General features: G+C 45.3%; 2 protein-coding genes across 10 annotated transcripts; one reads left to right on the top strand and one right to left on the bottom strand.

Annotated features, from left to right (window-relative positions):
* The first annotated feature begins 21707 nt into the window (after positions 1 to 21707).
* On the top strand, positions 21708 to 98766 carry TMEM255A (transmembrane protein 255A). 8 transcript variants are annotated; one of them, XM_036304308.1, is made up of 10 exons: positions 21708 to 21936; positions 28335 to 28477; positions 39856 to 39918; positions 42048 to 42137; positions 47154 to 47222; positions 48672 to 48743; positions 49126 to 49214; positions 58239 to 58401; positions 64968 to 65111; positions 98592 to 98766. In XM_036304308.1, exons 1-10 carry the CDS (start codon positions 21879 to 21881, stop codon positions 98595 to 98597), a joined length of 897 nt encoding a protein of 298 aa, XP_036160201.1. In that variant the 5' UTR covers positions 21708 to 21878; the 3' UTR covers positions 98598 to 98766. The 8 variants fall into 8 exon arrangements, with proteins under 8 accessions (XP_036160201.1, XP_036160195.1, XP_036160193.1 ...); XM_036304302.1 differs by lacking the exon at positions 98592 to 98766 and adding an exon at positions 76177 to 77475; XM_036304300.1 differs by lacking the exon at positions 98592 to 98766 and adding an exon at positions 75093 to 77475 and having other exon boundaries at positions 21710 to 21936.
* ZBTB33 (zinc finger and BTB domain containing 33) lies at positions 78007 to 86473 on the bottom strand. Of its 2 annotated transcripts, none has more exons than XM_036304298.1 (2): positions 86270 to 86473; positions 78007 to 82911 (listed from the first exon to the last, which is right to left on the bottom strand). In XM_036304298.1, the coding sequence occupies exon 2, from the start codon at positions 82907 to 82909 to the stop codon at positions 80891 to 80893; it is 2019 nt and encodes a 672-aa protein (XP_036160191.1). In that variant the 5' UTR covers positions 82910 to 82911; positions 86270 to 86473; the 3' UTR covers positions 78007 to 80890. The 2 variants fall into 2 exon arrangements, with proteins under 2 accessions (XP_036160191.1, XP_036160192.1); XM_036304299.1 differs by lacking the exon at positions 86270 to 86473 and adding an exon at positions 84458 to 84518.
* Positions 98767 to 128243: the final 29477 nt, after the last annotated feature.

The following is a 128243-nucleotide window of genomic DNA, read 5'->3' on the forward strand; positions in this document are numbered from 1 at the left end:
AGAGAATCTAATTTCTAGTTACCACATTATATTATAGAAAAATATCCAGTTTTCAAAAAAAAAAATTATGTGACATGCAAAGAAACAAGAACAACTGTCCCTGAGAAAGACCAAGCTTTGCAATTACTAGACAAAAACTTTAAATGAGATGTTTTACATATGCTCAAATAAAGGAACCCAAGTTAACAGATCTAAAACAAAGTATGAAAATGATATTTTACCAAGTAGTGATTAATAATAAAGAGATATAAATTATAAAATAAATGAAATCGAATTTATGGAGTTGAAAAGTAGAATAACTGAAATGAAAAATTCACTACAGAGATTTAACAAAAAATTGAGCAAGCAGAAGAAAGAATCAATGAACTTGAAAATAGGTCAGTTGAGGTTTTTTAACCTGAGAAGCAGAAAGAAAAATCCTCCCCTAGATCCTCAGAGACCTGTTGGGCACAACCAGGCATAGGCACAATGGGAGATTCAGAAGGAAAAGAGAGAAAGAATGGAACAAAGAGTATATCTGAAGAAATAATGTCAGGCCTAGCTGGCTTGGCTTAGTGGTTGAGCGTCAACCTATGAACCAGGAGGTCACAGTTTGATTCCCAGCCAGGGTATATGCCTGAATTATGGGCTTGATCCCCAATGTGGGGTGTGCAGGAGGCAGCCAATCAATGATTCTCTCTCCCCTTCCCTTCTTCTCTGAAATCAATAGTAATATATTTTTAAAAGAAATAATGTCAGAAAGCTTCCCAAATTTTACATATGTAAAAAAGAAAGCATGAACCTACACATCCAAGAAACTAAAAAAACAGCAAAGTACGATGTTAAAAGATCCACATCTAGACTGTCAAAAGACAAAGAAAAAGAGGTCATCTTGAAAGCAGCAAGACAGAAGTGACTCATTAAATATAAGGGTTGCTCAACAAGATTAACAGCTAATTTCTCACCAGAAATAATGGAGGCCAGAAGACAGTAAGATGACATATTAAAAGTGCTGAAACAAAAAAGACTTTCAGCTAAAAAAAACCTCATTCACAGATGAACAAAAAATAAAGAAAATGTATTGCTGGCAGACAAGCTGTACAAGAAATACTAAAGGAGATTTTTAAGCTTAAGTGAAAGAACACTATGTAGTAACTCAAATCCACATGAAAAACTGATTGAATAGGTAAATATAAAAGACAACATAATTTTTTTTTCTTTATAACTTCTTGTTTTTGACCATCTCCTTTTCACATCATTGGTGAAGAATGGATTGATTCCCCATCCTAGGGTTATAAGGATGGCCAAACATCCAACATCCAACACTGGACAGATGAGATGGACAGCAGTTTATCAGTCACATATACTCACAGCGCAGGAGAGGGCCATGTAGGGCCACCGGGGGTTGTATTTGGAAACATGGTGAACAAACAGGATCTGAAGGAGTCAAACATAGTATCAAGAGGGAGAGGTTACCCTTGTTTCCCACTGAAGTATGTGATTGTTTGAATAACTCCATGGACTGGCATGGAACTGAGTCTTGCTACACAGGGATAAGCAAGAACTGTGTCTGGTCCCCATGATAAGGAGAGTTTTTGGCTAAAGGAACATTGTCCATGGCACCCGAATGAGGAGGGGAACTTGCTATTTAAGGGCCTTCTGATTTTACAAACTATCAAGGCAGCATTTAATATTAATTTTAGGTCAGGTGACAACTGATCACTTGAACATTTTGACATCAATTTAAATCTTGGTTATGACTGAGATTTTAGGGAGTAGGAGAAGTGCCTCTCTAGGAAGAGAAGTAGGCATTTGACCAGAAGGAAAAGGGCTTCGTGGCAAGGTGATCATCACAAAACCTTAACTTTAGAGGTGTCTCCCTTTGGGGTCAATAAAGGCATTTGAAGGACCTGTGTGGCATTGGTATAGGGAGTTTAAGTCCCCAGGGGCAAGAAATTTAGATTAATCAATGCCTGTGGTAATTGTGACACCCAGTGGGTGATCTATCTGCCACTTTGAAATTTAAATAAGAGTTCTCTGAAGAACTCAGTGCGTCTTTCAATTAAGCCAACTTCCCAAGGCCTATCAGAGAGGTGGAAGTTCCACTGAATATTTTCTTAAAGAGCCAGCATTGTGGATTCTGAGAAGTGAAATGAGTACTGTATTGTGGCCTTGTTACATGTAGAAACATACGTGACCTTAATTTATATTTATGAGATAAGAGATTCCCAAGATTTTGCAAATATGTGCACATGGGACTATCTTTTTGCCAAGGCATCCAATGTTAAAATGACTACCTGAAGTGTAGCCAATTCAATTTGCTGACTCTTGTTTGGTATCTTTTTCAGAGACATTCTGCTTAAGGGATGAAAAACAGCAACTGTCTACTGAACTCTATCAAGTATGAGGTGCAATACTATCTATAAAGTGTATAAACTCCCAGTGTTAGTCCTAAAGGGGTCCCTAGGTAGTCAACGGTCTGGGAGAGGATTGACCTCCTCCAGCTTCATGGCATTGGGCAAGTGACTGCAGATAGAGGAGATTACCTCTCCTGTAGGTGAGATCTACTAAAGAGCCCAGGTTTGGCTCCTTCTTGTGGCAGGATGTCTCAATAGCTGTGATGTGCTTGTGCGGTACTGCCTCCATGACACAAGGCATAATGGACAGCTGGGTATGGAAAGTCACACGCTAAAGGACTGTAAGAGCCTCGATGTTCAGACTTCAGTATGTGGCCAGCAATTGCTTCCCTAATGGTATATGTATAGTGCAGGACTATGAAGGATAATTTTTTGCATCAGAAGGCCATAACCTATTGTCACTATAGGTGGCCTAGAGATTGCAGGAGGCATGAAAGGAGGTTACTAAAGTGACAATGAAGAAGTCTTGAGGACACTAACAGGAATAGTTGCTGATTTCAATTTGGACAGATTCTGGAGTTTATTATTGGAGGAAAACCTATTCAAGGTGGATTAACTTGCAAGTAACAGCACCAGTGAAATTAAGTAGAATTTTTAAATGACAAATATGGTACCTCCAGAACTAAAAACAAAAACAAAAATCCTGACAGATGTTGAACTTGTATTAATATTGTGAGTTTGGAAAGGTTCAATAGCTGTTTCTTGACAGCGTCAGAGATGGAACAGCCCTCAGTTTATCAAATAATTTTAAGAATGTAACAGAGGAGGTGAGACCTTGCATTATGTATGGAGCTATGTTCTATCCCCTTTCTGAGTTCCTGTGTAAATATTTATATGTCCTTAGTATGTGTAAAATAAAACTCCTTGGAGGAAGATGTCATCAATGTAATGTCATATCTATGTTCCTAGAGAAAGGTGGATGCAGTCATGGACTGTATGTAATGACAATATTGCTGAGGTACCCAGGGGTAGCCTGGTAAAGGTGCCCTTTTGGAGGTAAAGCCAAATTGTACTCAAGAAGCTTTTGAAATAGACACTAAACAGAATATATTATCCAAATAGATAATAAAAAAATGTTTGTGAATTGCTGAGTGGATGAAATTAGTAATCCTAGTAATATTGGGTATTGGATATGGAGGCCTTAATGGATGGGACCATAGCATTAAGCTTGCAGTTTTTCACTGTGAGGCACAGTTTATTCTTTCTAGGCTTAAGAACACACCAAATTGGAGTGTTCAATCAAGGAGCAGGGGGATAATCACCCCTTTAATGATTAGGTATTACAAGTTTTCATCCTTGAAGGCCCTGTTTTAAGTTATATTAGGCCATATTAAAACTTTAATATAGGAATCCATGGCATCTCATTTAGCCTAGTCAGTTTGTAAGTGCTAAATACTTTGTTTAACTTTAATTTATTACTCATTGGGTCAGAGTGTTCATGCCCACTACAAGATATTTTATAGTAATGGTTGCTGTAGCCATGGGAAATTTAGACAAAATAATAATTCTGAAGGTTAAGGTGAGGCATATCTATTTGTCTTCTATTTTATATTCAGTGAGTCCCTTAAGATTATAGAGGGTACCTTGTTTAAATTTAATGTGTCCCCAGGTATAACTGTAATTTGAGCCTCAATATTGATTAAGACCACGAAGATTTGCCAACTGGTGCATTTTAACAATGTTGAAATTCATTCAGAATCTATGTTGTAGTGATGCAAAAGTGCCCTTTTGTCCTTTTGCTGCAAAATTATTTTAGTAAATTTTGTATTTCAATTGTGTCAGTGTCGACTTTTGTTTCAATTTATGGCCATCTTTTTTCCTGCAACCTTGAGGATCAAGCTTTTTGTTGCCATGGAAGCATAAGAAGCATAGTGGCATAGCATAGCATTGGGTCCACAATTCTGCTATGGCCCCAGTCTTTTCCCAACAGGGGTTTCTTCCCCAACCCTTTCCTCTCTTTACAAATTCCCTCATAATAATTTAGATTTCTAGTCACAGAAAGCCATTGCTTTCAATTTTTGTCATTGCCCAGTTTCCTATGATGTGGACCTTCTGATGGTTATTGGAAAAGGTTCAGCAGTTCATAGGCGGCTGCCTCCTTTTCCAGGAAATGCCAGTCAATCTTCCCAAGCTTGAAGTTCACATCCAGTAAAATCATTTCATCTATGTAGGGTCCGGATAGGGATCTATCAAGCCCCATGGTCACAAGATTAGCCCTTTGGTGAGCTGGTAAGCAGCAGCTCCAGGCAAAGCCTAGATACATTGGCTAGGAGTTATGCATTAAGAGAGTAATTAAATATGAAATACTCCTTCCTATTTCTTTTAAATCATCAGTACCTGGGCCATGGGCCACTGTGGCTGTGCACAATATCTTTGGGGGTCAGGAGAGCATACATGACAGCAGCAAGGGAAGCCGCAGCACAGGAGAGAAGCAAGGATGCTACCCTTGCCTGAACAACAATGACTACTAGGCAACTTGGGTGCTATGCTTAATTCTCCCCAGGATGGTCATCTCCTTACTTTCCACAAACCTCACAAAGAGGTGTCCCCGGGGCTGTCCTGGAAATGTACAATCACAAACAAGGTTTGTACTGCTGCCTAAGCTAGGCACAATGACCAGAGAGCTACAGCCCCACCCTTGGTAACTGAGACTCAAGTGCCAACTGGCTAAGATGCTGTGTGTACTGCCTCCACAGGCCAGAGCCTAAGAGACCACCAGCTAAAAGCAGGCAAAACCCAATGGCATATCCTGATGTGATATAGTCAACTAGCAGCAATTTTTGGTTTGAGGATTAGAGCATTTAGAGTGGAAAGAGATGACAATACCTGGCAAAGACAACACAATGCCATGCAAGCCAAAGTGCAAGACCACCAGCAATTGGCAGTTCTGTCCCAGACAGCATTTGCCATATCATGGAACCAGTTAATTAGCCAGTAGCAATTAATTAATGCTGACCAGATGTCCTTGGTCATGGTTGGTTCATCCTGTTCATGATGCCAATTGTTCCTCCTCTTCACTCTATTGGTGAGGGAGAGATCTTGCCCTAGGGTTATGGGGACCACTGAACACCAAATACTGGATAAATGAGATTGACAGAACTTTTTAAAAAATATATATTTTATTGATTTTTTACAGAGAGGAAGGGAGAGGGATAGAGAGTTAGAAACATCGATGAGAGAGAAACATCAACCAGTTGCCTCCTGCACACCTCCTGCTGGGGATGTGCCTGCAACCAAAGTACATGTCCTTGACTGGAATCAAACGTGGGACCTTTCAGTCTGCAGGGCGATGCTCCATCCACTGAGCCAAACTTGTTAGGGCTTAACTAGGTTTTTATACATTAATATGTTCATTGCAATCCCCAGAGAAGCCACTAAAGAAAATGACTGATGTAGTCCCATTTGTTTATTTTCTCCTTAGTTTCCTTTGCCCTAGGAGATGTGTCCATAAACATTGCTACAAGAGATGTCTGAGATTTTGCTGCCTATGGCTTCTTCTAGGATTTTTATGGTTTCACTACTTACATTTAAGTCTTTTATCCATTTTGAGTTTATTCGTGTGTATAAGAGTGAAGTAGTGGTCTAGTTTCATTTTTTGTATGTATCTGTCCAATTTTCCCAACACCATTTATTGAAGAGACTGTCTTGACTCCACTGTATGCTCTTGCCTCCTTTGTCAAATATTAATTGAGCATAATGGCTTGAGTCGATTTCTGGGGTCTGTTTTGTTCCATTGGTCTATATGCCTGTTCTTGTGGCAGTACCAGGCTTTGTTGATTACGGTGGCTTTGTAGCACAACTTGAAATCTGGTATTGTGATATAAAAGGCTTCTGCACAGCCTGGCCGGCATGGCTAAATGGTTGAGCATTGACCTATGAACCAGGAAGTCAAGGCTCAATTCCATGTCAGGGCATATGCCTGGGTTTCGGGCTTGATCCCCAGTATGGGGCATGCAGGAGGCAGCTGATCAATGACCTTCTCTCTCCTCATTGATATTTCTATCTCTCTGTCCCTCTCCCTTCCTCCTTGAAATCAATAAAAATATACTTAAAAAATAAATAATAAAAATTAAAAAGCTTCTGCCCAGCAAAAGAAACCATCAACAAAATGAAAAGGGAGTCCATTCTATGGGAGAACATAATTGGCAATGATACAACAGATAAAGGGTTAATATCCAAAATATATACAAAAGGAAGGCAAACAATCCAATTAAAAAATGGGCAAAGGACCTAAATAGACACTTCTCCAAAGAGGAGATACAGAAAGCCAAGAGACACATGAAAAATGCTCAAAGTCACTGATCATCAGAGAGATGCAAATTAAAATGAAAATGAGGTATCACCTCACACCTGTCAGAATGGCTGCCATCAACAAATCAACAAATGACAAGTGCTGGCAAGGATGTGGAGAAAAGGGAACCCTAGTGCACTGCTGGTGGGAATGCAGACTGGTGCAACCACTGTGGAAAACAATATGGAGTTTCCTCAAAAAATTAAATATGGAACTGCCATTTGACCCAGTGATCCCATTTCTAGGAATATATTCTAAGAACCCCAAAACACCAATTAGAAAGAATGTATGCACCCGTATGTTCATAGCAGTACAATTTACAATAGCTAAGATCTGGAAACATTCCAAGTGCCCATCAGTAGATGAGTGGATAAAAAAGCTGTGGTATATTTATACCACAGAATAATATGCAGCAGTAAAAAAGAATTTCTTTTTTTTTTTTTTTAATTTTTCATTTCCAAATTTTTTTTTATTTTATTTTATTTTTTATTTTTTTTTATTATTAGTTAAGGTATTACAAATGTGTCCTCATCCCCCCCATTAACCCCCAACCTCCCCCCCACACACACTCATGCTCCCATCCCCCTGTTGTCCATGTCCATTGGTATGGCTTATATACATGTATACAAGTCCTTCGGTTGATCTCTTCCCCTTACCCCCGCCCTCCCCTACTTTCCTTCTGGGGATTGATAGCCTGATTGCTGTTTCTCAGTCTTTGAGTCTGTCCCTTTTCATCAGTCTATGTTGTTCTCTATAATCCACAAATGAGTGAGATCATGTGGTATTTATCTTTCTCTGACTGGCTTATTTCACTTAGCATAATGCTCTCCAGTTCCATCCATGCTGTTGCAAAAGGCAAGAGTTCCTAAAAAAGAATTTCTTACCCTTGGAGATGGCACGGAGGGACCTGGAGAGCATTATACTAAGTGAAATAAGTCGGTCAGATCTCACTCATATGTGGAATCTAAATAACAAAATAAATTGATGAATGGAGTGGATCCAGAGACATGGAAGCATGGAAGAGAGTGCGGAATCTCAGAGGGAAGGTGGGGGAGGGGGAGTGAGCGGGAGGAAATCAACCAAAGACCTTGTATGCATATATGCATAACCCATGGACACAGACAATAGGGCCTGGGGTGGGGGGCAGGGACAGGCTGGAGGTGGTCAATGGGGGAGAAAGGGGGACAAAGGTAATACTTTCAACCATAAAGATTTACTTAAAAATAAAAAATAACTGAAAATATAGTAAAAAAGAGAAAGAAGCAGACAACAAGGCAAATAAAATTATAAACTATAAAATAGCAGTAATGGAGGAATTGATGAACAAAAAATACGTGAAATATAAAAAATAAAAGCATTTTGTTATTGCTGTTGTTGTTAATCCTCACCTGAGGATATTTTTCCATTGATTTTCAGGGAGCATGGAAGAGAGAGGGAAAGACAGAGAGAAACATCAATGTAAGAGAAACACATCAATTGGTTGCCTCCTGCACCAGGGCCTGGGCCAGGGAGGACCCTGCAAACAAGGTACATTCCCTTGACCGGAACTGAACCCGGGACTTTTTGGTCCGAAAGCCGATGCTCTATCCACTGAGCCAAGCCAGCTAGGGCAAAAACAAAAGCATTTTGATAAATTATTACATGAGCAGAAAAACTGATCACACTGACTGGATCTGTCCACAATGAGGAAATAAACTGGATTTTCAGGAGGAAAAAAAAGCAAAATAGCAGACATAAATCCTATATTTTTGGTAATTACATTAAAGTCAAATAGCTTAAACACTACACTCCAAAGACAGAAATTGGAAGAGTGGATTAAAAGGCATGATCCAATTATAGGCTTACACAAGAGACATGCTTTGGACTCAAAGACAATTGAGTCGAAAGTTAAAGAATGTACAGTTGACCCTTGAACAATGTGGGGGTTAGGGATGCAAATCCCTCGTGCAGTTGAAAATCCACATTTAACTTTTTACTCCCCCAAAACTTAACTACTAAGAGCCCACTATTGACCAGAAGCCTTACCAATAACAAACAGTTGATTAACACATATTTTGTATGTTACGTATATTATATACTGTATTTTTACAATAAAGTATGCTAGAGAAAAGAAAATCCTATATAATAAAGAGCTAATATGCTACTTAGACCAAACAGCAGAACAACTGTCCAGACGACTTTCCAGATGAAGCCAGAGCTGTGAGGGCCGGCAGCCACAGCTGTGAGGGTTGAACCCCTTGCATGAATTTTGTGCATTGGGTCTCTAGTGTTATTAAGAAAATCGTAAGGAAAAGAGACTACATTTACAGTATTTATTTACAAAATCTGCATATAAGTGGACCCATGTAGTCCAAACCTGTGTTCAAGGGTCAACTGTATCATGAAAATAGTAACCAAAAGACAGAACGGATATACTAATATCAGACAAAATAAACTTTAAGACAAAAATTGTTACTAGAGATGAGGAAGGACATTTTATAATGATAACAGGGTCAATAAGTCAGGGGAGGTGTTATAACAATTATAAATATATACACAAAAGAAAACAGAAACCCCTCCCCCATGTATACAAAGAAAATCTGACAGAATTGCAGAGAGAAATAGACAATTCAACAATAATAGTGGGGGTCATTACTAGCAATCTTACAAAAGAAAAATATAAAGGAATACTCTGAACAATTGTATGTCAACAAATTAGATAATCTAGAGGAAATGGACAAATTTCTAGAAAGACACAAGTTATCAAACTGACTCAAGAAGATCTAGAAAGTCTGAACAGATCTATGCAAGTAAAGTGATTGAGTCAGTAATCAAATATTTGAAGAAGAAGGAGGAGGAGGGGGGAGGAGGAGGAGGAGGAGGAGGAGGAGGAGGAGGAGGAGGAGGAGGAGGAGGAGGAGGAAGAAGGGAAGTCCAGGACCAAAGAGCTTCACTGGTGAATTCTACGAAGCACTTAAAGAATTAACACCAATCCTTGTATTCAAGCCAGAAACCTAGAGAAATCTTTCTTGATTCTATCACCCTTTCCCCATGTATCCCAAGTGCTGAGCACAGTGCTTGTCACATAGTGGGCATGTATTCATTTAGTCAATAAATACTGAGCTCTTACCATATTCCATGCATTATTCTAAGGCATTAGACCTACAACAGTGAACAAAACAAGTTCCTGACTTCATAGAACTTATATCCTAGAGAATTAGTGAAGAATGAGTAAATCTTTTAATACTTAAATCAGGCACTACTTCCCTCTATTCCTCCTGCCTGGGTTAGTTAGGAACCCCTTCTTAGTCCTCTCTCAGTATTTAGTTTTCTGTGCTGAAATTATATTTTTTTTATAAATCTCTTTCCCAATTAACTGTGAAATCCTTGAGAACAGGATCTGAATCTTACTTATTTCTAGGACATGGCACATTGAAAGTGTTCAATAATAGTGTTTTTTTCTAAACTATTCAAGGTGTTTTCTAACTTTGAGTACCATCTCTACCCTCTATGGTTCAATTCCACCTCCAAACCCTCCTACACACATACACAACTTATAGTGGCCAAAAACACTAGTCAGTTTTTTGGTTCCTGGATTCCCAATTTATTTCATACAGAGGGCTGTGGGGTGGTGCCTCAGGCAAAACCTAGGAATCTTGCCCAGAGAGAAGAAACTGCTGAGTTGTTTTTTGTTTGTTTGTTTGTTTGTTTTGAGTTTAGAGAGAGTTGTTTCAACCATATCCATTTTAATCCCTTTGGTCCTCAAAGACTACCCGTTCACTGTAAACTGGGGCCTTAATTACAAGCACAGCTATCATCCTGGGGTAGATCCTTGTGGTGACTCTGGGGTATACTCTGGCAGGCTTATGTGAAAGTTTTTCATACTAAAGGGAGAGAAATATCTGCAAGAAAATGTGACTAGCTCATTCAACCTATCTCCACTACTGGGAAACATCTCAAACTACAGAAACTGGTGAGGAAGGCCCAGCATAGTCAGCTTAAATATAAAGGACACCATGTCATTTGAGTGATGGGACATGCAGTCACCTAGGTCTCTGCTGTATGTTCTACCTGTTAGGGAGTATAATACCAATTACAGAATTTCTGCAAGTCAGTATAATAATCCCTGTGTTTCTAATGGAAAAATAGGCCAAGAAGGGTTAATTAGACCAGGGGACTCCCGTCATTTTGTGAGAAGAGGCCATTTTTCATTTCACTTAAGCCTTGAGAACACCTGGGGGAGGAGGGGAGCTGTATGCTTGAGTGTATGTGTCAGTGCTTTGGAAGAAGCTGTGAGCGAAGGTCTTGAAGCTGGGGGTGTCTTAAGAGGGATGGATCAGAGGAGGCTCAGGGAATAGATAATAATGATAGGAGGGGGTCAAAGGAGCTGACAGGAAAGACTCTGATGTGGGGAGGGAGGTTGACAGTAAAGGTCCTTGAAGTGAGGAGAAACTGACAACCTGATAGTGATGATCCTACATGGGGCCATAGAAGGTCTGCTGGTGTTTGCTGCATTTCCTTACTAGTTGATCCAGCAGCCCAGTTGGGACCCCCTGGGCTGGACTAATAATGTACGTGCCCTACTACAATGCCAACACATCAAACAAGCCACCATTAGAACAGGATCGTTTTCCTTCAGGCAGCTGCTTGCTGCAATCATTCTGCTGATTAAATTTCATTCTGGAAAGTACTGCACAGACATTAATCAGGTGTCACAGTCACTCCATCCTATAGAGCCAAAGCCTCTCTGACCTTTAAAAATACACCAAACAGTTGCTAGAACACATCTCCTTAGGGAGGACAGGTCCTTGGGCCAGCCCACAGAGATCTACACTGTCCTCACCCCCTGAGCTGATCTTCCTATTCCCTAGAGAACTTTCTGACATTTTTGCTTGGGGGACTCTGACCAGTTTTCTGTCTTGGTGGTGCCAGAACCCCCCTATATCTGTGAATCTGAAGGTCTAGAAGGGTTTCCACGTTTTAGAATAGCTTCCCCACTGGCCTGCTCCACCACCTGCCATTTTTACTGTAATAAGTGCTCCTCCCAGTTTCAGTTGAAACATTGTAGTCTCCAGAAATCCCATGTTTTAAAAAAATCAAATAAAACATTTATCTGGAAGAGAGAATCCATAAATAATAATGGAACTTAACAATCACAGAGCATTTTTCCTTGCTTTTAATGTACTTTTCCATATTCTATCTCATTTCATTTTACATCAACAATGTGAAGAAGTTATTATTACTATCCCCATTTTACAGATGTCAAAATGGAGGCTCAGAGAGATTAATTGATTTGCTCAAAGGCCTCGGGCTAGAAATTGGTCTCTCGATGCCAAGCCTTAAGCACTCTCTGTCACACACAAATTAATACTGGCAACAGAATTCTAAAAAGAGACGTGTTTTGATGGGAGTGTAGGCAATGGCTGAGGTCACCTCTAAGTAGGGTGTCAGAGAAAAAGTCAGCAAACAGCCAGGAGGCTTTGTGGAGACAATGAACACCTGAGTAAAGTGTGTGTGGGGGGGGGGGGCGGAGGAAGATGGGGAGGTAAGAGGAGTAGAAAGCAGCTTGGTCTTCAATACAGATGTTAGTGTTCCTGCTCCCCTATTACTTTCCCTCAAGCTGGTAGGTGGCAAATAAAGTGCCTTATGTCTAGTTGAGTCTTCTTGCCAGAAGTAGTGGAGAGATGATGGATGTAAATGGAGGCAGAAAGATCACATATGTGTGTTCCCCTGGGTTGGGCTGCCCTTGATATGTACCAAAAGCCTCTGGCCGCCCACTCTCTTTAGGCAGTAACCATTCAAGTCCAGGTAATTAGAATAAAGAGCATAACAGAGTATCAGTAATGTAAGACAGTGTCCTGTCCTTAAAGCATAATGTCATTTAAAATGCAGTGTGTAGTAGACTGCAACTTAATTGGAAAGGATGCTTTTGACCATTTGGGACGTTACAGAACATTTGGCATAGCCATTAAGATCTGTTTTCCAGAGCCCAGGAAGCTAATTGCAAATGGTTAGGTAATGCACAGCTGATGGAAAGATTTCCCCTTAAATTGATTCCATGGTATATGTACAGGGATGCTTATTGCAGTATTGTTTGTAACTATGAAAAACGAACTAAATCAAATGTCCAACCATGGGGGCTTGGTTAAACAAATCTGAAACATCTGCAAGATGAAATGCTATGCAGCTGCTAAAAAAATGAGGTAAATCTCTATATATGACATGGAAATATGCCCATTAAATAATATTGGGGAAAATAGTATTAGGTTTTTAAAAAGGTAAGTTACAGAGTAATATTTATAGTTTTGTTCCATTTTTAAAAAAATGTCTATGTGTTTAACTCTGTGTGTATACACATATTTGTTGTATGTGCATATGAAAAGTGGAAATGTCTGGGGAAATATACACCAGACATTTTAAAATATATTTTATTGATTTTTTACAGAGAGGAAGGGAGAGGAATAGAGAGAAACATTGATGAGAGAGAAACATCGATCAGCTGCCTCCTGCACGCCCCCTACTGGGGATGTGCCCGCAACCAAGGTACATGCCCTTGACCAGAATCGAACCTGGGACCCTTCAGTCCGCAGGCCGATGCTCTATCCACTGAGCCAAACCGGTTAGGGCGACCAGACTTTTTTTTTTTAATATATTTTATTGATTTTTTACAGAGAGAAAGGGAGAGGGATAGAGAGTCAGAAACATCAATGAGAGAGAAACATCGACCAGCTGCCTCCTGCACACTCCCCACTGGGGATGTCCTGCAACCAAGGTACATGCCCTTGACCAGAATCGAACCCAGGACCCTTGAGTCCGCAGGCCGATGCTCTATCCACTGAGCCAAACCGGTCAGGGCTGGGCGACCAGACTTTTAATAGAGGTTACCTCTGAGGAGATTAGGGAGGGAAAGACTTTCACTTTTTAATTTATATATGTCTGTAATTCTTTGAAATTTAGATGCATATTTTATTTTTGTAATTATTGGCTGCTTGTTAAAGGACGGCTGCCTTTATTGAACAGCCCCCTCCTTGTTATAGCAGGATTCTGAGCTCCTGAGCAGAGCTGAGGGGCAGACATGAAGTTAGATGCCTGTCACCTTCATTAGAACTTCTTACAGGTCCAATTGAACTGCAATGCAAGCATTTCATTTAAACAGCAAAACACTAAAATACAACCTTACCAAAAAAATCCTCTCTAATAAAGTTGCTCATTTTGTCCTTTTCTCTATTCTATCTGTCCCTCAAATTCCCATCATCCCACCCCAGGCAGAGTTCCTTTATCTTCCCAGACAGGTTAGTTTCCCAGAAAGCTGTTCCCTTCCGGCAATCCACAGAGTAGACAGCCCCCTGTCGGTGTAATTCCAGGGGCATAGGAAGAGCTGGACCAGAAAAAGTACTTGCCCACCTGCCAGCGCCAATAAGGTTTAATGACAGGATGAAAGAGTAATACAAATTCCTTTGAGAGAGGCGACATATTGCCTGAAACTTGAGAGAGGTGGGAGGTGGGTCCTGAGCAGCCCTCAGGGAGAAGAGTGCAATTAATGAAACATTCACTTGTTTACTTATAAAATGGAATTTGGAGTTTTTTCCTAATTTTAATAATACATGCTCACTGAATATATTTGAAAGATACAGAAAAATATAAAGAAGAATGTAGTTACCTGTAATTTCACCTCCCACAGATAAAGTGAATATTTTCATGACTTTCCTCAATTCATTTTTCTCTGCATATATATGCAATTTTAAACAAAAATTGGGACCAAACTATACATGCAGTCGTTAGCCTGCTTTTTTACTCATTATTATGGATATTTCTATGTCCTTACCACTTGAAAACACGATTGTAATAGCTGTATATAATATATGTATCTTATGGCTGTGGTGTCATCCAGTTAATCATTTCCCTAATTTGGGGCACTTCATGGTATTTTTCCAATTTTCACCCTTTTTTTTTTAATATATTTTATTGATTTTCTACAGAGAGGAAGGGAGAGAGATAGAGAGTCAGAAACATGGATGAGAGAGAAACATCGATCAGCTGCCTCCTGCACACTCCCTACTGGGGATGTGCCTGCAACCCAGGTACACGCCCCTGACCGGAATCGAACCTGGGACCCTTCAGTCCGCAAGCCGACGCTCTATCCACTGAGCCAAACCGGTTTCGGCCCAATTTTCACCCTTATTATAAATAATGTTGCCATGGACATCCTTGCACACAAATTGTAGTCCAGATTTCTCTTTCCTCAGTACAGATTCCCAGAAGTGGAATTACTGGGTCACAGAGTGTAAACATTTTTACAGGCTTTGTGAAGCTGTTTGAACTGGGAACAAATCTACTGATTTCCCAGAAACCACGGAACACAGAAATCCTCTCTAGTCCAAACCTGAATGAAGCAGTTGGACATACACACACATACCTTGCCTGTAACAATGCCACATCCAATTAGGTGTGTAATGAATGTTTTTTATGGGGATAAAGGAAAAGGATGTATTGAGCTCTGTAATTAATTAGAGGAAGGAAACAAGGTAGTTACAGCTTAACTGAATCCTATCATCACCAGCCGCCATCTCTGGCAGGTAAACCTCTCTCTCTCTAAACTGTGAGACCCCCTTAGTGATCTCCAAACCCATTCCTGTGGACTTAAGGCCACTCATCCTCACCTCCTGCCCCTTTATCCTAATTAAAAAGTAATACATGTGGTGATTTTTTTCTGTTCAGATTTTTGCTTCAATACTTAGTTTACTGTATAAAATATGTTGTTTATTCATTGATTGACCTCACTCTATGCTTACCATTTGTAATTATTAACCTCTGTTGCATTCATTCTAAAATTCCCCAAATCATTATCTAGCCTTTTTAAATATTGTTCTCTGTTGTTGTTTTATGCCTTCAAATTAGGAAAATATGAAATTCTGTGGAAAAAATACTTTGATCTTAAAAAGAAACTACCTCCTTTGTGTAGTAAGAAACAGATTGTTCTTCTGAACTTGCCTATCAAGAATTTACTAGATGTATGCCTGTATCATTTTAATGTTTTTGTTAATGTTTCCAAACAATGTATTTTAAAATCAGAATAATTTATATTCACTTTCCTAAAGTTCTCCTGATGTTCTTCATCACGCTTTAATGATCAGAAACAAGATGCAATTTTCATCCCCTGCCCATAAAAGCAAGGTAGGTATCCTACCTAATAATAGACAAACATGGTAATTAACCGTTCCTCTGACACCTTCCCATTGGCTAATCAGGGTGATATGCAAATTAACTGCCAACCAAGATGGCAGTTAACCGCCATCAAAGATGGCGGCCAATTTACATACTACAGGCAGGGCGGGACAGTGCCATCCTGTCTGCCCCCCTGCCATCCGGGCCTGCTATCTGCGACCGGGGCGGCAAGCAGCCCGTATGGGACCCGACCCAGGGCTGGCCAGCGGGACCACAGGGATCCATTACCGGACACTCCCATAAACGGCCCTCTCACAGGGATGCATGGCTGGCAGGTCCTAATGCACCGATCAGCCACCGGCTTAGCCCACAAACGGCCCTCCCGTGGGGATCCCGGGTTGGCAGGTGCTAATGCACCGATCAGACACTGGCTTAGCCCACAAACGGCCTTCCCGTGGGGATCCGTGGCTGGCAGGTGCTAATGCACCTATCAGTCACTGGCCATGCCCACAAACGGCCTTCCCATGGGGATTCTAGGTTGGCAGGTGCTAATGCACTGATCCGCCAATGGCCACACCCACAAACGGCCCTCCTGCGGGGATCCCTGGGTTGGCGGGTGCCAATGCACCGATCTGCCAACACGCACACCCGGGCCGCCTTTGCCCTGCGCATACTATGCAGCTGGGAGAGGGGAGTCGGGCTGCTGAGAGCAGGATGGAAACTGCCCGGGGTTTGCGTCAGGCAGCCCAGAGTGGAGTGCGAACTATCCCGACAGGTAGCTGCTTGCTCATTCACTTACTTGCTCAATCATTCACTCATTCACTCGCTCATTCATTCATTCATTCACTCACTCATTATCCACTCACTCAGCAAACCCTCTCAGGTCCCTGGCACCAGGCCAGGCACTGAAGTTGAAGCAGGATAAGACAGAGCTATGTCCTCAAGATGTTAGTAATTCAGTAGGGCGAAGCAGGCACATGAACGAGGCAGCTGTATGCACAGATGCACTGTACTGAGTTCAGTGAGGACTGTAACTAACACTGACTTTGTTCTCTTGATAAAATGGGGCCTCAGGAGCCAGGCCACCCCAAGCCTGTAGGCCTGTGCCTAGGCCAAGAGTGGCCGGGGTCCAGGAACATGACAGAGGGTGCAGGTCAGGCTGAGGGGTCTGGCCCCACCCCTCACCCTCACCCCAGAGTGCACAAATTTTTGTGCACCGGGCTACTAGTCCTATATAAATTGAAGGGAATTTTATTATACAAGAATGAACTACTGTTCAGTTTGATTGATTTAAGATGGACTTTGATATGGTGTATTTGAAAGCTATTAAATGCAACTTACAATGCTTAACAAAAATATATTTTATGATTGAAAAAGTTTACTTTTTCAAAGAAGTATTTAACTTTCACAATAAATAAAAGTAGAAGTACATATGGAGAAAAAAATTTCGGGGAAAATGCATTCCAAACTGGAAAATTGTTGCTATCTCTGGGGAGAAGCATTGTGGGGGGAGGATAAACTTGCTACACTGTGCACCTCTGCAGTTTGGGGAATTTTTAGTGTCATGTTTTATTCTAGTAAGCAGAATAAAGCAAGATTAAAAGTGCCATATATTCACCAAGTATTTTAAGTGCCTACTATGTACCAAGCATAACTAAGTGATCATTAGAGAAATTTTGATAGCTACATAAAAAGAAGACTTTGGGTATGTGCAACAGAGACCAATAATGAATAGGACAATGAAAACAACTGAGATCTCTAAGTTGCAGGTCTCTAAGGGACTTATGAACTATGGCATAGTGTTGCCTGCCTGCTGGGACTGCACTCAGCCTCTGGCTCTTAGATCTGTGGTTTCCACTGGCTGCCTAGTGCCCAGCTGAACTCCAGTGTGGCTTCTTGACTGCCCCTGCCTGTTTCTAACTGTAGCTAGGTGTGTCTTAAGTGCTAACATATCTCCTTTGGCAGGTAAAGCCAAGAGGGTGTGAGGACCCAGGCACTTTCACTGATGGTGGGAATGTACTTTGCCACAAATATTTCAGAGGACAATTTGGCAATATGTATTTAAAGCATTAAAAATATTTGGATTTGATGATAAAAATCAGAAGAGCGTTTATCTCTAAGAGGGTTATTGCCTGGGAAGGGGGCTCAAAGAAGCCACCTGAGATGTTGGAAAGGTTAAACATCTTGATCTGGATGGTTAAAGGGTGTGTATATGTAAAAAAAAACATCACTATATACACTTAAGACACTTCACTATGTACATGTTGAAAAAATGTTTTCATTAGAAAAATATATTTTGATTTTTTGAACCAATAATTCCACCATAATATGGTATCCTACAGTAATAAAGATGCAAAGATTTAGCTCATTGAGTTATTTATAATGGTGAAAAATTTAAAACCTTTAAAATATTCAATAATAGGGAATGGTAAATAAATGATGCTCCATCCATTTAAAGTCATGTCATCAAAAATGTCTTACTGGTATTGGAAAACACTTACGATATAGTGTTTGGTAACTGAAGCAGGTTGCAGAATAGGAAGGAAACAATAACAAAGTAAAGACAAATACCAGTTTTGCTCCCTGATGCTATGGTGATTTTCCTGGTACCTACAGAAAATGACCAGCTGACAATGGGAACCAGTCAAGCTTCATGGCTGAAATCTCACCATCAACCATAGTTCTCTTCAGTTAAAATTCAGCTGCTTGTGGTGTGAGCACTGGGTACCAGGCATTAACCTGAAGTCGTCCAGTAGGCACAACTGCAACCTCAATTTGGCTGTTTAGAACTTTTGAGGTTCTCCATTATTCTGAAGCTTCCTTTATATCCTTGGTCAACTCAATTCTGGGAGTTGAGAGGTGGGTGGTGATAATCAGGATAATCAAGCTAGAGAGACAATGGCTAGGATGTGTGTGTGTGTGTGTGTGTGTGTGTGTGTGTGTGTGTGTGTGTGTTATAGTAGCCCTCACTGGCATGAAACATCTGTTTTCCTGTTCTTGCATCTAGGTGGCTTGTGTATTGATCAGTTTTGCTATGAGTGTATTAATGTATCAAATCCACATGTGTTTTGAATAAAATCAGAATGGAGCTCATGAAAAAAATGCCTTTGCTTTGTAATTGTCCAGCTCATTCTGAGTTAAAATAAACTTTCTTTTGGGGGTCTTTGTGCCAGGCTTGGTTTAAATGTGAGCCTCCCCCCACCCCAGTTCCCATTCTAGTCCTTCCTCTTATCTCAGCTCCTCCTCTGTCCAAACAAGCATACAATCCCTGGAGAAAAGACTGCTACTATTTTCTGAGCTGCCACAGCTGCTGCTATTGTCACTACCACTGGACTCAAAGTCATTTTTAACTTGACTTGCTGTGTTCCAAGTTCCATAAGGTACCTCAGGAGACAGTCTAAAGGAAATATACATAGTTCTTTTAAATCGCCAGCTCCTGTAGCAATTTCTAAAATAGCTTTTAATCTTCACACAGGATTCAGTAATACAGATGTTGCATAAAGCAAGGCTTACCCCCATTAAGGGCATCTCATTAGTATATGGCTTTGATTACAAAGGTCAAATTACATATGCCTTCTGTGTCAATTGATGAGTAATGTGCTTCTCTCTAAAATGAAAAGACCTCATTCTCTCCCTTGAAATCAGCATGGTAACAAGTTTCTATTTGGCTTCTTTAGGGATCTCTAGCTATATGGTTGCTATAGGGAAGCCAAACATCTCTAAAGAAGGTGTAAAACAGTCTTTTCCAGCCTGTATAAAACCCTCTTTTCTTCCAGCCTGTATAAAACCCTCTTTTCTTCCTGTCTCTTCACAGAGACAAAATCAGTTAATTATGAAGTACTCCTGAGAATTCAGTGCTGATTGTCAGAGTTTTTTTTACATTAAATATATGAGGTATTTAGAATGGGGGAGGAAGAGATAAGTAAACAGACCTGAAGACCAACATGGCAAGAGTGCAAATGCGGGATTTCTCTCTGCCTTTGTGCAGCTCATGGAGATGGCCACATAGGCCAAGCATGCTTAAGACACACATTTCTACAACATCTCATCTCTATCTAGGACATATATCACAGATTTCTAAACCACATCTATAGCATAGGGTTGCTAATAATACCTGACACAGCATTCAGCCTGGCCCCTGGGGTGTGCCCAAGATCTTTACAAAGTGTTTCCTTTTTAACCTTCAGGAAGCATCTTTTCTTCCTTTGGAAGATTGGAAAGGGCCAGGGCCCTTGGTTCCATTTCCTGCAAAAGAAACAAAGTCTCAGAGTAGATTAGCAAAACAGAGCTGGGAGAAAATAACTACTCTTCTTCATCAACTCTCAGCAGTTCTATGCTCAGTTCTGAGATGGATTTTTGTGTGTGAGGTGGTGGTGGCGGCAGCGGGGGGTAGGGTGGTGGGGTAGTGGGGGGGCGGGAGTCACCGAGAAAGGGCTGCAAGCAATCATCAGGGGAAGGTGGTTGGAAGGAAACCTGGTAAAAGGAACCTGGGAGCTCTCACTGGGAGAGATGGATGCCTTCAAACAGGTCAATTCCCTGGTATGCACAGAGTGGAGTTTCCTGAAGGAGCTGGCACCCACTGTTATCCCCTCCCTCGCCTTCCACTTCCTGTGGCCACCAGGCAGATGTCTCTGGGGGCTTCAACGAAGCCTCATCCTGTTCTGCGACTGTTTTGAGGGCATCAGAACCACCCTTCTGGGCTAACAACATAACGCTCCCAGCCCAATATTCTAATGGGGTCCAAAAGGACGCATTGGAGAAGGACTTGGCTGTCCTCCAAGATTAAGGACATTCCCACCTCATCCCCAGTTTTCCTTAACAATCCACAGTGGATCTCTCAGCCATGACCTGATCCTCTTTCCAAAGCTACTTATGTTTTCATCCTATTGCACCTCTTGGGGCTAATGAATTCCTTAGGTTTTTTTAATATGGCATATAGAGTAATAATAATGTTAAGCTGCCATGGTGGGAAGATCACTGACCTGGGAGTCCAACAGAACTGGGTTCTAATCCCACCTGCTAGCTGAGTGACTACAGGAAATTTTCATTCCTTTTCTGAGACTCAGGTTCTTCATCTGTAAAATGGGGTTCTTGACACCTCATCTTTCTGCCTTACATGGCTGTTAAGATGAGAAAATTAGGTGTTTGACTTAAAAGCTCCTTCAACAAAAGCACAAACGGGGGAGCTGATACAGAGTCAGATTTCTTTTAGCTGGATCTCCTTCTAGCTCTTGGATGCTGCTGGTTCTAGAATTCTCAGATGTGGCGAATAAGGAAGGCTGTGTTCCCTCTTTCTATCTCTGCATAATTTTATACACTCTGGTCACATCCCTTCCTAGCCTTCATCTTTCTAGACTGAAGAGTCTGCGTTTGTTTAATCTATCTTCATATGGCAGTGCCCTCCACCCTCCTCCATCCCCTTGATTATAGAGTGGCCCTTCTCTGGATTATGTCCAGCTCCATTATGTCATTCTGGAAGCACTAAGACCAAACCTGCACAAATGTGTGTGTGTGTGTGTATGTGTGTGTGTGTGTGTGTGTGTGTGTGTGTGTTCCTCAGCTCTGAACCTCAGACTCTACCCACTCCCCAATTATAAACCCTAGAACACGATGCTTGCCCAAGACCCTCTCTCCAAACTACAGAGAAGGCCATTTGGCCCCAGACTGTAGCCTCCTCCTCTTTCTCTGCGCAGCCTTGGCCCCAAGGGGCTAAAACGGCTCCCTGTCTGGCTTGGGAGGCTGGGAGGTGGATAACTAGGATGGGGGGGGGGGTCGAGGGGGAGGGAGGGGGGTCTTGCGCAAGCGCACACCAATGCTGGACCGCCAATGCTGCTGCCTCCGGTGCCAGAGGGAGGCAGAAGAGGAGGGAGGGAGAAGAGGAGAGGGGAGGAGGAGGCGGCACTTGGGCTGCAGCTCGCAAACCCAGGCAGTCTCTCTCTGAGAGAGACGGGGAGCGGCTGCCACTGAGTAGGATGCTCTTCGGGGCGCCCTGAGCCAGGGACGCCTGAAGCAGCGTCGTTGGCTAGGGCAGCAGAGCAGCTTTCACCATGCATCAGTCCCTGACTCAGCAGCGGGCCAGCGATATGTCCCTGCCCGATTCTATGGGTAAGTCCAGCCGCTCTTCCTAGGCAGCGGCAGCAAGGGGTGAGTGCACTGCCTTCTGGACAAGGAGTGCCCTGACTGCCTGGAGAGGCGGGGAGCTGGGTTCAAGAGGGGGTCTGCAAGCCCCAGCCTCTGGGTCTAGGACCAGAGCCCCAGGGGAGCGGCCCAGCGGGGGAGGGGGCGAAGCGCTGAGGTTGGAGCTCCCAGCTAGCCTGGGAATCTCCCTGCCCGGAGTGTGGGTGTGAGTGTGTTTGTGTGAGTGTGTCGACAGACTTGCAGCCGGTGGTAAATCCCAGCTGTCTGGGGATCAAAACAGTTCCCTGCAACCTGCGCCTTCGCTTTCCATTCGACGGTCTCTCTTTGCAAAGTCCGCGTCACTTCTAAGAGCTCTATAATAACAATAATTAGAAGAAGTGGGGTCCTCGCCCCCTCCCAACTCCACCGAAGCTGCCCTGAAATTCAGAGCTGTAGTGGGAGGGGGACTGACTTGCACCTCGCTGACGGGGAGGTTTGCGCAACCCTGGGGGATGGGCGGGTGGGAGAAGAAAAGAGGGGGGCTGGCCGGAGGGGAATTCCTGAAGATTCACTCAAGACAGCCCAGCCCTGCTGTGTGCAGTGGCAGGATCAACATTTCTTGAATTTGATTCCTGTTATGATCCAAATACAAGATATGCAATGTGCGTGAGTGTGTGTGTGGGGCGGGGGGGGGGGGGGGGGAGCCTGAGCGAGAGAAAAAAAGATCGAGCGCGAGCCCGCGCATCTTCTGAAATCGCACTTTCCCTCTCTGGGTGAAATAGAGGTGGGGCGGGGGGGGGGGGGACCCACTAGCCTGATTTGGTTCAACACCTTCCTCATCAAAACTGGGGGATGGCTACCTCCAGGCACTAAATTGGCTGCCCCTCAAAGCTGCTTTCTCCTGGTTACAAACAAAACACAAACCCAGTTCTTCTCAGCTGTTAGGCACCTTCCCAAGCCCTATGATTTCATTGGGCGGAGAAATTAATTTGGAGCCCAGGAGAGCGGGAGGGGATTGTTAAACCCTGATCCCACCTAATCTTAAAAATTGCCTCGGATACACTTTAACCAAATCGAATTCTCTCTTTCCAACATACTTTGCATTCTGCAAAATCCCTCCGTCTTGAATTCCTGCCATCTAGTCTACTCAGGTCTTCTCTGAAGAATTTGCGGGAACATCTGGAGGGGAAGGGCGGGGAGAGGATTGCACCCAGTCTGTGAGCTCCCTATTGCTGGCAAAAGACTAGGTCTCAGCAAAATTAGTTCACTGGAGGGACCTCATAAAGTATAGTCTAGATAGGGGAAAAATCCATATTTTTATTGGTTTTGCATATTCAGTATAATAATTTGCTTTTTTTAAAGGGCGTAGTTATTTGCAACGTGGTACAAATGAGGCCAAGGACTTGGGTCTGAACCAGAACCCAGCAGTACCAGACTCCCCCCAGCTCTCTCCCTAACGTGCACACACACGCACACACAATGCACTCCTCACCTTGGCCAGCTGTGGCGCCAAAGCTGTCCTGGCTCCCAGACGCCAGGCAGCTGCGCAGGAGGGCTGGAGGGGGGAGGGAGTGTGTGTGTGTGTGTGTGGGGGGGGGGGGGGTTCTGCAGTACACTGCCTGCAGCCACCACAACCACCTGCCAAGCAGCCCACCCCCTCCATCGCGCCTGGCCATCCAGTTGGGGAGGAATAGGCAGGTTAGTAGCCCAGGGCTTAAAATGTTGCTAGTTGGCACACTGCTCTGTGGGTTGGGGAACAAGAAGAGATTCTTGGGCTCCCAGGGGCTTCGGCCAATCTTGTTTCCTGAAAGGTCTGCGCAACAAGAAGTTAAATGGGCTTCGTCCAGATTCTGCAGGGAAAGAATCATGGATCCCTTATGGAGCGGGAGTATGCTCTATGCATCCCTCTTTGGAAAGTCCGCAGATCCAGGGCTCCAGCAAATTCCTGAGTGGAGTGGTAACCATGGATTTTCACACTTTGGACAACTGAGTCTCCCCGGAGTTCCCTGGCGCTGGCCCTGTGCAGCCCAGGCCTGAATCAGCTCTGGCAACACCATCTTCCTTTGCATGGAGTGGAAGGGTAGTGGGTGAGTCAGTCTCCAAGGGCAGAATTTCTGAGGGGATTCTCCCTACAGGCAAGACACAACCACAGCCAAACAATAAAATTTAAAATTTAAAACACACAGATACACTGAACCAAGGTGTCTGCACTATATGCTGAGTTACTTGCTTACTCGCTGCCTGGGGATGAATGGTTAGTCCATAGCTTGGAGCTGAGCAAAGTGCTTGGCAATAGAAAGATGGTAATCTGACTCCAGCGTCCCTTAATCCCTTCCCAGTACCCCCTTTTCGCAACATCACCCCAAGGGGCTAAGGCACCTCTACTACAGCAGGGCACTCCTTCAGATAACACTGCAATTCACCGATGGGTGTCTCTGGTCAAAGATTTGCCAATGAGGGTGGGGGGATTTCAGTGCTTTTAATGAAATGTTTGGGAGACTGGCAGAGCCTTGAGACTCTTATGTGGGCAGCCACCTGTTTCCATTGATGCTCAAGGCTGGGACTTCCTGGGACCCCCCTGTGTGGCAAAGCTAAGGTAAGCAAATCCTAATCAGTTCAAAAGATCAGCCTCGAAAATTAGTCATCATCAACAACAAATTAGTCAGTGCAAAAACAGGATTCTGGGCCCCCATCCTCCCTGCACTGGGATTACATAATTTATAATCAGGAGGGTAATCAAGAACATGTACAAGGTAAAACACAAGTGAGCAGAGACTATCACTCTACCTACTGGCAACCCACACCTTGGTGTTCTGTCAGATACATAATCCTTAAACTGGTGGACATCAGATGTGTTGTGAACCAGACCCACAATTACAATTATAATTGTAGCAGTTATAATTAATATACTTACTGAGTAAGGTACCTAGGAACACAGGGACATGAACTAATGAGTGATTCCAGTAGAGTGAGCTTGGCCAAGGTGACACTTGGAGGAGGTGACTTTTGAACAGGTTTCAGAGGAAGGGCAAGACCAAGATGTGGGGATGGAGTGGGGGGACTTTGACCAGGGGGGAAATACAGAGGAAGGAGAAGCTGGCTGTATTTGAAAGGGTGTAGACAGCAAATAATTGGGTGCTTCTAGAGCTGAGCATCCTGGTCCTCACGAATCTGGGGTGGAGGTGGGGCACTGCGGAGAAGGAGGGCTGCAGCAGTCCTGCAGGGAGGCTGCCAGACTGAGGGGGGCAGGCAATGCCAATGACGGGATTTCAGACTCTCATTGCTGTCGTCACAGGGGAGGTTGGTGTTATTCAAACTGGAATATGCTGGGCACCAAGTAGACAGGCTAGTGAGAGACATTGGGGTTGTGACACTAGTTGGCAAGAAAGCTTTTAGTTCTGGGGAGCCATCAGGTGTGCCCTATTTTAAAAAATCAATTCCATGAAAGTTACCTATATTTATTCATACACACCCCCCATAGCCTGTTTTATTAGAAAGGAAGCAATTCTGAGATGTTGCCTCTTGTTTATTCAACAAGTATTGACTGCTCACTAGGTATCAAACACTGATAAGCACTGTTTTCAAGTACCTGCTGCTTTATTTAAGTAACTGGTGGTATTTGAGGGTTTTTTTATATGTTCATTTACTAGACATATTCAGAATCAGATGATCCTCTGTTTACAAGAACATCTAAGACAGGTCCCAAATAGTACCATAATAAGAACAGGGCTCTACTTCTTTCCAAAATAAAACAACCACCAGGAAAGTGTCCTAAGCAGACACATGAGTTGCTTTTTAGGAGACTGGGCCACACCTTCAGAGAAAAGGTCTGTCTTGCTCTAAGTAGAGGTGACTTTTAAGTCAAATTAAAACTGAAGATAAATGGAGGGATGATTCTTCACTTTTCAATAGAATTCACCCCCAGCATTCCTGAAAATGGTCCATTCCCCAAGTGCAACTAGAAATGATTTCATTTACACAAGTATGGTCTTTATAGTGTAAAATAAGGGGTGACATGGGGGAGGAGGAGGGGACAGAGAATAGATATTCAACCTAGTGATGGGAGAGTTTTCTTAGGAATTTTACCCAAAGCAAATCCTAACTAGAGGCAAGGCCCCGGTGGAGCTCTAGGACCTTTGCCTGGGTTTCTCAGCTGACTGGATTTTCAATTCAGGTTCTAAAGCAGGGGAAAAAAATAGATTTTCAAATGACACCATGTGGTTTGCTGAGTCACTTTTCTGACCTGGTTCCTGTGCTTTTAAGAGTTAGAGTGATATTTGCAAAGGAGACCCAAAGGCTGTGAATAGGATCAAAAGCCATGTGGGGAAGAAGCAGGCGAGTGATACAAAAAAAAAAAAAAATCAGAAAGACCATGCACACATACACTCCCCCAACTAAGTCTCTAAGGTTACATGTGAGGTGTAGAGATACTTTCATGTGTCACAAAGATAACCTTGGTATATCTAGATGTTTCCCTTACTCTCTTTTGCCAATTTGGGGCAGAGATGGTATGAGTGACAAAGGAGAAAGGCAGACAGGAATGGGAGGTGATATTGGTAAGTTTAGCTCAAAGTCCCTCTGTGAAACCAACTGAAAGATTCACTGAGAAAGTATCTATTATTGAATAGACGCAGGGACCCTGGTTTAGAGAATCATTTCAATCCCCTCAAAATCCAGAGGAAGGATTAACTAACCTTCAAGGTAAACAGGTGAAATAAGTCCTGCTCCTCTATCCGCTCCACTTGTAGTCTGGTTTCTCCCAGGATTGCTCATCCTGTTTACCATCAGTCTGCTTGCCAATTGCATCCTAAATAGCCCTTTCACACAAAGGGCCCTGATGTCACAGATCTCTCTAGTGGTCCTTTCTGTTTTCCCAGTGGAGGCTGGACTTAGGCACCACTGGAGGGGAGCCTCATTTCCCAATTCTCCTTACCTCTCCTCCCCGGGTGCAATAGGGTGCAGCGTGGGTGCCTATAAATGCTCATGCCACTTCTACATTTCAATGTAAAGTAGTCTTAGACTAATATCCAATTAGAAATGACCCTGATGAGTCATGCCCTCACTTTCAAGGCTGACGTCAGGGGAGACCGCCAGCCCCTCCCACCTCCCTTGGAGCCTTGCAGGGACTGCACTGGGGAAGACAAGGGGAAGTCTGCTGGGGGCTGAAGGGTCAGCAACCACCCATCCCTCTCACCATCACCAGGCCTCTTAAATCCCAACAGTTCCCTCCTCCCTCCCTCTTTCCTCAACCCCTCTCTCCCCTCCTTCCTAGTGGTGCAGTCTAGGCGGCTTCATTTGGGCAGCAGCTTCCTGAGGCTACAGTGAGGCCTCCCCAATGACGGGATCCAGTGAACAGACCCAAGCGGCCCCTTTTAGGCCCATAAATGACAGTCAAGCCACTGGGTGGGCCACCCCATCAGAAGGCTCCCCACTGCTTCATCCTCACTAGAGAGCTAGATTCTCATAGGATAACTCGTGCCTGGTATTTCCTGTTGAGAGCCCCTCCCCAGGTCAGAGATATGAAGAGTATGGAGCAGCGCTGCTGTGCTCCAGTGCTCAATTCCTTTAAAAAAAATTAAATTGAAAAGCTAGTCTAGATATCATTTTTCTATCTGACTTAATAAGCCTGTTTTCGAAAAAAATATTGGTTTGTGTGATCATGTCTGATAAGCACTGAGTACGAGAATGGGTTTATCATTTATATTTATGTCACCCTCACATAAGCTTATACACGTATAAGTTATAATCCTCTCCATCTACCTCCCCTGATACATATCTTTGCAGACTAATGGCCTCCAAACACTTACTTTATTACACACATTTGTTATGTGACAAATCTTGCCAACACACTGTTTTAAAGTTTATGAGGTAGCAAATGTCAGAGATAAATGAAAAAAAAAATCCCAGTTCCTAGCTTGGTTCTGATATTTACACTGAAAATGAAATTTCATATCTCCAGCTTATGAAAAAAGCCCTTCTTAGTTACACATTGGCTTTAAAATATTTTCATTTAATACTTCCACACGCACACTTCCCATTTATCATATGCCTTATAATTTAGACTAAAACACACTCTACTAAGTGGGTATGACACATCTTTTATAGAGTGCTGAAAGCACAAAAGTTTGCTCTTGTTATGTAACTGGTAAGATTTCTTCTGTTTTTTTATTTTCAAACTGGAAATATATATATTTTTATTGTGAATGTGGCACCTGATGATTGCCAAAAAAACTAAAGCTCCATTTCTTCCCCACAATTCCACTCCCCAGAGATAACCCCAGTTACCAGTTGGAATAGGAAAGGAAAACCTTACTAGTAATTTTTTCTTTGTGTCCATCTCTTCTCCAGCCAAAATGAACAATTTCAGTTTCTCTGTGTACTTTCAGGAGCCTTCAATCGGAGGAAACGAAACTCCATCTATGTCACCGTGACTTTGCTGATTGTGTCCGTGTTAATTCTCACGGTGGGCCTTGCTGCAACCACCAGGACCCAGAATGTGACTGTTGGGGGTTATTACCCAGGAGTTATTGTAAGTATAAAATACATAGTTGGGCCTCAGTAGCTTGCTGGCTACAGACATTTGGGTTCTACTTCAATAGTTTTTCAATTCGGTTTGAGTTTCTAATGTTTGCTCAGTTTTCCTCCTTTATATATCTCTATATGAATATATACAAAGACAACTCTGAGCTCAATAAGAAGAACACTGGACTAAGCATCTCCATCCCTAAATAGCAGTGTGATTCTGAGCATTTCTCTCTGGGCACCTGCTTTTCAATATATAATAGAAGTCTCCTGATCTTACCTGAAATCTAAGGTCCCTGGCAGCTTGACACTCTGTGATCCAAAGTGATCCTACACTCCTATCAGGAAAAATGTGTAGAATATTTATTCCTAAAATATGTATATTTGTTTTTTATAAATTATGTACATGTTTATAAAATATACAAAGTGGACATTCAAAATTTAGATACAGTGAAATAAACAGTAATTTTAACATCTTTATATTAACACTAACTAAATTACAAAGAATGATATGCACATAACATGAAGTCTGTCATTTAAGATAGTGGCTATAAATCCTTATTCAAATAATCCACTAGATAATTTTGAATATTTTTGTCTGACTTCTTACCAGATGATTAGATTGCCATTGCATCATTGACCCGATGCATGGATTCGTGCACATTGAAAGGAAATTAATTAGAAGGTGGCTGGTGGGGGAGAACTGGGTGGGGTCAGACACGCCCTGGAGCCAAATTCCTGCGGTCCCTCCCCAGCGTCTGCGGAGTGAGTGGGATCCCTCCCGCAGGTGGGGTCCATTGGCCTGGCCTGCGGGGATTGGGCCAAAATCGGCTCTCCAACATCCCCCAAGCAGTCCCAGAGTACAAGAGGGCACTCTGCAAAGTTGCTGTCATACAGGGCATGGGACACAAATGCAAGTGTGCAGTAAACCAGATTCAGGGCCAACAGTGCCCCAGAAACAACATAACCCATGGCTGAAGATGGGATCACGCAGCCCCGCAAGGAATTGGGCTCCCTCTGCTCTGGTTTTGGGGTGCATCACCCAAGAACCTCTACTGCCAAGTCACTGGAGCTTGGCAGCTCCTGTGTTGAGTGTGTGGGCCCTGGTGGTCAGTGCGCATCATGGTGACCAATCAGACAATCAGACACTTAGCATATTAGCCTTTTATATACATACTAAAGGCCCAGTGCATGAAATTTGTGCACTCGGGGTGGGGGTCCCTCAGCCCAGATTGCAAGAGGGCACAGGCCAGGCCGAGGGACCCCACCAGTGCACGATCAGGGCCTGGGAGGGATGTGGGAGGTTGGCCAGCCGGGGAGGAACCGTGGGAGGGCTCCAGGGTGTGTCTGGTCCGTCTCACTCAGTCCTGATTGGCCAGACCCCAGCAGCATGCTAACCTACTGGTTGGACCATCTGCCCTCTGGTGGTCAGTGCATGTCATAGCGATTGGTCGACCAGTCGACTCTGCCCCGTGATGGTCAGTCACATCATAGTGAGCAGTTGAACAGCCTTAGCATATCATTGGCATATTACACTTTGATTGGTTGAATGGACAACCAGACAGTTAGCATATTAGGCTTTTATTATATAGGGTGTGTGTGTGTGTGTGTGTGTGTGTGTGTGTGTATTGATTTTAGAAAGAGAGGATGGGATGGGAGAGGGATAGAGAGATAGAATCATTGATCAACTGCCTCCTGCATGCCCCACACTGGAGATGGAGCCCGCAACCCAGGCATGTGCCCTGACTGGGAATATAACCAGTGACCGATTGGTTCATGGGCCGAAACTCAACCAATGAGTATCATTGTTTTTACTGTTGCTCTCACCATGTGGCTGACAAAAAGCTCATCCTAAGAGTTACAAGTGTCAACTCTATTGTTTTCTTATTGCTGGCTTGTGCTTATATTATTAGGATCATCTTCAATTTGTGGTTTCTCAGCAGGAGTCTTTCTGAACTACTTGTCCATTTTGTTGGGACTAATTTAGTTAAAACTAGATAAGACAATCTGGTCACACATAAAATGCTCCTCCATCAACCCTTTGCTGCTTGGAACTTGCCCTCCTCCCTCAGGTAGCTCACCTTGTTGTCTGATATTCACATTGAGGGAGGGTGCCAATGACAGTTTGTTTATTGAATATTTGTAACACTTAATTCCTTTCTTATCTATAATAATAAAAGCTTAATATGCTAATTAGACCGGATGTCCTTCCAGACGACCTTCTGGACAAAGCCAGGACTGCGAGGGAAGCCCAGGTCCTGGGTGCCAGAGGGAAGCCGGTGCCAGCAGCTGGGGGAAGGAAGGCCTACTCTTGCACAATTTTTGTGCATCGGCCTCTAGTTTTAAATAAACAAATAGGAAACTAAAGTTCTAATAGTTTATTTCCATACTTCAGTGGATTGTTTTACCCACTCCCAGGGTGCATGCAATCCACTTTGGAAACTTCTGCACTCTTTACATACAAAACCTTATTTATTTATGTATGTATATATTTATTTATTTATTTATTGTAATCCTCACCCAAGGATTTCTAGAGAAAGTGGGAGGGAGCAAGGAGAGAGAGAGAGAGAGAGAGAGAGAGAGAGAGAGAGAGAGAGAGAAGAGAGAGAAACATCTATGTGAGAGAGACACCACGGTTGGTTGCTTCCCCCACTGGCCCCTACCGGGCTAGGGAACTGGCAACCTTGGTACATGCCCTTGACAAACCCGCAACCTTTCAGTCCGAGGGCCGACACTCTAACCAGTGAGCAACTGGCCAGGGCACACAAAACCTCATTTTATATAAAACCATCACACAGTACACTTTAAATATATACAATTTTATTTATCAGTTATGCCTCAATAAAGCTGGGGGCAGGAGGAAGGAAAGAAAAACAAACAAAATCTCATTTGTATCCACACTCCACACACACTGCTGTTAAACCCCAAAACCTAACTCTAGAATTTGGCTCATATTTCAATATCAAATGAATTCCCAATTGTAATTGTGGGAAAACAGGAAGGTACTTTAGGATGGTTCATTCTTTTAATATATTTTTTAGGATAGCAAAGAGTTCAGATGTATTTGTTGTTTTCTTTCTTTTCTTTTTTTCTTTGAGAGGTGGGGATGGGAGAGAGAAGCAAAGAGAGGGAAAGGGGTAAAAGATGGATGCCTTTGACAAGCCAGCCGTGAACAAGCCTGACGCCTGCTGCTTAGGTCACTAGTTCAATAGTCAGCCTCCTCAAGAGCCCAGCAAAGCTAGGGCATGACGTGGGCTGGACTCCCAGGAGCTGAAGGTGGCCTGGGGATGTGGCTTACAGTTTTAGGACCAGCAGAGCTCCCCTAGCCAGCCAAGAGCAGGTGTCCCACAGACACAGTTTGGTGCCCTCTGTTAAACATATGATGTGAGAACTCAGTCCACTTCCTGTGGTGAGGCAAGAAAACCAGTTGTCAGCAGAATTGGATTTTACCTTTAAACACAAGCAAGGAGGGCGGGGGTGGGGGGGGGGAGGCGAGGGGGAGGGGCAGGGAGGAAAGGGAGGGAAGATTGCGTTTTGGTGGCTTAGAAAAGCAATCTATAGGGTCTGTGTGACTTCGTGTGTTTCAGGTAGCTGCATTTAGTGAAATATTTCTGACTAATGAGCTAATAATGCTTAAGCCAAGATTCAGAATCTCCATGGGTGAAGGAAAAGCATTTTCCATGTACTTTAAGAGTAGGAACTCCTATTCACGAAGGGTGGCTATGAACTTTCTCTGTAGAAGACCTGGCTGTGGGTGGCTAGGTGGGAATACATTAACAAAGGAAGGAGGGTGCATGATTGTTGTTATTTGAGTACCTGATGTTCAGCTAGAGCTGCCAGTTGAAGCCGTGGGGGCGTGTGTCTCTGTGTGTGCTCTTCACTAAAAGCTAATCTGGAAATGTTAATAGGAGAGCCATCTTTAACAGACAGTGTGCCCCATGGTTTAACCTTTAAAAATTTGTTCTTATAGTTCCTGTTGATTTTTAAAGGGTGTTAATTATAGAAATCGAAGGGGGAAGGTTACAGTTTGAAAAGCAGAAAAATCCATTTGAGTCTATAGGTCAGATCATGTTGTAACAAATACAATTAGGATTCATACCTGTGAAACAGTAAGTGCCTGAGAATCAAGATTTGTCCAGGAATGGGACACTTTCACTAATTGAATAGTTTGGCTATTAGAGAGGTACCATATAAACTCCAAGCCAGTAATTCCCCCACCTTGGCATGCATAGAAATGACCTGGTGAACATGTGGAAAATACAGAGCTCTGCTCCCTACCCCTGGAGATCCTGATTTAGTTTGTCTGGGTGGGATCCTAGGACCTGAGCTTTCTTTTCCTGCGCTAACCTTTGATTGAAAGAGTAAGACATGCTGAATATGCATTTTAATGAACACCTCAGGGAAGTCTAATTCAGGTGGACAAGCAACTAAAACAATAAATAATAGTATGCTTAGCAATAAAACCAGAATGAGCATAATGTGGCATTTTAAGATTTATACTGTCAAATTGGTCACTTTGAATATAAAATGCTATTGTATAGGACTGTGAAAAATTTTCAGGTTATTTGGAACCCTACTGTTTTGGACTCTGGTTAAATGTGTTAACAATATATGAGAAGTTAAATTTCAAAACAGATAAATTAGGGAGCAATTATTAGATTAAGAGAAGACTTACCATACAATTCATTTAAATATTGAGATCTTGGGCATTTTAAAATATAACGTTTGCATAACTCTAAGTCATGTGAAACTTTTCTAGGGCATACTTATTTTGCCAAAAGAGATGCCCTTGTAAAACAAGGTGCATTATAATAGTTAGCTACTCACCTGAGCTAGAATGTGGTATCATCGCCCTAAGACACACATGTACACATGCATCTTTAAAATTATACTCATCTATACAGGCTGAATTGTACAATTTAAAAAAATTTAAATCTCCAAAGAAAAACATCAATTTTGCATTTTTACTGTCTTCACATATTTAAGACATCCTATTCCAAAAGAATTTTGGTGAACTTTCTACTCTGAAGGCCTAAAAAAACAAGAGCCTGGTTGTATGAAACTGAAAAAGGCAGAGGAGAGAACCTGCTCCTTCCCTGTAATTCTGTAACTTTAGATCCAGAAGAGGGAGGCCTTTAAATGTGTTTCCCAAGCAACCCACAAGATGGAGTTGGCCACCGGATCAGTGCGGAAAGCCTTTCATTCTTGAACCCTCTCCCCAGCTGTTGTACCGATAGGGCCCACACCAGCCTGGGTTTTTCTTTCAGGGGAAAAAAAAAAAAAACAAAAAAAAAACAGGAGTTTTTACCCCATTTCCTTTGGAGGATGTGGGGTCAGTTAACTGAAAATTATATCAGGAGACAGGGACAACAGGGATCATTCAGAAACAATTAATAGCCCAGAAACCTTCATTAGGCCAGTGTGACTTGAGCTTCACAGGTAAAGACTCTTGATAAATCCAACCAAGTTTTGACTAACTTGAATGCTCAGGAAATACAAGGAGTTATGGATAGTGGGATTTGGTGGTTTATTATGAATTAGGCAGAATTTTTGTCCACCTCTTGTTGAAAATGTTTCTAAAATATAAGATCATTCTAAATTAAAGTTGCTACTATAGTAAGTACATTTAAAGATGACATGCAAAACTTGATTTGCGAGATAATAATGCCAGAAGGTTCTAACCTTCATTGGTTCCTTGTTGCTTCTTGAGTGTTCTCATTCAAAGCTCTCGCAAGATGCCTTTGGCCTGGTTTCCCATGACCTCTCTTCTGCCAAAATTGTTAATTCACAGTCCCCTGAACATGACTTGGGCTTTTCTGCCTTAATATTGTCACTTTCATGGTTACCCCTGTCCCGGAACATTCACCCTTCTTTCTCTTTCTGTATATCTAAAATTCGAAATGCTCTGTCTTATCCCAACTTAATGACACAGTAGGGACATTTCTCAGCTACTAGGGTCCACAGTGATGTCTACTGTATTTGAACTTACCATAGATTCCGACTAATGATTCCTAGAAAATTCTCACATCCTGCTGTGTGGGATATTGCACTATATTTTCATTTAGCTTTGTTTATACAGGTCCACAATCCCTTATCTGAACCCTTGATTCGGGCTAGATGTGTTTAGACTTTAGGCTTGTTTATTTTAGAAGGCAATATAGTGCACATATCATATGTTATCTAACATCCCAGTGGGGTCATGAGGAACACCCCATAGTTGAGCACCTTCATATTTCTACCATAAACTGAATTTTTACACTAGGCCAATAAAGATGATTTTTTAAAAAACCTCATATCAGTTTAAAGTCTGGTTTTGCTACCAAGTTAGTTATGAAAAACCCTTCTGGTTTTCAGGGCGTTGTGGATTTCAGGATAATGGAAAGGAATTGTGGACCAGTTCACCTAATATAGTTCCTGAAGCTGAATCTTATTGGTGATCTTGGTGTCATACCCCTCCCCGCCTCCTGGACTCCAAATCACAGTGCCTGCCACAGAATAGGTGTCCAATTGATATCTGTGTATTGAATGACTAATCCTTCTGAGCTTCAGCACTGGGTCTCTGGGGCAAGAGATGGAAATAGGCATAGGTTATAGGGCCCAGCCCCAAAAGAGCACTTGACACTCTGACTTTGATTTCTAATGATTTATCTTTTTTTCTTCTACAAGTGGAGGGTAGCCAAAATAAAGCAAAGTGGCTATTTGTTCATGTAATAGGGGATCAAGCTGGAGGTCCAAAGGTCTGAATGTTCCATGAATCCATGTAGCTCTCAAGGGGTGACCACAGAGATTACATTTCTTTTAAAAAATAGTTAATTTTTTGTGTTTTTTTATTGAATTTACAGGGGTTACAATGGTTAATAATATTATATAGGTTACAAGGGCACAATTCTATAATACACCATCTGTATATTGTTTTGTGTGTTCACCACCCAAAGTCAAGTCTCCTTCCATCACCATTTATCCCTCCTTTACCCTCTTCTACCACCCCCACCTCCCGTTCCCACTGGTAATCACCATACTGTTGTCTGTCTCTGAGGTGTTTTTTGTTTTTTTGTTTCTTAATTCCTTCACTGTTTTCACCCAGCCCTCCAAACCATTCTCCTCTTTGACAGTCTGTTCTCTGTATCTGTGAGTCTGTTTCTATTTTGTCTTAGTTTATTTTGTTCATTAGATTCCACATATAAATGAAATCATGTGGTATATGTCTTTCTGACTGGCTTATTTCACTTAGCAAAATAATCTCCAGGTCCACCCATGCTATTGCAAAGGGTAAATTTTCCTTTTTTTTTTTTTACAGCTGAGTAGTATTCCATTGTGTAAATGTACCACAGGTTTTTTTAATCCACTCATTTACGGATGGGCTTTTGGGCTGCTTCCAAATCTTGGCTATTGTAAATAATACTGCAATAAAATTAAGAGTGCATATGTTCTTTCAAGTTAGTGTTTTGGGTTTCTTCAGATATATTCCCAAAAGTGGAATCACTGGGTCATAAGGCAGTTCCATTTTTAATTTTTTGAGGCCCCTCCATACTGTTTTCCACAGTGGCTGCACCAGTCTGCATTCCCACCAACAGTGCACGAGAGTTCTCTTTAGAGATTGTTTTTCTGAGGCTTCGGGAGAGCAAACAGTTGATTAGAAGCAGCTGCCCTTGCCATAACTGGTTTGGCTCAGTAGATAGAGCGTTGGCCTGCGGGCTGAAAGGTCCCAGGTTCGATTCCGGGCAAGGGCATGTACCTTGGTTGCGGGCACATCCCCAGTGGGAGATGTGCAGGAGGCAGCTGATCGATGTTTCTCTCTCATTGATGTTTCTAACTATCTCTCTCTCCCTTCCTCTCTGTAAAAATCAGTAAAATATATTTTTTTTAAAAAAGAAGCAGCTGTCCATTTTCAGGAAATTCTGTTGATTTTTTTCTTCTTCTTTACTTTCAACCCCTCACCTCTTCCTCAAATAGGACTTCTCCATCCCCAGAGAGAACTTCTTCCCTGGGGGGGGGGCAGCTATAAAGGTGCCTATACTTACAAACACTGGCCACAAATGCATCAAAGCATGGTTGAAAGTACCCCGACTCTCATAAGACCTGTGGGCTAGTCTTGGCCCTTCCAGTAACTTGCTACAAGAAGGAACATGTCCATACAATGCTATAGACCTCCATTTTCCTGTCAAATGGGAATGATATGAGCACTACCAAACTCCATAACATTACTATGACCAAAATAGAGGACAAGTGCTTCTCAAAATTAAAATACTTTTCAAAGGTACGGTAGTTTTAGCGACACTGCTGAGGTCATCAACCTGTCATCCAGGTGAGTGAATTCTTCCAGCCAGGATTCATAAGATAATTACTTTCCTGCCTAGTGAATCTACCTATCATTTTAGCTCATGTTAAAATGCCTCCTCCTCTGTGAAATCTTAGACCTGCCATGTATTTAGCAGCCTCCTTTATGCAAGTCACACTACACACAGGCATATCTCATTTTATGGCACTTTGCTTTATTATGCTTCACAGATGTTGCATGTTTTACAAATTGAAGACAAGAACCTCCACCAACATATAGATTACAACTCGCTTTACTGCGATAGCGGCTTTATTGTAGTTGTCTGGAACCGAACCCACAATATCTCCGAAGTATACCTGTACCTTATCACATTTAATCCTCATAGTAGCCATGCATTATAGGTAACATTGTGAGTCCCATTTTTAAAATGTAATTTATTTTACTTTTTAAATATATTTTATTATTTCAGAGAGGAAGAGAGAGGGAAAGAAAGATAGAAACATCAATTATGAGAGAGAATCATTGATAAGCATGCCCCACCCTGGGGATTGAGCCTGCAATCTGGGCATGTGTCTTGACTGGGAATAGAACCATGACCTTCTGGTTCATAGGTCTATGCTCAACCACTGAGCCATGCTGGCCAGGCATGAGTCCCATTTTTTAGATGAGGAAAATGAAGCACAGAGTGGTTCAAAGACTCGCCCAAGGCCACACAATTTATAAGTAACAGAGCCAGGATATAATAAAAAATGAATTATTCTCTGCTCCTATAGCACTTTGTTTATACCTGTAGTCCTTAACCCACAGTCTGAATCTCCTTCACTAGATTATGAGTTCCTGGATGTCAGGGCCATATCTTCTTATTTATCTGACAAAATACTCAGCGAATGTTAGAAAATTGGATGAGTTGGAGTAGAACAGAATGGAATGGAAGGAGATGTGAGGGAATTGAATGAAGTAACTGACTTGCCTGGGATTTCCAGTCACAGTGTGCCTTGTCTTGCCAGTCAATCCCCTGAGACTTTAGCCCATCTCTTCTGGTCACTGCCATTAGATAGCCATATGAGAGTGCAGAAATAGCTAATGTCTTTGCTTCCCATCTTAAGGCAGGCTGCTGCTGGCGTTCAGGAGACATTCAGTGAATACCTGTGGAAACTGAACTACTCAGTAAAAGCATTTATTTTCCATGTAAGAAGATGCCTCCAACTTCCTCTCAATGTCCACAAGTGGCCCAGAGTTCCATAAGCACAGACTATTCATGGAGTTCTTCCTAAAAAAAAATAAAAGCTGTGAAACATATTGGAGGGGAGGATGAGATAGAACATAAGTCTACGATGGAACACAGCAAATCTATAATAATAAAAGTGTAATATGCTAATTAAATCAGACAGCTGAATGACCTTCCGGACAAAACCAGGGCTGCAGCGAGGGCCAAGCCCCTTGCACGAATTTCGTGCATTGGGCCTCTAGTAATGATATAATTTTCTAGCTCAAATCAGGTTAGAGCTGCTCAAAAGTTAATTGTTTTTTGAAACAGTAATAATAATCACTAGAAGAGTAATTAATATTTACTGAGTACTTACTATGTACCAGGCACTGTGCAAAGTTCTTTGACTGTATCATCTTGGTTAATCCTTATAAAAGTCCTTTAACAGGGCCACTACTACAGTCACTGTTTTCCAAATAAGGAAGCTGAGGTTTAGAGAGGTCAGTCAGTTTGTTTAGGATTGCACAAACATAAGTGGAACACAAGCTGGGGTTAGAAGCCAAGCTAGTCTGATAACCAGGTTTTTTATATTTTTTAAATAACCAGGTTTTAATCAGTATACTTTTAGACAACTCTTTTTAATTACCTTTGAAATAAGACCAGGTGGGAGATAGGTATAGTTTAGCTGTTGAGTGAGGATGTTCTTAGTAGAGTATTGGATGGCATGGGATCTGTACAACCTTATGCACTTCAGCGTCTGTTTCCCAAGAGGGTTTGCTGGCTGAGTGGCCCTGCGGAGTGAGTCTTTGTACATTTGTATTCATTCCTTTCATTCTTGGGTTTCTGAGACAACCACCCTGTCCCCCTACACTGCCCCACCAAACTCCTGCCCAGTCCATGGGTCCATTCGATTTCCAAGCCTACGTGTAAAGTTTAGGGCCTTGGACTGAAATAGATGCCCCTGTGAGCCAAGGTAAGGCTGTAGATGGAAATCCAGACCATTAGTGAGGCTAAAAAGATATGTAACTACATCGCTGAACTTGTGTTAAGGTTTATTGGTCCATTCTCACCACTTTTTACTTCTTTCATTTTCATCCCCATCAACAGCTATCAGTTAGTGATCATTTTTAGCTGAGACTGGCAGACTCAGTCCACTAATGGCAGAACTGAGACGAAAGTGGGTTCTGCTACACCAAACCATCAGCCCAGCCACTTACTAGTAGATAGGGAAATTGTTTTTCAGGGTTTTATGCTGCCATTTCTGTACATCCTTTAATGAATGCTTTCTGTTCATAAATGAAGCAGAGATGGAAGGAGAGGTGAGTAAGTACTAACATAAATTGCAGTGGGTCAACCACAAATACAGGCTTTCAAAAAAATTGTTCTTTTTTTTAAGTTTAGGTTAAGGTGCTTGCTGATTTCTAAAGTACTTCCTGGGTTTTATTAGTGTGCCAGATGCATCAAAAATTGTTATTTCAAACCTTTATTTTGTAATCCATACATCAAATTGGAAGGTCACTTTAAAGAGGATAAAGATCAGAATATAATTCGTGCTTTTCCCATTATATGTCTCTTACTGATTCACCACTTACATGCTAGGTAATGAATATTGAAATTGAAATTAGCAGGCTCTGAAAAGCTATGGTTGACTTTGACTTTTAGTTTTTGGGAGATACATTTCTTTTTAGGCGTGATTCCTATCTACAAGGAAAAATTGGCAACTGGTGGGAGAAATACTTTTACTGCATACACTTTATTTGTGTAAGTAACGACTGCATATGGTTTTAGCATCTATACCCTCGCCACTTTCCATTAACCTGAATCATATCTAGAAGCTGAATGATTGTGCGGTCAGGCTGACCATTTCCTAACATGCTATGTGTGCCTTGTTGCTTTGCAGCTCGGCTTCGGATCATTCCTTGGAATCATCGGATCCAACCTTGTTGAGAACAAACGACAGATGGTAAGTTTTCATTACTATAGAATCAAGTTCTTCATCTGAAAGTAACACATTTCTTAAGGTTGCCCAAATTGGGCCACAAAAAAACTGCTACTTTGCCTTTTCGCTTAAGCCTCCAGGGAACTTGTTTTTCAGTGACTCTGTGGTTGGGACTTGTTCTCATCTTGTCTGATGCTCCCTCAGGGGCCTAGCTAGTCTCCTCAAGTCACAGGGATACAATATTTTGGATCTTGCCCTTAGCTTTCCTCCTCACTCCCAGAGGACTGCCCCAGACTATCCAGTCAGGAGACTATCCTCACCTAAAATCCCTTTGCTTCTGTGATTTTCATTGCCACAGCCCTGGATTTTTGGTGACTGTCACATCTTCCTCTCTGATGCATAATCTTTTGAAGAAGTTTTTGCAGAGGGTTCCCACTTTTAGTAAGTTATAATCTAGAGTACTTTGATTAAGAGAACAAATATACTTGAGACACATAAAAGACAAAATAAAATATGGAGTCTTAAAGTATTTCCATTATCTGTAGTTCAAAACTAAGTATGTCGTAAATTTGAAAGGGAGGATGAGCATATATAACAGGAGTTAAAATTTAGAAAGTTCTGTGTCCTAATGAGGTCCCACAAGGGCAAGCTGTTGTATTTTTCTGGTTCCGTCTGAGAAAGCTTCCTAGAGGGCAGGAAAAGAAGGTATGGACTGAATTGCAATCATGTTGTAGTTTTATAGGGCTTGTAAATCAAGATCCCTAGTGAGTGGTCAGATGGTGGACTGATTAGGCTCCCCCAGTATAAGTCTCTGTGCATCTTGACTTTGATAATGGGGTCTATTTAACAGTAAGTTTAATCAGATAATGTAATAGCTCTAGGGACAGAGAACTCTAACCATATGCTCTCCCCTAGCAATGCGGGGAATCGCCCTCAGGGGAGTTCTAATAGTTCTTGTTTTCCATTTCATCTGGACTCCCACCTGCCAGTTGTGTTTGCACTTTGGACCTAAATTATTCAAAATAATGGGGGAGTTTTAGTTGTAGAGCTGATCATAGCATAGCTAATAATGCCAATTTCATGACATTGTTCATCCATTATTTACCAATTCTCTTTAGTGCTGTGAAGTGAGATTTATGGGGAGAGGTTTCTCAACAACTCCCAAAGGAGATAAGCATTTCCTCCTAGCCTGTTGAGGTGGGAGAAACTTAGGGTGGCCTTGGCTCTGATTCCTCCTTCTCCCTGGAGAACTGCTTAATGCCATGCTATTTTCCCCTTAGTCCCCCAAACACCTCAAGGAAGGAAAACGCTGAATCTATCTAGTTCTGAGGGTCAACACGAGTAGATGGTGGACGCTGGCTGCACCTATCCATGCCCCTGGAAGCACCTACTCCATACCACCTTTGTAATGGAAGATAAATTATTAAGAATGTTTCTTTTGTCTAACAAGGTCAGAGAATAGGGCAATCTAGTTCAAGCAAACGTTTTTCTTACTTGAAATTCTTCATATGCACCACACAGAGGCTTCAGTGTCAGAGGCTTCAACCTTTGTAAAATGTCTTTGACATTTAAGTTTTAAGTTGAATGTTCTCTTTATTTAATGATGCAGAAGACCATGTTGGGTTATGCAAGGCCTCAGAATCATCCCTGTATTCATCAATGCTCACTATGAGGGGTTGGGAAGAACATTGGACTAGGAGTTGGTGGGCACCAGACTCTTGCACGGATTAGATGGTGATCCTGGGTGCACACACACCACTTCCACTCTCTGAGCCTCTAATTTCACAATAAATTAAAAAGAGAGTTGGACTACATGATGTCAAAGATCCAACATTTTTCTGAATCTGAGAATGGAAGAGTCACACAGTCAAATTCTGCCATGGACAGCATGCTGAATACCAGCAAGCAGCCTCTTTGATGCTCACAGAGTGAATTTCTTTATTTGCCCTGAAAATGTAAAAGGTGCTTCATCAGCCCCTTCTCTGCCTCGCCCTTCCTCAGCTCCCACTAATCCTGCATGGCTGCAAAGAGCATCCTCATGGAGCGGCAAGCCAGAGTTCTGCTTTGTCTGGCAGTCTATTGGGGATCGTCTATTCTCCAGAAGCAGCAAGAGTGGAAAGCTAACAGACACTTTTGTTTTGTTCCCTTCACAGTTGGTGGCTTCTATCGTCTTTATCAGCTTTGGTGTGATTGCAGCCTTCTGTTGTGCCATAGTCGATGGGGTCTTTGCTGCCAGACACATTGTGAGTATTTTCAGTCCTGGTTTAAAGTAAGTGTGCACTACAGCAAGGCTTCACTGAATCTGTGCTGGATGTGTGCTGAGTGCCCTGAGAGGAACAGAAGAGAGAGAAGATAGGATCCCTGTACCAAAGAGCTGACAGTCAAGATGAGGACACCCATGGACACACAGGCATCTAGAGAACTGAGTCTGGGCTGAGGGTACAGACTCTAAGTATCAGAGTGTTTTATCTTGGACTTCAGAGGTCAGGGCAGGCTTCCCAGTAGTGGTGGGACTGGAGTTAAGCCTTTGGCATGTGGGTGAGATTTGGAAAGGCAAAGGCAGGGCAGTGGGACCAGGGGAATGGCTTAGAACTGATGTTGGTAAAGAGGAAGTAGGGAGAGAAGAGCAGGAAACCACATACTAGTAACTTCCTGAGAGACTTGAAGTTTTCAATAGATGACCTCTCTCTCCTTCAACAGCAACAAGAGCAGACCACCTTTTCTTGGATGCCTGAACTTTGCTGTCAACTACAGCAGTGATTGGAGAGTAGAGATGTGATTGGGGTCTAGGGAAAGTCCCAGAACGAGAAGCTTCCATTCAGAGCCCAGTTCTGGTGTTAAGATGCCAAATGCTTCCTACTCTGGAGAATCTGTGCCTTGAAAAAGGCCATTTTATTCCTGAAACCCAAATTTGTGCTTATTCTCTGGGGATAAGATAGACACATAGGATTCAGAGCATTCCTATGTGGCTCTCTATAGGAGAGGATGGCATCATGAGCTAAAATGGCTTTCTCCATTTCCCTTTTTCAGCACTTTCTATTTCATACTATTCTAGACATCTGGCCTAGGGCCAACTTCTCCATTAGGCACAATAGGCACAAGTGCCTGTGATTCACACTATTTTCAGGGGCCCATAAAAATATTATTTTTTTTTTCAAATCAGAAGAAAATGATGCATATTTAGGTCAAATGAAAGTTTTTGTATAATATGAATATATGGTGATTAAATAATAAATAATTAAAATAAATAAAATATAATTTTCAACGTTTTTTAAAGAAGGAGGGGGCCCACAAAGGCAAAAGTGTCTAAGTCCCAGGGAAGTCATAGTGTAGTTCTGATCTGGCCCACAAACAAAAATCAAGCCACAGCAAATAACTGAGCTCCCACAACAAACTCAAATAGTCATTTGATTCCAACTGAACCAACATCAAAAATGAAAACATGTCATGAACTAGTTTGACTTTGTTTTGTTTTGTTTTTCTAAAACAATTGAATTGGAGCAAAATTGTATTATTGAGATCTTCTGTGGATCAATGATATTTAAGTTCATTTCAGTCATGGGCTAATAGTGCGGGTCATCTGAGGGAGTGTCATATGTATGGTTGGATATGGAAAATTATCATTTGCAACATTATTCTTTTAATTTAAACTTGTTCTTGGACCCTCCTCTCAGACATAACAGTTAGTTCCTCCTTTGCCAAGATTAGAGAAATTCATATGGTCAGTGCTGCCACCCAAGCAGTATCTGAAATGGCATCTCTGGAAATGATTTCTGGGAAGGGGTAAAAGAAAAAGGTGGGAGAGAGAGGCCCTTTGCCCAATTTTCTTTCAGGGCCAGGATATAAATGTAGGCCCTTAGATCAGACCCATCCCCTCTGATTTGCGCTGAGAGCAGCCATCTTGTTCTTCATCGTTTTCTTCTTAAAAAGGCAAATGACACATCAGGAACTTATCCACAATCCTATCACCCTCATATACCAATTATTATCATTTTTGCATATTACCTTCAGAGCACATACCTATTTTTGTAGCATGGTTGCACTCAATCATAATATGCATGCTGTTCTGAATTCAATAGGAGCCATCTTGATAACAATAATGCCTTATTTTTGTGTATGCATGTAGCGTTTCATTGTGCCTTCACATCTATTATTTCATTTGAGACCCACAGCAATCCTGTGAGGTATGTAGGGCAGGCATTATTATCCCCACTTGACAAACATTATTCACTCTGCGGTGGTCTCCATGGCAACATAGGCCTTGTGGCTAAGAAGCCTGCAGTAGATTTTGATGGCATCATAAGCTAAAATGGCTTCCTCCATTTCCCTCCTCTCCTAATTTTTTAAAACATCTTTATTGAGATGTAGTTCACATCTCATATAATTCACCCATTTAAAGTATACAATTCAGTATACTTTTTTTATGTATAATACTTTTTTTTATATCTTCACAGTTAGTGCAAACTATCACCACATCAATTTTAAAAGATTTTCATCATCCCACCAAAGAAAACCCATATCTTTTAGCTGTCACCTCCCCATCCCCTACTTTCCAGTCCTATGCAACCACTAATGTAATCATACAATATGTGGTATTTTGTAACCTGACTTTTTTAACTTAGTATAATATTTTCAAGGTTCATCCATGCTATAACATGTATCAGTGTTTCATTTCCTTTTATGGCCTAATAATATTGCATTGTGTGGATATACCAAAGTTTGTTTGTGCAGCCGATGGACATTTAGGTTGTTTCTACCTTTTGGCTATTATGAATAATGCTGCTATAAGCATTTATGTACAAGTTTCTGTATGGACATATGTTTTCATTTCCCTTGGCTATATATCTATGAATGGAATTGTTGAGTCATGTGGTAACTATGTTTAACCTTTTGAGAAACTACCAGACAGTTTTCCAAAGTGGCTGTGCCATTTTACATTCCCCTTGGAAGTGTATGGGTGTTCCAGTTTCTCCACATCCTTGTCAACTCTTGTTATTATCTGACTTTTTAATTCTAGCCATCCTAGTGGATTAGTGGGTATGAAGTGATATCTGATTGTGGGTTTGATTTGCATTTGCTGGAAACTCTTAATGTTTTATTACTGGCTTCAGTCAAAGGCAATGGGTAAAAATCCAAATTATATTTACCAGAAGTTTCCTCTAATGACCCCTATCTGCTTTTGACTCCAGGCTCTGTGTACCTCCCACAGATAGTGGCCTGAAGTAGCACATTTGACTCAGTGGGTTGGGGTAAGGCTGGATGAATCTTTAAGAAATCCTTTGTGTTTCCACAGTACCTGTCCTAAGACATCTGCCAGTCCTAACTGACACCCAGAGACTTTTGAGGAATGAGGCTTTATTCATTTATAGTGATATCTGTTGGCCAGTTTAAATTAAAGGTTCATCTTGACCCTGGTTTTGCTTGGATGGGTTAAAGCCAGCTTTTCCTGTTTTTGAGGCCCTTTAATGTCATCTTGCCCTGTCTTTTGGCTTTGGGCATATGAACTTCTGAAGACCTACTTTCCTACACACCCCTGTAAATGTTTCTTGTTCCTTCTCTCTCTCGCCTCCTAATTCCTCCCTTTTTCCTCCCCCAAATATAGCCATTAACTAGATGGGAAAGTCATATTACCTTTCTGTGCCACAGTTTCTCCTTCTCCAAATGGATATAATAATAACCTACCTGTCAGGGTAAGTATGAGGACAATATGAAGTCATGGGTGTGTACATGCCCTAAGAGGGCTTGGCACAGAGCAGATACTCACCACAAAGCAATATCTGTTTCCATCCCTTCACTCCAGAGATGGTGATCCTTTAGATTAAAAAGGTTGCTGAGCCCTGGCTGAGTGACCTTTCCTTACCTCTCAATTGCATAGGCTTGTTCTTCCTCTGGGATCTCAATGTAGAATAGCAACCAGAAACACCAAATGGGCAGCCATCGCATACGTGTATTTTCATTTAGGGTATTTGATGGCTGAATGCTTTTTGCAGAACCAGGAGGTCAGGAGTGCTGTGACCAGCAAGCACATCAAGCCTCCCATTCCACAGGATAATAATAACTTCTGCTATCACCCGAACATGGAAAATAAACCCTGCTGGGTTTGAACATGAGAACTCTCATGCTTTTCCAGCCCAACTCCAGGCTAAGGCACTAGAATAATGTACTTTTAGAACACTGGGCAGCAAGGAGGTTCATGTAGAAGCAGCTGATGGAAAGTCCTAGGTCCTTGATGGTATGGAGGCTAGGAGGCAGGAAGCACTTGGATGCCAGGAACAGGAGATGCTAAATCACATATGTGGGGAAAAGCAGCCACCAGGATCATTGGAAATGCTGAGAGAACTGGGGGCAGGGTGGGAAGGAATTGGTAAACTCCCATTGCCTGGATGCTTTGGCCAAACCCTTAAGGTCAGTTTGCATAAACCGATTGTCCTGTCCCAACCTGTTTTTGGCCCAAGCCCCCTACCACTCAGGGGATGTTTACTGTTACCCTGAAAGTGAACAACATCCCCTGCCTGCAAGCTTCCCGGCAGCATTGTATCTATCTGTTCTATGCCAACCCCCACCCCCTGTACCTCGTGCCTGAGAGCTTCCTTACAAGGAAGCTAGCCAAGCCAGTGGGTAAATCAACTGTTCTTAAGGCCCATGTTAGTTTTCTGGGATTTTGCAGTATTTTTGGAGTTCTCTGTCTTTATCTAATTTGTGAAAATGGATCATAGTTTGGGTAAGTTAAAATCTCAGTAGCTGCCCATCCCCCTGGAGCTTGCTTCTTGAGCTCTTCCTTCTGGAAAAGCTATGGCCCTGACAGCAGGGAGTACATGTCAGCCAGCCCGGGTCCTGTCCTCAGGTGATAATGAGACCTCATTGTTAGAGCTATGCTGTCCAACCCCATTCCCTCCCCATCATTTAGGAGTGTGATGTTGCAATTACCTGGAGCTTTGAAGCTCAGTCCCTGGGAACTCTGTGCAAGAAGAAAAAGACTAGGAATAAAATGAGAGAGGAAATTTGAGGAAACCCAATTCTCAGTCAATTTCCTAATTTCCCATTAACCAAGTGGTCCAATTGAAAGCAGTTATTAGAAGATTTTTATCTGATCTTCACGTTCTCAGTCTTCTTAGTTGAATTAACTCAACCCACTGCTTACTCTCTCAGGGGTGTGTGTGTGTGTGTGTGTGTTTTCAAATCTTTTATTACCCATCAGACCATTTGCTGCTTTATTTTCCAAAGCCAAAACCCCTTTGGTTTGGTGTTTCCATTTATAGGATCTGAAACCACTCTACGCTAACCGGTGCCACTATGTCCCCAAGACATCCCAAAAGGAAGCTGAGGAGGTGAGCCAGAATGAGGCTATATGTCTTACCTTTGGGAAAGTCTTCTGTTCTGTATAAAACCTTTGTCTTTTACTCCTTTCCAGGGGCCTAAGGCTGGCTGCTAGGTATCTGTTTTTGATTTGCTCTGCAGATCAGAGCACAGTGCTAATAAGGCTATGGTCATAGATTGGAGCCTCATGAGGCCTAATAAGATTTACTTTGTTTTATGGACACAGGCTGTCCCTCTGCCCCTGCAGGCAGCCTCTCAGTTTGTGGCTTTGATCACTAGAGAAACAGATAAGAGTACAGAGGCCACAGTGCAGGGTCCTCCCCCATCTCTGTGGATAATGATTCAGTTGCCTGTGGTTCAGGTGCCCAAGCTGGAAGAAAAACAGAAGCTCCACCAAGGCACTAGGCCTAGGCTAGGGGGCACATCCTGAGTCCTCCACACACGAGGGGTCAGGAAGTCAAATGAGGGTGATTGGGAGGTCTAGTTCCCTTGGTGGCTCTGGGGAGGGCTGGATTGTTAGCCTGGCCCCTTTCATGAGACCGGTCTGATAATGTTTGAATGGGTACATGAGATTCTCTCTCCTCTGACCCACACAGCTCTCTTTGTGTTCCATGTCCTTTCATGCAGAACTAGAGGTGGTGGACAGTGAGGTAAAGCACGGCTCCATGTCATTTTTGGAGAGCTTCCATTTCAGTACACAATAGCCCTTCCCCAACCCAGAGGTCACTTTCATAGGAAATTGTACTGTGTGCTTCTAGGAACCTTGACACTTTGGTTCTCTGTTAATCTCTAAATTGAAAGTCAGCCCTCCCCCGCCACCACCACCCCCACCCCGCACCAAAAGTTAGAACAAATTTAAACTTGTGATTGGGAGAAAAGAGAGACGAGTGGATATAAAATGACCACTGCATTACACAACTTCAGGGGAAGCCATTCTATATAAAACATAATGTGAAGTTATATTTTATGGAGTTAGGCAGAGCAATAGCCCTGCTCCCAAGGCATCAGGGCAAATACTTTTTTTTATGGCCCTGCCACCCACTTGCCTTCTTTTTCTTTCCCCAATTACAAATTTACCATTTTTCTAACTATCCTCAGGTTAGAAGGGAGGAGTAGAAATATTGTATGCTTATCAAAAAGTCCGTGAGCATTTGGATGAAAATGAATGCTCATTTACTATGAATATTCTCTATAACACAACTGAACAAATTTACAAACACTTCATTGCATCTATATAGCCATATGGGGGAGAGAGTCTGGAAAATTTCTTACCAACAAGAGTAAATGGAAATTAATCTTTAAATTTTTTTGCTAATCATGATGGGTAAAATGTCATTGCTCTTGTCTCGATTTCGTTGTCATTGCTTTCTTGTGTTAATTTGGTGACTGTAAAAATGTTAATAACTTCCATAGGTTCTCTGATAATCCTTGTCCCCCTAACCCTATTTTTCCTATATAAGGTCATAAGTTCCTCAACCAAAAATTCTCCTTCCGCGAGGGTTATGAGGAACCTTACCCAGGCAGCTAGAGAGGTACCATTGTACTTCAGGGTGCATGTGACAGCCCCTCTGTCTTCCTTCCCATCTGGTCCCCTTTCCTATACCATGATTTGCCTTCCCTGTCATATCCTCATTTCCTACCGTCTATTTGTTCTTCTGTCTGTTCTTCCATCCATCCTTCCTCCTCTCCATCTCCACCTTTCAGGAATGGGACACTGAGGGCATGGCTGAGGCTGAATTTGAGCCCAGCTACACAGTGAGTTGCCTCATGCACAATTCAGCCAGTCCCCTGCCCAACCCTCCTGTGCATTGGTGTGTTCATCTCACAGCATGTCGCTAACTCACATTTCCAATCCCAGAGGGTCCTGCCTCCCATGCAATGCCAGCTCATCTCCTCACTGTTGTGTGCCCTCAGGTGAACTGCCCTCACCTCACCCGCGGATTCTGCACGCCTCGCATCCGGGGCAACACCTGCTTCTGCTGTGAACTCTACAACTGTGGCAAGTAAGAGTGGAGCCTCCAGGCATGGGAATATTGGTTTGATCACAATGGATGATAGAAGGGCTAGGATGGGGGAAGGGCATGCCATAGGGATCAGAGAAGTAGAAGACACTGGTCAGTCACCAGATTTCAGCCCAAATGCATTACCTGCCTTCTCTGTGCCAGGAAGCATGTCAAGTGCTTTTAAATATTTTATCTCATTTCATTCTTGTCTATGATGTCTGTAGAATTATTATCCCCATTTTACAGATGATGAGAGTGAGTCTCAGAGGAAACAGACAATTAGCCCAAGGTCACACAGAAGTTGAAAATTATAGAGATAGGGTCAAACACAGTTCTAAGTCCAAGTTGAACAATACTGAACAAGTTGCCCTAGCCAGTTTGGCTCAGTGGATAGAATGTCAGCCTACAGACCAAAGAGTCCTGGGTTTGATTCCGGTCAAGGGCACGTACCTTGGCTGCAGGTTCCTCCCTGGCCCGGGCCCTAGGTGAGGCTCATGCAGGAGGCAACCAATTGATGTGTTTCTCTCACATCGATGTTTCTCTCTGTCTTTCCCTTTCCCTTCCACTCTCTCTAAAAATCAATGGAAAAAATATCCTTGGGTGAGGATTAACAAGTCATTATTGAGTATTTTCTCTGTGCATGGCCCTATTCTAGACACTGGAGATTCAGCAGCAAACAAAACAAAAATCCTTGCCCTCTTGGGGCTTCTATTTTATTAGGGAAATCAGTCAATAAACGTGAATGTACAGGGTTAGGCAAAAGTAAGTTTACAGTTGTTCATCTATACCAGCAGTTCTCAACCTGTGGGTCGCGACCCCTTTGGGGGTCGAAAAACCCTTTCACAGGGGTCGCATAAGACCATCAGAAAACACATATATAATTACATATTGTTTTTGTTATTAATCACTATGCTTTAATTATGTTCAATTTGTAACAATGAAAATACATCCTGCATATCAGATATTTACATTACGATTCATAACAGTAGCAAAATTACAGTTATGAAGTAGCAATGAAAATAATTTTATGGTTGGGGGTCACCACAACATGAGGAACTGTATTAAAGGATCGTGGCATTAGGAAGGTCAAGAACCACTGATCTATACTAATAAAAGGATAATATGCTAATTAGACCGGATGTCTTCCAGACATCCTTCCTGACAAAGCCAGGGGCTTGGCCGACCTGTGCATACTGCCCCCGGACCCCTCGCCCAGGCAGCCCCGCCCCCCAGTGGAGACCCCCACCCCGATGGGGGTGTAGATAGACAGCAAACGGCCCTCAGCCCCTCACCCAGGCAGGCCACGCCCCCCCATTGGGGACCCCCACCATGATGGGGGCATGGCCAGCCTGCAAATGGCCCTCAGCCCCTCACCAGGGCAGCCACGCCCCCCAGCGGGGACCCCCACCCCGATAGGGGCGTGGCCGGCCTGCAAACTGCCCTCAGCCCCTCGCCCAGGCTGGCACCACCCCCAGCGGGGACCCCCACCCCGATGGGAGTGGGTTGGCCTGCAAACCCCCAGGCGCCCCTCGCCCAGGGCAGCCCTGCCCCCCAGTGAGAACCCCTACCCTGATCGGGGCAGCCAGCCTGCAAACCATCCCAGGCTCCTCTCCCAGGCTGGCTCTGCCCCCCAAGGGGACCCCCACCCCAATCCAGGACCCCCTTCAGGGCAGACCAGCTGGCCCCCACCTGTGCACTAGGCTTCTATATTAATAAAAGGATAATATGCTAATTAGACCAGATGTCCTTCCAGACAAAGCCATGGTGGTGGGGCTGAGGCAGAGGCAGTTAGGGGCGATCAGGACAGCAGGGGAGAGAAGTTAGGGGGATCAGGCCAGCAGGTGAGGGCAGTTAGGGGGATCAGGCCGGCAGGCAGGCAAGCGGTTAGGAGCCAGTGGTCCCGGATTGAGAGAGGGATCCCGGATTGGAGAGGGTGCAGGCTGGGCTGAGGGACCTCCACCCCCTCCCCCATGCACAAATTTCGTGCATCGGGCCTGTAGTATGGAAAATAATACAATAATTTAAAAATATTAGTAGAAGAATAAACTTCGTGTTTTGGGTACCCACAACTATAAACCTACTTTTGCACCACCCTGTATAACATGCCAAGTATTAATCAGAGCACTGAAAAAAAAAAGAAGTATAAAAGGCAGATAGATAGTAACAGGAGGGGAATGTGTGTGCTGTGTTAGATGGAATATCAGGAAAAGCCTCTTTGAGGAGGTGACATTTGTGCAGAGACCTGAGTAATGAGAGAGGGCAACCCAAGTAGATACCTGTGGGGGAAAAGTTTTTCAAGCAGAGAGAACAGCAAGTGCAAAGGCCCTGAGGCAGGAACAGGATTGGTGCTATTTCTGCTACAAACATTCTGGCTCTCTGCCCTTCAATTGTGAAAATATCATTTACTCTTTCTTTCAAAACATTTAGGAGCTAGGAATACAGAGACTACTGCTGTGGAGTTCACAAGTTTAGTAGGGAAGACAGATATATGAACAATTGATTGCAATAGAGTGTGGTGGGGAATCAGTGGGTGGACTGGGAACACTGGAAACACAGATGATTGAAAGTCAGAGCTGCTGGGGGGTGCAGTGCCAAGGGGGAGTTGGTGTGGGAGCTGAGACTTAAAGGATAAATAGGAAGTTAAGAAACAAACTAAAAGTGGGTGGAAGTTGGGAAGTATTCCCAAGCATTGTGGGGGTGGGGTTATACAAGGGGGTAGGAGGTGGTAAGAGCAGAGTTGTAGTCACAGGTCAAATTATGGAGGGCTTCTTGGCCAGAGAAATACCTTTGGACTTGACTCTGTAAGCAATTGGGGTCCATTGGAGGATATAGCATGGAAAATGGATTTGAGTGTTTAGAAAGGAGCTAGGGGGTCACTGTAAGAGTTTAAACCAAAGAGAATGGACCCTGGATTAAGTTGGTTTGGAGATACTAGACAGCAAGGAACACTTTCAAGAGCAATTTAGAAAGTAAAATTGACAGGAATGCATGAGCAAAAGATACAGAGTATAAGTGAATAGTCCTGCCTATGGGGTGTGTCAGCCAATTCCTGCCCAGGCACATATTTTCTCTAGACTCTCAGTGCAGGAGTGCTGAGGGCCAGGAGAGGGAGGAGGAAGAGGGGTGTTAGCAGAAGAAGCCTGAATGGAGCTAGATCCAGAGGGGTCTTCACTCACATTCTCTACTTTCTGTATGGGAGGGGTGTAGTTTCTCTAAGTTGAGGATTAAAACCAGACAGATGAACAGACTGGAGGCAGGGAAGAGAAGGGGTGAACTCACACCAGGCCTTTACCTTCTTTGCTAGCACCAGTCTCATTTCGTTAAAAGGTTTGGTGGAGGAAAGGAAACTTAAAGACTCAAATGAGGTTTGGGGATTATCTGGGGGGTTTAATTATTCATGTTATAATAATAACTAACACTTGTAAAGGACTTCCCTCCTAGCAGCAGTGATTGAGAGCTGGCTATAATTGTACTTCTTGAGTCCATCCTTTCAAAAATGATCAAAGGAATGTAAAATAGGTCCCAGGGGAATTGGGGTTCTGTTGCTATCTTTCCTTTTGCCTCTCTTTATCCCTCCTTCCCCTGCTCTGCCATTTCTTCTCTTTTTTCCTCCTCCTTCCTCTTAACAGCCTCCTCCCTACTCCTTGCTCCCCTCTCCTTTCCGGCTTCAAGGCCTCCTGGGGCAGGGGGCTGGGAGCTGTCCAGAATAGGGCCTGAGATCTGAGAATGAAACAGGAGGCCCACTGAGGAGGCTGAGAAGTGATTCCTTGCAGATACACCTTTCTCTTTGCAATTAGGTGTATTTCTGACAATGTTTTGAATAAACTAAATCCTATTTTAAATTCCATTTAGCTGAGCCCTTAGATTTTTTTTGAAAGTGGAGACTCAAGCCCAGTTTATCTCTCTGTCAAGTCTAATCTTCATAATAACCGACTTTCTAGTTTTTTTCTTTGTTAATTCTCACCCGAGGATATTTTTTCCATAGATTTTTATGCACTGGTCCGAATGTAGTGAGTTATCACAAATGCTTGTACACAGTCTGTTACAGATTGAAAGCCTCCATAGATTTTTAGAGAGAGTGGAAGGGAGGGAAAGAGGGAGGGGGAAAGAGGGAGAGGAAGGAGAGAGAGAGAGAGAGAGAGAGAGAGAGAGAGAGAGAGAGAAGAGAGAGAAACATCAATGTGACAAAGACGCATCGATTGGTTGCCTCCTGCATACACCCAGACCATGACCAGGGATAGAACCTACAGCCTAGGTATGTAAGTGCCCGTGACTGGGAATCGAACCCACAACCCTTTGGGGTGTGGGCTGACACTCTAACCACTGAGAAACACCATCCAGGGCTGACTTTTTTAAAGCAAGTTATGCTAGTATTATCTTCAATGGTCTAAAGGAATTTTATGAGGAGCTGTGCTAAACTCTGGGCTCACTAAAGGCAGTGAACATGATTTCATGTTATCTATATCCCAGTCCCCACCCAGCACCGGCCCAGTCATGAGTAAATACCTGATGAAAAGGGAGTGACATTTGTTGAAAAGGAACAAAAAGAGGAACATCCTTTTCACCAGGAAAATAAAATATGGGACTAGGCAACTAAGAGGGTCATGGGGACATTGCTCTTAAAGATCTTCAAACCTGGAAATGGTTTTCACCTACCTGGTGCCTGGTGACCAGCCTCGGGCAGCAGTCAAGGCCCTTTGCAAAGTCTGTCATGCTAAGATTCCAAGGGCAAGGCTACCAGAAAAGCACTTACTAAGCTCTTCATCAGGAAACTGTCACACTAGGTCATAAATCAAGATCATGAGACTTAAGAGGTGATGATCCTACAATAGAGGAAAAAGTTTACCTTGACCCAAGGCTTTTTCCAGCCAGTACCCAAAGAGTTCTAAACTCCAGGCCTAAATATAGCTAGCCGCAAGCATTCTGGGGCTCAGAGTCTTTAATTTTGCCGAATGCGTATTTGTTTTCCTCACATGAAGACTATTTTTAATCAATTGCCAGCTCCTTTAGTCCGTTTCCTGGAAAGGAGGCCAAGAGAAAAAAAAGTGGGAACAAACACATCAGGCAGTCATTTGTACAGTGCTACGGAAACACAGAGTTGCTACTGTCCCCTCAAAGCCACAGACCTTCTCTGACGTCAGGGGCAGTGAGGTTTTAATAGCAAACATAGATTATTTTATTTTGCCTTGTGCAGGAAGGTGGCTTTCTCTAGGACACAGATCCCCAGTAGCAGCCTTTCAGAGCACTTTACTCAGCTTTGGAGAGGCCAAGTCAATATCACTGGTTTTCACTGTATAACCTAAAGGAAGTAAAAGGAAGCGGGGGTGGTTTGTGAACTGCTTCGGCTGGTAATAAAATGAAAGATGATAGCTTATTTTCACTCATTTCTTCCTTTGACAAACTTTTATCGAGCTCCTACTATGTGCCAGGGACTATTCTAGAAGAATACCTATCAATAAAACATAATTTTACCCTTAAAGAACTCAATTTACCAGGGAGATTGTGGAAAGGGGTGGGAGATTAGACAGAATGCATGCAGTGAAAGAGAGATGCACAGAGGCTGCCCTTGTCATTGCCTGCCAGTCAAGAGTTGGCATATGGTTCCAGGCTCTTATCAAAGAGCAGAAGCATTCCCTTCTGCCTTATCCAGGATCTGATGCCTCCTACTTGGGTAAATTGGTCCAAAACACAGAGAGGTTATCTGTTTCTCCAGGTACACCCAGCAAGGGGATGAGAGCCCATATTGAGTTATCAATCTCACGATCAATGCAATGATCAGTCTTTGAACTGTTACTCATTCACTAAGTACCTATTGATGACCTATAACATTTCTACAACTGTGCAAGGCAGTGAGGGAGTCACAAATGTAGGTAAAAGACCACCCTTGACCTCAAGAGGTTACAATTTAGACAGAGACATCATGTCCACCTTGGCTTGGTTGTAGCTTCAGTACCCAGCACCATACTCAGTACTGAGTAGGCTCTAAATAGACATTGGATTAAATGAATAACTGAATTATTGACATATGTAAAGTGCAAACTAAGAAAAACAGACTCGCCCTAGCCAGTCTATCAGTGGCTAGAGCATCAGCATGCAGACCAAAGGTTTCTGGGTTCAATTCTGGTCAAGGGCACTTACCTCGGTTGCAGGCTCCTCCCCAGCCGGGGCCCTGGTTGGGACTCCTGCAGGAGGAGGCAACCAATCAATGTGTTTCTCTAACATCAATATTCCTCTCTGTCTTTCCCTCTCTCTTCCACTCTCTCTAAAAATCAATGGAAAAATATCCTCGGGTAAGGATCTTTTTTAAAAAGAAAAGAAAAACAGACTCCGAGGCTATGGGAGTCCAGGGAAAAGGCTAATGAATCAGCACTGGAGTCCTTGAAGAAGGCACTAGTGAGGTGACTATTGAAGTTTTGAGCAGTGGGAGAGATTAGGATAGGCAGAGAATAGAAGGCAGTACCTTGCACACAGGGAGAAATCTGAGCAAGTTTTGGAATAAGTGCCCAGCAAGGCCAGTTGGGGACTCCAGCCTGGCAGATTATGGCAGGCTGAGGAATTTGGACACATTTTCCTGAAGGTAATGGGGAGCCATGGAAGGATTTTGATTAAATGCATGACTTAGTTTTTAAAATGTTTTAGGAAGCTGAATCAGGCAGTGGTGGTGTCTGGCAAGGGATCCCTGCAGCCATGGAGGCTTGAGGGTAGGAGTGCTGAGAATGCAAAAGATGAAATTCCAGAGGAAGTTCTGCAATTCCAGAGACTAAACCAAATGGAACCATAAATCTCAAACAGAAACAAACCACACTAATTTGCTAAATCCTGAACCAGATCTAAGTATTAATGGTCTTTTGCTTCATAGCTCAGTAAAAAATATTTCAATAGCTACTGAACCCACTCAAACAGAAACCAAACATATATTCTCTACAATTATTTAATATTTTTAAATGAACTGCTGATCTATCATGTGGTGGCCTGTGCCTTTAAAGCGTTAATGCCTTTAACAACAAGATTCAAAGTTAAATCTTGTTGCCAGTGTCTGGCTCTTAGAAGGGAAAAATATATAGCTGTTTTGGTGGGGGCTCTTATTATGTGCTGGAGTGCTGCTTTTATACATTCTCTAATTAAGTCCCCCAGGCCCAGAAAGGTTAAGAAAGTTGCTCAGGGTCAGACCGCAAATAAGTGACAGAGCCAGGGTTCAAATGCAGTCCTACTCCAGAGTTTGCTATGCCATACTGCCTATCTATATGTACTGCCAGCCTGCCCTCAGTGTCTTAGGAGGTAGGCATAGAAAATTTGGGGGCAGTCAGAGCTAACTCTCAAGCCTCTCCTGGGTCCCTACAAGCCCACACTTTCCCTTACACCCAGGCCTATCCTTTCCAAGGGGATAGTCCTTGTCCAGCTGTGCCTTTTTGAGTTTAAGTAATCTGTGTGTCCTCCCTGCCCCATCCTCAGGACTGAGTACAGTGCCAACTAACAGAAGACACTCAATGTATGCTTATGGATGGTCTCTTCAATTACGTTCTGGAAAATACTTAAATCCAATTAAAATTCTGATGAATTGAAATACTTTTAAAATTCCACTACGGCAGCTGACTATGTAAAACAGTGGTTCTCTAACATCAGTGAGCATGTTAACACAGATTCCTGAGCCTCATCCCCCCGCCCCCCCAAATTCTGCCAAATTCAGTAGGACTGAGGCTGGGCCTAAGCATCTGAGTGTTAACTAGCTCTTTCTCAAAGACATATAATCATACACAAAGACACCCATAGGCACACACAAATAATGCACTGACACATACAGGCAGACACACATACACACAAACGCAGATGATTCTGACCCAGGCTGTCCTGTAACCACACTGATTTCAGTTTGTTAGAGAAACACCGATTTTAAGGAATCCTAAGATAAATTCATCTGTCAGGTTTAAAAGTCTTTTTCTCGTGTGACTAATCCCTCCCTGATTCATTCTGAAGGTTAACCTTTAACTTTTTCCCCCTTTTTCATTTTCAGCGTTCTTATAGCAGGGGAGTCACGTGTAATAACCATCTTGATGCCAGGACGTTTGGTTCTGACTTTCATTTTATGAATCACAGTGTTTTAGTATTATTTTTTAAAATATATTTTTATTGGTTTCAGAGAGGAAGGGAGAGGGAGAAAGATATAGAAACATCAATGATGAAAGAGAATCATTGATCAGCTGCCTCCTGCACACCCCCTACTGGGAGTTGAGCCCGCAACCCAGGCATGTGCCCTTGACCGGAATTGAACCTGGGACCCTTCAGTCCATAGGCTGACGCTCTATCCACTGAGCCAAACCAGCTAGGGCTGTTGGTGTTTTGTTTTGTCTGGAGAAAGGAAACACTGATATCTTTGAAGCCTGAATTCAGATCCCAGCCCTTCCTCTTGCGACTTAAGCAAGTTCCTAACCGCTCTGTGCTTCAGTTTCTTCATTGGTAAAAAGGGAATAGTGATAGTAACTATCTCACAGAGTATTTTAAGGATTTACCGTGCTGTCTAATAGAACTTGATGTGATGATGGAAATGTTTGTAATCTGCTCTGTCCGGCACAGTAACCAGCCACTAGTGTGGCTATTGAGCATGTAACACGTGGCTGATGAGACTGAAGAACTGAATTTTAAAAATTTTACTTTATGTTAATGAATTTAAATTTATATAGCCACATGTGACTAGTAACTGCCATATTAGCACAGTTTTAATGAATTCACATATGTAAAATCCTTAGCACTGTGTCTGGCATATTGCCAAGTGTCAATAATGTCATCTAGGACTAGTGTTAGTGATAACAAGTGTTTCTCTAGCAGGTAGTAGTTTTTTATTGTTGATTTTTAATAAACAGCAATCACACTTGGATTTATTATAGTATCTTGCTCCCCACGTGCATTCATACCTGTGATATCCCTTACAATAGTTCACCTGTTTTTCATTGAGCTGGGTGGTAGCCAAAGCCCTAGGGCCCAACCTGCTCCCCTAGGACTTTCTGAAGTGTGCTTCTCCCTGTCCAGCAGGGTGGAAATTACTGGTGGGTACTATGAATACATCGATGTCAGCAGTTGCCAGGACATCATCCATCTCTACCACCTTCTCTGGTCTGCCACCATCCTCAACATCGTCGGCCTATTCCTGGGCATCATCACTGCCGCTGTCCTTGGAGGCTTTAAGGACATGGTAAGGAAGGGTTTTCCCTTTCCACAGAGGCCCCTGTTGGGGGTGAGAGCCAGGCTTGGGGTAAGGAACAATGGGCATATTTTGAAGGGAGGAATCAGAAGCAATTGCTTCAAGCATGTAACTGCCTTCAAACATCTGCAAATATTTCTTGTTAACATGAGTTGCTTGTGTTCTTATGGTACATTCTGGGGTGGAAGGAGAGGAGGGTGTTATAAATTCTCTGGTTCATTCTGGTTATGTAAATACTACAGGCCCAATGCACGAAATTCGTGCAAAGGGCTTGGCTCTCGCAGCCCCTGCTTCGGTCGTCCAGAAGGACATCTGGAAGGTCGTTCAGCTGTCCAGTCTAATTGGCATATTATGCTTTTATATAGATAGATAGCTTTTTCAAACTCTCCCCCACCCTAAACACACTTTTAGCAGAAACCTTTTTGGGTAGTTTTTCCCCTAACAGACTTGGGGAGAGATGGAAGGCAAGAGTTGGTTTTTCAAAATCTTTATTGTTGAGAGTATTACAGATGCCCCCCCCCCCCGACTCTTTTTCTCCCCATTGCACCTCTACACCCAGGTCCTGTGGTTTTTTTTAGCTACAGGTAAGAGTAATGGTAGTTTCCTCTTCTCAGGAATTTCATCCTGGAGTTTCTCCAGAAAAAGCATCTGGACTCTTTTTTTAACACCCCCCCCCCCCCCGCCGCTGCCGCGCCCCCTGCATTTGAAGAGCCAGCCCTGGGCTAAGCTGCTTGCCAGGTCTTGTCCTCAACCTCAACCTCAACCTCAATCTCAGCCTCCCCACATACCCTAACCTCTCTTTCAACTCTTTTCCATCTTTGTGTGTGTCTGCAAAGGCACGCCAGGACTCAGCACCCAGTAGGTGCTTCATAACAGTGGGCTCCTTTCTTCTTTTGTTTTTAAAGCATTTCTAAGCTTTTATTTACTTATTTAATAAACCTTGATCTCAAATTATAGAGATAATAGCTTTAGAACTTATTATCCTCCTGGCTTCCTATGAGAATATAATCAATTGAGGTGCTTAAAAAAACCCCAGATTCCTGGGCCCCTTCCTCTAGAGATTCTTATTTAAATGGTCTAAATTGAAGCCCAGGCGATTCTGATCTACAGCCAGGGCTGTGTACTATTGCTTTAAAGGAATGTCCCTCATGTGTTTAGGGAATTATTTTGTACCTAAAAGCGGTTTTCCTTTGACCTCAAAAATGAGACAGATAACCTCTAGGCCCTTGGCTATTTCTGTCCCATTTTGGGGTCCCTGAGGAACAAGAACCTGAAAGGCAGTTTTAATTTGACTCTGGACTGTCAAAAGGCTGGGTAATAGAAAATGAAAGATGGGCTAAAAAAAAAACTGCAGTTTTGGGCAGCAAATCCCTGGCAGAATCATGCTGACTGGAAGCATTGAGTGTTCCTGCTGGTGACCCTAAGTCAAGAGAAATCCTTTCCTGTTCATGCCCAGCCTGTCTGTCTGTTTCTCTCTCTCTCTTTCGTATGTGTACTTCTCATTCCCATGCCCCTTTTTCCATTCAGGAAAGCCCAAGCACAGAGGAGTGGGGGAAGCATCAAGGTGGGGCCCTCAGAGGTAGAAGGAGGAGGAAGAAGGAGGAGGGAGAAGGATTTCCTGTTTGGACCTGAGGGAACTTTGGGTGTGAGAGCGGAAAAACTGTTTTTGAGTTGGGGCTTTTTTGGAGAAAAGAATATCCTTTGTTCTTGAAGAATTTCCCCAGGGTATAGGTGAAAGCCAAATCTGAAATAGGCTGGCTGGTGAAGAAGCTCCTAGGTTGGTGAGTTGAGGAGATGGGTCATGAGGACCAGTGTGAAGAGTACTCTGAATCATTCCTAGAGCATTCAGACATGGGCACAAATGGAGTGGATGGTGGCTACTTGGTAGTTTCAATGGGGTTCCTGGCAAGGACCCCTGTCAAGACTCAGTGGACCATTGATGTCTAGGTTTATTTCTGATTCATAACTTCACTGTGTCCTTGGCTCTCTAGGGGGAAAGGGAGGGTTGTTGATGGTCTGTCCTCATAGGTGGCAGCAATGGCCCTGTACTCTCTATGAAGTGCTTTTGCACAATTACTTTCTCCGCTCTGCTAGTAACTTGTGAGGTAAGTAAGTATTCCTGCCCCCATTTCACAGATGAAGGGCCAACAGAGGTCAAGTGACTTGCCCAGAGTTAAACAACAGAGCTGGGACTGGAGCCCAGGTTTCTCAGATGCCAGAGCCTTTGCTCTTTCTACTCCATCCCAGCTTCTCTTAACTAGTATTTGGATAGCCCTTTCTAATTCTACAAGGGTTTTAACAGAAATTACCTCCTTTGTTTCGATGCTTTAATTTCAAAAAATTAAAGCAAGTTGTTTACAACTATTGGGAGCTTCTTTAATAGTAGAGGAGGAGAGCAAGGGAAATTTTGTTCATTATCAAATGCCAACCAAGCCCAGGAACTCAGGCAAGGACCAGTGAGGAAAATGAAAGATGAAAGCAAAGAACAGGGGGGCAAGATATTTGATTCATAAGGTGAGAGAACACTAGTAGGAGTGTAAGATGGGGCCACCATGGAAGAATTACTTAGCTCGCTGTATTAAAATTATACATGGTGTAGAAAATCCTGGAACATCAACCAAATGAACCTAACTAAAATCCTCAGTCTAGGTCCAAATGTGGCTAGTGACTTTCGATGTACCTTCCCTCTGAGTAGAATGGCCTGAGGTCTGCACAGAGACTCAGGGGTGCTGGCTAATGAAAGCCATTCCCTAGGGAGTGAGGATAGGAGCCAAGGGCTGTGAGCTGGCAGTCCTCAACAGGATCAGCTAGGAGCCACCATTGCCAGCCTTGTGGGATCTTGAAAGGAAAAAGGACAACTTCATTCCCTGACCAGAGGTGCTTGGTAAAAAGGATCCTAAAGAAATGTTTGATAAAGTATTTGCTGACCAAAGCTATAAGGATTAGAAATATATCTTGCAAAAGTGATAATATCTTGTCATTTTCTCCTAATTGTTGTCTCTGGTTTGGAGTAAAGTGGGGAGGAATAAAAGTGGCATTCTTTCCAAAGTCCGCAATTATTGTCTCAGAACAGACTCCGTTTTATCCAGACTAGATTGCTTTCAATGTTTCCTGTGCTACCTAGCAGCCTTTATTTCACTGGAGTTTAGAATGCTACTTATCAGTAATGGGGGTCTTATGGCTTAAACTCCAGAAATTTTAATAGAAATACACACATTCCTGTATACACACACAAATAGAGACGGTGCCCAGCTCTTGATTATCCATACAAATGGAGAAGGTGTCGATGACATGGAAATGGAAAAAGTATTTAAATTTATTGTAAAAATATTTAAATGTATTGTAAAATCAGAATTATTGCTTTAAAACATAACCAGACCATTATTTGGGGCCATCTCTTTTGCTCCTTCCTTGCCCAACTCTTCACTCTACCTTCCTTCAATCCCTCATCTTATCTTATTGCCCTGTCCATTTTCTCTATCTGTCCTCTACTCTTGACTTTCTTCTCTCTGTGGCTTTTCAGTGTTCATTCAATCTTCTTTTCAAAGATTATCCTGGCCCCCTGGACTTGGTGAACACACGCAAAAAAATTTTTATAGATAGAGTTTACATTGCGTGGTGGTTTCTCTATAGTTAGGCTTAATTTATTTGCATAGAAGAACTTTGCAAGAGCTGGAGGGTATGTTTGTTTATTTGTTTGTTTGTTTGTTTCTTGGATATTACTGAGATTTCATTGGTGACCTTTCATTTTTAGGAAAAGAAATATATGAAAACAAAGTAATGGCAGTGATAAAGCACTGAATCTAGAAATACTCTAATTGGATGCCAAGTTATAGAAATACTATTTATCTTCTTACCTCTTTAACTCAATACAAATAATTAATTCATTATTTGTTGAATTACTACATCAAGAATTAAAATTGGCCATATGTTATCTATACAGTTGGAAAAGATATTTGGAAGTATTTGGTTGTTGTTCTGAGAAAATACACAATGAACCATTGATCTATTATGATGTATTTGATAAACCATGCTATTGTACCCAAAGCATTAGCAGCCAAGTATAAGCATGTATTCTGATAAAGATGGATAATGACTATCTAATCCACCTTGGTTAGTCAAATCTCTTGATTATAGATGTGGGTTTTTTTAATTGACAGAAGGCCTAGGGAATATGATTTATGGGACTTCCTCCAGGGATGAAATTTATTCTTAGAATGCTGGTGGAGAGGTAGGGGCATTTCTGAGCACTCTTTCTCTGTAAAGCAAATAAAGTCTTGGGATCCAAGATCTCAGCTCTCTCCCACAAATGAGAGAGGCTAACAAATATTTCTCTGGTTGCCTGTGAGCTGCATCGTAATGACTGAGGTTTGTAGCTCTTCAAGCCTCCTAGAAATGTAAACAGTAACCCACACCAAAGAAGAGAGCAACAGAACTGTGTTGAAACTTGCTATAAGGGAGTTTCCCCTGCCAACACCCCAATATGGTTGCCTGTGCCACTGCCAAAGCCTGCCCACACATTTTTATAACTTTGAAAGTAAGCTCCTGCTCTCTATTAATATAGAGTATACTAGAGGCCCAATGCACGAAAATTCCTGCACTTAGGAGGTCCCCTCAGCCCGGCCTGAGCCCTCTCACAGTCTAGGACATCTCGGGAGATGTCCATCTGCTGACTTAAGCCTGCTCCCTGGGGGGGATCGGGCCTAAGCTGGCAGTCAGACATCCCTCTGGCACCCCAAGAGCCCTTGGGGGATGTCCACCTGCTCGTGGGGGGAGCAGGCCTAAGCCGTAATTGGACATCCTTAATGCTGCCGAGGAGGCGGGAGAGGTCAGCCCAGCTTGTGGCTGAGTGGAGCTCCCCCTGTGGGAAGGCACTGACCACCAGGGGGCAGCTCCTGTGTTGAGCGTCTGTCCCCTGGTGGTCAGTGCGCATCATAGTGACCGGTCTTTCTGGGTTGTTCTGCCCTTAGGTTCAGTTTGCATATTACCCTTTTATTATATAGGATGTGTACCAGAAACAAGACACATTGATTTTGAAAACAGTTCTTGATTATCCATACAAATGGAGGTTTCAATGACATGAAAAATGGAAAAAATGTTTGCCCCACACCTTGACCCATGTGGCACTCAAAAGATACAAATCACAATCCTCTTTGGGAACTAATGAGCTGTGATGACTTCCTTTAGCAATGCTTTGGCCCTGTTGGGAGCAGGACTCCCATCTGGGACAAGATTAGCCTTAACCTTTAAAGGGCTATACACATCACCATATTAAAATAGTATTTAATTTTTTCTGCATTATTATGTTTGCAAAAAATAATCAGTATACTCTGCTTGGTCTTTCATGGTTTCTGTTCACTGCTAGGGTTTTGCCTCCAGCCTGCAGGGCTAATGAGAAATAAATACACTTCATGTCTACGTGGGAGCTCCTTCAAAGGACTGGAATCTACCAGAATCCTCACAACTCTTAAAATCCCTTTGTGACCCATTACATTTTTTCATAGCAAAAGCAGTAGCCTGTTCAGCCTTGTCTATTTGACATTGTGTATTTTGAATCTTTTTTTTCTTCTTTTTTTTTAAAAAAAAATATCACAAATAAATAATTTTAACTTTTCTATAGGTTTGAATTTTTCAAAATAAGCTGAGGGTAAATGACACAAGTATTCATATTAGTTGTAAAAACTCTGGCTATATAACAGAAAGTGAAGAGTCCTCATTTACCTCCTACTACTACTCCCCTTCCCAGAGATAACCACAGTTAACAGTTTGTTGTGAATCTTTCCAAATTAATTTCTTTTCATTTACAAATATACATATATAATTGTTTGGGTCTTTATTTTTTACATAAATTGGGATCATGCAATATTAATATAACATGATGGCTTCCTTTTTATTTATTTTTTTGATTTTGGAAAGAATTTATTCTGAGTCAGTCCATTGTGTATCTCCCAGATATTTTCATGTTTCCTGTAGTGATTTGTTAGATGTGGTGGCTTCCTTTTTAAAGACTTATTTTTTAGAGCAGTTTTAGGCTTTCAACAAAATTGAGAGGAAGATACAGAGATTTCCCATATACCCCATGCTCCCACACATACATAGCCTATTATCAACATTTCCCACTAGAGTGGTATATTTGTTACCAAGGATGAACCTATATTGACTCATTTTAATCACCCAAAAGGCCATAGTTGACCATATAGTTCACTCTTGGTATTGTACATTTCAGGGGTTGGATAAATGTATAATGACATATCCATCAGTGTAACATCATATAGAGTATTTTTACTCCCCTAAAAATCCTCTATGCTCCACCTACTAATCCCTCCCCACAGCCTCAACCCTTGGCAACCACTGATCATTGTCTCTATAGTTTTTCCAGTGGCTTATTATTTTTTTTATTTAACAACATATCCTGGACAACTTTTTCTGTCACTAAATTATTTATCAATAATGGTTATTTCTGCATGGTATTCTGTAGTACAGATGTACCACTGTTTATTTAATCATTTTCCTAGTGATGAACTTTAATGCTGTTTCTAATGTGTGGTTTTCTACAGAATCCAACTCTCCCGGCACTGAACTGTTCTGTTGAAAATGCCCATCCAACTGTTTCTTATTATGCTCGTCCTCAAGTGGCATCCTACAATACCTACTACCATAGCCCTCCTCACCTGCCACCATATTCTGCTTATGACTTTCAGGTATGTTTTGAGGAAGAAAAAAAAAAGAACTCTCCAATACCCTTGCTCTCATTCATGTTCTCTTGTTCTCTCCTTAGTCATGGAACCTCCTTAATATGTATGAGGTAGCCAGGCTCTTTGTCCCTGATGGCTTTTAGCAACCTTTGGATACCAGTGACTAGCATAAGGACTATGTAGGCATGCAAAAATAGGATAGATGGGAAGGGCAAGAAAGACATAACTGGAGAAGAAACAGAGAGATGGAAGAATAGAGGAAAGATCAAGTTATCTCAAATTGCCTTGACCTACACCAAGGAGAAGATGGTACTCATTAGTACCTCACCATGGACCCCTGTCCAATAGTGGCATTTTCTATTTCTCTGCCACAGGAAGAGACCTCATCCTGATCCTTAGCACAAAGACATTCTGAGCCACACACGGATTTGAATCAAATCTGTAAGAATCCCTTCTTTTTCTCCAGACTTCCTAACTAGGACTACACAGAGAAAATATTTTTATAACTCCCCCCTCTCCTTTGTTGTCCTATTATCAAATAGGTCAGGAATAATGTTACCAAATTTGCACTTTCCCTATTTTCCTTTGAGCTGAGACTAAGCACAGAAAAATGGAACCAAAAAAAAGGCTCTTAATTAAAAGGAATTCATTGTGTGCAGAGCACTTTGAGAAAACAAATGAAACGATCCTTTAGGCATTTTTAGTGGTGGTAAACTTGGCCACAGAAAACTAGAATTACACTAAAATCTGGTTAATTCAAAATTTGGGAACCAAAGGCAATATCTTTGAAGGACGGGAGGCTCATAATGAATTTACTTCTATTGATTAAGAGCCCATAAATGCTCCAAGGGGACATAAAAGCAAGAGTGTTTGGGTGCTTCCAGTTAAACAGCTAGTTTAGAAATGCAAAACCCTTGGGAAACCTAATTTTAGGTTCAGATTAACAAAATAATTGAAACTAGAAAACCCCATATAGTTGAATAAATCATATTTTTGTTTGGGTTAGATACAGTTTGGGGAGGTCTAGGACTCTACATTGCAATAGTAATACTGTTGACCCTTGAACAACACAGGTTTGAACTGCACAGGTCCACTTATACGTGGATTTTATCAATAAAGAAACAGTCAGCCCTTTGTATCTCAGGCTTTTGCATCTGTAGATTCAAGCAACCACAGATGGAGAACAGTATTTTCCATCTGCGATTGGGAATCTGTGGATATGGAGGGCCAACTGTCTGCATTGTCCTATGCCATTTTATATAAGGGTTTGAGCATCCGGGGATTTTGGTATTCGGGGGCTGGGGGGATGTCTTGGAACCATTCCCCATGGATATCAAGGGACAACTGTACATATAATATGAACATGGACTTGTTCACTGTTATAAAATACAATACTAGAACCAGGAGGTGTCCATTAAAACTTGGAAAACATAATGTTAGAAATTGTTTTAAAACCTACATATTCACAGGTAAACAATTCAGGGAACTTATTACCCAAATAGATGATATAAACCGGAAAACGCAGGTATGTTCAAAAAGTGCGTAGATAATTTTAGTTGTAATGGAGGCAAAAAAAAAAATCCTTTAAGAGAATGAAAGGATGTTAAAGCCAACACGAGGAGGGTCATCATTCTCTTCAGTCCCTGTAATAAAAAGTCATCCTGAGATAGAGGGGCAATACATGGATTCAATGAAGAGGCCACCTCCATTTTTTTATATCAAAGTAAACCATATTGATTACAGGAATATTCACTTTATAATGAGCCCCTTAAGTAGGAACAATGATCTCCCTGGTGATGATGGTTGCTGCAAACTCTAAGATAGGAAGCGCTGAGAGGAACCAAGATGGTGGCATAGGTAAACACCTGTACTTGCTGCCTCACACAACTACATCAAAACTACAACTAAAAGACAAAACGGATATCATCCAGAACCACGGGAAGACTGGCTGAGTGGAAAGAGAAAAGCGCATTGAGACTGGTAGGAGGTGCGGAAGTGCGGAGGTACGGAGGCGCGTGCGAAACGGGCTGGCAACTGGGTGCACTGTTGTCTTTTTCAATTGGGAGGTAGATACAAGCTCCCGAGTGCTCTGAACTCCAGTTCTGGGAGAGACTCTGGGGACCCAGACTCATACGGGGAGAAACTGGACTGTCTGGCATTGGGACAGGACACGAGGGCAGCTTTCTCACAGAGGTGCTTGCAGCGATCATTGTTCATGCACGGGGTTGCAGGACACAGAGACCCAGGGACCTCTCCGGGGCAGGGCTGACTGGCAGCCATTGCTGTTTGCTCTGTCCTGGTGATTCCCTGAGACCCCGCCCCACCCAATTTACAACCCCACCCAAGCTGTGTGTAGAGGCTTTTGAATATGAATGGCCTGTCCTTTTGCAATTTAAAACCTAATAAACTGCAGCTGGGTCAGAGAGCCCCAGAGCTTCCAAAATAAGGCCTAAGGCTCAACAGCAGCCTGCATTGCTTCACAGCTGGGCCTCATCTGGGCACCTCCAAACCCCAAACAAAGAGGAGGATTCTGTAGATCTCTCTGTAGCTCCTGCTGGGTGGCCTCAGGCAGTGGCTGACTTTGCACCTCCTTGAAGATCCAAGAGCCAGTGTACGCAGTGGTCAGTGTGAGACCATACCAGATTACAACTCTTCACATCCATAAGAGACACACACTCAAGAGGCAAACTCAGTGAGCACCAAAGCCCCACTGAAGCAAGTCCTGCCCCTTAAGGGTATCTCCAGCATAGCAGTTCTCCCATTGTAGACACAGCTGGTCCTCACAGCCAATTGGCCTGGAAGTCAATTCCTCCCAGTGATACCAACAGCAGTCAAGGCTTAACTACAACAAGACTGTGCACACAGCCAACAAAGGGGTGCACACAGCCTCCCTAATTACCACCTTAGGTAATTAGGGAGGCTGAGCCACTGGGCCCTATAGGACACCTAATATACAAAGCCATTCTATCAACACAGGGAAGCAGACAAAATGCGGAGACAAAGAAACATGTCACAAATGAAAGAAATGGAGGAAAGCAAACTACTGGATATAGAGTTCAAAACCACGGTTATAAGGTTACTCAAGAATCTTCTAGAAACCTCCGAGAAATTCAGTGAGACCCTCAGGGATATGAAAAGGGACCAATTAGAAATTAAGCATACAATGACTGAAATAAAGAATAATATACAGAGATCCAACAGCAGACTAGAGGATCCCAAGAATCAAGTCAAAGACTTGAAATATGAAGAAGCAAAAATCACTCAACCGGAAAAGCAACAAGAAAAAAGAATCCAAAAATATGAAGACAGTGTAAGGAGCCTCTGGGACAACTTCAAGCATACCAATATCCGAATTATGCGGGTGCCAGAAGAAGAAAGAAAGAAAGATATTGAAAACCTATTTGAAGAAATTATGACAGAAAACTTCCCCTACCTGGTGAAAGAAATAGACTTATAAGTCCAGGAAGTGCAGAAAACCCCAAACAAGAGAAATCCAAAGAGGGCCACACCAAGACACATCATAATTAAAATGCCAAGGGCAAAAGACAAAGAGAGAATATTAGAAGCATCAAGAGAAAAACAGTTAGTTACCTACAAGGGAGTACCCATATGACTGTCAGCTGATTTCTCAACAGAAACTATGCAGGCCAGAAGGGAGTGGCAAGAAATATTCAAAGTGATGAATAGCAAGAACCTACAATCCAAGATTACTCTACACAGCAAAGCTATCATTTAGAATTGAAGGTCAGATAAAGAGCTTCACAGATAAGGAAAAGCTAAAGGAGTTCATCACCGCCAAACCAGTATTATATGAAATGCTGAAGGGTATTATTTAAGAAGAGGAAGAAGAAGAAAAAGGTATAGATAAAAATTATGAACAACAAAGTGACAACAATTACATATCTATCAACAAGTGATTCTCAAAATCAAGTGAATAAAAAATCTGATGAACAGAATAAACTGGTGAATATAATAGAATCGGGCATAAAAAGGGAGTGGACTGACAATTCTCAGGGGGAAGGGGGTGTGGGAGGTGCAGGGGGTGCGGGAAGAGACTGGACAAAAATCGTACACCTATGGACGAGGACAGTGGGGGGGTAAGGGCATAGGGTGGGATGGGAACTGGGTGGAGGGGAGCTATGGAGGGAAAAAAGAGAAACAACTAATAATCTGAACAATAAAGATTTATTAAAAAAATAAGATAGGAAGCGCTATCTTAGAGTATGGAGACATCTCTTTCTCTATCATTCCTCATTCAAACACTACTCCAGGGATGAAGGCAAGATTGACAATGCCAGTGGTGACTCAAGCTATTGGTTTCAGTCCAGCTAATATTTACATTGTGTTCCCATGTTCTAGGCACTGTGTTAAGAGCTGTGGATAGAGAAACTGAGGCATAGGCCCTGCATTATGAATTAGACAGTTTCTAGATTTGAGGGAGTGATAGGGGACAGCAGTGAGGACAAAAAAGTAAATAGACTATTACCAAGAGTGCTATGGAAACCCAAAAACAGGGTACCTAACCCAGCAAAGGGACCCAAATTTATTAAATATGTTTTTATTGATTTTTAGATAGAGAGGGAGGAGAGAGAAATAGAAACATTGATGAGAGAGGAACATTGATAGGCTGCCTCCTGCATGCCCCCTACTGGGGATTGTGCCCACAACCTGGGCATGTGCCCTGACACGGAATTCAACCGGAGACCTCTTGGACCATGGGATGATGCTTAATTCACTGAGCAACACTGGCTGGGCAGGGATCCAAATCTAGCCATCTCACCCAGACCTACACTATGGGCTCATAGCCGGGCCTCCAGGGATTTGAGGAGGCCTCTACTTTTTAATAACAGCTGCTATACATTGAGCACTTACTATGTATCAAGCACTATGCTAAGAAGTGTTTTTATATATATCATCTTGCTTAGTCCTTTAATGAAAATACCCTTGTCATTGTCATTTTTAAGATGAGATGACTAAGTCATGGAGAAAGTAAGTGACTACCCCACAGAGATGTTAAGTGGAAAAGCAAGAGTTTGTATCCAGGTCTGACTTGAGAGATTGGCTTGAGGTTCTTTGGAAAAGCTGTACATTTGAACACAGTACAGATCTTTCCCCCAGTTAATTTTAAGATATTTGTATTTCTACTGGTTTAAATTATGGGCTTCCTAATCATGACTCAGAAAGGGTCTCTTATTACATTATTAAATTGCTCAACACTGCAGGGGCTACTGGGACACATACCTCTCCTAGTTCTTTCCCTAGGTTCAAACTGTCTTTTGTATTTTCCTTTTGGAGACTTTATAGTTGTTTGATGGGGATATGAGGGGTATGTTACGTGATTTGCTTCCCTTTAGAACTTAAATGGTATTTTGTTCTAATCTAGTGTTTGAGTTGAGCTTTTTTGTGTTCACTAAATTCCATTCCCCTATAGTTTCATAGGAGGAAATACCAGTCTTTACCCAAGAAAGCCAAAAGGACGGGGAACATCTGCTTATATTCTCAGATAAATAGAAATCAGTCAGGCCCTGACCAGGTAGTTCAGTTAGTTAGAGCATCGTCCCAATATGCCAAAGCTGTGGGTTCAATCCCAGGTCAGAGCACATACAAGAATCAACCAATGAATGCATAAATAAGTGGAACACAAGTCTCTTTCTCTCTCTCTCTTAATTAATAAATTTTAAAAATTTTTAAAAAGTCAACAAAATGTACACTAGCTCTTATAATAAAACCACCAGAAGCGCAGACCTCACCTCCCCGCCCCAAAAAAGCCAGAGCTCCCTATGCTCTTCTCGGATTGTAAAAGGGCCCAAATCATATCAGGAAAACTGACCTTTCTAGACTTTCTTCTGGATGACTTTTCCTTTCTGCTCATTTCCAAATAGGACTATTCTGGTGACTTCTGCTTCCCTTTTACCCTGAAGCTGATAGAAGGAAGAAGAAAGAGGTTTATAGGGTTTTGTTTGAACCCCTCAAAGCCATGCCCTTACTGGGTAGCTGTCCAATTAGGAAGCTTGGGAAACATTTCTTGTGGACAGACATGAGCAGGCACTTGGTTCTGGTCACCTGGCCCCGAGGATTCTGTGAGAGCTGAGCTTGGAGAAACAGGATTCTTTCAAACATGGGGCTCCAAGGTGTTCTTGCTTCTAATGCAGCGGTTCTCAACCTGTGGGTCGCGACCCCTTTGGCGGTCGAACGACCCTTTCACGGGGGTCACCTAAGACCATCCTGCATATCAGATATTTACATTACGATTCATAACAGTAGCAACATTACAGTTATGAAGTAGCAACAAAAATAATTTTATGGTGGGGTCACAACATGAGGAACTGTATTTAAAGGGCCAGAAGGTTGAGAACCACTGTTCTAATGAAATCCCCATCCCCCAAGGCAGGAAGGAGATAAACAGACTACCTTTGCCTCCCTGTTCTTCACCCCAATACTCACTTCTCTTGCCCCTTGCACTCATTTCCCCATTACCTGTCCTTCAGCTCCAGCCAAGTAGTCCAAAGTCTATCAGGTCAAAAGCATCAGTTTCTACCTCTCCTGGGAAAGTCAACCCAGCGTAACTTTATGTAAACCACTTAAGGATTCCAGCCATACTTCCCGGTCTAGCTGCTGGGCAAGTCCCCAGGCTTTATTCTAACCATGGACTGATCTGTTTCCTGTCCATTTGGTGAATTGCCAAGTTTAGCTTAAAACAAAAGTCTAAACCTATGAAAACTGTAAGCACCTCTGTTTATGCTCTTTATTTAACTACATGAGGGTACACACTAGATTTCATCTTAGCCGTGAAAAAATGACCCTTTATAAATTGGACCCATTTAATGAAAGGTCTGCTTTCCTGGGGGAGGTGGTGTATAGCACAGGTTGCTAAGAGCCTTAGAAGGTGTTGCTGCTGCTGCCACTCAACTTTTTCTCTTTATTTCCCTCCTCCTGCCAAGGTTTTCCTTTATTCTCCTCCTTTCTCAGGTTTCTGACCTCTCCCTTCTTTTTCTTCCTCTTCCTTTTAGCCACTCTCCTCTCAATCTTCCCTGGCTTTTCTTTCTGGGGAAGAAACAGAAGGGGAATGCAAAGACCAGACTCTGGCTTTTCCCCTGGGAACACGGCATCTCTTGCTGGTAACCTTTATCACCTGGTCAGTGCCAGGGCTATTTTCTGAGTTACTGCCTCCCAGTACTTCTGAAGAGAGAAGCCCACTGTAACAGAAATGCAGGTTGGTCTTATAGAGTATGGGTCAGCCATCCTGCAGAGAGGGGGCAGGCAAAGATGCAAGAGAGCGGTGTGTGTCCTGAAAGGGTGGTGGTCCTCTTTTAGTGCCATCAGCCTGTAGGCACTCCAGCCTCTAAGAAGCAGCTTGGGTAGTTTGAGCCGACTAGGCCTAGCAGTAGGCTCTTTAGATGGTTTTCATGCTTTGTGGTGTGCAAGGATTCAAAGCTCTGTTCTTCTGAGTTGCCTGTCCCATTAGTAAAGTCGACTCTTAGGCAGGAACCAAAATGCACCAGACCAGCTCCTCGGCTGCAACAAAGCCAGATCTTTCCCAAGGTGCCTGCCTGTTGCTAGGAAACTATGCACTGGTACTGTGGGCCTTTCCTCCCCACCCCCAACAACTCAAACCCCAAGGGTGTGTGGACTGCAGCCAATAAGCCCTGTAGCTCTGCCAAGAGCCCTTCAATTTTATCCTTAAGACTCCCAGCAGCCTCAAAGGAAGTGAGAATCATTCCACCTCTCCCCCTGCTAATACTTCCCAAACATGAAACTCAGAAGTGAAAACCAAAGGCCGTTGTACCACCCCCTTTTATTATCAAAGTGTACAACTGCCACCCACAGCAGCTGCTGCCCACAGAAGCCTTTAAATGCCTTTCAGGACAGAACTGCCTTTGGCTCCACTGTAGGAAATGTGCCCCTCCCTTTTGTGGCTGGGAACACATGAAAATGGCCTCCTGACTCTACCCATCCTAGAGCTGGATTCAAAGGACAGAGTTCCATACCCCCAGCAGAGATCTGGTTCCTGGTGGGGTTTTGCTCTCCTCTTTGGTTAAGACAGTGTTATCAGTTCAAGAAAGCAGCAGAAGAGGAAGGAGGGAAAGAAGGAGAAAGAGTTCTGGGGCACAGAGTAAAAAACTAGGAAATCACCATACTGATACATATTCCCTTGGAAGGAAGAAAAAAATGAGATTTTATAAAGGAATCTGGCTTGAATCCATTGCCTCAAGTTGTTTTGCCTTGAACAGCTTTGCAGGTTGTATGAACCTGTCAATCCTTCATTCAAGATGAAATAATGGGTGGGGTGGGAGAGGAAGGGGGAAGATCGCAGCTACAATTTCTTCTCAGCCCTAACATTAGGTGGTAAGGGACAGATATTTCAGTGTCTCAAGTAAAGCCTAGAAACCTGGGCAGTGGTCAGGACTGGGGATGAGGAGAATCAGCCAGCTGGTCTCAGGCTGACTCTAGATTGTTTCAGGCCTGGAAAAAATACATAATCTACTCAGACTCTGGCAAGCTGAACAAAGTAAGGGTTCGACCTCTCCAAACTACTTGAACTCTTGAGAAATTTTGGTGTAAGTGGGTTTTTAAAAAAAGTATACCAACTCCTCCTAGAGTTGAGACCATTCTCCAGCCCTGTTTGTTAGCTTATGTTTGCTCTTCTGGAGAGCCTAAAACTGACCTCTTGCCTCTTGCCATCCCTCCAGCCTCCTCCAGCCTTCAGGTCTCAGCCATGCTCCACCATTGGAGCAAGGCAATGATCCCCATGAGATGTGACCATATTCTTTGAAAATAGGTATCATTTAAAAAAATAAACATGCCAAGTTCATCTTACATACTCCTGAAGTTATAGTCACTCATTCAATATTTATTGAGTACCTACTACTTGCCAAGCTCTGTTCTGAACTCTGGAGGATACAGCAATGAACAAAACAGGCCAACTCTTTTAGAGCAGAAAAATCATTAGGGTCCAGGGAAAGAGAAGGGGTAAATGACTCCTAACATGCCAATTCATTTGGTATTTCTTAAATCCAAATCTGCTCCCTTTTCAAAGACCACCGGTTAGACAACACAAAGTAAAATGGAATCCTCAGTCTCTGCAACTTTACATATTGCTCCACCCTCTTTTTTAAAAATTCTTTATTAGTTAAGGTATTACAAATGTGTCCTTATCCCCCCCCCCATTAACCCCCGCTCCACCCTCTTATTCATGCCTTTGTTCTTTTCTCTCCCACCTACCCTGTATTGAGGGGGTGGGCCACAGTTAAGATGAAATTGAAGTTGGACTTAGATTAAGACTCCAGATCCAGCCCTGGCTGGGTGGTTCAGGTGGTTGAAGCATCATCCCATACACCAAACGGTTGCAGGTTCAATTCCCAGTCAGGGCACATACCTGAGTTGTGGGTTTGATCCCTGGTCAGGGTGCATACAGGAGGCAACTGATCAATATTGGTTTCTCTCATATCAATGTTTCTCTCTCTCCCTTTCTCTCTAAAAATCAATAAAACATATCCATGGTTGAGGATTAAAAAAAACACACACAAGACTACAGATCCAAGAAAGCCATTTAACCTCTCTGACCTTAGTTTTTGTTTTATGAGATGGGTTCTGTGTTATATTCTTGTAGCAAAGACTTCCCCATGTATTAGTGACTTAACATCAAATATTCTTAAGGCCCAAACTACCTTTTTGAAGACTAGTTGGGATGCTATTGCCATAGCTCAGAGAGAGGTATTGAAGGCTTGAGTTATAAACATGGAAAAGGGGTTCAACGAGAGAGGTAGAAGGAGTCCAAGGTATCTCTGCATGAGCTTCACAGCTTGAGTGACTAAGAGAAAGTGAGACCAGCCCAGTTTCATGCCCCTCATTAACTTTGTGGTTTTAGCTCTTTGTTGTTCCAAACAGAAACAAACTTGGTCTACATTTCATTTTTAAATAACAACTGACTTTGGGGAATTACAACCTCACTACCCAAACTGATGTTGTTTTATTTTCATTACACAGCATTCTGGTATCTTTCCACCCTCGCCTCCCTCTGGACTTTCTGATGAGCCCCAGTCTGCCTCTCCTTCACCCAGCTACATGTGGTCCTCCAGTGCACCACCCCGTTACTCTCCACCCTACTACCCGCCTTTTGAAAAGCCACCACCTTACAGCCCCTAAAGAGGAATGTCCGCTGGCTATTGGGATTATTGTGGCTTTTGTATTTCTGCTTTAGTGGAAGTGTATAGGGGACACAATTTCAAGTGTGATTCTTATGCATAGTTTCAAGTTTTACAACAGCTGCCAGGCTAGGGAAAGATAGGAATAAAGTTTATTTGTTATCAGTGCTGAGCAGGGGTGGCTAGGCTGAACCCAGGACTTCCATGAAGAACAGTACACATGCTCTAAGCAAGGCTGGGGAGCCAGCCCAGCAAGAAGCTTGTCATGTTTGGACCTGTATTACCCTATGGCTCTGCCTCTGTATTCAGCTAAAGTGTGGTTGTCATCTGTTTCATTTTGTGTAAATGGAGTGTTGTCCTCAAGCCCTTGGCAGATTGCCACCCTAGTACCTCGGCTGACGTACCTGGCTTATAGGCCCTATCTTTCCCTACTACTAAAGTCAGTTCCTAAGGAAAATTTCCCAGATGATGGGGCTACACAGTAGTTCCAATGCAGAGAGTTCTGACTAGGACTTAGTTTACTTGTGTCTGGATGTTGTAAAAAGCTGCCCATAACTTTTCCTTCTCTATGAGTATTATAAAAATGGCTGTCGTGATCATTCAGCTCAGCTTTTGTTGTTGGTACCTCTCAAAGGGAAAAGTGCAATATCCATTCAAGTAGCGGGAAACAGGGTTGATTGTTCTGGAAGCACTGAAATACAGAGAGCAACATGTGAGTTGTTTTAAGGAGATCTGTTATACATCTGATAACTTAGGAGACAGTGGTTCTACTACATGTTGCAGTATCACAAAAAACTTTTGCTACAGATATAAATCTTATGGTTAAATTCAGAATTAAAATGCTAGATTAGAATCTTGGTTCATGACATGAATTGTTACTAATCTTTGTGACTATTTAATCTTCAAATATTGTGCTTCAACCCTAGCAAACCGCACGTATCCTGCACTCTACCCCAAAAGATCATCTGTGTTTTAATGCCACCGCTCTTATTGGTCCTGTTTCTGTTGAGACCAATTATGACAGTGTTCAAGATTATGAAAGTGTTACAATGCTGCTTTAAATCTGCAAAACCTCAAATGTAGCCAACTTGACAAATTATTGTGTTATTGTTGATTAAAAATCCATCTGGCACATTGTGGTAGGTATTTATGCAGTTCTTTTAATTAGGCATAGCTTTAAACCATCAACCTGATGGATTTAACACTTTGGCACTCATGCCTTCACTTCAAAATGAACACTTCCCATTGCAATCTTATGTTAACCTGAGGATTGATTTTAAAAAAAAGATCGATAACCCTAGACTTGTATCATGTAAAAATACAGAGGCTATAGGAGGGTACCTAATTAGACAGTTCTGCAAACAGAACATACTGGAAAATTTTCCAGCCAATTTAGCTACCTCCTGACTTGATGGATTAGAGTTAGCAGGCAAATGCTGGTGCTCCCATCTACCTTGCAGACACCCAGCCATCAAGAATTATCAAGGCACAAGTGCACTCACTGTTCACAGTAAATGTTTGCAAGACATTCAGTTTAATTTTCAGCACCATGAACGATGTCTCATCCAGATTTCAAATCTGAAAAACTATAATCTTTTTGTGTTATATAAAATTACTATTATTTTCTATAGTTCTGAGCACATTAAAATTCTATTGGATTTCAAAAGGGACTAATAACCAATTGACTTACAAGTATCAACTTGTAATATTCAATTAAATATTTTGCTGTTTACACTTTACCTTTTGCTTTAGTGAATCTGTATCTAATTTTTTAAAGGCACCATTACACAGTATATCCTACATTTATCACATTTCTTAAAGTGTTAAAATTCTGGCTCATTTCTATGTATTTTTCTTACTTTACAAAATAACTTGAAACAGTACAGATTTTGTAACACTTAATTTGAGCAGCTTCTTTTTTATTACATCAAATTACATGAAGTGTATGTTACCTTAGAAAAATTAATATTTGCTGCTTTACTATTTTGCAAAACATTTGCTGTAATGAAGGAATTTGTATTTCCAATATGTACCTTGACTGCATTTTGTAATCTTTACTGCTTTATCCCTAATTCTGCTTTAAAGTATTGAACTGGGCATGAAATATTAAAATATTAATCCAGAACCTATAAACTGGATGTTGCTTAAAATCTTTATCACTGCCATGTTGGAAATCCAGACTGCTTTTGTGATGTTTCAAAATAATAAAATTTTCCTCCTCCTTATCCACTTACATACGTCTTCATGGAAACTACAAAGGTTGTCACAAATGTTCTAAAGCAGTGATTTTCAACCCGTGTGCCACAAGAATTTTTAAAACACGCAGTACCTATTTAGTCAGGGACACTGACCTCTTTTCCCTTAGATTGTCAAATAAAAAAAAAAACTGACAACAGCTAACACACTACCTGTCCAGTGTGAATGAACCAAAATTATGCCTATTTTTTTGTTATATTGGCAAAAAAATAGATGTTTTTTGGTGTGGCACAGAATTTTAGTAATTAGTTTATGTGTGGCATGAGATGAAAAAGGTTGAAAATTGTTGCTCTAAAGTGATAGACAGCAGCCGACTCACTTTTGACTATCAGGGTTCAAGATACATTGGGCATGCAAATAACCAGCGTATAAAACCTAATGAAGAATTCTATCTTGCTGTCATCAGATAAGTAGCTCCAATCTCCTGCTACAAAAAATTGAAAAAACAACAGAATATAAAGGTCTATATAACTTCTGACAGATAGTCTTGTAAAAAAAAATGCACTCAAAAATCACAAAACATTTTATTTTTGCCATATGAATCTCTACGAACTAATATCAGGTAACAGTTGAAATGTAGAACTTAAAAGTCATGATAGGGAAGATTGTACAAGTATGAATATTACAGCATTAGGTGAAAATGAACAAGGTTTCATATGATTGACAGAGGTGAGGAAGCCAGTGCTATTGAATAGCAATTAATTTTTTAGAATATGCATGCCTTGACCATACAAAATACCTTGGGTCATTTTTACCATTTGTTTTATCTTTTTTGGTACAATAGGAAACACTGCAGCATTAATTCCTCATAGTAGTTGCATGTGGGGAATAATTACCCCCGAAATGATAATGATCATTTAAACATCTTCACTTAGTTTGAGCAGTTCACTTTCTGTCATCTTAACAAACTGCTATTTCAAATAGTTCCTATCTAGAATATTTATGGGTAATTTATCACAGAACCAAATTTGATGCAAACTTGAAAGAAAAAGTGAAGTTCAATAGCCAGAAAACTAAGGATAAAATAAGAAAACCCACGATAAGTTTTATACAATGTCTTGCTGCAGATTTCCAACCTAATAAATACTGGGAGTAAAGGGTATTAACCCTTTACTAGAATATTCCACATGGAATTCCAAACTTCAAATAAACGTCTAGAAAAACTGAAGACCCTGATATACATGCAAGTAAGAGTCTTCTGGCAAAAATACCATTTAATTTTCTGGTTTTCCTCCTCCCCCCAAACTCCGGAAGATACCTTGGTAGGCACAGTTTAAATCTCAAGACTCAGAATTTACATAAAGCACAGCAGAAGCAAAAAATAATATCCATATTACTCAGAATGGATAGTGTTCCATTATAGAATTCCTGGTTTGACATAATAGCCCGTAGGAAATACCAAGTTTTATGATGACAAACTAATTTACCTAGCACTTAAGTCTAAAAAGTCTGGAAGCCCTGCTGGCATCAGTATCACACACTTGTAGAGTAATTACGTCTAACTGGTGAAATAGCACTAATGAAACTCAAATTTCTACTGAAAATATTTCAGAATGCACCTATAGCCAAAGAGTAATGGTATCAACATCTACACAGAAAGGAAACAGATATTGTGAATCCAGAGATTGCCGAGTCTTGAGTTATAAGGTAATTTAAAATTTTCCAAGGATTAGTTTACAAAATGGTTTTTGACAATATAGACTCACAGAACAGAAAATAGATGTACATCATTCTAAGCCTCAGTAAGCAACAGATTACTTTTTCTTTCTCCTTGTATTATTGCAAATACTGATGCCTGATACCCTCAGCTACCAACTTTAGAAACACTGAAACCATTATCTTCAAATCTAGTTTACCATCGGAAGAATGATGTATACATGAGAAATTACGATTAAAGCTTTAAGTTTGAAGTCAAGAAATAGACTATTTTTAAAAATACATTGTTAAGGAGAAAGAAAATATCTATGTTGAATTAAGAAATACTTAAGCAAAGTTACACATGACTAATAACTATGCACAACAATCTTTTTCAGTATCTATTAAAATTTTTTCTTTGCAAAGTCACTTACAGAAGAAGTTCAACAAGTTAATCTTGTTATAAATGCTAGGCTATATTTTCCAACCTGCTTCCTTTTAGTTCTAGCACTTCAATAAGTTTTGACTTTATTTTCTAAATGTTTAAATATGTGTCATTTAAAAAGGAAGAAAGATGGTATTTACTGGTCTCAAGATAAATGGGGATCAACAGGCCTATATTACATTCCATATATAGTGTCTGATTGCTATAACATTGCAACAATTTGCAGATGGAATGGAGCTTATTTTCGAAAGGGTAAAAACCTAAAAGGTCCTGCTGATAAGAAAGTACTAGATTACTGATTCAGCTAGTTCAAATGAAAACTTCCTATTAGAGATTCTAAGTAATATGAACATTGAAAAATATATGCCAGTAGCCTCCTACCCAAAATATGTAGGAGTCTCATTTCTGGAACGTATTGTATAAAGATTTATACAGAATTAAAGATTTATTTTGGTGGCTTACAGATTCAAAATTTGAAAATTTTCATGGGACTATTTTTAACCATAATGAACAAAAAGGCAATATCCAATCACTCCCACTCTTCTTCTAACATGTAAGAGCAAAAATTCAAAAAATAATGCAACAGAACTTTTCATCTCCTCCGGTCTGCATTACCGAGATTAGTATTTTTTACCACAGAGACCACATAGCAAAGATATATATACACTAGTCCCAGCCACCAAAGTCTTTTCCACACTATGGCAATAAAAGCAAGATTTAAATCTAATGAGCTAAACTAATTCTTCTGATGAGACTTGACTGCATGGCCATTTTCATGGAAGGAGGCAGGAGGTTGCTATCCATTTGGACTAGCAGAACACACAACCACGCGGAACCTTGTTTCAAAAATTTCCAGAACAACTTCAGAAGTTCTTGTTTACTTTTTATGCCATATACAAACACAACACACATTTATAGTCTCAATATTAAGAAAATTGAGAATTGAGCAGTAAAGTGCTAACATAGAAGGGTAAAGTTTAAGATATACTAGGGTATGCTAATAACTCCAGTTATTTTCAAAAAACATTCAGACTCTTCAAATTCTATTCTGGAAACTATCTCTCCAAGCTTTATTTGCCCCTTTTAAATGAGCTGACAGCTATCTATATAAACAGATACTTGGGGGTGGGACTTCTCAATCTCTACAAACTTTCAGAATAATTTGCTTCTAAAAATTATCAACAAATAATTCAACTAAACTACCTTCAGATGACGTGTCACATAAAATTTCTTAATTTGTTTTATAGGTCTTCTGAAAGCCCTACCCCTTAATCCAAACCAAAACTTTGATATTTCAAAGGAGTTCAGTAAGATTCTGGTATTATAAATTCAAACTCAGTACTGCCATCTGTTACATTCTGTTTAAAAATTGAATCATTTTCCTGCTGAATAAAAATATCTTCCCAGGTCATTGGCTTGTTCTGAGGAGTGGATGTGGTCCCTACTGGAGGTTCTTTCCCAGCATCAACCTTATACCCAATACCATCATCCTTCATTACAGGCACAGTGCCTGACCTATCAGAAAGGTATGCGTATTGTCTGATCTGTAAAGACCTGCATGGATGTAAACGATAAAGCTTTGAGTCTCCAGAAGGATCTTGACTATGAACTGACTTTATGTGTGAAGACATAAATTGATAGTTGATGAAAGATTTGCCACAAGCCAAACATTGATATCTTCGCTCTCCTGTGTGATGAATTTCATGCTTTGTGCGATATTCTGCAAGAGGAAATACCTTCTCACAGTAACGGCAAGGATACTTCTTTTCCCAAGAATGAATGTTAAAATGTCTCCGCAAGCTTGTCAGACAGACATATGACCTTTTGCATACAATACAGATATAATAGACCCTTCCATCTACTATTAACTCATAGTGATCATCATGTTTTACTTTCATTCGTTTGTTGGCCGGCTCACTGCTAATTGTTTTTGGTATCTCATTCTCAAGTCTGGCCTCTCCTTCATCAGGGTCATCTTTGACAGGGATCACTATGTCATAAGTATCTTCACCAATATTTGCATAAACCTTGCAACCAGTTGACAATCCTTCAATTTCAGTAGCTGTATCTAAAGTAATGATCTTCTGACCCTCCATTAGATGTTTTGATTCTAAACCTGGATCATTAGTGTTTCTAGTAATTATATCTGAAACTTTTAAAGAATTGGAAAGTGGCTCTTGCAGAAGTGTAGGGATCTGCATCTTCTGTACCAGTGATCCATCAAAAGTGGCATTTTTGGGAGTATCAGCCTGTGGGACCAAAGATGTATTACTGACAGCCGAATCTGGACTGGAGCTAATAGTGTCGTCATCATCATCTATAATTTCCTCCTCCTCGTCGTCATTGGCCTTGTTTCCTTTCAAAACAGTACTGTTTGGTGTCTGCTGATTCTGCACAAGTAAATTGATTGAAGGAGACATATGATTTGGAAGTGAAGGACTGACATTTGGTGGCGTAGTATGTGGTGCCTGATTTAACAAAATGATGTTAGGAGTCAGATGTGTCTGGGCAGAAGATACCAGCACTTTTTCACTTCCTTGTGTCTGGCTCAGAGTTGCCTGGTTCACAGGAGTAGGAAGTTTCTGAGGAGGTGTGTTATTTGTTAAAGGGGGGGAGTTATTGCTAGCACAAGGTGCAGCATCTGAAATAGCAACAGAGCCTGAGTTAGGCTGGGCCTGTGCCACTGCACTGGTACTTGGCAAAGTCTCCTTTGCAGGCAGAATCTCAGAGCAGAAAATAACGTCGTCGTCATCATCATCTGAATCAGTAACAATAATCTTTTTTGTCTCATAATCTTCAGCAGATAAGGAAAAAGACTCTGTTATAATAGGCATTATAGTTGCCCCATTATCTTGGGTTTCGTCTTTTGATTTTTGTACTTCAAGGTTCTTGTCACTAGAACCAGGAGGTAAGGTTTCTGAATTACCATCCTGAGCTGTACGTGAGATGCTTTTAACCTGTGACAATGGTACACCAAGCTCTGCTATAAACTTAACTCCTAACAACTGCCCTGATTTAATTAACTCATCCAGTAAATCTGATCTAACACGAACAATTTTAGAACTATAGATATAATTGAGAATTTCTGCAAAGATCTCTGCTCTTATAAAGCTTAGTTCAACAACTTGCCCAGCAACTGAGAAGAGCTGATGGAAGTAAGTACTAGAAGCAGAAAGAATATTCCTGTGGGCCCGGAATTTTCGATCTTCCACAATAACGGTAACATCACAGAAGAGTCCATGGCCACGTTGCTCATTCAAGGAGTTCAGCAGACTGCCAGAGTATTGAATGTCTGTAGCAGAAATCAGTTTTCTACTCTCCATGCCTATTAGAGAAAGGGAGAAGGTACAGGTGAAAGAATATTAGGAAAGAAAAGCAAAAGTATTTTACCATTCAGAATTTTAGCTACAGCATCATTAAATAATTTGTTCAAGTTTTAACTGAAGTTTGGCATAACTTTTTGGCTTTTATATAAATTGTTCATATGGGTTGGGTTTTGGACCATGTGTCAAATCTCATGACTTCCCCCTGAGAACAGACAAGCAAGTTTTAAACTGATCTACAGATGTGAACAGTAATCTCTTCCTTTGCATCTCAAATACATGCATCACCACTAAGCAATTTTTAAATATTAGAATTAATTTTCTTAGTTCCAATTTTGTTTTCTCCTCAAGAAGAGTTAAGAATTAAGTTTTAGCTGTCTTAAAACTTTTTAAAGAAAAATCTTCATCATGAACACAAAAGTTATTTCACCTGTAAATGAATGATTTAAATGTCAGAAAAGTTTGTGGCCCGCTGGCCACAAGTTTGCTATGCGTGATGTATACAAAAATGAGTATGAAATATATACTCTTCCTAAATTTTAACTTATCTTTAAGAACATATTAAAAAAATACTCCCTGCAGCCAATCACTAAATCAGCATTTACAAGCACTGACAATTATTTCCTCTAAATGTCCCATTATTCTTCTACTCTTAATTTAAATTGTGATGCCTCGTTAGGATAAACCAGTAAACACCTTTCTTATCCTTTCCTTTCTTCATTCCCTTCCTCCTTCCCCTCACCTCTCTTACAATCTCCAGAGGTGGAATATTAAAGAGTGCCAAATGAAGTCAACAGATGCTACCATAAAAAGTAAGATAAAGGAAAAGAAAAGTTTACCATTTCTTAATGCCTATTTGCCCGAAAACATTTTGTTAGTAAAGAACTATGTGCATTGGTATGAGAACATTCTCACATCAAATGAGTTAGTGAAAATGAAAATAAGCTTATTGGAACAGTGCAGATATTGCTCTAGAAAAAATGGGGGGGATGTCAGTAAATAACATTTTTGCACTTCTTAATAGATATTCCCAGTCACAATGATCCTGAGTTGTTAAAATACATAGGGTGTCCCCCCAAAATGTATATACACACTTTGAATAATTATAAAGGCAATATTTATTAAAATACATTTCATTTCCAAAATTGAGCTATCAGCTGTTAAATTATATATACATATTTCAGGGACACCCTATCCTATCCTATATAATAAAACTATATATATAAAAGCCAAATGACCAGATCGACTGGAATGACCAGTCGCTATGTTGTGCACTGTGGCTGGCCAACCAGCCCGATCGGGGGCAGGGCAGGCCAGCCAACCTCCCACGGCCCCTCCCCCCCAGCCAACCCTATCCTTGATTGCCCCCCCCCCATGAATGGGGGCAGGGCTGGCCGGCCAACCTCCCGTGGCCCCTCCCCATGACCAGCCCCGATCAGGGCGGGCCAGCTGGAACCCACCTAAGCCTCTAGTCCTCCTATATAATAAAAGGCTAATATGCAAATCGACCAAATAGTGGAACAACCGGTTGCTATGATGCGCACTGACCACCAGGGGGCAGATGCTCAATGCTCTTTCACAGGGGGAGCACTGCTCAGCCAGAAGCTGGCTCAAGGCTGGCAAGCAAAGCGGCGGTGGCAGGAGCCTCTTCTGCCTCCGTGCCAGTCGGACATCCCCCAAAGGCTCCTGGACTGCGAGAAGATGCAGGCAGGGCTGAGGCCCCCCCATCCAGTGCACGAATCTCGTGCATCAGGCCTCTAGTATCTATAATTACAAAAGCGTAATATGCTAATTAGATCCGACATCCCTCCTGACGACCTTTTGGGTGAAGCCGGGGCTACGAGGGAAGCCTGGGTCCTGGGTGCCAGAGGGCAGCCGGGGGATGGAAGGCCTATTCTTGCATGAATTTTGTGCATCGGGCCTCTAGTATAAATTAGCTGATAAGTACTTTTGGTAAAGAAATACTTTTATTGCTAATATTTCCCTTTAGAATTACCAAAATAGTACCATTGTTGCAGTGCTTAAGTTATATATAGGATGTCCCAAAAAATGTATACACACACTTTGAATAATTATAAAGGCAGTGTTTATTAAAATGCATTTCATTTTCAAAATTGAGCTAGCAGCTGTTAAAATGTGTATACATTTTTTGGGACACCCTGGACACATGGAAGGCAGAGGCATTTCAAATACCTTCTCAATATTTCAAAATTATAGCTTCTAAAAAGTGAAGAGTCTAGAGATCAATGACTTAAATCATCATCAGTAACAAGGCATTGCTTGTTAACAGTACCAAGGAATTCCAGGTTAGGCATTCATCAGAAAGGGTGACCTTTGGACAGCGAGCCTGCAACCAGGGCTTCAGAAATATGGGGATTTGGAAAGAAGTCACTTTTCAGCGGATAGATGGGTTTTCTGAATAGGATCTCACAATTTTTGTCATTTGCAAATGTTCTTTTTTTCCAATGGAGGAATGCGTGAAGTGGACATGTTCCGATGACACTGGGACTTGGTTTCATTTTGTTTAGGTTTCCCCTCCTCCCCGTTAGGGTGGGCCCAGGAACAGCACAAACTGGTCTGATTTGTGACCTGACTGTGGAAAAGCCATTCCGCACCACTGGGAGAGAAATCCTTGACTGGGGGGTGCGGGGGAGGGGCAAGCGATGGTGGAAAAGCGAAAAACGACATCCGCTGCAAGGGAGTGAAACAAACCGACACGCGGCTCCCAACAGCAGCTGAACCCCATCTTCCTTCCTCCACCCCCCTCCCTTCTCCATTTGCACCCGGCCGGCTGCAACCAAGGTTTTTAACCCCCTTTCACGCAAAAGGGCAGCGTCTCGCAAACACAGGCAGAGGTAGGAGCAGCACAGTGAAAGCGGGGGTAATAAGGCTAGCTGGGGAAAGTAGAAGGTGGCGAAGAGGAAGGTGGGGGTGCTGGGAGGGGATAAGGCCGAGCAGGCGGCATTGTTATGCCCCGGAGGAGGACAGAAGGGGAGGATGGGCCCGGCAGAAAGGCTCTAAAACAAAGTAGGAACAAGGAGCAGAAAAAGAGGCACAAAAAGGCAGGTTATAGTGCAAGGGAAACACCAAGTGGGCCTCCGTGGAAGGCTTCCCACGCTCCGGGCCTACCCAGGGCACCCGCAGCCCCCGGGCCCCTGACGGCGAAGGGGACCGCGCCGCGGCCTTCCCGGGTCGCCCCCCTCCTTCACTCCCGGGCCCACACAAAGAAAGGACCGGAGGAACGAAGCCTCCAACTCGGCCGCTTCCTGGTTCAAGTGAGGAGGAAGCAGACGCAGGCGCGGCCGGGGACGGAGGAAGCAGCGCGGCCCTCGCTGCTCCCGAGCCGGGCCGGCTCTTTACCTGCTTTTCCGCGTCGCCGCTTCTCCTCCTCAGGCCGCGCCGAATGGTGGGAGTCCTCCAACAACAAGAGGCCGGACTCCACGGCGATTCGGCTCCTTCTTTAAACGTCGCTCCAGTCTAGGGCGACGTCGACGCGGCTGCCGCCTCCTGCCGCCACCGCTGCAACCGCTGCCCCACGTCCGCCGACAGAGGGCACAGCGCGTGGGCGAAGCGCTCGAGTCGAAGGCGCCTTCCAACTCCGAGCGCACTCGGGTCTTTCCGGAACGGCCCCTGCTGCAGGCGGGCCGCTCTGGCTCCTCTCTCTCAGTCTTCGGCTCCTTCCGTAAGGGGGCAGAGGAAGCCTGGGAAGCCCTTGGAACGTTCAGCCCTTTCCGGAGGGCGAAAGGGTGGGAAAAAGGAAAGGGAAAGATAGGGTAATGTAGTCATGAGGAGCCTTAGGGATGCAAGGGAAGCTAGACGCTTTCATCTAAATTCAGTTTAAGCATCTAAGGCATAAAAACTTTGAGAGGCTATCCGGGTTTCATTTCAGCAAGTTTGGAACTGCTCTATTAGACTGTTTCTTAGATGATAAACCACCTTGAAATATAATCTGAATAAATAAAATCAAATAGATTTCATCAACTTATGATAATTCAAGTTGTAGGATAATAACTACATTACAGTAACATTCCAACTGTCGTTTACTGACCACCTTGTTTGATCTGTACCAAATCTTATGCTAGGTTCTGTAGAATACAAACATGAATAAGCCAAGTCTCTACCTTTTCAAAGAGCTCAGTAGATAGATACCTGAACATGGACCAAAGTGTTTGTACAAGGTATAGAATACAGAGAAGGGAATAGTATATTGAATGCTAACATTCGAGCTGTACCTTGAATGATGAATAATATTAACACTTGCATTATTTATTATTTTTATTTACATAGCATTTCCTACTCAGAGGGCTTTAGTGTCAGTTGCATAGTAGGTGTTCAGTAATTGTTTCATGAATGAATGAGTTGTGGTAATTTTTTTTAAATCCTCACCTGAGGATATTTTTCCATTGGTTTTTAAAGAGAGTGGGAGGGGGAGAGACAGAGAGAGAAGCATTGATGTGAGAGCGATACATCAATTGGTTGGTTGCCTCCTGCACACACCTCGACCAGGGCCCTGGGCCAGGGAGGAGCCTGCAACCAAGATACATGCCCTTGACTGGAGTCGAACCCAGGGGGGACCCTTCAGTCAGCAGGTGATGCTCTATCCACTGAGCCAAACTGGCTATGGATAGTTGTGGTAATTTTTTTAAATCCTCTCATAATACACTTCCAACTGAGTACCATGATGAATAAGCAACAGGACTGGTGTTTGGAGAGCAAAATATTTCCCTTTTGGTTGGTTAATGATCATATTCAACTAAGGAACCAAAATAGTAGGTTTTTTTCTTTGACAATGAAAGGACTCATGGGTATAATTTTCTTTAAAAAAATATGTATAGGATAGTATTGCATCTGTTTCCAAAAACTTGAATTTGCACCTATTTACCTTTCAGCCGGAATCTCTGTGCTTCTTTCCAACAAACATTACTGAAAATATTCATCAGGATAAAACAGATCTAACTATATCTAATTTTCTTCAACATTAAATCAGATAAGGATATCCCCATCTATCCATCCCCAATCTATTCTATATTCTCTTCAATAAAGTAAAGCCACATAGTAAAGCATTAAAATAGTGTGATACAGTTGTATTTTCACATGGAAATAAGAAAGTCACATGAAATTACTTGATTACTTCTCCAAGATGTTATATTGTGGGAAAACAAACTATGTGAGACTTATTACATCACTAGAGGCCTGGTGCACAGATTCATGCACCGGTAGGGTCTCTCAGCCTGGCCTGTGGTGATCGGGCTGAAACCAGCAGTCCGACATCCCCCGAGGGATCCTGGATTGTGAGAGGGCACAGGCCAGGCTGAGGGACGCCACTGGTGCACAAATCTGTGCACCGGGCCTCTAGTATGCATGTAAGATCTTTGGTTAATTTCTTCCTGCCCTCCCCTCTCCCCCCTTCCCTCTGAGATTCATCAGTCTGTTCCATGTTTCCATGCCTGTGCATTGAGTGTCTGCCCCTGGTGGTCAGTGTGCATTATAGCTAGCGGTCAAATGGTCAAACAGTCGGACAGTTAGCATATTAGCCTTTTATATATATAGACTGGTTTTGTTAAACTAGGATTTAAAATTATGAAAGTTTCATTGTTTAATATAAATACATTTCATGGGAAGTAGGAGTGCGTTGTTATAAAAGAAACTAAAAGAGATGGTAGTATTTGCCTGGCAACTGAGTACTTAACAAAATTAGTTAGCAGATTAATGACCATTTTTGAGTCATTCTCCCTCAAAATTTAGTAGCAAAAAATATTAGAAAATAGGACAAAGTACATCTTTTTTTAAAGTACATCTTTTTTAAGAACTTTAAATATTATTTTTTCAATTACAGTTTACACTCTATATTATTTTGTATTGGTTTCAGGTGTACAGCATAGTGATTAGACAATCATATACTTTACGAAGTGTTTCCCCCAATATTTTTAGGACCAACCTGGCATATATAGTTATGGCAATATTATTGACTATATTCCCTATGCTATAAGTTATATTTTCATGACTAATTTGTAACTGCCAATTTGTACTTCTTTTTAAAAATATATATTTTATTGATTTTTTTTTACAGAGAGGAAGGGAGAAGGAGAGGGATAGAGAGTTAGAAACATCAATGAGAGAGAAACATCGATTCAGCTGCTTTCTGCACACTCCCTACTGGGGATGTGCCCGCAACCAAGGTACATGCCCTTGACGGGAATCAAACCTGGGACCCTTCAGTCTATCCACTGAGCCAAACCGGTCAGGACCAATTTGTACTTCTTAATCCCTTCACCTCTTTCACCCAGTCCTCCAACCCGCCTCCACTCTGGCAACCATCAGTCTGTCCTTTGTCAATAAGTCTGTTTCTATTTTGTTTGTTCATTTATTTTGTTCTTTAGATACCACATATAAATCAAATCATATGGTATTAGAACAAAGTACATCTTGAAAGTTTAGGATCTGTTTACCTTTAAGTAGCTAAATTGACTAAAACTAAAAGGACTTAACTTTGAAATACAGATCACAATGGCAGTAACTGCCACACTTGATATCAAATGGGTTTTGGTTACCACTCAGATTTCAATTGGAAGACACACTCACTACAACTTCTTTTGCACCAGTATGATCAGCACTACAGCTGCCCCCAGGATTGCCTTGCCTTTTGGTTTCTTTCATGAAAAGACCTTAAAAGTGTGGAACCTTAAATGAAGTATGATGAAAATCTGTTAATTCAAAGCACAGGAAGCTTCTCTTCCCTTCTGTCCATGTCACTCACCCCTATCTCAGCAAAAACTAAACTAAAATTAAAAATTATTTGTAATTAAAGGGGATCCAATGGTTAGGAAATGAACTTTTGTAGGTAAGCAGAGCAGACCACTTAGGGAAGATAGGATTTACTAGGTGGCCACAAACTGCTGTTTATGTCTCAGTTTCCCTGTTCCGTTTGTCCTGGAATTTTCCTAGCTTCTTACTATTCTGTAACAGTTTCATATTTCAAATATAGAGAAAATGAGGGACTATAATACCCATGAGTTCGTTATAAAAATTATTTGACAAGATGAAATCAAATAAGAAATGAATCAAAAGAAAGAATTAAGAATGGACATTTTGCAGTGAGCCAATCTATTTAAATGGAGGACTAAGACCAAACAGCAAGGTTGATTATGAATATGTGACAGAATGAAATTACTATTAACACTGACTGACACAAAAATCCATTCATTTGTTCATTAAATACATATAATTTAGTACCTACTTTGTGCCCGGCAATGTTGTAGGCACTGTGGATACAGTCATCATCAAAATGAAGTCTCAGTCCATGAAACTCAGATTCTGAAGGGAGGCAGCAATCATTGATTCTGTCACATCATTGATGTTTCTGTGTGTGTCTCTCTCCTCTTCTTTCCTATCTGAAATCAATACAAATATATTTTTTAAAAAGGGGAGAGACATACACTAAACATATGTGTATATATTACCTAAATATATAACATCAGACAGGAATGAGTGTTTGAAGAAAATTAAACAGTGTAAAGGGACAGAGAATGATGAGGGTGCCATTGCAGATAGTGTGGTCAGGGACCGCCTCTCTGAAAAGATGATGTATGAGCAGAGAATGGAATAAACTAAGGGAAAGAGCCATGCAAATACCATTTGTATTATTATTTATGGGACATACTTGTACTAAAACATTATTTGTTGTGTATCTGAAATTCAAATGTAAGTGGACCTACTGCATTATTTCCTTTTGCTAAATCTGACAATAAAACACACTGTCAGCTGCTTAGGAAATAGTTTGAATACTTTGTGCATTTTCTTCTTATCCCATTTAGATTTTTCTTTTAATTCCAGATAGACTTAAAAATATGTACAGTTGACCCTTGAACAATGTGGGGGTGGTGGTTAGGGGCACCGACCTTCCAGGCAGTTGAAAATCTGCCTATAACTACCTAATTATATTTTAGCCATTCCTATGTATAGGGTGGGGCAAAAGTAGGTTTACAGCTGTGAGTACGTGAAAGTTTATTCTTATATTATCATTTATTAATTATTGTGTTATTTTCTATACAAACTGTAAACCTATTTTTGTCCCACCCGTATTCTTTCTATATGTATATATGCACACACATATTTTATTTACACTTATTATTTATACATCTATTATTTATACATACATATATACATACACATATATGAAACACAGTACACAATAGTATAGAATATGTAACGCACAGAAGCACTTGAAATACAAGCAGAATTGACTCTATTGTTGATAGGACCACTCTGAAATATATCATGTGGCCTGTCATTCTTCCCTTTAGTTACTTCCAGTACAAGGCTGAGAAAGACATGGTCTCTGGTCCAATCTGGACCTGTCAGGGGACCCATGGGGAACCACAAGGATGCCCGGAACCAATTGTAACGGAGGCTTGTTCACACGATTACCCACACTCCTTTCACGTCCGCCGCAGGCCACGTAAGCCTGGGGAAGGGTTTTGCGGATGTACCCGGAAGGTTTCCACGGTCTCCCAGCTTTGGGAGGTTGCGCAGTGGCGCGGTCTGGGAGTTAGGCGGGTTCCTAGGCTCTGTAAAGTGGTACCTATTTTGCAACAAGGATGGCGCTGGTGCTTGGCGCTCGAGCCTGTGCGGGGCGGAAGGCAGGCCTCGGGCTCCAAGGGGAAGCCTTGCAGTTCCTAGAGCCTGGGGCGCAGCGAGGCGGCTCGTTCGGGGAGTGGGGGTGGGGGGACCCAGCTCTCGGTCAGGGGACCCGAGTAGTCTTGGGCATCAGCTGGGTGGCCTCCGCCAAGGTCCCGGAAACCCGCCCCACTGCTCCAGCTCAAGGTACGGTTCTCCAGAGCTGAGCTAGGCGCCGGATCGCTTTTGCCTCCTTGGCTGCCTGTCGCGGGCAACAAGCCCTGGCTTAGGCTGCTGGACACGGGCAGGGAGGAGTGGGTGGGAACTGCGCGCTTTTGATCTGAGGAGCTCACCCCTGCTTTCTGAGTCTCCATCTTTCACCCTGCTTTTGACCATTTGCATTTTGCTTCCTTCTACCTTCCTTGCGCCTATTTTCATTTTTTCTTCAGTCTACCCATGGTAGCCCCCTTTTTGGCCTTTTTCTCCCTTAATTCTCACTCATCCTCGGGCCCCTTCAGACAGTGCCCTGAGCTCTCTTCACACGCCCACCCCCTTCCACCTCTGGTCTTGTAGCTAATATGGCCAAGGCTCCCAGACCTATGTATAGCATTTATGTGCTTTGTGTTATTTGAACAAATTTCTGTTTTCCACCATACTGAGTGGGAAGGAGGAGTTATGTGAGTTATTCATCACAGAATTCGCTGTTCTTATCTATAATAATAAAAGCATAATATGCTAATTAGACTGGACGTTCTTCCAGACAGCCTTACAGACAAAGCCAGGGCTGCGAGGGAAGCCCAGGTCCTGGGTCCCTGCCTCCCTGCCAGCGGCCGGAGGGAAGCCGGTGTTGGCAGCCAGGGGAAGGAAGGCCTACTCCTGCAGGAATTTCATGCATTGGGACTCTAGTCACTTAATAAGAGCTCAACCATTGCTTGTCCAATATATATTGATCTGTTGGAGATGATAACAGGATGTGTAAGTGGAAAATCTTTGTAGGGTGTTGGGAAGGATTGAAGTTAAGGGTTGAAATTGGAAAGTAGAAAAACCTTCCTCCAAGCCATGGTTAGCTCAATGTGGGGAAAGTGATGTGCTAAATTGCAGAGGAATCTCCCTTGAAAAGGGTCTTGTTAAGTGGTCTCTATCTTGACCTCGAGGAATGAGGGGAGGGTGAGATCAGTTTTCCTCTATTGAAACTGAGTATTGGAGTGGAAAATTAGTTTAAGAAGGAGAAGGAAAGAGTTACAATATTTCTGTGTAAGTATTCATTTCTAATGTTTACTGAACGTGTCAGGTAGCATACTAAGTGCCTTGAATGTGTTTTTAAAAAATGAGAAATTTAAAAACATTCCAGGCATTGAGGGGTAGGTTGAAATTACAACAGCTGGGACATGTCTTGATGGTGTGTGTTTTCTTCCAGCAGTGAGATGTAATAAAGCACAGTGAGAAGGAGTATAGTCGAAGGATTATGACTGCTTGAGTTTGAAGCCCTGCTTTGCCACTTAATACCAGTGCGGGGAGAGTTTAGCTAATCCAGTGGTTCTCAACCTTGGCTGCACATTAGAATCACCTGGGAATCTTTTTAAAATCCTGATTTCTGGGCCTCATCCTCCGGAAATTCTGTTTCTTTGTTATGGGGTGGGGCCACAACATTAGTAGCAAAGAAACAGAATTTCCGGAGGATGAGGCCCAGAAATCAGGATTTTAAAAAGATTCCCAGGTGATTCTAATGTGCAGCCAAGGTTGAGAACCACTGAGCTAAGTTATTCCATGATATTACTGCCTCAGCATCCATTTTGTTCAGCCAAGTGGCTTGCAGGGACCTTACATCGGCACTATCCCCCTCATGCAAGCACATACCCTACATAGCAGCACACACAGTCACAAGCAAATGTACGTTCCTGATATGACTTCCCCAGCAGCCCTTGTGATCAACAGTCTCCCCTGCCTCCTAGCATCTGTGTGCTATATGGCATCTTAGATAAGACACCCTGGGGTTTAGCAAAACCTCACTCTTTTGTTTTAAATGGACTGATCTGGACCTAGCCCAGGAACCCTAAAGTACTCCACCCACAGACCTTAATAAAGGCATGTGCCCCAAGTCCTGTCGTCTTTATTTGTATTCTGTCTTGACCTCCCTATGTGGACTGTCCAGGCATGCTGTGTATGTCCTTCCAGACCTGTGAGTAATAAACTACTCTATTTCAATTACACTTGTGGTCTGTTGTTGAACTTTGGCTCACCATCCACTTAACAAATGCTAATTTAACAAAGTCAAAACATTGGGTAAGTTCCTTAAACTCATTTCTTATAAAAAGGGGATAAAAATAATACGAACATTTTTAGTGTTGTGATGATTTAATACCTGGAACATAATACACATTCCGTGTTAGCTATTATGATTTCATGCCTGGGAGTAGAAATGTAAAAACAGTCCTCTGAGTTATAGTGGAGACCTACCTCTCCAAGTTAAATGTTTCAAAAAGGTGCCCCCAGTCTGTCAATCAAAAACAAAACCGCATACTTACCTGGCAGGGGAGATACCGTGATCACAAAAACAAAACCGCTTCTTTTTCTTTAAATCCTCACCTGAAGATAAACTTATTGATTTATTTTTATTTTTTTAGAGAGGGAAAGGGAGAGAGAAAGAAACATCGATGTGACTGGGAATTGAACCCAAAATTTTTCAGTGTACAGGACGACACTCCAACCAACTGAGCCACACTGGCAGCCAGGGCGAAACAGCTTCTTATTTTAGAATCTTAACCAAAAGAGGTAAGAACAGCTTGGATGAAATTTGCATTTGTGCATGTAGAAAATAATTTATCTTAAGGGTACAGATGAAACCAGTTAGCAGCAGGGACCATTTTAATGGTCTCCTACTCACCCTGTTGGTGAGAGAGGAATGGATGTCCTCCTTAGAGTTATGGGGAGGCTGAACACAGGATACTTGACACTGGACAAATGAGATCCACAGACTGGCAGGGTACTCAGACTCACTACCCAGGCATATCTGGAACTGTATCTTTTGATAAAGAGGGTTGTTTGTCTAGGGGACCTATAGGCAGGAGCAAAGTGGGGAGGGAAATTTGTTGTTAGGCCATTGGATGCCCTACTGGTTTCCCCAGAATTCTAGGCAGCACATAGTAGTGGGCCTTAATTTGATGCTTTACACCTTAAGGACTGTGTGTCTTTACAGTCTGGCAGGCTCCATTGGCCCCTACACTCATATATTAGAAGAACTATTATTTGCATGTTTACTTATGTTTACTTTTAGATTGTCTACTTCTCTTTTTCTTTCTTTTCTTTTTCCGGCTGCTTTTTGTTTATTTTCCACTTGGTAAAAGGCAAGAGGTTGTGGTTACAGGGTGTCAGGAAAGCTCTCCTGTGGCTTGGATATTAAAGAGCAGGCCTCCCTCAACACCTTTTTGGTGTTTTGCTGTTTTGACAAAAAAAGAACCCAATTGTTTCTATTTGCTGAAGCCTGCCTAGTCTATGGGGTGAGGTGGGGAGGGGGAGAGGGGATAAAGGAAGAGGGGTGAGGGCCCTCAAAAGAGCCTAGTGCCTCTAGAAATCTTGTGCCTGGTGGTGGCCACTAAGGATGGGAGCCCCTGCGTTGGCTTTGGTGAGCTGGCCACCAGGATGCTTCCTTAGGGCCTCAAGCAATGCGTAATCACAGGTGGCAGGGACCAGAGCACTAGGCCAAGGAGCCCATTTGCAGAGCAGACTGCAGGAGACAAGGGGAATAGAGATGTGGGGGAGGAGATTGCCTGCTTCTTGAAGTGGGAGACATTGCATTCCAACCTTGCACAGTTGTATCTTTTTCCCTGAATAAAGAAGTAAAAATAAATTTATTCAAACAATGAAACCACATATATTTACTTGGTAAAGATTTAAAAAACACAAATATAGACATAGCTAAACTTTGGGAAATTGAGACCCTGTTGTTTGTTTTCAGTTTATGAGTAACTGCAAAAATGAAAACAAAAAAATGACAAATATAAAGGAATTAAAGGAAAAAACAGGAAGGAAACCCTGAATGAATTTCATAGAATTTAATTTTTGTTACATGGAACTTTTTTTTCAGAGCTCCGTTTATTTTCTAGTGCTTCATTTTTTACTAATTCCTGGGTTTCTGAAAACTAAAGTTTTAACCAAACGGAAACAGACTTTTTTATTTTATTTTATAAATGTGTGCAAATAAATGCAGTTATTTCCCAATGTAAAACTGTTTCTGTCACATGGGCAGTTGGCAGCTATGTCATGCCGGTGACAGAAAGGATGCACTTGATAGGCTCCCAGGCTGCATTTCTGGCCCAGCCTCTCAGGCTGTCTGTAGTCTGTACCATTTGGTATCAGAACATCAAATCCTAAATGTTGAGTTTACATTTATACCAAGTTTTATCAAAGTTTAAAATGAGAAGAGATACTTGGACTTAACTGGATATATTGAATTTCACGCACGCGCGCACACACACGGATAAAACAGAATTCAGCCATTGAGTTATTGACGTGCCTATATATTCTGAGAGATTAAGTGAGAGAGGATTGAAGAATTGAGAGTTCCTGAAGTATGAGGACTTTCTCCAAAGAATCTTGTTATAGACTGAATGTGAACCCCTTACCCCCAAATTAATATTTTGAAGTCTAGCCCTCAAAGTGACTATTTGATCATAGGGTCTTTAAGGAGGTAATTAGGCTAAATGATGGCATAAGGATGGGCCCTGACTTGAAAGGACTTATTAGAAAAGGAAGAGACACCAGAGATATCTCTCCTCCCCACCCCCATGCCCAACAGGAGTGCACAGAGGAAAGACCACAGGAGGTCACAGGGAGAAGGCAAGAGCCTATAAGCCAGGAAGAGAGGTCTCACTAGAAACCAACCTTGATGGTACCTTAATCTTCAACTTCTAACCTCCAGAACTGCGAGCAAATAATTTCTGTTGTTTAACCACCCAGTCTGTGGTATTTTATTATGGCAGCCCTAGCTGACTAATACTATCCTGAATCAGAGTAATTTCTTTAAAAATATTTTTAAAATTTTATAACACTTGTTAAGTCCAGAATCTATTGTTAAATTTTATATTAAGTAAAGAGCTTTAAGTACATCTCACATTTTTCTTATTTCGTGTGACTTATTCTTTTATATCCCTAAAGTTTTAAAAACATGAAACATAACCTAAGAATTAAAACATGCTGCCAGTGGATTTTACCATGCTAATTGTTCTCTTTAAATTATAATCCAGAGTGCTAATTTCTTTTTTTTTTTTAAGGAATTCTTTATATATATATATATATATATATATATATATATATATATATATATTATTGATTTTTTTACAGAGAGGAAGGGAGAGAGATAGAGAGCTAGAAACATCGATGAGAGAGAAACATTGATCAGCTGCCTCCTGCACATCCCCCACCGGGGATATGCCTGCAACCAAGGTACATGCCCTTGACCGGAATCGAACCCGGGACCCTTCAGTCCGCAGGCCGATGCTCCATCCACTGAGCCAAACCGGTTTTGGCCAGAGTGCTAATTTCTTATTCATAAAAGGGTTCAGTGTTAAAGCAAATAATACATTTAGCCCTGGCCGGTTTGGCTTAGTGGATAGGGCATCGGCCCATGGACTGAAAGGCCCATTTCTGGGTTCAGTTCCAGTCAAGGCCATGTACCTAGGCCTAGTCACTTGCGGGAGGCAACCAATCTCTCTACATCAATGTCTCTCTCTCTCTCTCTCTCTCTCTCTCTCTCTCTCTCTCTCTCATTCCCTCCCACTCTCTCTAAAAAATCAATGGGAAAATATGTGCAGGTGAGGATTAACAACAAAAATACATATATATTATTTTGAATTATTTTTTCTTAACTAACCCAATGGTAGACTGCATGCCAGATGTTAGCATTACAAAGGTATTTTAACAATGAATGTACTAGTATGGTTTTGTTTACTTAACTTTCCTATATCTAATATATCTGAAGTCTTAATGCTTCTTTTTACTTATTTCTTTTCTCTTTGGTGCTATTCATAAGCTGCTGTTTCTACTTTAGGTTGAGTTGAGAAAATGTACTTCACACGTAAACTTTGTAATTTGTGACAGGGTGATAAAGCATTATTATCAGAAACTTGTTCTTACAGATATCCTTATAACAACCTGAAATAGAATTCGAGTTAGAAGGAACCCTAAAAATAACTTTTCAGCCTGGCCTGTGTGGCTCATTGGTGAGCATCAACCTATGAACCAGGAGCCCATGGTTCAATTCCTAGGCAGGGCATATGCCCTGGTTTCGGGCTCTCGTCGTTGATATTTCTCTTTTTCCCTTTCCCTTCCTCTTTGAAATCAATAAAAATATATTTTTTTAAAAAAATAATTTTCCAAGTGATGCCTAAGTTATTCCAAATTCGATCCCCAGAGGAAAAGATTATAAGATATAAAAATACCATTTTTAAACTGTTATAGAATTTTAATAACTTATTTTCAGAACTTTCTACAGCAGAATGAAATGTGTTTGTACTGTTCTGTGTGAGGTTCTTCTTGCTCTTCTTATATCTACTTTCTTTAATCTTTCCTTATGGTTCCCTACATTTGTTCTGAGGCTTCTTCTGAAAATATTAATCTTACATGCTGCTGTCAGTTTGAATAGCACTTTGTAAACTCTAAAGCAGGAGTCCTCAAACTTTTTAAACAGGGGGCCAGTTCACTGTCCCTCAGACTATTGGAGGGCCGGACTATAGTTTAAAAAAATATATATGAACAAATTCCAATGCACACTGCACATATCTTATTTTGAAGTAAAAAACCAAAATGGGAACAAATACAATATTTGTATTTGCATGTGGCCTGCGGGCCATAGTTTGAGGACCCCTGCTCTAAAGCGTTATGCAAGTGTAAATAATTATATTATTATGAAGGTGGTAGACTATTGAACTGTATTCTTACAAAGTTATTCCAGTGTTTGCTTTTAAAGGTTCTTGGGCAGTCAATGTCATTACTGAAATATTTTAATTTTACGTTTTTATATTCCATGGTTTATATTTCTAATTTTTATAACCATCTTCTTTAAATTCAGCTCTGATGAACATACACAGTAGAGGATGAAGATTCAACGAAAAGCACCACTTCAGAAGATATTTTTAAAATTCAGAACACTTTTTAAAAAATCCTCACCCGAGGATATGTTCTTATTGATATGTATTTTTTAAAGAATAGTTTATTGATTTTTGGAGAGAGAGAAAGAAGAGTGCAACATCAATCAGCTGCCTCTCACACGCCCCCTACTGGGGATAGAGTCCCCAATACAGGCTTATGGCCTGACTGGGAATCAAACCAGCCCACCTCTCCGTGCAAGGGATGATGCCCAACCAATTGAGCCATACCAGCCAGGGATTTATTGATTTGTTTTTGAGAGAGAGAGAGAAAGTGAAACATTGATCCATTGCCACCTGTATGTTCCCCAAACTGGGATCCATCACGAAACTTAGGTATGTGCCCTGACTGGGAATGTGTACTGGATGAGGCTCCAGCCAAATGAGCCACCTGGCCAGAGCAGAGCTTTTTATATTGGGGAGTTAAAATAAGTTTGTAAATAATTGAACATTAAACTTTGCTTTTACTCAGTTTACCCATCATCTTTGCCTTGACAGTATTTCAAATATAATAAAATTGATACTCAGAAATACTTCTTTAGAAGTTAGTTTTTATTTGTATTTTATGTAGAAGAAAAGAAGAAGAAGTCTAGTCATTCAAAAGAAAGGTCCAAGAAAAGGAGAAAGAAAAAATCATCCAAAAGAAAACACAAGAAGTATTCTGACAGTAGCAACAGTGACTCTGATTCTGAAACAAACTCCAGTGGTAAGAAAGTCAACATCATTCTGCAAGCCTCACTTCAAAACTACTTTTACTTCTTAAAGTTTATTTCAGAAGTAGGTTCTTAAAACAATAATAATAATCAAGAGTTTTTTTAACACTTAGTGACTTTGTGCCCAGCACCCTACTAAATGCTTGCTAATTAATCCACACAGTAACTGTAGGGTACATCTTAGAGATGGGGAAAGGGAGGCACAGAGCAGCTTAAAGTACCGCCCTCAAGGTCACACATTTTGGATTCAGACCTAAGCAGTGTGATTGTTTGTGTGTAGTTATACAAGGCCCGTGGCACTGAACCAAATTGGGGTTGGGCTGCAAGGCGTGTGATGCCAAACCAAGCCATACAGGGCTGCATCAGCCCAGTGGAGCAGCTCTTTTGTGTAATTCTCACACTCAGTGGGAACCTTTGTGCAATTTTCAAAAGGTTATACATAAAGGTCCCCCTTCAGGCTGGGAGCTGATTTAAGGAAGGAAAATACCTCTGTGGGGTGACACATCAAAAAGCCACTTTTTTGGTGCCCAGTCCTGGCTGATGATTGACAGAGGGTATGTCCTTTGGGGACACATTACACAAAGTTGCCCTTTCCTCTCATATTACCTGGGTTTCCTGGCCTCCATTGTCACTTTTCTTCCTCATTGTTGGAAGACTGGACTTTCTTAAAGCACTGAGCATGCCAGTCCTCTACTGAATGCTTCATTCAGTAGCTCTGCATGGCCTTCAGGGTAAAGTTCAGACTTTGACTGATCTGCTCTAATTATATTACCCTCTCTTTCTTTTTGATTTTTAAATTTTCTTTTAATATAGTTTTATTGATTTCAGAGAGGAAGGGAGAGGGAGAGGGAGAGAGAGAGAGAGATAGAAACATCAATGATGAGAATCTTTGATTGGCTGCCTCCCGCATGCCCCACACTAGGGACCAAGCCTGCAACCTGTGCAAGTGCCCTGACCGGGAATTGAACTGTGACCTCTTGGTTCCCACCGAGCCACACTGGCTGGGCCACATATACCATCTCACTTTATCTCAGAGCATCCTCTGTAGCTTGAGAACTACTTTCTGTCTCCTCAATATTCCATGTTTTTTCTCTTGATGTTGTTACTTGATACAGAGAGTCCATCTGCCTGCAATGCCAGTCTCTCCCTGCATGCGGCTTGGCTTACTCATTTCAACAATGGGCATGCATTACTTTTGTAATAGAACTGATGTTAAAACACATTAGCTTAAAGGTCACCTTTGCCTGGCCAACAATTCCTTAACCACCCTCTCCAAATCAGCCTGATTTTGAGACTCCTCTGTAGGCCTGGAGTGCCCCAGGCTTCCCCCTATCACTCCAGATTCTATTTATCTCTTCACCTCTGCCTCCTCCATTACACTGAGCTCCTGGAAAGCATACCCCCAAACACACATAGGGTTTTCTCTCTTTCCATCATGAATATACCCAGACATTCAGAAAAGTAAAGAGAATAGTATAAGTATAATACCATAAATATCACCTTGATTTTAACAATTTTTAGTATTTTGACATTTTTTTCAAATATAGGCTTTTTTGCTGAGGTATTGGAAGTAAGTTACAAATATTGATGCTAAATATTTCCATAAACAATTCTTTAAATACCTAGTGTGACTTTTTAAAATCCTTTTTATTTTATTGAATTTATTGGTGTGACATTGCTTAATAAAATTATATAGGTTTCAGGTGTACAAGTCAGGTTACATCAACTGTATATTGTATTGTGTCTTCACCACCCCAGGTCCAGTTTCCTTCTATAACCATTTATCCGCCCCCCCCCCCCCCGCCATACCCTTTTCTACCTCCCTCTTGTAATCACCATGCTGTTTTCTGTGTCTATGTTTTTTTTGGTGTTTTTTTTTTGCTTAATCCCTTCACCTTTTCACCAAGCCTCACAACCCGCTTCCCATCTGACAGCTGTCAGTCTATTCTCATTCAATGAGTCTATTTCTATTTTGTTTGTTAGTTCATTTTGTTATTAGATTCCACATATGAGTGAAATCATGTGATACTTGTCTTTATCTGACTGGTTATTTCACTTAGCATAATACTCTCCAGGTCCATCCATGTTGTCGCAAAGGGTAAATGTACCACAAATTTTATCCACCCACCTACTGATGGGCACTTGGGTTGCTTCCAAATCTTGGCTATCTATACTAATAATAGCCTAGGGCCATCATGACCATTCCGACGACTGAACAGTGGGCCCCGGGCGGCTGGGGTGTGGTAGCAAGAATGACCACTCCACCTCTCAGTCCCTTCCCTAGCCAGCAGCTCCCATCCCCCAATGGCGAATGGGGAACCAGGGGTGGGTGGCAGGGGACACAGGCCATGCCAGGCCAAGGCCTCCGCCCTGCCAGTCCCCCCACACACAGAGGGCCGATTCCCTGTTGGGGTGGGCCGGCGAGCGGGTGGGAATAGTGGACCCTCTCCCTGGCCTGCAGGCTCTAATCCGGCCTGTTTGAAATGAATAAAACTAAAAAAAACAAAAAAACAAAACCCGTACCCTTTTATGTAATGATGTTTACTTTGAATTTATATTAGTTCACACAAACACTCCATCCATGCTTTTGTTCCGGCCCTCCGGTCCAGTTTAAGAACCCATTGTGGCCCTCGAGTCAAAAAGTTTGCCCACCCCTGCTCTAATCCCTCATGGCTGGCGAATGGGGAACTGGGGGAAACCCAGGGTGGGTGGCTGGGCATGCAATGGCGCCAGGCCAAGGCCCCGCCCCCCATCATCCCACACACACAGGTCGACCAGCGCCAAGGGCAAGGCCAGTGAGCGGAGGGGAATGGCCTGGCCGACCTCTTGGTCCCTCCTCCTGGCCCACAGGCTCTGATCGCCTATGGCAGTGGTTCTCAACCTTCCTAATGCCGCGACCCTTTAATACAGTTCCTCATGTTGTGGTGACCCCCAATTTCATTGTTACAAATTGAACATAATTAAAGCATAGTGATTAATCACAAAACAATATGTAATTATATATGTGCCCTGTGAAAGGGTCGTTCGACCCCCAAAGGGGTTGCGACCCACAGGTTGAGAACCGCTGGCCTATGGCATACCAGTTTCCATTAGTGGAAAGAAGATACAATAGAACAACCTGGAAACGGTAAGTCTTTTTCCTTATTGATTCTTTATTGCTGGGCTCTGGAGAAATAATGGTCAGGTACCCTGTTGGGTCCCTCTGAGACCCGTCTCTCCTCTGCTCAGCCCTGCTGATCATTGGGTGTCCCAGAGAAAGAGGGAGAGAAAAGCTGGACTTAGCAACGCCACCCTTCCAAGGGTTGGGGGTAACAGAGGGACGTGGTGACTTTGGAGTCACACAGACTCTGCCAGTTAGACTTGTGTAACCTCTCTGAACCTCGGTTTCTTCATCTATGAAATGGGTATGATAATAGTACCAGCCTCAGTGAAATGTTACTGGGTGTGCATAAGATTATGCACATAAGACTCACAGCCCCGTGCTTGAGAGGTGCTAAGCACTCACTGTTGTCACTGTGATTATCTTCCCCCTGCCCTCACTGGGCTGACGAACCCCAGTGTTTAACTGGCAATGTAGGCAGGTGTGGAAATTGCCTGCTCCGTGTCCTGGGGGCCCCTGGGAGAACTCGGATTCCGGATTCCCAGGCAAGATGGCTCTGCAATATGAAACTCCTGAGGATCAGGAACCCAGCCGGGTCCCAGCATGTGCTCCCTGGGTCTCCGGGGCAATACCGCTGCCTTCCCTCTCTTCCAGGCACTGTCCTGTCCTGCCTCAGTTGTCACTCACGCCGGGAATCCCTGCGTCATCTGTGTGCACATCTGTTCCCCTGCAGCCCCACTCCGTGTGCCTCCCAGCTCTGCCCTGCACTTGGGCAAATCACTTAACTACTCGCGCCTTTGTTTTCTCATCTGACAGCTGGGAATAATAGTGCTGGCCTCCTCGGGTTGTTGATCAAGCCAGGTCATCAGGTGAAGCACTTAGAAGAGTGCTGGGGCCTGTGTTAAGTGGCCATTCAGTGTCAGCTGTTCTGTTACTACTGTTGAAAGGCCAGTCTCCTAGGAGTAGGGGTTCTGCGAGGTGCCACTGTCCTGTGAAAACCCTGGATGAGAATCTTCAGCCTCTTTCAGAAACTGTGAACTCATTAGCATAAGAAACCACCTGTGAAGGACCTTTGACTCCTATAAGCATTAACAAAAACGAGTAAAAAGCCTGAGGCCTGGGCCTGGACAATAGGTTGCTGGTTAGGTTCCCTGTCAGGGCACATGCCCCGATTGTGGGCTCAATGTTTCTCTCTTCCTCTCTCTCACTCAAATAAATGAATACATATTTTAAAAAATAAAGTTAGAGGTGAAGCCATTATGGTCCCATAGCTGCAAACTAGAAGAAAATATAACTCAACAAGAATAAGAGACTCTTTTTAAAAAAAGAAATTATAGCCATAAAAATAACATAGAATTACAATGAGGAAGAAAACAGGCATCTAAAGGAATACATGTGGCTACAGGGGAAATCGCTAATGAGCCTAGATTTTAAAAGACAGACTGGGAAAAATGTATTTGCAGCAAATATTCGATAAATACTTAGTATCTAACATACACAAATCCTATACAATAAAAGCCTAATATGCAAATCAACTGAACTGCTGAAGGACTGGCAGAACGACTGGTCACTATGACACGCACTGACCACCAAGGGGCAGACACTTAACACAGGAGCTGTCCCCTGGTGATCAGTGCGCTCCCAGAGGGGGAGCACTGTTCAGCCAGGAGCCAGGTTCACAGCTGGCTAGCGCAGCAGCGATGGCAGGAGCCTCTCCCACCTCTGTGGCAGCGCTAAGAAACAGTGAGCCAAGAGGTAAGGAGCAGCGAGCAGGCAGGTGGTAAGGAGCGAGGGGTCCTGGACTGCGAGAGGGATCCCAGACTGTGAGAGGGCACAGGCTGGGCTGAGGGACCCTCCACCCCCACACACACACACACACACACCAGTGCACGAATTTCATGCACGGGGCCTCTAGTTGTAAATAATGCTGCAATGAATATAGGGCTGCATATATTCCTTTGAATCAGAGTTTTGGGTTTCTTCATATATATTCCCAGAAGTGGAATTGTTGGGTCATTAGGCAATTCATTCTTAATCCTTTGAGTTAACTCCCTACGGCTTTCCACATTGGTTGCACCAATCTGCATTCCCACCAACAGTGCACAAGGATTCCCTTTTCTCCACATCCTCGCCAGCACTTGTTATTTGGTGATTTCTTGCTGATAGCCATTCTGACAGGTATGAGGTAATATCTCATTGAGATTTTAATTTGTATTTCTCTGATGATTAGTGATGTTGAGCATCTTTTCATATGTCTATTGGCCATCTGTGGGTCCTCGTTAGAGAAGTGTCTATTCAGGACCTTTGCCCACTTTTTAATCAGATTGTGTGTGTGTATGTGTGTGTGTGTGTGTGTGTGTGTGTGTGTGTGTGTGTGTAGAGAGAGAGAGAGAGAGAGAAACATCCATGTGAGAAACACCTGCCCCCTACTGTGGATTGAGCCTGAAACCTGGGCATGTGTCCTGACTGGGAATCAAACCAGAGACCCTTCTGTGCATGGGATGTTGCTCAAACAACTGAGCCACACTGGCCAGGGTGAGTTTTATAAGTTCTTTATAAATTTTCTTTATTTATAAATCTTGGACATTAACCCCTTATCAGATATATTATTGGCAAATATGTCCTCTCATTTAGTGGGTTGTCTTTTCAGTTTGTTGATGGTTTTCTTTGTTGTACAGAAACTTTTAAGTTCAATGTAGTCCCATTTGTTTATTTTTTCTTTTGTTTCCCTTGCTGGAGACAATATATCAGAGAAAATATTGCTATGAGAAATGTCTGAGATTTTACTGCCTATGTTCTCTGCCTGGATTTTTATGGTTTTGAGTTCAACCTTTACGTCTTTAATCCATTTTTAGTTTCTTCTTGTGTTTGGTATAAGAAGGTTTCATATTTTTGCATGTATCCAATTTTCCCAGCACCATTTATTGAATAGACTATCTTTACCCATGGTATGTTTTTGCCTCATTTGTCAAAGATTAATTGACCATAAAGGCATAGGTTTATTTCTGAGCTCTCTGTTCTATTCCATTGATCTATATGTCTGTTTTTATGCCAGTACCATGCTGTTTAGATTACTATAGCTTTGTAGTATAGTTTGATATTAGGTAGAGTGATTCCTCCAATTTTGTTCTTCTTAAGATTGCTGTGGCTATTCAGGGTCTTTGGTGGTCCCATATAAATTTTTGGAATATCTGTTCTAGTTGTGTGAATTACACCATTAGTTTCTTTCTTTCTTTTTTAAAAATATGTTTTTATTGATTTCAGAGAAGAAGGAAGAGGGAGAGAGAAATAGAAACATCCATGATGAGAGAGAATCATAGATTGGCTGTCTCCTGCACGTCCCCCACTGGGGATTGAGCCCACAACCTGGGCATGTGCCCTTGACCGGAATCGAACCTGGGACCTTTCAGTTTGCAGGCCGACACTCTATCCACTGAGCCAAACTGGCTAGGACTCTTTCTTTTTTTAGAGAGATGGGGGAAGGGGGAGAGATAGAAACATTAATGATTGAGAAACATAATTGATCAGCTGCCTCCTGCTTGCCCCATACTAGGGACTGAGTCTACAACCCGGGCATGTGCCCTCACTGGGAATCATACCATGATGTCTTTGTTCCTGTGTCAATGCTCAGCCACTGAACTACACCAGCTGGGCAGCCATTGGTATCTTGATAGGAGTTGTGTTGAATCCATAGATTGCTTTGGGTAGTATGGACATTTTAATGATGTTAATTTTCCTGTCCATGAACAAGGTATATGCTTCCATTTATATGTATCTTTTTGAATTTCTTTCTTCACTGTCTTATAATTTTCCAACTACAGGTCTTTTTACATCCTTGATTAAATGTATTCCTAGGTATTTTTTAAAGCAATTGTGAATGGGATTTTTTTTTTTAGTTTCCCTTTCCAATAGTTCATTATTAGTGTAGAAAAATGCCACCAATTTCACCCTGGCCAGGTGGCTAAGTTGATCGGAGCATCATCCAATACACCAAAAGGTTGCGGGTTTGTTTTCTCATCAGAATGCGTACCTAGGTTGCAGGTTTGATCCCCAGTCAGCGCACATCAGGGAGCAACCAATCAATGTCTCTCTCTCTCTCTCTCTCTCTCTCTCTCTCTCTCTCTCTCTCTTTCTCCCCCCTTTCTTCTCTCTGTAAAAAAATCAATAAAAAATATCCTTGAGTGAGGATTTTAAAAATACCACCAATTTCTGGATGTTTATTATCTACTAGTGTCCCGATGCACGAAATTTGTGCACATTAAAAGGGAATTAATTAGAGGAAATATTTTAATATTGCTATTTCTCTATAATAGAAGTGTGAGAGATGAAAGGAAATTAGTAAACTGTATATGAAAATAATATATGAATTTATTAATAAATAAACAGTAGCAAAAGGATATAACAACAACAGAGGCATGATAGAAAAACAACAAAAACATGATATGAAAACAACAGTGATGCAAACAATGACTGAATAAGAGTGGTGAGAGTGGCCGTCCTTGTCTTGTTCCTGATTTTAGAGGAAAAGCTTTCAGTTTTTCACCATTGAGTATGATGTTGGCTGAGGGTTTGTCATATATGACCATTATTATGTTGAGGTACTTTCCTTCTATACCTATTTTATTGAGCATTTAAATCATAAGTGGATGTTGTATCCTATCAAATGCTTTTCTGCATCTAATGATAAGATCATGATTTTTATCCTTTCTTTTGTTAATATGTATACATTAATTGATTTACATATGTTGAACCATCCTTGTGGCCCTGGAATGGACCCCACTTGAATCAAAGATTGGCTGCCTCCTACAAGTCCCCCACTGGGGCTCGAGCCCACAACCCAGGCATGTGCCCTTGACCGGAATCGAACCTGGGACCTTTCAGTTCGCAGGCCGATGCTCTATCCACTGAGCCAAACCAGCCAGGGCTTTGGGAGATTTTTGATGGTTGTTTCTATTTCCTCACTGCTGAATGGTCTATTTAGATTTCCACTTCTTCATGGTTCAGTCTAGGAAGGTTATATATTTCTAGGAACTTGTCCATTTCTTCTAGGTTATTGAATTTGGTGGCATATAATCTTTCATAATATTCTAATATGATCCTTTATATATCTATGATATCTGTGGTGACTTCTCTCTTATTTCTAATTTTGCTTATATGAGTCTTTTCTCTTTTTTTCCTTAGCAAGTCTAGCTAGGGATTTGTCCATTTTATTAATCTTTTCAAAGAAATAGCTCTTTGCTGTATTAATTTTTATACAGTCTTTTTGTTCTCCATTGCATTCAATTCTGCTCTAATTTTTATTATTTCCTTTCTTCTACTGACTTTGGGTTGCTTTTTTCCTTCTTTCTCTATTTCTTTAAGATGTAATGTTAGGTTGTTTACTTAGGATTTTTCTTGTTTCTTGAGATAGGTCTGTAATGATATAAACTTTCCTCTTATTACTGTTTTTGTTGCATCCCAGAAGTTATGATATGTCATATTGTCATTCTTGTTTGTCTCTATGTAGCTTTTGATCTCACCTTTTATTTCTTCTTTGACCCAGTCATTTTTAGTAGTATGTTGTTTAATCTCCACATGTTTATTGGTTTCTTTACTTCCCTTTTGCAATTGACTTGTAATTTCAAAGCATTGTGGTCAGAGAATATGCTTGCTATAATTTAAATCTTCTTGAATTTGTTGAAGGTAGTTTTGTGACCCAAAATATGGTCTATCCTTGAGAATGTTCCATGTGCACTGGAGAAGAGTGTATAAGATGATGTTCTGTTATAATTATTTACACTTGCATAACGCTTTAGAGCAGGGGTCCTCAAACTATGGCCCGCAGGCCACATGCAAATACAAATATGCACGTGCCCTGACTGGGGCTAGGGAATTAAACCTGCAACCTAGGTAATACCTTTGATTAGGAATCGAACCTGGAACCCTTCGATATCCGGGCCAATGCTCTAACCATAGAGCAACGCCAGCTAAGGCCAAAAGGAAATTTTTAAAGAGTCAAGAAGAAGGAAAGGAAGAAACACAGATGGCCAGGATTTTATCTTTAATTGTAATGGGAAATATAAAATATATATAATTGTACAGAGTGTAGTGTAATGATCACCCATGTACACGTTACCCTGCTTGAAAAAGTATCAACTTGTGGGAAGTTGCCATGGCCCCCAATTAATTTTGAAACAAATCTCAGATATCATTGCATTTAAAACAATTCAGCATGTTCCTTTAAAATATATTCTTTCTTCTTAAGACATAACCACAATACCATTACAGTGCCTTAAATATGTAACAGTAATTTCTCAATTCTTATCTCATTCCATTTTTATTTTTGTTGTTTTCTAGCCTGGCAGTTTCACATGATAAAGACAACATGAATAAAACCAGGTCTGACTGCTTCTTTTCAATGATCCATTAAGCTGGAATATTAATCAGGGGACCATCTCCTTCTTTTTGCTTCCAGCAGCACTAAGAGGTTCACTTTTAGTGTAATCATCAATAACCAGGAGCCTCTCAAGGATGTTGAATGAAACAAATAAACATTTGAAGGTGTCATGGTCACTTCATAGCTGGGGAAGGCACAACAATAATGCTCCTGTGGTGGGGGAGGGGAGAAGACTTTCTTTCTGGCCCTGTGGAATTTCCTCTTGAGTTTCTTGAAACATCAGGACCTTTGGGTCAGAATGGTTCACCTCTGGTCTTCACAAAAATGGATGGCATGAACAGAATTTGGAGCATACTAGATGAATGTCTGGATGTCACTTTACCATAAAGATCTATGAGTAGTTTCTTAGGAAAATTCCTTTAGAGTCCAGGATTGTGTCTAACCTCTTTAGCATGAGTGGAGCTCTGCCTCTACTTTCAATACAATGCTCTGTCACTAGAGATTTACCCAGCCTCATTTTGCACATGTACAGTATGTATCCAAGAAGTGTAGGGCTTATTGGTAGTAACTCAGGGATGTCACCTCAAGAAAAGAGGCCTCATTTTTATCCTTCAGCAATTCCTATTCATACACTACTAGCCCCACTTGGTACACAAAAACATGTATGCAAAGAATTCACATCTTTATTGAAAATACAAAAACATGCCCTATAAAACACAATGCATAGATTTTTTTCATTTATTCAATTCATTTAATAGGGAATTGGTAAACTGCTCTTGATGATGTGCTATGAAAAATCTGAATTTGGAAGAAAAATACGTTGGAAAACTGTCAGAATACACATACCTTGGAAGATAGGGATTCCGAAATGAATGCTGAGACAGGGACGCATGCTAGGTCAAAGCCAAGCCAAAGGAAAGCTCAGGTGGAGGAGGCAAGGATAGACAAGGCATGGATGGCTTGGAAGATATGGGTATTCTAGGCTACAATGATGCCAGAGGACCTAACTCCAATTGGGCTCCAGAATAAAAATGTCATTATAGGGTCCATCCAAGATTATGATAACGGTGACCCATGGCAAAGGGGACATATTTTTGAGAATTAAAGTCTTCTGATGTCTCCCAACACTTGGCCCTTCTGTACTTAAACTGAATCTTCAATCAGAGGGAAAAAAGGGATTGATTTAGTATATCAAACAATTAATATCATAATAGAAAAACACAGCATGCAAATCTATATGCTATTGAGATTTTAAATCACAATGGGAGAAGCTATTTCTTTATTGCTAAAGTATCTTAGGGAAGTTAATACTGTGCTCCCTAACCTCAGCTCACCCTTAGTAAGAGTGAACTATGTGCCCAGTTCTGATTAGGCTTATTGCTTTGTTTCTATCCTCCCACTTTTAATATTCTTTTAAAAAAATATATTTTATTGATTTCTTACAGAGAGGAAGGGAGAGGGATAGAGAGCCAGAAACATCGATGAGAGAGAAACATCAATCAGCTGCCTCCTGCACACTCCCTACTAGGTATGTGCCCGCAACCAAGGTACATGCCCTTGACCAGAATCAAAGCTGGGACCCTTGAGTCCACAGGCTGACGCTCTATCCATTGAGCCAAACTGGTTAGGGCTTAATATTCTTTAATTATTTTCCAGGTCTTAGATGCAAGACTAACTAGTGAGTTTCACTGTGTCCTTACTGTTAATACTTTGTCTGGTAGCAGGATAAAGAAATATTAGCATCCTGAAAGCAGACTATCAGCTTTCCAGCTGTTCTGCTCCCTCCTCACTAGAGAAAGTGTCACTCTGGTGATAGGGGGAACTGGGCATGGTAAAACCTCAACCCCTTTCAAAGTCATACTGAGAGAACCAGCCCCCTATTTGAAAAGGCCATCTTCATCCTTGTTGGGGAGCACAAGAGACTTGGTTGGAAAGTTGTAAGGAGGACATTGTGATAAAAGGGAAGTATATGGAAGGCCACCAGCCCTGTTATTGGAATTACAACTTAGGGGAGACTTAGGGGATTGTCGAAGGTAGCGCCCCTAATTACTCCTTGACCTTTCCAAACAAGTCTGTGTACATGCAGACCCCCAGGTATTTACTGGAGTCCTGAATCTTAATCCCTGGATGACCTTGCCTAGAGTACAATGTAAACACGTGTTCTCCCAAGATTACTCACCCTACTGATTGTATCTAAAGATAAAAATTCCAATTAAGGCCTAATGAAGCAGGCAATAGAGGCTGCCTTGGCCACCAGAGCCAGGAGCCCCTTAGCCCTCTCTTTCACAGTCAAACTGTGTGAGTAATCTGTTCATCCGTTGTTCAGGAGCTTCATGTCAAAGTTGCGGTCCACAACAAATATTTTTGTGGCCCAGCCAATATAACAGTATGTAAGAAATTTTTATTTTTTTTTAAATATATATTTTATTGATTTTTTTACAGGGAGGAAGGGAGAGGGATAGAGAGTTAGAAACATCAATGAGAGAGAAACATCGATCAGCTGCCTCTTGCATACCCCCGACTGGGGATGTGCCCGAAACCAAGGTACATGCCCTTGGCCAGAATCGAACCCGGGACCCTCCAGTCCGCAGGCTGACGCTCTATCCACTGAGCCAAACCAGTCAGGGCAAGAAATTTTTATTTTTGTAATAAAAATTTCATAACTTAATTTTTACAATATCCTGTTATACATAATCCTATCTAATAAAAGAGAAACATGGTAATTGGCATACGACCGCTACCCTTCCCATTGGCTAATCAGGGTGATATGCAAATTAACTGCCAGCAAAGATGGCGGCCGGCAGCCAGGCAGCTTGAAACTAACATGAGGCTTGCTTGCTTCAGTGACGGAGGACTCCAAGGTTCCAGGCCTGCCGCTGCAGGCCTCTGAGCTGGCAGTTTGAAACATAGTTACAAAAATAGAGGCTAAACAAAACCCCAGAAACCAGCTTTCAGCTAGCCGGGATCTCAGACCTGGAGTTGATACAGAGTTTCGATTGTAGAACCGAAACAAACCAGATACCTGCTTTCAGGAGCGGAGGCCTAAGAGCTGGAGCCTCAGAGCTAAAGCTGGCTCAGAATAAAAAAAAAAAAAGAAAAGAAAAAAAGGAGCGGTTGAGAGCTTCAGTCCCAGCCTGAAAACAGCCCTCAGCCCCTCACCCAGACTGGCCAGGCACCCCAGTGGGGACCCCCACCCTGATCCGGGACACCCTTCAGGGCAAACCAGCCAGCCCCCACCCATGCACCAGGCCTCTATTCTATATAGTAAAAGGGTAATATGCCTCCCAGCACCGGGATCAGTGGAGCCGCGAGGTCTCCCAGCACCGGGATCAGCATGACAGGGGTCAGCGCCCAAACCCCCTGATTGCCCTGTGGCTCTGTGTGTGACAGGGGGCGGGGCCACAACCTTCCTATCGGCCCTGCTCTGTTCCTGACAGGGGAAGGTGCCCCAACCCCCTGATTGGCCCTGCTCTGTGCCTGATAGGGGGGAGATTCCCAACCTCCTGATCCCCCTGCAGCTCTGTGTGTGACAGGGTGCGGCGCCCCAACCCCCCCACCCCACAGGCCCTGCTCTGTGTGTGACGGGGTAGAGCCATAATCTCCCCATTGGCCCTGCCCTGAGTGTGAGAGTGGCGGCGCCTCAAGGCCCTGATCAGCCCTGCTCTGTGGGTGATAGAGGGCAGTGCCCCAACCCTCCCACCCACGGGCCCTGCTCTGTGTGTGATGGGGTAGAGCTATAACCTCCCCATCGGCCCTGCCCTGAGTGTGACAGTGGCGGCACCCCAGCCCCCTGATCGGCCCTGCTATGTGGGTGATAGAGGGCGGCGCCCCAACCCCCTGATCCGCCCTGCTCTGTGCGTGACAGGGGGGAGCTCCCCAACCCCCTGATTGGCCCTGCTCTGTGCATGACAGGGGGCGGCGCCCCAATTCCCCAATCGGCCCTGCTCTGAGCCCGACCAGGGGCTGCACCTAGGGATTAGGCCTGCCCTCTGCCACCCGGGAGCATGCCTAAGCCAGCAGGTCGTTATCTCCCGAGGGGTCCCAGACTGCGAGAGGGCACAGGCCGGGCTGAGGGACCCCCCCTCCCCCCCGAGTGCACAAATTTTTGTGCACCGGGCCTCTAGTTATTAATAACAAACTACAATGTTCGCTAATGCCTGATTAATATAATCGCGTTGCATTCGTTTCCCTTACGACCTTATGCGCAGGCACACCATTTCCATTAATACTAGCAGCGAATATTTTTAAAATATATTTTATTGATTTTTTACAGAGAGGAAGAGAGAGGCATAGAGAGTTAGAAACATGGATGAGAGAGAAACATCGATGAGCTGCCTCCTGCACACCTCCTACTGGGGATGTGCCCGCAACCAAGGTACATGCCCTTGACCAGAATCGAACCTGGGACCCTTCAGTCCGCAGGCTGACACTCTATCCACTGAGCCAAAATGGTTAGGGCAACAGCAAATATTTTAACAGCCGATTAGTCTTGTACTAACTTGTTTGTTCGGTGCAACAGGAAATATTTCGCTTTTGGAGAACAGGAAAAATGGGTTTATTTGTGTTACACTTATTTGTGCAGTTATTCAGTGTCTGATAAGTTAATGTTCAAGAAAAATATTAATTTTTATTAAAATGTTCTATTATTTTATGATAATAATTACTCATTTATTTCAGCCCTTTGTATTCAGCATGTCTCTATCGAAATAAACCTACGTTTCTATGAAAATTGAAGCTTTTGTTTTTTTGCGGCCCACATAAACTTAAACCTTGTTTATTTGGTCCGTGTTAGCCTTTGAGTTTGACATGCTTGTTCTTGGGAGTTAAAATGGTGGTCTGGCAAGGGACCCAAGTAGGTTTATCACTTGTCTTGCTGGTACATGAGAGTTGCTGAAGCTCTGGACACTGCTTTGGTATTTTAGCCTTTAATGCTAAGGAAAGTTTACCCAAGCTAGGTTCAAATTTATTAAAACTCAATTTCTGCCCAGCCAATAGTTTGGAGGGAAAGAGGCATACCATTGTCAATTTTGCATGTGCCCACCCTGGATTCAGGACACTGTTAGCTAATCCAAGTCTAGCTGCAGGTTCAGGATTCTAGATGGAAGGTGATGTTGCCTGGGGTGGAGGAGCACCCTAGGCCCCTGCCATTTTAGAGCAAGGTTAATATTCACATTATATATATACTAGAGGCCCGGTGCACAAAATTCGTGCACTGGGGGGAGGGGGTCCCTCAGCCTGGCCTGCACCCTCTCCAATCTGGGACTCCTTGGGGGATGTCAGACTGCCGGTTTAGGCCTGATCCTGCACCAGTAGTCAGACATCCCTCTTGCAATTCAGGACCACTGGCTCTTAACCACTCACCTGCCTGCCTGCCTGCCTGATTGCCCCTAACGACTCTGTTTGCCAGCCTGACCACCCCCAACTGCCGTCCTGATCCCCCCCAACTGCCTCCCCTGCCAGCCTGTTTGCCCCCAACTACCCCCTGTCACCAGCCTGATTGGGGTTGGGGGGCCGATTGGGGGAGGGGCTGGCCATGGGGAGGGGCTGTGGTTGGTGGGCTGGGCAGCCACCCCCCCAAATGGGTTGGGGGGTGGCGATCGGGGCCAGTGGCCTGGGGGAGGAGCCATGGGTGGTTGGCCAGCCAGCCCTGCCCCTGATTGGGGTGAGGGGGGGCAATCTGGGGTGGGGCTGGGCAAGGGGAGAGGCTGCAGGAGATTGGCTGGCCAGCCCTGCCCCCTCTTGGGGTGGGGGGATCAGGGGTGGGACTGGCCTGGGGAGGGGCTGCAGGAGATTGGCTGGCCAGCCCTGCCCCCTATTGGGGTGGGGGGATCAGGGGTGGGACTGGCCTGGGGAGGGGCTGCAGGACGTTGGCCGCCCAGCCCTGCCCCCTCTTGGGGTGGGGGTGTGCAATCAGGGGCAGGCAGCCACGGGGAGGGGCTGTGGGCCTATTGTGGTGGGGCAGGTTGACCAAGGGCGGGGCTGGCGGGGGGGGGGGCGGGGGGGAGAAGAGAGGGGGTATTTGGCCAGCCGGCCTGCTCTTTTCTTTTTTTTTTTTTTTGGCAACTTCACAACTTTTACTTGTGGTGCCTGTGCTATGTCTGAAAAATACCTTCTCCCCCTGCCTGGGACAACGATGGGAAGGGGGGCAGCAAAAAACAGAAGACATCCCTTCCTATTGCACACGGGCCCTATATACAGGCTCACCTGGCCCAGGCCAGCAGGATGCTTGGCACATTCTAGGATCCCTGCTCAGGGGATGGAGGGGTGACTGGTGGCAGCACACGTGAGAGGGGACCTCTGGGTGACCACTCTGGTCCTGGCTACTGGTCTTGGCACTTCCTGGTCCCCAGTTCCTTTCTGGTCCCTCCTGCAGCCCTGGTCCCCCTACCTGGCTCAGCCTCCTGTCTCCATCCTAGACTCAGATGGCCCCCTTGGCTCCTGGGGACTCTGTCCTCCCCTCCTAACCTGGAGATCTCAAGGAAGGTTATGGCTTCTCAGAGACTCCTCGACAGCCCTGTCACTCATGTTCACACAGGGAAGGGGTGCATGTGGCAAAAGCAGCTGTATAAATGCGAGTGCAGGGGCAAGTCCTCTGGGGTCACTTGGACAGTTTGCTGATGACGCAGATCAGGGCCACATTCTCATCCTTGAGGCGCTGGTTGTCAGCTCGGAGACTGGACAGGCCCTTCAGCTCCTCTTCCAGTTCAGCGGCCTTGCACTCCAGGGCCCTGCTCTCAAATCTCGCCAGCTCCAGGATGGCCGGCCTCTCTGCAAAGTGCTCTTGCCTCTGCATGGTGCGCTCCAGCTCCACCTTGAGCTGCTTCAGCCACAGCATGGTCTGGATCAGGGCCTCACGAAGTCTCTCGTTCTCAATGTGCAGCTTTGCATAGAGCTTCCTGAAGCTCCCTCAGGCTCTTCCAATTTGGGCTGGGGTTCTGGGTTAGGTCCTGCTGCCTCTGGAGGGGAAGTGCTGGATTCTGGGCTGATGTCCACTGGCTTCACCTTCTCCCCCTTCACAGGCCCTCTCCTCTCATCGCCAACTCTGCAGTGCTCCCTGGAGGCCTGTGGTCCCTGTCCCTGCCCCTCAGGCACCTCTACTCTCTGGGCAGGGCCATCAGAATTCTCAACCCCAGGGACTCGGGGCTGCCAGGAAGGGTCCAGGCATGTTCGCCCTGCTCTTGATGTGGATGGGAGAGTCTGATCAGGGGAAGGCCTGCAGCGGGGAGGGGCTGAGAAGTTGGCTGCTGGCCCCACCACCTGATCAGGCGTGTGCTGGCTACAGTGGGTGTCATAGCGACTGGCCCAATCAGGGCCATGTTCTGCTGGCTCACCACTCCCCAGTCCCAACACCGCCTCCACTGCTGGGCTAACAGGCCTTTGGGATCCCCAGCTCACTGCACCTGCTTTCCCACAGGCTTGAGAGCCTCAAGCCTGTGGGAAAGCAGGCGCCTGTGACTTCAACTGCACGCATGTGCGCCCAGGCAGCGGCTGATGGAATGCATTGCCCGCTTCGGACCACTCACACCTGGGCGGCCAGGTCAAGGGCACTGCCGCCACCGCTACTGCCACTGCCGCTGCTGCTGCTGCTGGGGCTTGAGGCACTGACTGAGGCTGCCGGCGAACTACCCACCCCGGGTTGGGTGACACATAGGATGCACTGGCAGGCCAATCGCTGCTGCCGCCCCATGTCCCTTCACACAGGGGATACCGGGGCGGGTACCCGATTACTGCAGTCTCACCAGCCAACAGCCAGGTCCCCCGTGGGAGGGCCTGATGAGGGCGGGACATGTGCCTGATCACAGGGGTACCACCCGCCAGCCCTGGATCCCCCGCGGGAGGCCCGGATGAGGGCGAGGGAGGGTGTATGATCACCAGGGTACCACCCGCCAGCCCTGGGACCCCGCCGGAGGCCCGGATGAGGAAGGGGCAGGTGCTTGGTCACCGCGGTCCCACATGCCAGCCCTGGACCCCCGCGGGAGGCCCGGAAGAGGGCGGGGCAGGTGCTGATCACCAGGGTCCCACCCGCCAGCCCTGGATCCATGGCGGGAAGCCGGGATGAGGGCAGTGGAGGGGTTCCGACTAACGGGGTCCCACCCGCCAGCCCTGGGTCCCCCGCGGGAGGCCCGGATGAGGGCGGGTGGAGTGCCGGATCCCCAGGGTGCCACCCGCCAGCAATGGGTCCCCCGCGGGAGACCCAGATGAGGGCGGGGCGTGTGCCGCATCACCAGGGTCCCACCCGCCAGCCCTGGGTGCCCCGGGGGAGGCCTGGATGAGGGCGGGGCAGGTGCTTGATAACCCCAGTCCCACCCACCAGGCCTGGTTCCCTCTCAGGAGGCTCAGATGAGGGCGGGGCGTGTGCCGCATCACCAGGGTCCCACCCCCAGTCTTGGGTCCCCAGCGGGAGGCCCGGATGAGGGCTGGGCAGGTGGTGAACACCACGGTCTCACCCACCAGCCCTGGGTCCCCGCATGAGGGCCGCATGCAGGCGGGGTGTGTGCCGGATCACCAGAGTCCCACCCGCCAGCCCTGGATCCACGGCGGGAGGCCCGGATGAGGACGGGGGGGGGGGTGTTCCGATTTCCGGGGTCCCACGCGGCAGCCCTAGATACCCCGCGGGAGGCCCGGAAGAAGGCGGGGCAGGTGCCCGATCACCAGGGTCCCACTCGCCAGCCCTGGATCACCCGCGGGAGGCCCGGATGAAGGCGAGGCGGATGCCGGATCACTGGGGTCCCACCCGCCTGCCCAGGATCCCCGGCAGGAGGCCCGGATGAGGGGAGGGGTTCCGATTACCCGGGTCCCACCCGCCAGCCCTGGGTCATCCGCGGGAGGCCCAGATGCAGGCGGGGCAGGTGCCCGATCACCAGGGTCCCACCCGCCAGCCCTGGGTCCCCCGCGGGAGGGCCGGATGAGGGCGGGGCAGGTGCCCAATCCCCAGGGTCCCACCAGCCAGCCCTGGGTCATCTCCGGGAGGCCCGGATGCAGGCGGGGCAGGTGCTGATCACCAGGGTCCCACCTGCCAGCCCTGGGTCCCCGCATGAGGTCTGGATGAGGGCGCGGCGGGTGCCGGATCACCAGGGTCCCACCCAGCAGCCCTGGATCCACGGCGGGAGGCCCGGAGGTAGGAGGGGTGGGGGTGGGGGTCCGATTACCGGGGTCCCACCCTCCAGCCCTGAGTCAGCCGCAGGAGGCCGGGATGAGGGCGGGGCGTGGTCCGGATCACCAGGGTCCCATCCGCCAGCCCTGGATCCACCACCGGAAGCCCGAATGAGGACGGTGGGGGGAGGGGGGGTTCTGATTACCGGGCTCCCACAAGCCAGCCCTGGGTCCCCCGCGGGAGGCCCAGATGAGGGGGGGCGGGTGCCCGATCACCTGGGTCCCACCCGCCAGCCCTGGGTCCCCCGGGGGAGGCCTGGATGAGGGCGGGTCCTTTGCCCGATAACCAGGGTCCCACCCCCAGTCCTGAGTCCCCCGCGGGAGGCCCGGATGAGGGCAGGGCAGGAGCCCGATCCCCAGGGTCCCCCCCCCCCGCCAGCCCTGAGTATCCCGCGGGAGACCCGGATGAGGGCGGGGCGTGTGCCAGATCCCCAGGGTGCCACCCGCCAGCCCTGGATTCACGGTGGGAGGGTGGGAGGCCCGGATGAGGGTGTGTGTGTGGGGGGAGGGGGTTCCGATTACCAGGGTCCCACCCGCCAGCCCTGGGTCCCCCGCGGGAGGCTCGGATGAGGGCGGGGCAGGTGTTTGATCACCCCGGTCGCACCCGACAACCCTGGTCCCTCTCGGGAGGCCGGGATGAACGCGGGGCAGGTGGTGAACACCACAGTCCCACCTGCCAACCCTGGGTCCTTGCAGTAGGCCCGGATGAAGGCGGGGCGGGTGCCTGATCACCTGAGTCCCACCCGCCAGCCCTGGGTCTCCCACTGGAGGCCGCGATGAAGAGGGGGGAGTGCCCGAACACCGGGTTCCCACCCGCCAGCCCTGAGTCCCCCTCGGGAGGCCTGGATGAGGGCATGGCGTGTGCCACATCACAAGGGTCCCAGCGGCCAGTCCTGGATCCCGGGCGGGAAGCCCAGATGAGGGCGGGGGGGGGGTTCCGATTACCGGGGTCCCACCAGCCAGCCCTGGATCCCCATCTGGAACCCGGATGTAGGCGGGGTGGTTCCGATTTCTGGGGTCCCACCCACCAGCCCTGGGTCATCCGCGGGAAGCCCGGATGCAGGCGGGGCAGGTGCTGATCACCAGGGTCCCACCTGCCAGCCCTGGGTCCCCGCATGAGGCCTGGATGAGGGCGGGGCGGGTGCCGGATCACCAGAGTCCCACCCGCCAGGCCTGGGTCCCCCACGCGAGGCCGCGATGAGGGGGGGAGTCCCCGAACACCGGGGTACCACCGCCAGCCCTGGATCCTCCGCCAAAGGCCCGGATGTGGGGTGGGGGCGTTCCGATTACCAGGGTCCCACGCGCCAGCCCTGGATCCCCGGCCGCAGGCCAGGATGAAGGCCGGGGGGGTGGGGGAGGGGGCGGTGTACAGATTACAGAGGTCCCACCGTCCAGGCCTGGATCATCCGCGGGAGGCCCGGATGAAGGCGATGCGGGTGCCGGATCACCGGGGACCCACCAGCCTGCCAAAGATCGCCGACGGGAGGCCCGGATGAGGGGAGGGGTTCCGATTACCGGGGTCCCCTTCGCCAGCCCTGGGTCTCACGCGGGAGGCCCGGATGACGGCGGGGCAGGTGCTTGATCACCCCGGTCCCACCCGCCAGCCCTGGGTCCCTCTCCGGAGGCCCAGATGAGGGCGGGGCGTGTGCCCGATCAGCAGGGTGCCACCCGGAAGCCCTGGGTCCGCCTCCGGAGGCACGGATGAGGGCGGGTGGAGTGCTGGATCACCAGGGTCCCACCCGCCAGCCCTGGATTCAAGGTGGGAGGCCCGGATGAGGGCAGGCGGGGGGGGGGGGGGTTCCGATTACCGGGTTCCCACCCGCCAGCCCTGGGTCCCCCTCTGGAGGCCCGTATGAGGGCGGGGCGTGTGCCAGATTACCAGGGTCCCACCCACCCGCCCTGGATCCTCGGCGAGAGGCCCGAATGAGGGGTGGGGGGGTTCCGTTTACCGGGGTCCCACCCGCCAGCCCTGGATCCCCGGCGGGAGGCCCAGATGAGGGCGTGGGGGGGGGGGCGTGTTCAGATTACTGAGGTCCCACCGTCCAGGCCTGGATCACCCGCGGGAGGCCCGGATGAAGGCGAGGCGGATGCCGGATCACCGGGGTCCCACCAGCCTGCCAAAGATCGCCGGGGGAGGCCCGGATGATAGGAGGGGTTCCATTAACCGGGGTCCCCTTCGCCAGCCCTGGGTCTCCCGCGGGAGGCCCGGAAGAGGGCGGGGCAGGTGCTTGATCACCCCGGTCCCACCCGCCAGCCCTGGGTCCCTCTCGGGAGGCCCAGATGAGGCGGGGCGTGTGGCAGATCACCAGGGTCCCACCCGCCAGCCCTGGAACCACAGCGGGAGGCCGGGATGAGGGCGGGGCGTGTGCCTGATGCCCAGGGTCCCACCCGCCAGCCCTGAGTCCCTCACAGGAGGCCGCGATGAGGGGGGGGAGTGTCCATTCACCGGGGTCCCACCCGCCAGCGCTGGGTCCCTCTCGGGAGGCCCAGATGAAGGCGGGGCGGGTGCCAGATCACCAGGGTCCCACCCTCCAACCCTGGATCCTCCGCGGGAGGCCCGGATGAGGGCGGGGCATGTGGTGAACACCGTGGTTCCACCCGCCAGACCTGGATCCCCCTCGGGAGACCCGGATGAGGGTGGGGCGTGTTCCGGATCACCGGGGTCCCACCCACCAGCCCTGGGTCATCCGTGGGAGGCCCGGATGCAGGCGGGGCAGGTGCTGATCACCAGGGTCCCACCTGCCAGCCCTGGGTCCCCGCATGAGGCCTGGATGAGGGCGCGGCGGGTGCCGGATCACCGAGGTCCCACCAGCCAGGCCTGGGTCCCCCACGGGAGGCTGCGATGAGGGGGGGGGGAGTCCCCGAACACCGGGGTCCCACCAGCCAGCCCTGGATCCAGGGCGGAAGGCCCGGATGAGGGCGGGGCAGGTGCTTCATCACCGCGGTCCCACCCGCCAACTCTGGGTACCTCACGGGAGGCCCAGATGAGGGCGGGGCAGGTGCCCAATCACCGGGGTCCCATCCGCTAGCCCTGGGTCCCCCTCGGGAGGCCCTGATGAGGGCGGGGAGTGTTCCGGATCACCAGGGTCCCACCCGCCAGACCTGGATTCACGGTGGGAGGCCCGGATGAGGGGGGTTTCTTTTTTTTTTTATATATATATTTTTTATTGATTTTTTACAGAGAGGAAGAGAGAGAGATAGAGAGTTAGAAACATCGATGAGAGAGAAACATCGATCAGCTGCCTCCTGCACATCTCCCACTGGGGATATGCCCGCAACCCAGGTACATGCCCTTGACCGGAATCGAACCCGGGACCTCTCAGTCCGCAGGCCGACGCTCTATCCACTGAGCCAAACCGGTTTCGGCAAGGGGGGTTTCGATTACCGGGTTCCCACCCGCCAGCCCTGGGTCCCCCGCGGGAGGCTCAGATGAGGGCGGGGCAGGTGCTTGATCACCGCGGTCCCACCCGCCAGCCCTGGGTCCCCGCATGAGGCCCGGATGCAGGCGGGGCGTGTGCCAGATCACCAGGGTCCCACCCGCCCGCCCTGGATCCTCGGCGAGAGGCCCGGATGAGGGGTGGGGGGGTTCCGTTTACCGGGGTCCCACCCGCCAGCCCTGGATCCCCCGCGGGAGGCCCGGATGAGGGCGAGGGGTGGGGGGCCGTGTTCAGATTACTGAGGTCCCACGGTCCAGCCCTGGATCACCCCCGGGAGGCCCGGATGAAGGCGAGGCGGGTGCCAGATCACCAGGGTCCCACCCGCCAGCCCTGGAACCACAGCGGGAGGCCGGGATGAGGGCGGGGCGTGTGCCTGATGCCCAGGGTCCCACCCGCCAGCCCTGAGTCCCTCACGGGAGGCCGCGATGAGGGGGGGGAGTGTCCATTCACCCGGGTCCCACCCCCCAGCCCTGGATCCACAGCGGGACGCCCGGATGAGGGCGGGGGGGGGGGGGGTCTGATTACCGGGGTCCCACCCGCCAGCCCTGGGTCCCCCGCGGGAGGCCGGGATGAGGGCGGGCCAGGTGCTTGATCACCCGGGTCCCACCCGCCAGCGCTGGGTCCCTCTCCGGAGGCCCAGATGAGGGCGGGGCGGGTGCCAGATCACCAGGGTCCCACCCTCCAACCCTGGATCCTCCACGGGAGGCCCGGATGAGGGCGGGGCATGTGGTGAACACCGTGGTTCCACCCGCCAGCCCTGGATCCCCCTCGGGAGGCCCGGATGAGGGCGGGGCGTGTTCCGGATCACCAGGGTCCCACCCACCAGCCCTGGGTCATCCTTGGGAGGCCCGGATGCAGGTGCTGATCACCAGGGTCCCACCTGCCAGCCCTGGGTCCCCGCATGAGGCCTGGATGAGGGCGCGGCGGGTGCCGGATCACCGGAGTCCCACCAGCCAGGCCTGGGTCCCCGACGGGAGGCCGCGATGAGGGGGGGGGAGTCCCCGAACACCGGGGTCCCACCAGCCAGCCCTGGATCCAGGGCGGAAGGCCGGGATGAGGGCGGGGCAGGTGCTTCATCACCGCGGTCCCACCCGCCAACCCTGGGTACCTCACGGGAGGCCCAGATGAGGGCGGGGCAGGTGCCCAATCACCGGGGTCCCATCCGCTAGCCCTGGGTCCCCCTCGGGAGGCCCTGATGAGGGCGGGGAGTGTTCCGGATCACCAGGGTCCCACTCGCCAGCCCTGGATCCTCAGCCGGAGGCCCGGATGAGGGGGGTTTCGATTACCGGGTTCCCACCCGCCAGCCCTGGGTCCCCGCATGAGGCCCGGATGAAGGCGGGGGTGGGTGGGCGGTGTACAGATTACTGAGGTCCCACTGTCCAGCCCTGGATCACCCGCGGGAGGCCCGGATGAAGGCGGGGGGTGGGGGGTTTACAGATTACTGAGGTCCCACCGTCCAGCCCTGGATCACCCGCGGGAGGCCTGGATGAAGGCGAGGCGGATGCCGGATCACTGGGGTCCGACCAGCCTGCCAAAGATCGCCGGCGGGAGGCCCGGATGAGGGGAGGGGTTCCGATTACCGGGGGCCCTTCGCCAGCCCTGGGTCTCCCGCGGGAGGCCCGGATGAGGGCGGGGCAGGTGCTTGATCACCCCGGTCCCACCCGCCAGCCCTGGGTCCCTCTCGGGAGGCCCAGATAAGGGCGGGCGTGTGCCCGATCAGCAGGGTGCCACCCGGAAGCCCTGGGTCCCCCGCGGGAGGCCCGGATGAGGGCGGGTGGAGTGCCGGATCACCAGGGTCCCACCCGCCAGCCCTGGGTCCCCTACGGGAGGCCCGGATGAGGGCGGGGCAGGTGCCCATTGACCCGGGTCCCACCCACCAACCCTGGGTCCCCCTCTGGAGGCCGGTATGAGGGCGGGGCGTGTGCCAGATCACCAGGGTTCCACCCGCCCGCCCTGGATCCTCGGCGAGAGGCCCGGATGAGGGGTGGGGGTGTTCCGTTTACCGGGGTCCCACCCGCCAGCCCTGGATCCCCCGCGGGAGGCCCGGATGAGGGCGAGGGGTGGGGGGCCGTGTTCAGATTACTGAGGTCCCACGGTCCAGCCCTGGATCACCCCAGGGAGGCCCGGATGAAGGCGAGGCGGGTGCCGGATCACCGGGGTCCCACCAGCCTACCAAAGATCGCTGACGGGAGGCCCGGATGAGGGGAGGGGTTCCGATTACCGGGGTCCCCTTCGCCAGCCCTGGGTCTCCCGTGGGAGGCCCGGATGAGGGCGGGGCAGGTGCTTGATCACCCCGGTCCCACCCGCCAGCCCTGGGTCCCTCTCGGGAGGCCCAGATGAGGGCAGGGCGTGTGTCCGATCACCAGGGTACCAGCCGGACGCCCTGGGTCCCCCGCGGGAGGCCGGGATGTGGGCGGGTGGAGTGCGGGATCACCAGGATCCCACCCGCCAGCCCTGGATTCACGGTGGGAGGCCCGGATGAGGGCAGGCGGGGGGGGGGGGGGGCTCCCGATTACCGGGTTCCCACCCGCCAGCCCTGGGTCCCCCGCGGGAGGCCCGTATGTGGGCGGGGCGTGTGCCAGATCACCAGGGTCCCACCCGCCAGCCCTGGAACCACAGCGGGAGGCCGGGATGAGGGCGGGGCGTGTGCCTGATGCCCAGGGTCCCACCCGCCAGCCCTGAGTCCCTCACGGGAGGCCGCGATGAGGGGGGGGAGTGTCCATTCACCCGGGTCCCACCCCCCAGCCCTGGATCTACAGCGGGACGCCCGGATGAGGGCGGTGGGGTGGGTTCTGATTACCGGGGTCCCACCCGCCAGCCCTGGGTCCCCCGCCGGAGGCCGGGATGTGGGCGTGCCAGGTGCTTGATCACCCGGGTCCCACCCGCCAGCGCTGGGTCCCTCTCGGGAGGCCCAGATGAGGGCGGGGCGGGTGCCAGATCACCAGGGTCCCACCCTCCAACCCTGGATCCTCCGCGGGAGGCCCGGATGAGGGCGGGGCTTGTGGTGAACACCGTGGTTCCACCCGCCAGCCCTGGATCCCCCTCGGGAGGCCCGGATGAGGGCGGGGCGTGTTCCGGATCACCGGGGTCCCACCCACCAGCCCTGGGTCATCCGTGGGAGGCCCGGATGCAGGTGCTGATCACCAGGGTCCCACCTGCCAGCCCTGGGTCCCCGCATGAGGCCTGGATGAGGGCGCGGCGGGTGCCGGATCACCGGAGTCCCACCAGCCAGGCCTGGGTCCCCCACGGGAGGCCGCGATGAGGCGGGGGTGGAGTCCCCGAACACCGGGGTCCCACCAGCCAGCCCTGGATCCAGGGCGGAAGGCCGGGATGAGGGCGGGGCAGGTGCTTCATCACCGCGGTCCCACCCGCCAACCCTGGGTACCTCACGGGAGGCCCAGATGAGGGCGGGGCAGGTGCCCAATCACCGGGGTCCCATCTGCTAGCCCTGGGTCCCCCTCGGGAGGCCCTGATGAGGGCGGGGAGTGTTCCGGATCACCAGGGTCCCACCCGCCAGCCCTGGATCCTCAGCCGGAGGCCCGGATGAGGGGGGTTTCGATTACCGGGTTCCCACCCGCCAGCCCTGGGTCCCCGCATGAGGCCCGGATGCAGGCGGGGCGTGTGCCGGATCACCAGGTTCCCACCCGCCAGCCCTGGATCCTCGGCCGGAGGCCCGGATGTGGGGTGGGGGGGTTTCGATTACCGGGTTCCCACCCGCCAGCCCTGGGTCCCCAGCGGGAGGCTCAGATGAAGGCGGGGCAGGTGCTTGATCACCGCGGTCCCACCCGCCAGCCCTGGGTCCCCGCATGAGGCCCGGATGCAGGCGGGGCGTCTGCCGGATCACCAGGGTCCCACCGGCCAGCCCTGGATCCTCGGCCGGAGGCCCGGATGTGGGGTGGGGGGGTTCCGATTACCGGGGTCCCTCGCGCCAGCCCTGGATCCCCGGCGGGAGGCCCGGATGAAGGCGGGGGTGGGTGGGCGGTGTACAGATTACTGAGGTCCCAGGGTCCAGCCCTGGATCACCCGCCGGAGGCCCGGATGAAGGCGGGGGGGGGGGGGGGGGGCGGTGTACAGATTACTGAGGTCCCACCGTCCAGCCCTGGATCACCCGCGGGAGGCCCGGATGAAAGCGAGGCGGATGACGGATCACCGGGGTCCCACCAGCCTGCCAAAGATCGCCGGGGGAGGCCCGGATGATAGGAGGGGTTCCATTAACCGGGGTCCCCTTCGCCAGCCCTGGGTCTCCTGCGGGAGGCCCGGAAGAGGGCGGGGCAGGTGCTTGATCACCCCGGTCCCACCCGCCAGCCCTGGGTCCCTCTCGGGAGGCCCAGATGAGGCGGGGCGTGTGCCAGATCACCAGGGTCCCACCCGCCAGCCCTGGAACCACAGCGGGAGGCCGGGATGAGGGCGGGGCGTGTGCCTGATGCCCAGGCTCCCACCCGCCAGCCCTGAGTCCCTCACGGGAGGCCGCGATGAGGGGGGGGAGTGTCCATTCACCGGGGTCCCACCCCCCAGCCCTGGATCCATGGCGGGACGCCCGGATGAGGGCGGTGGGGGGGGTTCTGATTACCGGGGTCCCATCCGCTAGCCCTGGGTCCCCCGCGGGAGGCCCAGATGAGGGGGGGCGGGTGCCCGATCACCTGGGTCCCACCCGCCAGCCCTGGGTCCCCCGGGGGAGGCCTGGATGAGGGCGGGTTGTTTGCCCGATAACCAGGGTCCCACCCCCAGTCCTGAGTCCCCCGCGGGAGGCCCGGATGAGGGCGGGGCAGGAGCCCGAACCCCAGGGTCCCCCCCCCCGCCAGCCCTGAGTATCCCGCGGGAGACCCGGATGAGGGCGGGGCGTGTGCCAGATCCCCAGGGTGCCACCCGCCAGCCCTGGATTCACGGTGGGAGGGTGGGAGGCCCGGATGAGGGTGTGTGTGTGGGGGGAGGGGGTTCCGATTACCAGGGTCCCACCCGCCAGCCCTGGGTCCCCCGCGGGAGGCTCGGATGAGGGCGGGGCAGGTGTTTGATCACCCCGGTCGCACCCGACAACCCTGGTCCCTCTCGGGAGGCCGGGATGAACGCGGGGCAGGTGGTGAACACCACAGTCCCACCTGCCAACCCTGGGTCCTTGCAGTAGGCCCGGATGAAGGCGGGGCGGGTGCCTGATCACCTGAGTCCCACCCGCCAGCCCTGGGTCTCCCACTGGAGGCCGCGATGAAGAGGGGGGAGTGCCCGAACACCGGGTTCCCACCCGCCAGCCCTGAGTCCCCCTCGGGAGGCCTGGATGAGGGCATGGCGTGTGCCACATCACAAGGGTCCCAGCGGCCAGTCCTGGATCCCGGGCGGGAAGCCCAGATGAGGGCGGGGGGGGGGGGGGTTCCGATTACCGGGGTCCCACCAGCCAGCCCTGGATCCCCATCTGGAACCCGGATGTAGGCGGGGTGGTTCCGATTTCTGGGGTCCCACCCACCAGCCCTGGGTCATCCGCGGGAAACCCGGATGCAGGCGGGGCAGGTGCTGATCACCAGGGTCCCACCTGCCAGCCCTGGGTCCCGGCATGAGGGCTGGATGAGGGCGGGGCGGGTGCCGGATCACCAGAGTCTCACCCGCCAGGCCTGGGTCCCCCACGCGAGGCCGCGATGAGGGGGGGAGTCCCCGAACACCGGGGTCCCACCGCCAGCCCTGGATCCTCCGCCAAAGGCCCGGATGTGGGGTGGGGGCGTTCCGATTACCAGGGTCCCACGCGCCAGCCCTGGATCCCCGGCCGGAGGCCAGGATGAAGGCCGGGGGGGTGGGGGAGGGGGCGGTGTACAGATTACAGAGGTCCCACCGTCCAGGCCTGGATCATCCGCGGGAGGCCCGGATGAAGGCGAGGCGGGTGCCGGATCACCCGGGTCCCAACAGCCTGCCAAAGATCACCGACGGGAGGCCCGGATGAGGGGAGGGGTTCCGATTACCGGGGTCCCCTTCGCCAGCCCTGGGTCTCACACGGGAGGCCCGGATGACGGCGGGGCAGGTGCTTGATCACCCCGGTCCCACCCGCCACCCCTGGGTCCCTCTCCAGAGGCCCAGATGAGGGCGGGGCGTGTGACCGATCAGCAGGGTGCCACCCGGAAGCCCTGGGTCCCCCTCGGGAGGCACGGATGAGGGCGGGTGGAGTGCCGGATCACCAGGGTCCCACCCGCCAGCCCTGGATTCAAGGTGGGAGGCCCGGATGAGGGCAGGCTGGGGGGGGGGGGGTTCCGATTACCAGGTTCCCACCCGCCAGCCCTGGGTCCCCCTCTGGAGGCCCGTATGAGGGCGGGGCGTGTGCCAGATTACCAGGGTCCCACCCACCCGCCCTGGATCCTCGGCGAGAGGCCCAGATGAGGGGTGGGGGGGTTCCGTTTACCGGGGTCCCACCCGCCAGCCCTGGATCCCCGGCGGGAGGCCCAGATGAGGGCGAGGGGGGGGGGGCGTGTTCAGATTACTGAGGTCCCACCGTCCAGGCCTGGATCACCCGCGGGAGGCCCGGATGAAGGCGAGGCGGATGCCGGATCACCGGGGTCCCACCAGCCTGCCAAAGATCGCCGGGGGAGGCCCGGATGATAGGAGGGGTTCCATTAACCGGGGTCCCCTTCGCCAGCCCTGGGTCTCCCGCGGGAGGCCCGGAAGAGGGCGGGGCAGGTGCTTGATCACCCCGGTCCCACCCGCCAGCCCTGGGTCCCTCTCGGGAGGCCCAGATGAGGCGGGGCGTGTGGCAGATCACCAGGGTCCCACCCGCCAGCCCTGGAACCACAGCGGGAGGCCGGGATGAGGGCGGGGCGTGTGCC

The sequence above is a fragment of the Myotis myotis genome, unplaced genomic scaffold, assembly GCF_014108235.1.
Source record: "Myotis myotis isolate mMyoMyo1 unplaced genomic scaffold, mMyoMyo1.p scaffold_m19_p_4, whole genome shotgun sequence".
Lineage (NCBI taxonomy): Eukaryota > Metazoa > Chordata > Mammalia > Chiroptera > Vespertilionidae > Myotis > Myotis myotis.

Excerpts from the sequence above, each read along its gene's own strand:
- TMEM255A (XM_036304300.1), top strand. The coding sequence starts at position 21,879 with ATGCATCAGTCCCTGACTCAGCAGCGGGCCAGCGATATGTCCCTGCCC. Across the intron at positions 21,937-28,334 it reads GTCCCTGCCCGATTCTATGG|GAGCCTTCAATCGGAGGAAA; the intron begins GTAAGTCCAGCC and ends GTGTACTTTCAG. Across the intron at positions 28,478-39,855 it reads GTTATTACCCAGGAGTTATT|CTCGGCTTCGGATCATTCCT; the intron begins GTAAGTATAAAA and ends GTTGCTTTGCAG.
- ZBTB33 (XM_036304298.1), bottom strand. The coding sequence starts at position 82,909 with ATGGAGAGTAGAAAACTGATTTCTGCTACAGACATTCAATACTCTGGC.